The sequence below is a fragment of the Schistocerca serialis genome, chromosome 1 (assembly GCF_023864345.2).
Source record: "Schistocerca serialis cubense isolate TAMUIC-IGC-003099 chromosome 1, iqSchSeri2.2, whole genome shotgun sequence".
In the NCBI taxonomy this organism is placed as follows: Eukaryota; Metazoa; Arthropoda; class Insecta; order Orthoptera; family Acrididae; genus Schistocerca; species Schistocerca serialis.
The window spans coordinates 316,794,049-316,938,227 of NC_064638.1; the positions used below are offsets into that span (position 1 = coordinate 316,794,049).

General features: G+C 42.6%; 1 protein-coding gene across 1 annotated transcript; it reads left to right on the top strand.

The window, feature by feature from the left end:
- The first annotated feature begins 36,314 nt into the window (after positions 1–36,314).
- Positions 36,315–116,329, top strand: LOC126470133 (alpha-1A adrenergic receptor-like). The gene is made up of 5 exons (XM_050097786.1): positions 36,315–36,444; positions 43,967–44,109; positions 87,459–87,602; positions 95,712–95,954; positions 115,784–116,329. The coding sequence occupies exons 1-5, from the start codon at positions 36,315–36,317 to the stop codon at positions 116,327–116,329; spliced, it is 1,206 nt and encodes a 401-aa protein (XP_049953743.1).
- The last annotated feature ends 27,850 nt before the right edge of the window (positions 116,330–144,179 follow it).

Genomic DNA, 144,179 nt, shown 5'->3' on the forward strand with positions numbered 1-144,179 from the left:
GGGGGGGGGCATTCTTACATCTTGAACATAAATCCATAACGAAAATGAAAGATCGTTGTAGTATATAAGTTTTCAACACTTGGCTGTTAACATGTTGAACCATGCCTTACCTGCAACTGGATACGAAAACTTACACTCCACTACTGACTTGACAAGGTCTTTGTGCAGCATATACGTTATCTAGTGCTGGAGTGGCCTCCCTATATAAGTCTTTCTCCCCAACATTTCAGCTGTACTAAAGAATGGGCATGTTAATAAAATATCTTCGCCACAACACATTTTTTTCCAGTAAACTAAGAAGTTCAAGATCTATATATGAGTGATTTTTATGTGTATTTGTCATCAGTTCACATTCTCTTTACTATATGCATGTGATCTACAGGTGGATTTCGTTGTTGTGGTCCTGTCTGGAGGGCAACATCGTGTGGTAAATAGGTCATTATAAGTGCTCATCTTCCATACATACTTTTTATTGTTGGCGTGTATCCAGCAGAATGAATTGTGTTTGCTGTGTCAGGCCGAATGAGGACAGGAGGATGGACATTGATCGTAAGTTCTTCTTTACTGAAATTTGTGCAAGTCCACAGTTTCTTATAACTGCTCTTTTTGTAATGGTCTTGAGACCGAAGACGTGTTTGATAGAGCTCTCAGTGTTTCTCTAATCTTTGCAAGACTCTTTATCTCTGAATAACTACTGCAGTCTACAACCATTTAAACATGCTTATTGTATTCAAGACATGATCTCCCTCCACAATAGTAAAATGATGTTTCCTTAACGTCTCAACATGTGACTTATCAACCAACCTTTCTTTCAGTCAGTCTGTGCTACAAATTACTTTTGTCTCCCTCCCTCCAGTACTGTTCAGTACCCCCTCATTAGTTACGCAATCTATCCTTATAATCTTTACCATTCTCCTGTAGAATCACATTTCAGAACCTTTTATTCTGTTCTTATCTGAATTGCTTATAGTCCACATTTCACTTCTGTCTAGACTACATTCCAGATTACATTGATTCAAGATCTGTTTATAATATCTCATGATTTGTCTTTCTCTTTTGTCAGTACTGATCTTACAACTGGTAAGAGGAGGATAATAGCACGAGTTGTTATGAGAGTAAGAACTTTCCAAACATTCATGGCACCATCTACTCTTGTAGTGTCGGGGGCGGGTTACAAAGCAGAAATGGAATAGTTCCACCATCTCGGATTTTTGAACTTCCTGCTACCACTGTCTAGGATTTTTTCAATTTCTCATCACCAGCATCTTGAAGTTTTCAGTTTCCCAGTTGTAAATATTTGTCGAGTGACCTACAGGGTCGTAGGAAAAATTATTTCATATAACTACCTCAGTTCTCAGTTTCCTACGACTAAGCAGAGGTTGTTTCTCCTAAGCTTAGCTTGTAATATTTCGTTTCCTCATGTGTTTACTATGATTAGCTTCTGCTGTTTCTGTTCCTCTTGGTACCTACTGATTTCTGGAAAACAGCTCACCTTCTTATACACCGTAATCAGGCTTACGTCACACCATCAGAAGAAACTAGCAGTGCAGCGGAGTAACTCTTCATTACCTTTCCGACATTTGACACAAACGGACAAATAAAACAAGGGCCTTTGTTGAAATTAATAATTGACCATGTCCATATGAAAGTTTCCCTCCTTGTCATACCTCTCACTTTATCTTCTGTTCACAGGCTTTCTTCCGCCGAAAACGGCCTATTTTTTGTTCGCCGCGCTGCAAGCACTGTCAGAGTGCCAAGTGGTCATTAATTTGGCGGCGGTCTCGGGTTTCTTTGCTGCGCGCAGCGAACTCCGGCGGGCAATTATTCCGACTTGAAAGCTGGCCGGCGGAGCACAGGCTTATCCAACGCGCGGTTTCATTTCCTAAATGAGTCCCCCGCAGCGCTACCTACTCTTTTTCTTCTTGGCCAGGAGGTTCCGTGTCTCTCTCCACTCGTTTAACTTGGTGGGGAGCTCACATAGGGCCTTTCGAGTGTAATAGCCACTTCTACTTGCGTTTTATTAGAACACGTGAAATTATTCTTAGTATAGGTTATAGCAAAATAATAATCACTATAAATAAAGCAAAAAGTTCCCCATGTACACATTTGTGACACTGAACAGAACAGGTTTGTGTTACGTTTTATTGCAGCACTAGCATGAATTTTCTGAAGGTACATTATCTGAAAGTACGAATCTCCTTTAGCTACGCTATTTGAAGTTTGGTCACAGAATTTTTATGTTGTAGACGAAATATGCAGTGTTTACACACTACACTTGTAATTTAGTGTAAGATCTTATGGGGAGGCCACGACGTTGGGGTAACAGATTTTCTTCAAAGTAGTTACACCTTTAGTAGGCCATTAAAAACACAGTAGTAAGATGCACTACTCTGATAATTCCAAGAAAATCGCAAGAGAATTTTTATTCGTCTATTATGTGCCTTACGTAACTATGCGCAGCTGCTGGCAGTAAAGATCATGGTGGTCAAATGGTTTTCTTACCAGCTTCGTAAAACGAACTTTAATGAAGCGAAGTTCCGAGTCCCGTACGGACTTTAAATCCATATTTTCTCCATCACTGGTCATATTATTAAATTTATATGACATTTGAGAGGTAATGTAATTTTAAAAACCGCTTGTATCTGCATGAAGTTTTAGAGAATTTCATAGCCGACTTTGGTGACCGAGCGGTTCTAGGCGCTACAGTCTGGAACCGCACGACCGCTACGGTCGCAGGTTCGCATCCTGCCTCGGGCATGGATGTGTGTGATGTCCTTAGGTTAATTAGGTTTAAGTAGTTCTCAGTTCTAGGGTACTGATGACCTCAGAAGTTAAGTCCCATAGTGCTCAGAGCCATTTGAACCATTTTGAATTTCATGTTATTTGACTACTTACTACATTTAATTATTAGGACAAACATATTTGTAACCATCGACAAGTAAACGAAGAAACACGTAGAATTTTACTAAAAAATCTATGGAAGTCGTGATTGGCGAAATCCCATATACATGCAGTCTGGTAAGGTATCCCGAACTACATATCGAACGAGCGACTACTCGGCTCGGCATTGTGGCCATGTAGCGAACTGTGTCGTATCATAACGGGCGTTACACTGCGACCAGAGTTCACATACGCCCTATTTACATGGGGCTCCAAAAATCGTATTTCGAAAACCGATTTTCCAATACTACTTCTGGGTGATCATGCAAATACTCCAAAATCGAGTCTGGAAATCCGTTTCTGGTTGTCAGTTTTTCAATTCCGCAATCGATTGTCGCTTCCATGTAAACGCAACTGGGTTTGAAACGTGCATCGGCTGTCAGGTTTCGCCTTGTTTCTAAAAATTTTAGGCTAATATGGACGGAGTGACTTTTTATATAGTGAAGGACAAGTAGAAATACTAGACTGAAGCTGTTTATACCTCGTCTGACTGAAGATAAATAGCACTTGTGCTGACTAAATCATAAACTCTAACAGCTGTTTTCCAGGTGCCATATTTAACTGAGCTAACAAATCCGCTTCGGACCTTAACATGTAAACACGACAGCGAAAAAGGGGTTCCGAGATTCGGTTTTCGTCTTTCGGAAGGTATGTCGCATGTAAACGTATGATATCGTGTAAATGTAGAACAGATAGCGGCTCTCAACGTAACAGTACCACCGCTGTATTCATCGCCTGCACGCCTATCTATCATTTGGAGAACAGATGTACAAGTGGACGATGATTGTTGTAATCATAGAAGGAAAAATTTAAATGATCCTGATTTATGGAGAATGTAGGAGAAATGTTGAGGCTGCTGTCGACTTGTACGTCGAGAGTTTCCTATATAAAGCTCGCACTCGTTCGTTCTTCTACAAGGTTGTGAAAGCCTTAATAGTATGTATGATTGCAGCTTAGTTTAGTTTATTTTTAGTTATGTCATGTTACGTAGATCATATTCTCGATTATTTTATCGATATGATGTGGAAGAAGTCAGATTACAAGATATATATACGCACATGAATAGTGCTAATATTACTATTACTGAAATTTTTAGTTCTACAGATGCAATTACATTAAGAGGTACATTTTTTTGACATTTCTGAAACAGAAACACGTCCATGGAGTAGAAGGAGTTGTCCAAAAATATGATTTTAAGCTAGATTTAAAATTTGATCTGCTACCTGCCAGACGCTTTATGTTGTTGGGCAAATGAGCAAAGATTTTTGTTGCTGAGTAATGTACTCCTTTTTGAGCAACTGACAGCTTCAATAACGGATAGGAAAGGTCATTTTTCCCTCTAGTGTTGTACGTATGAACATCACTGTTCGTCGCGAAATGAGATGGATTATTTGTAACGAATTTCAGTAGCGAATATATGTACTCTGATGGTGCAGTTAAAATACATAACTCGTTGAAAAGGTTCCTACATGACGTCTTTGGGTGAACACCGCTAATTATTCTCACTGCTCTCTTTTGTGCAATCAATACTTTATGTCTAAGTGGTGCGTTACGCCCGAAAACTATTCCATAAGACATTATTGAGTGGAAATACGCAAAGTACGTTAGGAGGCTGATATGTTTATTACCCAGACTAGCGATTATACGAGAAGCGAAGGAAGCTAGACTAAGTTGTTTGAGAAGCTCAGTAATATACTTCTTCCAATTCAAGTTGTCATCAATGTGAACACCCAAAAATTTGGCAAAATCTTCCCTGTTAACTGAGCCCTGTTCATATGCAACTTCAATTGTCGGTATGCCTCTATTCGGTGTACAGTATTGGATATGGTGAGTTTTTTCAAATATTAAAGTAGAGTCCATTTTCTGAGAACCACTTAATTATTTTTTGATAGACATCCTTAACAATATCTTCAGCTGCTTTTTCTGGAATGAGATTTATTATAAAACTCGTGTCATCAGCAAAAAGTTCTAGTTCCGCTTGCTGAACGTTAAGTGGGAGGTCATTCACATGAATAAGGAACAGCAAAGGACCTAAAATTGAACCCCGTGGGACTCCCCTTGTGATAACTCCCCATTCACTAGAATTTACCACCCTCCCAACATTATTTGTGCTATTCAACACAATCTTTCGCTTTCTGTTCATTAAGTATGATTCAAACCAGCTGTGTGTATTGCCTTCAATTTCACAAAACCTGAGTTTTTCTATTTAGGGCTTGTACTATTTGATGGGTAAATGTGTAGATAGCATTCTCAGTCGAGTAACCCTTATGGAATCCGAACTGTGACATGCTGAGTAAATTATTTTCACTTAAATGTGAGACTACTCTTGAATACACAACTTTTTCGAATATTTTAGAAAAGGCAAAAGGAAACGAAGCAAACGTGTCGCAGAAGAAGCTTATGAAATAGCCGCAGCCCACGTATAAGCTCCCAGAAATTACATCGCGGTTGCGGTAGACCCGTAGGTAGTACTGTCACAATAGTGAGTTGTCGAGAGTATCATGCATGCCACGTGTCACTGCATGAAGAACTTAAAGGCGCAGATTTTCACAACTGGGTAGTGTTTTGTGAATGGTCAATAAATGCAAACGATCCCCACGTTCATTGTCGAGGTACTATTTTCTGATGGCTCTACATTCACAAACCATGGTAGCGTTAACCAGCGTAAAAGGCGTTACTGGAGTGTAGACAATCCCCACTTCTCACGGCAAGTTAATGTTCTTGGTGTGATAACGTATGCTGTGGCATTATGGGGAACAAACTCTGGTCAGTATTTTGCTGGCGGCACGTTGACTGGACGCAAATGTCGAACGTTTTTGGAATAGGAACTACTGTAGCATGTTGCCCTGGATGTTCGGCATCATATGTGGTTTCAGCATGACGGTTTCCCAGCGCATTACGCAATGGAAGCACGGCGTTATTTGACTGTGTTTACACTGGTCGATGGATCGGCAGAGATGGCTTTATTAATTGGCCCGCTAAGTTGCCAGATTCGACGTCTTCTGATTTCTTTCTACGGCGATATGTAAAAGGCAAGGTGTACCAGCAAATGCCAACAGGCCGTGAAGACATGGTCGACCGCGTCACAAACGCCTTTGCTGACATTCCCGTAGATATACTTCTGCCCTGTGTACGGTCATTTGAGAAGCGGATCACTAAGCGTATTAACGTTGCGGTAGTACGTTTGAACACTTACTCTAATTGAAAACTGGAATAGCGTTCCCCTCCAGCCACGGCTACAGTGGCTTGTTCGATATGTCGGAGGAATACAACATTGCAAATGGGGTTTCCAATTAGATTGTCAAGGATTGCCGGGTTCGCTAGTGATTAGGAGTCAGGAGTATGACAGGAACTATAATTTGAAGCCAAAAACTGACGTATGAACATATGTCCCATTCCGAATGGTTACCGAGGCAGAACACATTTAACACACATTGTTACTGATCTTCTGTATAATTCAGTGCTCTGCCAGGGTTACACACATACAATATGCAACAGTTGATGAACATTACAACATGCGTTTTTCAAAGCACCAATTGAACAAAACGGTTTCCGTGTTTGTGGGACCTTGATAACTTAAAAAAGCCATTTTGTGCTGGTAATAGAACTGCGCTCCAATATTTCAACAATATGTTGATGTTCCTGCTCAGGTTTCTGAACAAAATTTTCAGGAGAAAAATGAGAACTTGGAAGAATACTTGTTTCAAGCAAGTGCTGAAAACTCTGGCAAACACTCTACAATTGTAAATCTGACATATCGGAAAGTACCAACAGCATTCTTCAGCAGCAGCAAGAGCACTACCATCACATCACATCAGTATAGCCGTATGAGTGTAGCTGTGTATAATTTAGCAAGTGCTTTTACAAACATATTTAAGAAACGCTTCTACCGAATACCCTCTCAGTCCCTCGCACTCTTTCACCCACAACACACCATGGACAACTGCGCGTTCAGTGGCTAGTTTAATGGCAGAAAGACAACCTGAGCAAAGAGACTGAAAGCAACGAATTTGGATAGGCTAGAATAAAATGTCAGAGAAGTCAGGTGGGTAAGACGCATACATGCGCGTCACTAGCCCTCAAACAAATGTACATTAAATGTGTCCTGTGTTGGGAACCATCTGGAATAGGACATATGTTCAAATAATGCTTTTTGCTTCAGATGAGCTTTTCTGTCATATCCCTGATTTGACCGTTCCTCTTGGGACATCCTTTATCTGTGATACGATAAGGATCTGTAATTGTCCGAGCATTAAGATGTTGGTAATCACAGCATAAACAATACGTTTCGGTTCCATCCACGGCACTAGAGTTCCACAAGGTATTTTCCGTAATAATACAATCATGTAACTCTTGGTTAATGAACTCCTTCATCGTTGACTGAAGGAGATGACGTGCACAGTATGGTGGCTCATTCTCAGCTGGGACTGTGCACTGTTTCTCTGCCTCGTGATGACTGGGTATTGTGTGATGTCCTTAGGTTAGTTAGGTGTAAGTAGTTCTAAGTTCTAGGGGACTGATGACCGTAGAAGTGCCCAGAGCCATTTGAACCATTTGACTGTGCACTGTGTTAACGGGGTTGCTGCCAAAGACTCACAAGGGTTAAACAGGTCCTCAAATTCTACAGCTACATCTTCGTCTATACTCCGCAAATCACGGGGAACAGCACGGTAGAGGCTGCGTCCCATTGTACCAATTATTACAGTTTCCTGTCATTCTACTGACATATGGAACGCGGGAAGAATTTTTGTTTAAATGGTTCTGTGCACGCTATAATTCATCTAATCTTGTCCTCACGATCCATACGTAAGAGATACGTAGGGAGCTGTAGTATATTCACAGAATCATTTAAAGCTGGTTCTTGAAACTCTGTAAGTAGGCTTTCTCGACATATTTTAGGTCTATCGTCAAGAGTCTGCCGGTTCAGTTTCTTCGAAACCTCTGGGACGCTCTCCCACAGGTCAAACAGAGCTGTGTCCATTCGTGCTGGCGTTCTCTGTATACGTCCAATATTACATCTTAGTCCTGTTTCGCATAGGTTCCACACACTTGAGCAGTATTCTAGTATGGATCAAACAAGTGATTTGTAAGCCGTCTCATTTGTAGACTGATCGCATTTCCCCTACATTCTACCAATAAAACGAAGTCTACCACCTGATTTACCCACGACTGAACCTATATGAGCATTCATTTCATATCCTTACAAAGCGTTATATCCAGGTACTTGTATGAACTGCCGATCCAGCTGTGATTCACTGATAATATAGTCATAGAATACTAGGTTTTTTTCGTTTTGTAAAGTGCACAGTTTTACATTTACAGTTGGTTGGTTGGTTGGTTGATTTGCGAGGAAGGGACCAAATAGCGAGGTCATCGGTCCCATCGGATTAGGGAATGGTGGGGAAGGAAGTCCGCCGTGCCCTATCAAAGTAGCCATCGACATTTGCCTGAAGCGATTTAGGAAAATCACGGAAAACCTAAATCGGGATGGCTGGACGCGTGTTTGAACCGCCGTCCTCCCGACTGCGAGCCCAGTGTGCTAGCCGCTGCGCCACCTCGCTTCGTTCACCTTTATGAACGTTTAAACAAGTTGTGAATATCGGCGCCACTTTTAAACTTTACCAATATCTGACTGAATATTTGTGCAGCTTCTTTCAGATAGTAGCCCTACTTCGTTGTATATAGCTGCATCGTCGGCAAAATGTCCGAGGTTACTATTAATATTGTCCACAAGGTCACTAATATAAAACATGAACAGCAAGAATCCCGACAAAATTTCTTGGAGCACACTCGAAGTTACCTCACGTCTGACGGTGACTCTCCATCCAAGATAACATGCTGCGTTCTCCCTTCCAAAAAATCCTCAATCTAGTCTCAAATTTGGCTTGATATCCCATATGATCATACTTTTGACAGTAAGCGTAGGTGTGGTATTGATCCGAATAATTTCAGAAATCAAGAAATACTGCAGCTATCTGACGCCCTTTATCCGAGGTTTTCAGTATGTCACGTAAGAAAAGTGTGAGTTGGATTTTACATGATCGGTGTTTACGGAAAACATGATGGTTTTGATGGAGGAGGTCATACTGTTCGAGGTACCTCATTATGTTTCAGCTCAGAATATGTCCTAAGTTTTGAAACACGTATGTAACATAGCAGCGATGGCGAGGCATTGTAGCATCTGTGACCAGAGAGTATGCGCTTGACCGCGCGAGTGTTGCGAGCGGTTCTCAGTCTGTCAGTCAGTCGTTGCGAGTCTGTAGCTCTGTCTAGTTGAGAGCAGTACTCTGTCAGTAGTCGTCGCGAGCAGTAGCTCTGTTCAGTGGCGTGCAGTACGCCAGTAGTCGTCATGCAGAGCGGTCGGTCAGTGGTAGCAGTCCAGTGGGATTGCGTGATGTGGTCTGGCGACAACACTGGTCAAGATGCTGAATGAGGTATACTGTTAATTAAGATAATCATCGGATAATGTAAAGTTTAATTATTGTAACTAATTTTCAACAAGTGCCCCCAATAATAACTTTGATTTCAAAAGCAATTTTACATAAAATTTTCATTTAATTGAAGTAACTATTTCGTTCCACTTCCCTTAAACAAAAGTTTCAGTTTTCAATTAGATTACAAAAAAAAAAAAAAAAGGGAATATTATTATTTGCAATGCAGTTCCTCCAAGCGGTGCGCAAGAACAAGAGCAGAAATTTGATTAGGTGTTGTAATGAGGTAAGAATTTTAATTTTGATTTTTTGCACAGGGCCAAAGACCGATATTTCGGTTTAATTGAATCATTATTATCACTGAGATTTTCTTATCACTGAATGGACCTTAATTTTTTATGAAGAACTTATACTTGAGTCAGATTGCGATTCTCACTTTTATTGTCATTAAATTTAATTGCTAGGGAGGTTACGTTTGGCTCCTATTCATTTATTATTTCTGTCTTTAAAATTTCAGTGGAGAGGTTACACTTAGCGCAATGTCCATTAGCATTCTTAAATAATATTGTCATTCATTTTTAAAAATTACGGTGGGGAGGTTACACTTGGCGACACCCAGTCCAGGATCGTATTTCGGTGAGAGTCTTTTGAACAACAGTCAAATATCTGCTCTTATTTGCTTAGATATAATTAGGATTTGGCGCAACGCTTTTATTAACTTGTGACTTTCTTTCTACAGGTCAACGGCAATTCTTTGCTCTGTTGTATTTGTGTGTTACTTTTGCATTGTGCTTATTTGTTTTGTGAATAATTGTGACTATTGCAAAAATGCCGCGGAAGACTGTGAATAGTGTATCGCGAGGTATTATGAATGAAATTACCGACGCAAACAACTTTACCGATAGGACATGTGACACGCAGTGTAATGATGACAATCCTGCGTTCACTAACAATCAGTGCATTCCAACCACTAGTGATGACTTTTACCTTGATAATGAACAAACGAACTCAATTGTCTCGTCTGTTAATTTGACGACAATTGATGACGCGGAGCGGTCTATAGTAATGAGCGCTGCCGAGCTTAACACACCCGATTTAGAAAATCTAAGTAATGTACAGACAAATTTGTCTAATGAAAATGAACAGATCACACAAAGTAGGACAGATTTATTTAATTCCAAAACAATGACTGATAGTATACATTTGACTGACAAACCTTTTTGTAAATCTCAAAATGACCAAATGGTTACAGAAAGTGAAACAATTCCAGATCCACTATTGAACAGCACAGAGAATAGAAATGCTGACCTTGAGTCGAATCCTATTATGGCTTTGTTGCGACAAATGAGTAAACAACTTAATGAAAATAGTGTAGATAACAAACAATTTAAAGAGAATTTCAAACAACTTAGGGAAGATAACAAACACTTAAATGAGAAACTTGACAATAATGACGAAAATCTCAAACAACTTAATAAAAAATTAGACGACAATTCCAGACAGCTTAGTGAACAAATTAGAGACGTTGCCGCGCAGTGCCATGACACTAAGGAACAGTTGCGCGTGGAAATTGAGGCTTGTTCACGAAAAAATAGCGAAGAAATTAAGTCTGTTGCGCAGGAATTAAGAGAAATGCAAACAGCCGCAACAGAAACACTCAGAGACGAAATTAGCGGAGTCGCTAAACAATGCTCTGAAAAAGCTGCACAATTACGAGACGAGCTTAAAGCAATGACGGTAGAACTTTCGCGCACTATGGACGCAAAGATAGACGCGAAATTCGAACAGCAGAACACTCAGATTAACGAGCGCTTTAATCAGCACATACAGAACAGTGATACGCGTTTCCGCAGATTTATTCAAGATCAAAACAAAGTAAAACGACAAGTCATGGAAACAATCACTGCACAAAGACAAGAGGACAAACGTAAAATGTTCGCGAAAGCGAAGACGTATGTAGACAATAATATTACTACAGTGTCCGACAAAATTAATACCATAGAACAATTGAACGCGAAATTACGGGATGAAATTTCTGATCTTAAATCAAAAACAGATACACACACAGTAAATATTCAAACAGTGACAGACAGATTCGAACAATTAGAACTAACACAGGATTGCGATGTCATCAAAGCTGATGTTAAAAAACTGAGCGAAACTACGCGTAAGTTGCAAAAACAGATTAATGCGTCTGATTCTAAAACCGACGATCAGGTTAAAATACTGACTGAAAAATGTGATGAATTGGCCAGTCGTATTGATGTTATCGGAAATACTAATGACAATAAATCAGACGATACTGCACCGGTTTCATTTAACCAAACACCTGAATTTCAAAATTTACAGCAGACTATTAATGAGATCGATTCATCTAACAACACGTTACGTAGGAAGTTATCAAATTTACAACAAGAAGTAACAGAGATGAAAAACATTTCAGTTAATAACATGCCACAACAGACGCCACTTTATGAACATGTGTCAGACTCACGCAGTGCGTATAATTTGGGTAATCTACAGAGAGTACGGGACTTAGATTCCGATCAACCACAGTTCAATAGATTCTCTTACGATCCTGAACCTGTTCCATCACACAGAGATGATAATTTCGACTACAAACATTTTCTGTCAGTGAGAAAGTTTAAGGTTTTCAAAAACGATAGAACGCAGATTCACCCACTGGATTGGATTCAACAATTTAGCTTTGCTCTTCCACCGACTTGGCCTGTAACACATAAACTTGAATTTATTTGCAGTTTTTTGGAAGGCGAACCGGCAACTCGTATGAGACCGATCACGAGGCAATGCTACTCAGTAGAGGAATTTCAGAATGCTTTTCTATCAGCGTACTGGTCGAAGACGACACAGCGCGGAATTAAAGATCAGTTGATTAGTTTGCCGAATTACGAGAACTCCAATTTTCCCAGTGTGACGCAATTTTTTGAGCACATGGTACAACAAAACCAGTACCTAAGTGAACCGTACAGTGAATCCGCACTTATACAATTATGCATTTCCAAATTACCACGGTCATTACGAGTGTCACTTCTAACAGGTCAGCAAAAGGAAAATATTTCAGCGTTCAGAGATCTTTTACAGCTCTTGGAAGTACAGCAATCTGATTATTCTTTTGTAAACTAAAACTTTTCTTATAATAACCAAGGTCAACAAAAGTACAGCAGTTATGATCAGACACGTAATTTCAATAGGAAAGATAACAGACGCTTTAGGAACGGCAACTACCAAAATTCTAATAACAGCCAAAATTTTAATTATCAATATCGTCAAAATTTTCAGCAACAAGAACCACACTTTAGTAACAATAGAGGTATTTCACAACAACAACATCAAAACCAGCCGGTTAGCATACCTAACCAACAAAGGAATGCACAAGGTCAACCAGGCTTTAATGTTCCGCCGCGTGCGCATATAGTCCAAGATCCAACAAATAGTAACGTACGGCAGCAAGGAAACAACTACGTACAAAGAAGGCAGTATTTCAATTCCTATCGTAATGCACCGTATAGGAATGACTATTACGACAGACGTAAAAATAATGAGGACAATTTTCAGCGAACATCTAACAACAGTCGGTCATACCAACAGCAAAATCATACGCAAGAACATATTCTCATGAATGAACCCGACAGTAGGTACCATCCAGAGCGCAACACGTCTGGAAGAAGTAATAGGACAGTTCAAATAGTAGAAATGCCACAGAATCCTCCTAATAACAATAACACGTCAGATAGAATCTGACTAGATACTGTACAGAACGCATTTTCCAATAATACAAGCACTACTTCAGACACGCAAAATGTTGTTCACGAAAATGTAATTACTTTTGACGATATCAGAGACACTCTCTTGCAGGAAAGACCAGTTATTCAGAAAACCATTTCACATCCTGTTATCGAAATTAAAATTGGTTCATCGAAATTCTCAGCAGTAATTGATTCCGGCTCACCTATATCTGTAATAAATGAGGAGACTTTCAACGAGTGCAACAAGGAGAATACGTATCCGACATTACCTTTAGGCAAAACCAAAGTGAAGGGAGCAGTATCGAGTAAAGGTGTAGACGTTAAATTACAGACGCATTTATCATTTTGTATTGGAGGTCATACTTTCCACTCAAATTTTTGGATTGTTCCTTTATTGACAACAGACGTTATTTTAGGTACGAATTTTCTGGTACAACACGACGCAGTTATCGATTTTCAAAATTCTTATTTAATGTTAAAGGATGAAAATGTACAATTGGCTTTAGAATTTCAGCACTCACTATCTGCGGAAGAGCAAACAATTAACCGCACAGAGGTCATTTCCACGTCGCGTAACATAGACCGTAATCCCACATTGTTCACGGACACGTACGTACACAACTATAATACTCCAGACGAAGTTGACTACGACGTAATGCAAATGATTTCCGATAAGGTTAAAGAGAGCAGTGCAACTACAGACGACGAACGAACGCAATTACACAAAATTCTTTTACAGCAAGCTCCAGTTTTCGACAACATTCCTGGTACTATGTCCGGATTTATGTATGAATTTCAAGTGAAACAGCACGATACATTTAAAGCAAAGCATTATCCCATTCCATATATTCACAGAGAACAAGTTAAAAAAGAATTGCAGGATATGCTTGATCAAGGAATTATTGAACCAGCAGTTAGTTCGTACATAAACCCGCTGCATATTGTCAAGAAAAAAGATGGCTCACTTCGCCTTGTACTTGATTCACGTCACATTAATGACATTATTATTAATGAAACAGATCGACCACAGACACTAGAGGAACTTTTACAGAAATTTCATGGTACAGCTATTTATTCCACATTAGATTTGAAATCGGGATTTTGGCAAATTCAACTTCATCCGAATTGCAGAAAATATACAGCTTTTCTCTGTTTCGGCGACTGTTATCAATTTTGCAAATTACCGTTCGGCTTAACCATTTCTTCTGCAGCTTTTATTCGCGGTTTGAACACAATACTTCCGACAGAACTTAAGGACAGAATTACGACGTATGTAGACGATATTCTTATCGCAGAAGCTAACTGGTCTGAACACAATCTGATTCTTGAACAACTGTTACAAACTTTCCATGCACAAGGACTTACAGTTAATCTTAGTAAATCGCACTTTGGCAAAACTTCTATAAAATTTCTTGGACACGTAATTTCAGCAGAAGGCATTGCACCTGATCCGGAAAAACTTCAAGCTCTGAGTGACATTACTGTTCCTACGACAAAGAAGCAATTACGCAGTTTTTTGGGCTTAATTAACTTTTTTCGTAAATTTATTCATCACTCTGCTTTAGACACACCCAGATTATGTCAATTAACAGGTAAAAACACTATTTGGTCTTGGGATAAGCAAGCACATTCTGAATTCATGAACCTGAAGCATGCTTTGTTGAATGCTCCACTTTTATCGCACCCCGATCTTACTAGAAATTTTTTCCATTGCCACCGACAGTTCTAACACCGCTTTAGGCGTACATATTTTCCAGGAAATTGAAGAAGATGGTTCAACAGTTATTAAAAACATCGCATTTGCAAGCCGCATTCTGTCACCCGCTGAACGAAATTATTCCGTCACAGAATTGGAAACATTATGTATTGTATGGGCTTTTACGAGATTTAGGCACTTTCTTTATGGCAGACATACCACCGTCTACACAGACCACAGGGCAATACAATTTTTGCTTTCAGCTAAATTTACTCACGACAGATTAAGCAGATGGAAACTTTATTTGCAAGAATTTAATTTTACGATTGTTCACATTCCCGGCGCACAAAATGTTATAGCAGACGCACTATCGCGTTCTCTCGGCAACAATCAGCAAGACGTAGCAACCAACTTCTGCAAAACAAATTTCAGTGTCATGTACATTCAACAAGTCGCATTTGAAAACTTTATTTCATCGTCACTACAGGACATAGCGCAAGAGCAAAATAAGGACAATGTGTGGAAAGAAATTAAACACCTTTGGCAGGATAGGAATAATGTTACGATTAGAAACCATTACACTGTACGCAATGACATTCTGTTTCGCCGCTCTCATCCTGACAGCAACAATTGGTTATTATGCATTCCTGACGAACTGGTTAACAAATTAATCTGGTACACTCATTTAAGTTACGCACATTACGGAGCACGAAAATGTTTTCTTATACTGAGACAGAACTCTTATTTTACTAACATGGAGAAACGTATACGACGAGTTTTAGCGTCTTGTAAAATTTGCCAGAAAGCTAAATCAGACACCACTTCACATATTCCTCCATTATATCCCATTGTACCTGTTAAATTAAGACACATGGCCGCTGTAGATATTTTTGGTCCGATTCCGAGAACTAACAGAGGTTTTTGCTACATCTTTGTCGCTGTTGAACTCACTTCAAAATTTGTTACTTTCACTCCGTTACGTAAAGCTACTGCTAAAACTGTTTCGAAAGCATTTGTAAAACATTTTCTATTTCATGTAGGGCATGTGATGAAAGTAATTTCTGACAATGGATCACAATTTCATAGTAGTGTATGGACACGCATGTTACGAGCCAGAAACATTTCTCCGATCTATATATCCAAGTACCACGCTTCTTCGAACCCCTGTGAAAGATTAATGAAAGAAATTGGTAAGCTGTGCCGAATATACTGCCACAAAAGACATATTGATTGGGATACACACATACTCTCATTCCAAGATGTAATTAATTCCATTCCAAATGAATCCACTATGCTATCTCCGTCTGTTATACTGAAAAACGTTGAACCACCAAACAAAATTAAAGAATTAGTAAACTTCCCTAAATGTCGTCGACTAAGACACCACGAAATAATTGACATTGCGCTGAACAACATCAAACGTGCCGCAGAGCGCCGGAGAAGACAGCAAAAACAGGTTTGTAGACGCCGAGACTTTCACGTTGGACAGAAAATATTAGTACGAACACACTATTTATCCAGTAAATTAAAAGGTAAGTGCAGTAAATTTGAACTTCTATACGCAGGTCCATATCGAATTCGCAGCATCCCTCACCCCAATGTTGTACACGTCGAAACTTTGAGAACTAGAAAATCGAAAGGCAACCACCATATCTCAAACATTAAACCGTTTATTGAATGAAGACACTTTATGATTCAACACACTATGATGTCATTTATTAATGCAATTATTTCACTTGACTAATTACTGATGATTATCGTATTTTTTCTTGGCAAGTGCCCGGCAAGGTAAGGTTAGCAGGTCGCTTTTCTTGTCGTTACACATCAGACCGTGCACATTTTCCACTTTTTTGTGTATATGATTGTACTCCAGTTTTGTTTGTATGCACTGTGAAATAGTTAAGATATAACACACCTGTTGACTTTGACATTTTGCCTTATGACATCTCAACATCGTGACTGTTTTACATTTTGCTGCTGCATTGTATTATTCTGTGTACATTTTTGCATCTGAACACTGTCAATGTCTTTGACATATTACGTTTTCTGTCATGTTATGCTGTATGGTTAATTATGTCACCATAAACCAGTCATTATCTAATGGGTATATGATTTAAATGCAAGACATTAATCTCTGTTCATCAATTTCAGAAAGAAATGATGTGTGTAAGAAATAAATTCAACAGAAATGGGAATTTCACCTACGGAATAAACGAAAGAAGATGCAATAACTTTATGAGGAAGAGTAAATGGATCAGGATTAACAAGCATTAACAAGAATATACTATACTCATCGTAGAATAGCAGTCTTAACTAATTTTTTCTTTCAGAATACAAGGTGATTGATGCAGGCTGTCAGACTGAACTACACATCTTAGTTTTAGTGATGAAATATGCTAGAGATAAGGAATAGTTGTGTAATGAGTAATGAAGTGATATTTTTTGCAGATGATAATGAATGCTGATGAATAATGATGAAGGATATGGTATTATGAATAATGAAGTTTTTCTTTACAGATGATGATAATAATGAAGTTATGATAATATGGATAATGAAGTGATTGATAATGAAGTTTTTTCTTTACAGATGAGGATAATGTTGGAGTTTTATTATTATGCTATGTAGTTATTTAAGTATTTGTTGCAGTTTGTTTTGACAGCAGGTGTTATATTGCATAGTAGGATGACGGAAAGTTTTGGAAAGGACAGCTATGGAACACATTTTATACACATTTCACTACTTGTTAATTCGAAGTTCACTACTTTTCAGCATAGTGTGCATTTCTTCTTTCAGGTCAATAATCCATTTTGTATTTTTTCCAGGAGATGCTTGTCATGATACTTACTAAAACTGTTACTTATTATACCTGTTCTAGTACTTGCATTTTTATTTTTTTTACCCATTTTTGTTTACCATTTATAAATGTAATCACATATACTGCCTTGTTACATAACCTTGCTACAGCTGACTCATGATGAATGACGTTACCTATCCTCATTTGCAGCAATAGGTCAAAAGCAAAAAGTGTTATGCCTCAGCAATTAATTATCGATCCCAACGCAATGCATTGCTAACAAAAAATGTATTAACAGTCCCAAATAGTGATACCAGTTTGAGAAAATTCTGAATAATACTGATTAGCTCTGAATAGTATGTCACTTGAGTAATGACTTCTTAATGAGACAACAAAAATACACATATATATAAAATAATGCTTAGTAACTGGCTAGTAATTGCCACTGTTATTGTAATGAGACTACTTATAATCCCCATGATTATTAATGCTATGACTATAATTAACTGATTTTTAATAATGACTTCGTAATGATCTGAATAATACTGAATGAGGAACAATGCTTTATACTATTCGATACCTGATGGACACTGAGTGCCAATAATTAGTGTCACTTAATGAATTGTTATTAATTATGCCATTAATTAGCTCTTGTTTTCAATGTTCATACTTTGTAATTGGAAATGAATGTGTTTAATAATGCTTTGTAATTAGAAGAAGGCTAATGATTCTTACTAGATTGGAATGACACATAATTAATTAACTATGCTATTGTTTCATAATGCTTTGTGATTAGGAAAAAGCTAATGATTATTACTATTGGAAGACAAATGATTAATTAATTATGCTATACTTTATAACTGGAAATGAATGCGATTGTTTCATAATGCTTTGTAATTAGAAGGCTAATGATTCTTACTATATTGAAATGACAAATGATTAATTAATTATGCTTTATAATTGGAAATGAATGCGATTGTTTCATGACGCTTTGTAATTAGGAGAAGGTTAATGATTAATACTATATTGGAATGACAAATGATTAATTAACTATGCTATACTTTGTAACTGGAAAAGAATGCGATTATTTAATAATGCTTTGTAACTAGGAAAAGAAGATTACTGATTCTATGTAAAACAATTAATGAACATTTTTCTGTAATACTACATACATGGTACAGAAATGTTCAATAACTGGGCTATGAATGCCGCAAACTACTACTGTAATTGACAATATTATGTGACTTAATGTCCTTCACCTCATGAGCTAACTACCCTGAATTACTGCGATGTCCATTTGTCCTGTTTATCCTAGTGATCATGGAGCACTATATTTGGTTTTGCACTAATTCTACGTTGATGTGCCGTGTAAGAGCGTGGTGTTGACACGACATGCTGTCCACCACCGTGAGCAATGAAGACGTTATTATGGTCCCACTGTTTGGTGTACCTAATATACTGCCAAAAAAAAAATGGAATATTACTACGACAGTTCAGTGTCTTGGCTACGCTGATAAATTCTGAGGCGAAAAGAACTTCAAGTTGTGTCACTTGGTGTTGTACTTCTGTGGAAAGATATGGACTTTCAAAACAGCTGTGTGCAATCTAAAGTGCTACAACCATCATGCAATCCTTCCCTTTCCTATCCTAATTCTTGTCACATAGTGAAAATCATTTTTGCTAACATTATTTATGTTCATGGCTATACATTTTTTCAATTCGCTAAACTCCAGTGCGAGTACACTTATGTCACTGGTCGACATGATTTTTTTTTGCTATTATGTTTATTTATTGCCAAAATGCTAAAGACATTTTTTTTGATTTGTTCTGAAGTACAGTATATGTGCACTTTTGTCTTTTATATTGTATATACATTTTTTATTTTCTGAACTACAGTGCATGTGCACTTCTGTTAGGTGTTAATATGTTTTCTACTGAACTTCAGTCCCTGTACACTTTTCTCATTTTTCAATATGATTTCTATTATTCTGTATATTCAATACTTTAATGCGAATGCACTTATGTCATTTGTTACTAATTGTACATACATTTCATCAATTACTGATATGTTCTCAACTGCAGTGCATGTGCACTCATGTCACTTGTCAACATAATATTTTGCCAGTCTGTTTATTTGTTCTGAATATGCTAAAGAATTTTTTTTTCAGTGCCTGTGCACTTTGTTATCTGTCAAATAATTTGTATCTACATTTTTCTGATTTGCTACTATGTTTTGTACTCACATTTTGTCTTTGTCTGATATATTTTGTACTTAGTGCGTGTGCACAACATTTAAATATTCTGTAAGTTGTAGAATTTTGTTAATTAAAAAAAAATTTTGCCGCGCTTGGCAAGTCCAAATGACTCACCATCGCTGCCAAATTTTTGCCCCCCCAGTGGAGGGTTATGAAACACGTATGTAACATAGCAGCGATGGCGAGGCATTGTAGCATCTGTGACCAGAGAGTATGCGCTTGACCGCGCGAGTGTTGCGAGCGGTTCTCAGTCTGTCAGTCAGTCGTTGCGAGTCTGTAGCTCTGTCTAGTTGAGAGCAGTACTCTGTCAGTAGTCGTCGCGAGCAGTAGCTCTGTTCAGTGGCGTGCAGTACGCCAGTAGTCGTCATGCAGAGCGGTCGGTCAGTGGTAGCAGTCCAGTGGGATTGCGTGATGTGGTCTGGTGACAACACTGGTCAAGATGCTGAATGAGGTATACTGTTAATTAAGATAATCATCGGATAATGTAAAGTTTAATTATTGTAACTAATTTTCAACAAGTGCCCCCAATAATAACTTTGATTTCAAAAGCAATTTTACATAAAATTTTCATTTAATTGAAGTAACTATTTCGTTCCACTTCCCTTAAACAAAAGTTTCAGTTTTCAATTAGATTACAAAAAAAAAAAAAAAAGGGAATATTATTATTTGCAATGCAGTTCCTCCAAGCGGTGCGCAAGAACAAGAGCAGAAATTTGATTAGGTGTTGTAATGAGGTAAGAATTTTAATTTTGATTTTTTGCACAGGGCCAAAGACCGATATTTCGGTTTAATTGAATCATTATTATCACTGAGATTTTCTTATCACTGAATGGACCTTAATTTTTTATGAAGAACTTATACTTGAGTCAGATTGCGATTCTCACTTTTATTGTCATTAAATTTAATTGCTAGGGAGGTTACGTTTGGCTCCTATTCATTTATTATTTCTGTCTTTAAAATTTCAGTGGAGAGGTTACACTTAGCGCAATGTCCATTAGCATTCTTAAATAATATTGTCATTCATTTATAAAATTACGATGGGGAGGTTACAGTTTCTACAAAATATCGATGCCCGCTGCAGAGTGAAAATCTCATTTGGAAACTCCTCCAGAGTGATACGAAGCCACGTCCTCGCAATATCCTTTCTTCCAGGAGTGCTAGTTCTGCAATGTCTGCAGGAGAGCTTCTGTGAAGTTTGGAAGGTAGGAGACGAGATACTGGCGGAATTACAGCTGTGACGGCGGGTAGCTCAGTCGTTAGAGCACTTGCCCGCGAAATGCAAAGGCCCCGAGTTTGACTCTTGGTCCGGTTTTAATCTGCTAGGGAGTTTCATATCAGCGCACACTCCGCTGCAGAGTGAAAATCTCATTCTGAATCGATGTCAAGGTTAGTGAATCATTTGTACTACCCTCCTTGTGAATGGGCGTCACCTGTGTTTTTTTCCAACTACACAGCACGGTTTCATGGTCGAGTGATCTACGATCGATTGTAGTTAGAAGAGCGGCTAGCTCAGTCGCAAGTTGAATATAATAGGAATTCCATTGGGTTCTGGAGCTGTGTTCATTCTTAACGATTTTAGCTGTTTCACAACACCACTGACGCCAACAGCTATGTCACTCATGTGACCTTGCCTTATCTTCGGACATAGAGGGCCAAGACAACGTGGTATTCGGCTGTAGCACGAGAAATTTAGGTCGCCATTGATGCGGACTGTGGGCCTGCATAATGCTGCTTCAGCTATATTCCAGCCCCGGGAGCAGGATTTCGTAAGCAGCTTATCTGCCCGTCTCTTCACCACTTGCGACGTCTCCATGCAGGAGTATTGCCGCGAAAGTACCAATAGAAGAGCAAAGGAATGGATTTTCACTCTGAAGCGAAATGTGTGCTGTTTTGAAACTTCATGACAGATTAAAATTATGAGCTGGAAGAGAGCTCGAACCCAGAACCTTACAATTCAAGGGCTGTGCTCTAACCTATTGAGCTTTGGAGGTATGACTCCTTCTCAGTTTAATTTCTCACTCCAACTTTCATACCTTCAAAGAAGTTTTCATGCATTTCTTGCTGGAATAGATTTCCGAAGGAAATGAAAGTTACACACGAGAGCTTTCGTGAAGGTGGTCAATAGTAGAGAGGTATTGGAAGATGAATCTGTGAAGACGAGTCCTTTGTCATGGCTGGGTAGATCTGTCTGTTAGATTATTGCCCACAAAAGCAAGGTATCTGGTTTAAGTTCTACTACAACACCTTTTTAATCTAACAAGGGCTGCAGATTATTAACCTAATTCCGTTAATGATAATTTGAAATACGAGTATTTTATGTGACGCAATACTACAAAATGATGTTAAAAACCGAATGGACAAACAGAGAAGTAATGGAAGGAGGTCCAATGGATATTTGTGGAAGAACATGTAATAAAGGCCCGTAGCGGCAAAAGTCCTAGTTGGTACGATATGTAGTGAGGAACTAATTCATTGTACCCTAAATGGTAAAATAAAGACACTAATTCATTTGGAAATGGACTGGAACAGTAGAGTTGCTGTAGAAGGTGGAGACCGATTTTAAAACACTTATCTTGGGAACCATGCGCACGCTTCATACACAATCAAAGTTGGCTTCTGACAGAAAGAGAGAATAGAGGTCTCTGCTTAAAGAGATTCCTAAAATATTTTCTCCGAATGGGGAGTGGAGTTTCTTGATACTGAGAGTACTGTTGATCTCTTGGCTATAACGCTAAAAGAACTTGAAGCATAACAGTTTGTATCAGTATGAGAGTCGTTATGTCAATAAGGTTCGTTCCAATGTTGAGACAATTGTAGAGACACTGTGGTGTCACCGCCAGACACCACACTTGCTAGGTGGTAGCTTAAATCGGCCGCGGTCCATTTAGTACATGTCGGACCCGCGTGTCGCCACTGTGTGATCGCAGACCGAGCGCCACCACAAGGCAGGTCTCGAGATACGGGATAGCACTCGCCCCAGTTGTACGAACGACATTGCTAGCGACTACACGGACGAAGCATCGCTCATTAGCCGAGCAGATAGTTAGCATGCATTGCTCATTAGCCGAGCAGACAGTTAGAATAGTCTTCAGCTAAGTCCATGGCTACGACCTAGCAAGGCACCAATTGTAACCTTGCATGTACCTCAAGATAGAGTCTCACTTGTATCACCAAGAATGCTGTATACCAAAGGACTATATAAAAAGTTAAGTGTTCTAGTAGCTACATACTTTTCTTTATAACATTAATAAGTATCCTGTTTCAGACCTCTATCAAGCCTACTTAAGATTACGCGTGCCTTTCGGCTACTTCAGTGTGGCGTAGCTGTCTTGTTACGCCACAACAGACACTACTAATAATATTTGGCCATAACTGCCTGTTTTCGAGATATACACCGCCATAAAAATTGTTTGGTCTTCCGAGATCTTTGCCGGCCGGTGTGGCCGAGCGGTTCTAGGCGCTTCAGTCTGGTCGCAGGTTCGAATCCTGCCTCGGCCATGGATGTGTGTGATGTCCTTAGGTTAGTTAGGTTTAAGTAGATCTTAGTTCTAGGGAACTGATGACCTCCGATGTTAAGTCCCATAGTGCTCAGAGCCATTTGAATTATTTTGAACCGAGATCTTTGGGAAAGTTTTGAGTTGGATATCTTAGAAACTACTTGGTAAAATTATATAAATTCAATTCCTTTTGGAATAGAACAGTCATTCTGTGAGATAAACAGTCGTAAAATCTGTCACAGCGCCAAATACAGATTTATCAATTAACAGATGCAAAATTCTATCGTAAGTTTTTATGTAACGCAGTTTAAGATTTCTTGTGATACCTGCTTTGCGTTTTTTATTTACCATGTTGAAAAAGGAGTTTTCAGTGAACCAAATTATACAATAGGAGAAGGGAGAAAGCTGGTTTTAAATTGAATCACACGTAAGCGCAGACCAAATATTTTGCTAAAATTTTATGTGTGACTAGCTGAAAAGAACCGCCTCACTTGGCATTTTTCTACTTGCTTTCTGAATTCGAAGAAAATGTCTATTTAGTCATCTCATTTGTATAGCGCCTGAATTGTATAAACGTTAGGTGTAGTTTTTTGTGCGAGAAACACGACTTCTTTAAAATTTCACTTCTGAGCATTGGAGAATTACCCATCGCGCATTAGTGATAGCCACACACTACGCTAAGCTTATCGAATATTGGAGCCTTTTAAAGTTGAGTGGTAATTTAGCTGAAAACAGGGAAATTAGTGATATCAATACTGACTTGCCTTTTCCTTTTGCCGTTAATTTTCCACTTCTATGATGTTTGTTAGAAGGTTTCTTCGTGTGAATATCGGGAAAGTTGAGTGAATATAAGAATTCTGTTGGGAAATTTACGTTGTCGTTTTGGTTTATCATTATATCAATGTAATAAAGTATATTTGCCTTTTACTGGTATAATATTCGGTATTCGCAGACTTGTTTGTTGAACTACATCATTTCTTGCTGCTAAAATTCTTCGCTCACACAACCAATCTGTACATAGTACATCTTTGTAAGCGGATACGCTTTTAGGATGAGTTGTGCCTCAACTCATAGCTTCGGAACGCAGATCTAAGAGGTATACACCGTTTCCAAGTTGTATTCGACCAAGTTATAGAATATTAGAGAACATTCAAAATGTTCAAATGTGTGTGATTTCTAATGGACCAAACTCCTCAGGTCATCGGTCCCTAGACTTACACACTACTAAAACTAACTTATACTATGATGGACATACACACATCATGCCCGAGGGAGGTAGAGCATATTCCAGAAGATTCGTTAACGTTACAGAGTGTTCGTCTTTTTTTTTTAAATATAAATCGATGCAAAAAAGACGGACGTCCTGGTGACTACCAAAATATGGTGCCGACCACAACAGCTGTCACTAAACGTTCACTATACTGCAACACAAAGCACAAGGGTAGCACCAGACGGACGCAAAAACTTGTGGCTGGCAGAAGATGATTTTGGAGATAGTGTCAACTCACTCAAAAATATTTCAATTGCGTGATAAACTAGACAGTTGTCTTCTTTCCTGTGTTATGTTACTGGACACACGAGTAAGACTTTCCATTCTTTCCCATGAAGTACAGGATTATTCATAAGTACGTCTGTGATATATAGATTGATTGTATAAGTGTAGTTATTTATTAATCAAATGAGATGGCGCAGTGCAGAGACAACGACTGTTCATATCCTCGCCTTTACGATGTTTTGACTAAGTGCCTTGCCCAACATACGCTTGTGTCTCTTCTCAAGTAATTTCGTTTCTTTGCCGAGAAGACATTGAACCCTAAGCTTTGTCGCACGATTTATCAGTCACTTTTTGCGGGTTCCAGTAATATGAGTCAGTGTTTACAACGAGGTCAGTATAGGCATTTCCGCTGAGTGCATGACTTTGCCGGTTCCGCCCAGCAGAGTCGCCTTCTTGCAGTGCTCCCCCCCCCCCCCCACCCCCCTCCGCCCCAGCCCGAATAAGATTTGATTTGTCTCTCTCGGCAGGAGCCTTCACCGGAGGAGATTAGATTGAAAGTGCAGGCAGGTCCCGAGCGCAGTTCAGCCCGTAATGACGTTGGATGTGAGACGCCCCGGCTCTCAAGGCGTTTAGAGCGCTTCGACCGGCTAACTCATTCTGAAGGTCCCCAGCTGAACTTTGCGTGCTCTCAGACACTTCACAAGAGGTTCCGAGCTCTTTCATTTTGCACAAGTAGTAAGGTGCGCTAGATGGCAATATCATTCTCTTGCTGCAGTTGGTGACTAAACTTGTCATCTCAGTACTGTCGGGCAGAGTGAAAAATACCCCATATTTCGAAAAAACTCATAACGATTACAGTAATCATACGAGTCACACAACACAATAAAGAACAAAACACAGAAAGACATAAAATATTGATGAAAAATATGTGACCAGTAAAGGGAGGTACATATTTATAAGTACCTCCTGAGTTTAAGACGATCGCGCGAAAACTACAAAAAAAAAAAAAAAAAAAAAAAAAAAAAAAAATGGTTCAAATGGCTCTGAGCACTATGGGACTTAACATCTTAGGTCATCAGTCCCCTAGAACTTAGAACTACTTAAACCTAACTAACCTAAGGACATCACACACATCCATGCCCGAGGCAGGATTCTAACCTGCGACCGTAGCAGTTGCGCGGTTCCGGACTGGAGCACCTAGAACCGCGTGGCCACCGCGGTCGGCGAAAACTACAAGACATACAGAAAAATGCTACGTATCAGTTGATAGAGCACCTCTCCGGGTACAAATCGTACCGGAATTGCAGAGCACTACTGCGGAGGCGTCTCGGTACGTAGCGTGTAACGGAGCGATCTGTACGTTCTGCGTCCTTGAATTCACTAATATGAGTCAATTGTGAGGCTTAAGCGACTTCGTATCAGATTTTTTGTTTGGAACGTGTTATAACCCGCACGTTAGTGTTGGGAAAAACTAACATGTGACGGAGTCCTTAATAGGAGTTTCGTACAAACATGTGTAAAATCTAGAAAACGCAACGCTTGCGTGGTTCTTGTGATTATATCAGTGTCCACAACCACTAAAATATGTTAGCTTCACTAAATGAGTGGTAAGACACACAGGTTGCTCAACGTCTTTAAAATGTGGAAGTATCACAGGTGCTGCTAGAATTCTTCATGCTGAATGAACACGGGATGTTCATAATTACTGGCCGACAAACAGAATTCTTGCTGCCGAATGAACACGGGGTGCTGGTGGTCACTGGCCGACAAATGACCACTGAGGATACCTAAGCAACAACCGCGCTGACACTGCAATAATACCACTGTCGCCATCTACGAGGACCACTCGGCCTGCTCGCGCAATTCGCTTTCTGCATCAGAGTACTGGATGTTTGTCAACTATAATCTTATGTATTCAACGTTTATCTCTTTCATTCCCATGTATTTCTGCATAACTGCAGTGTATCAATCATTATCAATGAAGGGCTCATACGTAACGTTATTTAAATGATGATTTTTGTTGCATTTATAAGCTTTCGGAATAGTTCATACGGTTTTCAGAGTTGCGGCACGTTTCCAAAACATTGCTTAGTTAGTATTTTTATGCAATAGGGGCTGATCGGTGTAAATATGAACAGCAGGACAAGTTAAAATCAGAAGGCGATCAATCGTCTTGGAGCAGAGAACATTGCTCAACATTAGTCTGAGAGCAGTGTGGTGGAAGTAACGCCCTGCATTCGCTCAGTGCAATACGTGCGTCTCATTCCAATGTCGAAAGTGTGGTATCGATAGCTACGATATCGATAGCTACGACGCCAGAGCGTGGATGCACATTCTTAGGTTAGGTTGGCACTAACAAGGGGAGGCCACGACGTTCGAAACGCAGATTTACTGCAAACTTCGTATGCTCGTAGTACTCCATTAAGACAACAAAATGTGAAAGCAGCAGCGCGTACTTCTCAAGCGTTATTGAGAAAATCGCAAGATTATTTCGGTCGTCAAATATATACCGGTGTGGCCATTTTTACCACGAAGCGGCAACAGCCAACTGGAACCGGCACGGTAGCTCAGCGTGTTCGGTCAGAGGGTTAGCAGCCATCTGTAATAAAAAACCTGAGTTAATCGATCAACAAAGAACATAAACGGATGTCTTACGACGTCCGGCCCGAGCACATGCAACGAACAAAAGCGAACAAAATGAGATTTGGTTAGCGTTCAAGCCCCGTAACCGTTGGGTCGCTGGATCGAGTCCCGTTGGTCAGTTTCTTTCTTTATTTTCAACACAGTCATTTTATTTACTGTTTATATTACAACTGATACAATGGGAAAAATACGTGTAATCGGATGAACTTTTATTAAACTTACAATGTTATTTGGCAGTCTACAAATTTTTATTATCACAAATATAATATTCATGATTGTCGACTAGTAAACGACCAAACGCATAAAGTGATACTATAAAATGTATGCTTGTCCGTGTCATCAAAATTGTTCGTATTTATTCGAAAGAGAACGAGAAATTGCTTCTCGTGAAAACGCTATTAAAATCCAGTCGATACTGCATGACCAATTAGCAGCGCCGATATTTAAGGCAATGCTGCGTTATGGTTTGCTTCCAAATTATCGTCTGAAAGAGAGGTTTTTGAAAATGTTTACGAGGTTTGTTTTCCCACGGAAAACCTCAAAAGACCTTGCGTATGCGGAAACATAGCATTTATTCAATGTAGCTGGTGCCGTTTAACTTTGTTTTCGATGTTTCTACGAAAAATACCATCCTGCAACTTACACTCGTAATGTCGAAAGCGACGATTTATTGTACACCTCTCGAAAGCCGTCTGTGCCGGTCAAAACTTGGAGATAACAGTTAGTTTCGACCTCCTTCCAGGTACAAGGGATTTCTCAAATCACGGACAAGCATACATTTTCAGTATCACTTTATGCAATTGCTCGTTTACTAATCGATAGTTATGATTATTATATTATTTGTGATAATAAAAATTTGTAGACTGCCAAATAACATTGTAAAATTAATAAAAGTTCATCCGATTACACGTATTTTTCCCATTATATCAAATGTAATATAAATAGAAAGAAAATGACTGTGTTGAAAATTATAAAAAAAACTGACGAACGGGACTTTTTTTGTTCTATATTGTTCGTTGACTTTGTTCGTGGCGGACGTCCTATGACACTTGGTGTGGTTGTTCGTTGATCCGTTCACTCAGTTTTTTTATTACAGAAGATAGCTAAACCCTCTGACCGAACACGCTGAGCTACCGTCCCCGCAAACTCGATCCAGCTACCCAACGATTACGAGGCTTGAATGCTAACCAGTCGGCTGCTGCCGCTTGATGGTAAAAATGGCCACACACAAGCATATATATTTGACGACCGAAATTATCTTGCGATTTTCTCCATAACGCTTGAGAAATATGCGCTGCTGCTTACACATTTTGTTGTCCTCATGGAGTGCTACGAATGTACGAAGTTTACAGTAAATCCGCGTTCTAAACGTCGTGGCCTCCACTTGTAAGAGAGCGAAAGATCTTCGCCGACGACAGCGCCCTCTAGCCGACGCTGTACAGATCTACGAGCGCCGCTCCAGATTCACCCAGTTGATCACGAGCAGACGACCAACCAACATTGTTTCATTTTTATAGTGGGTGAGCCACTACAGATTTTGTATGTGTAACTTTTGTTAGCTTTGATACATCCGGCTTTGCACCTACGTGCTCCTCAGTACAAAGTTATGTATTCACGCTATTATTGTGTTGAGAGATAATAAAACCACTTTTACTTCAATTGCAGTACCGAAAGTTCTACCTCACTTGCTCTTCCTATCTTCCTACATTCGGGCAACCCTCTAAATTACAGGAGCAGACCCACGCGTCGCCTTCCAGGCGGTATACAAAAGAAAGAGTTATAGGAACTACATCTTTACACCGACTGAGTAAATCTGAAACGGTTTTCCTGGTGAGCCAAAACTTATTTTCAGCTCATATTGGACGGGCGTACAGAGGTTCAGATATGAGCTACTGGAACTGTACATACGACCTGTCAGATGTGCGTCTTCTCCAGTATATGAATCGCTGTGTCCAGTACATATACTGACCGGTGCACACCGGCAATGAGACACACACAAATACACAGCTTATAAGCAGAATCCGCATTCGTGTAAATTTATTTGGCTCATTTCCGAGCAAGGTTTGTGGGACGTTCTCCTTGGTTGGGTTGTCTGTTAAATACCGCACTGCTAAGACACCGCTACCCCGCAAACTATTTTTTCCCAGTTGGGAACACCTCTAACCCTCTATCATCTCGTTTCAGAATCGGCAGAAAGTTAATAAGCAGGATCTAACAGCCCGCTCTTCTCGTTGGAGTGGAGAAGAGTGCATGTCGAGCAAGTACAAGCTTCCGTACCGAGGTTTCCTCTGCTCCACGTCCAACACATTAAAAGTTAAATCAGCTCATAAACTATGGCCCTGTGGTCTGCGATAAAAAGTGTCCTGGCACCTGTCAGTGGTTATTAACATGGGATATGTCACCTTTCGCGTTTATGAGAGCTTGAATAATGGGGGACACTTTCAATGAGGCATCTGAATGTCTGTAGAGGAACTGTACATCATTCTTTCTCAGGACGGAAAACTCAGATTTAATAGGGACTTTGAGCAGGCTAGATCACTTTAGGAATGTTATTGTGCACAAACCATTGTATCATAGATGCTTTTTTATGACAGAGTGCATTATCATGCCTGATACAGTTTTCTTGTCCGGTCTGGTCCTCTGCTGTAAGCAGTACACAGTGCTTTAAAATGGGTCCGTATCTTTCCGTGTTTAGCACCTTCTTGAGCACATCCCCATACCGTAAAGCCACCTCCACCGTACTTTACCGTTGGCAGTACGCCTGTGGCGAGTAACGGCCTCTAGGCAATTACCAAACGCAGACCTTTCCATTGGATTGTCTCAGATTACAGCGTGACTAATCACATCAGATGAAGCGTTTCCAGTCATCCACTGTCCAGTGGCGTCTGTCTTTACACAATTCAAGCATCGTTTAGCATTGAACTGCAGGAGTGTGTGGCTTTTGAGGATCTACTCGACCGTTGTGCTCCATTTTTTTATCTCCCTACTCTGACAATACCACCACTTGAAAAGTATGTTAGAAATCTGATTAATAATGTTGCTCACGCATCGTATGTTCGCTTTATCGGGCAACAACAAAGTTACTGACTGTGGATGGTATCGTCAGAATGGAAATAATGAAGTCACTGTAAAAAAGTAATTAATTTTGGCATTTATCTTGAATGGATTCCCACGTAGATTTCGTCGTAGTTGTTATAGCTCATCTTGTTGATTCTAGGGTGATTCCACTTTGACTGCTAGAAGGTCCAGGTCTGTATTTTAGCAATATTTGAAAACCTAACAAATGCGTTTTTCAGGAAATCCTTAATGATCAAACAATCCCAGATCAGAACAATGGTATGGTAGAAATAATTTTTGACTTAGTGTTCACGATCCACATTTTTATTACACTTCTTGTAAATTCACATATACTTCTTCTTAATTGTCACATCATCAAGAAAACAGTTTTGTATCGATCTTCATACATTTAATTTCCACTTTAAGCAGACACGAGACTTGACTGTTCTTTTACAAAGCGAAATAACAACTTAACTTCTGCAAAGTGAAACAAAGACAGCCCTGTGCGCATTCGAGCGAAAGCGGTTACAAGTAAGTCAAAGATTATGAAAATCTCACAGAAATGAATACACACAAGAACCATATCACTGTAATATATCGATACACCGGAGTACCTATAGATTAATAAAAACAAATGTGAATGTTGTCACAAAAATATGTCCGTTACTTCGCAGAAAAGTAGTACGATATAAATGGTATCGAGAATTGTGGTTGGGGTGCCGTAATGGTCACGTAAATAAAGAACCATTACACTACGCACAGTCATTGTACTAGCCTGACTGCAAGCAGCATCCTGGAACTCACTAGTAACTGCGTCTGCTGAGCTCATCCGAGTTTCTTCAGCTGTTCTCCGCGACTCTTGGATGACCCTGTTCAGCAGCACATGAGGTCCGCCTGTTCTTGGTGTGTGGCTGTGATTGTTTTCTCACGTTTCCACTTTTCATTCACATCACCAAGACTCGATTTGGGCAGCCTTAGAAGGGTTCGCGACCCCGATGGGTTTGTAGCTGAGGTGACGTCCAATACATAGCCCATGTTCGAAGTCAGTCAGCTATCTTGATTGACCGCTGTTACGGCTTTTCTACTGACAACACAACACTTCCGACCTCCTTTTATAATGGCGGATTCGCCTCTCGCGATATACAATCATCAATTCCGCATACTGTTGATCAGATGGCGTACGGTACCAGAATTAAATTAAGTTCGGTTCCCATCCCCTTGTCCTATACAAGGATTTTAACAGGTTTGCTTTGGTCGAAAGACAAACACTGGATCCGGAAATCCATTTTCTAATGACACGAAACTGGCTAAGTCCCACTACCAATTCAACTACTATGTGGCTGAACTGTTCCTACGCTATGTCTGTTAAATCATCGAGAGCAGTGAATTTTGTGAACCTAAATTCCCGCATGCACTTCATGTGAAGACGATACTATTTTCGTACGTGTGGCATCTGTTTCTTCTTAAAGACTTGATAATGGAAATAATTAAGAAAAATCCGCCTCGATTGCACAAACTACCTGGTGTTTACCTAGGTTTCACCGTGGGTAACCACGCCTTCCTCAGAACAAGTATAAAACAGCTTCCATGCTGCTCTATCCTCCCAGTACCTACTGCAACCTACATCCTTCTGAATCCGTTTAGTGTATTCATCTCTTGGTCTACCTCTACGATTTTTACCCTCCACGATGCCCTCCAATACTAAATTGGTGATCCCTTGAAGCCTCAGAATATGTCCTACCAAGCGATCCCTTCTTCTAGTCAAGTTGTGCCACAAATTTCTCTTCTGCCCAATTCTATTGAATACCTACTCATTAGTTATGTGATGTGGAATAGAGAAGAAGTCTAAATAGATAAATTCATTAAAGAAAGAAAATTTTCCAGAACTGCGACTCTGTAATGGGCCCGATCCGAAAAACAACACTCTACAGATTGTAGAACAAAATAATAACTTTAAAAAAAATCAAAGGGACAGTAGTCTGAATCGTATCTCGTACAATTCACCCGTTGAGCAAGTCGTCGACTACGTTATACAGGAGGATACTTGAGCAGTGACATGCTAAGCTTTCCCTTTTGTGGCTGAATTGCATTGTTCGAGGGACAAATTGCAATTAGCCCCGATCCCCCATTTCCGACCAGTGCTTCCGAAAGGTAAGCCAAATACTGGAACTGGAAATCCCATCGCAAAATATTGGTACTATTCTGAAAAGATCTGGTCACTACCGCCCTTTCTACTGTTTAGGATACAAAATTAAAAATAAATGAATAAAATGAATAAATGTGTAAATTGAATGAAACATGTTTGGGGACCATTGTTGAACTCATCTGCCGATACCAACGACTCTTAGCACAATCTTCATCAGGAATGGTCTGGACTAGGGATGGGCTATCATCGCGCTCGAGAAACGTGCGACGCGAAAGCAATTTCTCGAGAATTTCTCGGGTACACTCGATAAGTTGACAGTGCTGCGCTCTCTGAGAAATTGCGCAAACCTTCAGTACACGAAGCACTGAGCCGCAGCGGTCGTACTCCTCGTACATACGTGCTCGGAAAACTTCGAAATTCTATGATTCAGATGGTTCAAATGGCTCTGAGCACTATGGGACTCAACTGCTGTGGTCATCAGTCCCCTGGAACTTAGAACTACTTAAACCGAACTAACCTAAGGACATCACACACATCCATGCCCGAGGCAGGATTCGAACCTGCGACCGTAGCAGTCGCACGGTTCCGGACTGCGCGCCTAGAACCGCGAGACCACCGCGGCCGGCAATTCTATGATTGATATCAACTGTACTACCGTTATTAATGTGTACTGAAGTATTATTATATGTCTCATAAGACAAAAGTCATAGAATTGTTGTTTAAAACAAAGCACAGAATTCGCATAAAACAGAAATTTAATTCTTACAAAATAAATTACCTTGTACATTCTGCATGTAAGCATGCATGATTTAACGTAAAAGAGAAGTGCTATAGCCTTTTATATACAGAAGCTGCGTACATGCGTTTACTTACTGAAGAAAGAAAGGAAACAAAAGTTGTTCAGCAGAAGGCATTTTTACATCCCATTGCCATACTGCCGTCGATTCTTGTTTAGAAATATGATTCTGTTAACCAATTGGCCTTTTAGTCTGCTTCTTTGTTTGTTTGTAAGTAGTTCTGTTTGCGAAAATATTCTTTCACTGGGATTAGAAGTTGCAGGTATTGCAAGATATTTTTTTGCCACGACAGCCAGACCTGGGTAACTGTTTTCATTTTTTTTCCAGTAGTGTAAAGGATTATCCGTGAGTAGTAGGTACGGTTCTTCCAAATATCGTTGTACCTCCAGGTCTATGTATCACAACCGCTTTTCATTAGATTTTTATTGGAAACCTCTTCATCGTAAGAAGCCCATAAGGAACTACTGGCGTTTTGCACGAAATGGTACTCGTGGCTAATGTCGTTAGCAGCCGAATGAGTAGGTCGTACGGTCTCTACCACGTTTGTGCACTCTGCAATTAGGCTTGCAACGGCATGTTTTGAATGAATGGGATTCGCAAATGGCAACGTTTTGAATCTTGGGTCGAGAACTGTGGCAACGGCATGTACTTTGTTTGTTTCTATTAATCCTAGCCGGGCTATTAGTGAGTTGTGCAGACGTTGCTGTAGCTGTAGCTCTTGCGCTGTCGTGGTAGCCCACTTCCCATTGCATACGATTTGGATTAGCTGACTGATTATTGGAATAGCTTTCGAAAGAGAGGTATAGTTTTCAGCAGAGCTTTCACTTGTTAGCACTTCAAATGGCTCTAGTACACATAAACATTCGCTGAACATTCGCCACTGGTCAGCTGTGAGGTTCTCTAGACCTGAATACAAAGTTGATAAACAGGCTGCTATGCATTCCTTTTGCTCCACCAGACGTTGTAGCATATAAAACGTACTGTTCCATCGGATTTCGGTTTCCTGAATCAATTTATGAACAGGTTTTTTCATTAGGTCCTGGATCTCATGTAGTTTTTCATTAGCATAGCAACTTGTTTTAAAATAGCTAACAATTCTTCTGGCCTTTTCCCGCATTATGCAGAGCTCACTGTTGCTGTTCAAAGAACTTTTCACAACTAAATCGATGGTGTGTGCTAAAAAAGGCACATGTTGCATATCCATGTTGCCACTGTGAATAAGTTGTACGGCTGCCGTCATGTTACTGGCGTTGTCAGTTGTGATGCTTACAACTTTGTTTTCAATGTTCCATTTTGAAATCACGTCATCTAACGCCTCACTAATATTTAGCGCTGTATGCTTTTCCGGGAAACGGAATGTCTCGAGAGCTAAAGCTTTCAGGCACCAATTAGAGCTAATGAAATGACCAGTTAGAGCAATATATGCCTCACTATTGAGTGAGGTCATATCGGTCGTTAAAGAAACACCAGTAGAGCCTTCCACGGCCAAGTTTAAAGCCTCTTTCTGTTTATAGTAATCGTCCTCAATCATGAGGCGCAACGTTTTTCGTTTTGGTATCGAGTGTTGTGGGTCCAACAGTGAAACAAAACTTCGAAAACCAGCATCCTCGACGATTGAAAGCGGTTGAAAATCGTCTGTTATCATGGCCACAAGTAGTGCTTCATCTAGCTGTTGTTGCCGTTTACTTCCCTCTATGAGGAGAAACGTAAGATTTAGATCAGTGCACCTGCGAGGGGATACGTTATGCTCGACAACTAGTCCAATAAAATTACATATCGTATCGTGCAAAAGCTAGGATAGCATAGGTTTGGTTTTGGAGTATGTTGTAGATTATCGGAGTACGATTAAAAAATCAATGTTTTTTTAAGCGTAGCGGACCGCTTCGGACACTATCCGAACTTTTGCACGGAATTCACCTTTTGTACCATACGTATCTGGATATTTTGTCTGCCTCGCACTATTGGAAGAATGAGTCTCTGTATCCACGGACGTCGCTGCTTTATTGCTCGATAAATTGTGCAGTTTAAGATGTCTAATCATGCCAGTTGTATTTTTTGATACATTACGGAGATTTTTACGACAAATGTTGCAAGTAACGTTATCTCCATCCTCCGTAAAGTATTGCCAGCACCATGACGTTCGTTTTCGAGTGTCCATATTGATTTGAATAACAACTTTACTCGAATGAAACCTGAGACATACTAGTTACGAGCACAGCGAGCGTGTTTGTGTAGCGGCGGCATTCAATTCAGAAAACAACAGCGGCGCGGCGTGTGTTGTCGCAGCGGCACACGTCGCCGATCCGTTTCTCGTGAGCTTCTCGAGAATTGCTTGAGAACTAGAGGCTCGAGGAATTCTCGGTGCGCTCGAGTCGCCGCGCCTCGCCTTCCCATCACTGGTCTGGACTACCATTAAACTTCTCGAACTAAGCTACAGAGAGACTGCCATAACGGTGTAGTAGCTATTCGACCAGGCATCCCCTAATTACAATTTTTGTAATTGTGGACGATAATGTCACTTGTTATTACTGTTTTGAAAAGTGTTTCTGTTCTTTAATCGTTTTCTACTATACTCTATGAAGATGTCCTGAGATAGAGCTGTAAATCCTTCCAAATCTGTGTTGAGACGTATGCTCGTATTTATTACGTATCTTTGTGTTCCTCTTTGTGTTTATGTGTTTGAAACTAGCGTTGACCGCCTGCATATTGACACTGAGTACCTTTTTAGCAGTGAGCAGTGAGCCGCGCCGCGCTGCCTGAGGAGCCATGGCGGGAAGCGAGGCCGGGGCGGCGCTATGAACGTCACGTCGTTCTCCGCCTGCGCCTCGAGCTGCGCCAACGGCAGCCTCGCCTTGGCTGGACAGACGAGCGCCCTGTGTGTGGACGCGCCGCTGCTCAACTGCTCTGGACCGCTGCAGCCACCCGGTAAGAGGAGCTCGCAGAGCTTTGCGAGACTTGCCATCACACGAGGCAAAAGTCATAAATAACGTTCGCTCTGATCTCCCAATATCATAGCGACAAGTGGCAGCCAAATGGTTTTTCAAGATGGTTGGTTGATTTTGGGAAGGGAACCAGAGAGCGAGGTCATCGGTCCCATCAGATTAAGGAAGGATGGGAAAGGAAGTCGGCTGCGCGCTTTTCAAAGGAACCATCCCTGCATTTGCCTGAAGCGATTTAGGGAAATCACGGAAAACCTAAATCGAGATGACTGGTCCAGCGTGCTAACCACTGCTTTTCAACTTAGTATGTAGAATCTGCAGCAACGGACGTTTGGAAGAAAACGTACACACAATCCGCAAGGTGGCATCGGCAGATAAATTTCGGAACTATAGCACAGGTGAACACCTCGTGCACCCATGTCGCTGCTAAAACTAATAAAGAAAGGAATGGAAAAGAAAACTGAGGATTTATTAGTTGACGATCAGTTTGACTTTATGAAAGGTAACATCGCTAACGGAGACATTTCTCACGTTGTGCTAACACTGACGAAAGAAAAATCTAGATCTATTCAGAGAATTCTGTGACCTAGAAAAAGCATTCGACTACAAAAAGTGGTTTAAGAGGGCCGGATGTTTTGGAAAAATAAGTAGAATCTATAGAGAAAGGTGAATAATATTGCCCTATCTTCCCTACTGTGCAACAATCACTGTAGACGCAAAGATGTAAATGAAAAGACAGGTTTAGGGGAGGGACTGAAATTCAGGATGAAATGACATCAATGATAAGATTAAATGATGACAGTCGCTATTCTTAATGAAATTGAGAATGAATTACAGGACCTATCGAAGGGAATGAACAGACATGAGAATATAACTTGCACTTAGCTTCAACCAAAGAAAAGACGAAGGGGAATAGGGAATAAAGTAGTAGACGAAACGAAGGAATTCTGTTACTTTGGAAGCAAAATTACGCATAACAGACGAAGTGAGGAAGATGTAGAAACCAAACTGGCATAGAGAACGAAGGCATTCCTCTCTAAAATAAGGATACTACGATCAATCAGAGGTCTTAGTTTGAGGCAGAAGTTTCTAAGCCGACACGCCTGGAGCACTGCACTGTACTCACGTGAATAATGTGCGGACCGAAAACCGTAAAAGGGCAGAACATTTGAGCTGTGGTGTTACAGAGAGAAACTGAGTATTAAGTGGGCTCACACAATGCGAATTTAAGAGGTCCTTGCAGGAACGGCCAGGAAAACAATATTTGGATATCATGAACTACACGAGGGGACAGGATGAACTGACATGTGTAAGTACTTCAGTGAATAACTCCACATGGAACTAGACGCTGTAACAGTGCAAACAGTATCTCTTTCTCTCTCTCTCTCTCTCTCTCTCTCACACACACACACACACACACACACACACACACACACACATTATATATATATATATATATAGTATTGCCAAATGCATTGAGGTTGACGGACATCATTTTGAGCATTTATTGCATTTATTGACCTATGGCAGCGGCATCTAGCGAACACTTATTTCGTGAGATATTTGGCCCGGTCACGATCAATATATATATATATATATATGGTGGTCCATTCACGATCTATATATATATATATATATGGTGGTCCATTGATCGTGACCGGGCCAAATATCTCACGAAATAAGTGTCATATATATATATATATATATATATATATATATATATATATAAGGTGGGGAAAATTGTGTCACGAAATTTTAACCCTGGATACGTACAGGGAACAAACCCGTCAACAGCTGTTAGTTCGCGTACAGAAAGTCTTAAAAAATTTGTTGGCGCTGACAAGGGCCTTTTTTGTACCTAGGACATTATTTACTTAAAGCAGGTGCTCGAACTGGCAACCCTCTGAGACGACACAAGCTTGGTAACGTCGAACGGTGTTTTGCCGAACTCTTTCAGAGATTCCTTCCATTGCTCTGATGTAATTAGCGGCACGTTGAATGCGATCCATTAATTCCTCTTCGTTTCTGGGTGGTTCGCGTCCGGGTGGGTGAGCTAGAACCTTGCAGAATCCCCACAGGAAAAAGTCTGGTGGCGTGAGGTCTGGTGATCGCGGGGGCCATGTCTTACGAGCACCTCTACGAATTACCCGGCCTTCGAAGAGTTCATTTAAATATCCGCTCACAGTTATGTGCGGGCGCCCCATCATGCTGCAACCACACTCATAGCCGCCTGTTCACAAAAATGTTCAAATGTGTGTGAAATCTTATGGGACTTAACTGCTAAGGTCGTCAGCCCCTAAGCTTACACTCTACGTAACCTAAATTATCCTAAGGACAAATACACACACCCCTGCCCGAGGGAGGACTCGAACCTCCGCTGGGATCAGCCGCACAGTCCATAACTGCAGCGCCCTAGACCGCTCGGCTAATCCCGCGCGGCATAGCCGTCTGACCACGGGAACATCTTTCAGTAGGCTGGGTAGAGTTTCTTGCAAAAAGTGAAGGTAATTTGTTCCAGTAAGTCGAGGAGGTAGACGGCCCAGCCCAGTCAGATGGCCACCAAGAATGCTTGCCCAAATGTTGAGCGAAAATGGTTCCCGGTGTCCGTGAGCGTATGTGATGTGAGGATTTCCCCTTGCCCAGTAATGAACGTTTCGAGTGTTGTAAAGGCCATCACGATGGAAGGGCACTAGTCGGTAAATAACACAATGGCGGGGAAGTCGGGATCTCGTGCAACACGTCGCTGAAATCACCGGCAAAATCCTATCCCGTGTTCATAGTTAGCCACAGGATTTTATGTCCTGGTCAGGGTGGAAACTAAATGGTTGCTGGCCGTCATCCCTCAAAATCTCCCAGACTAACCGATGAGTGACCCCCGCGTCGTGTCCAATCGCTCGAGTACTTGTCGTAGGTGCTTCCTCGGAACGCTCGAGAACAGTCTTTTCAAGTGCAGCATCCCGTCGTGTTCGAGGTCTTCCAGCATCACCACGATATTCCGTTAACGAGCCTATTTCGCCTAGTCGGCGGTGAACTGCTGTAAACGTTCACGGGTGTGGGTGGCGTCTTGCTGGCTACCGTTCCTCATACAACCTTCGAGCTTCATGCGCATTACCGTCGGCTAGTCCATAAACAAAAACATATCTCGTTGTTCTTCTAACGAATACTGTGCCGCCATGCTTACTGTATGACTAAATTGCAGGTGACGTGCGTGTGGTCCGAAGCGAAGCTTATGTGTGAATGCCTATGACGTGAGGTGGATAGAAACAGCAAGACCTATTCGACACGTGTGCCTATCAAGTTGGGGCAGTGACGGGGCGAGGGACGTTTGCATGTGTGAACCTACAGCCATAGCGCTGCCCGTGAACGGACGAATGGCAACAGGGCAGTCCCACGGCCAATCGGAGCTCGTGGCGCCAAGTTTCTGTAGTTTAAAAATGGTGCGTTGTCGACCTACTGTCATCAGCTATCCAGGGTTAAAATTTCGTGACACAATATGCAGGAATTGTGAATACACATTGCAGCTCGTAATAAAAAGATAATTCCAATACAATTTTCAGCACCAGGTTGGACCAATATTAGAAATGTTATTAATACTTCCAAGAAAAAGTTGTTCATAGTTCATGAATACACCCAAGTTCATAAGTAAATTATGTGATACCAAAAAGTTAATGAAAACAGCTATAGAATGAGCCATTGCGACTTTCTGTTAAACAAGAAAGGAATAAAATACTATAGTTAAGGGATGCCAGAACCGAAATTCTCCATAGTTACTCTAACTGGTTAGCAGGGGAATGAACTATTGATACTGCTGTGCTTTACTGTTTATTTGCATTAATAGTAAAATTTACTAATATTAAGTTGTAAGAGCACTAGTTGACTAGAGTAGTACAACAGGATCATGGAGAAGAAAGGCTCTAGGTTCCTCTAGTTCCGATTTATAGCGTAAAATAGTTATCTAAAAGACATAACTGCGACTCTATACAAATTTAACCTGCGCATTAAGGGGAATGTAAACGAATAGCCTATTGTACATATTGCGTTTAAGATGAAATGTTTTAAAATCTTGAAAATAATCACAATGGTGGTACAGAAGTTTTGAGCTGACGTGACTATAGTAGTAGTTACCTTACATAATTGAGGACGGACGGAGCAGAGCATTTTTGGAGCTGTTTTGTTCATTGTCCATCGAGTGTGTAAGATTCTGTGCTGCCTATGAGCTTGTAACGATAATGTGGTGTGCAGGAAGTTGGACTGAGGCGTTTCAATAGAACAGTCCGCGAATCATGAAATATGCCTTGTAGTGTGTTAGTATGAACTGTTATAGTTCACTTTGTTGAGCTTTGGGCTGAGAATCAATTATTAACCCCAGTGTACTGGTTAGACGTGGGAATCTGCTTAGATTAATGAATGAGTGCATTGGACAGTGCCGCTGGCTCACAGAAAGCGTCGCCAGTGTATGCTCTGATCAGTCTAACTGCAATATCTTTTAAAATCGTATTTAATTAATGTTATATTATCATGATTATAAGACCACCATTTCAGATAAATAGTTTCTTTTGATTTGAATAAATTCAACAATGAATGTAATTCTTGTGTGAGGGTACATCCTAAGAGACAATTCCAGTTTCATTTATTTAGTATTTATTATTTATATGTATTTATATTCATTGACTATTCCATAGGCTGGTTTATTGTTATTTAAACAATTTCTAAAGGCCACGATGCAGCAGCACACGACCATAATTCACTCGATGTATTAAATGGTGGTGTGCTTGCCCACCAATTGTTAGGCAGCAGCAAATTAAGTCATCTGGAATTAATTTCACATCATTTGGTTCATATGAACCAAATGGTGCATTGCAACTGGGTAGTCTTATTCAGAAGATAGAACACGCTTTCCATATGAAGTTGCAAGAGAATCGTAAAGAGCAAAAACTTGAAAAGTAGGATTTGTGTGGAATAGGATTTGGAACTAAATTTGCTGCCCAATATAGTTCTACAAAGCAGAGCTTAGACAAGGAATTAACAGTAAAAGCCCATTCAGCACAATGAAACAGAATCAAGATTAACCAGTTGTGTAGGTTAATTACAATCTTTTGCACACAACACGCGCCGTGTACCTCCTTCCTGGTGGAATGACTGGAACTAATCGGTTTTCGGACCCGCTCTGTCTAACTGGCGCTGATCATGCAGGGTTGTTTACATTTTTGGGCGAGTTTAGTGACATCTCTCAATAGTCAAAATGACTGTGTCTGTGACACAATATCCACAGTCAACATCTATCTTCAGTTCTGGGAACCGGGGTGATGCAAAACGTTTTTTGATGTGTGTAGATTAGCACTGAAAGGATGATGCTGCTGCCCAGATATTGTCGGTTACAAAACAAATGCGCAGCACTTGGGCATCGAAATAGCTCCCAAATTATCCTGTTCCTAATTTTCGGAATAAGAGCGGCCAAGACTGACTGAGTGGATGAAGGAGTACTGGCAAAGATACACAAGAAGTGAAGACAGTTGTGTAAATTTAGCTCGTAGGCAGTTGAATGAATGTAACTGAGTATTGAGCAGGGCTGACAGGGTATCCTAAATGGGAAAAAATGAGAGGTAATTACCAGTTCCGACTGCACTTTACTACCAAGGTAAGCCTCCCAACAACGTTGGTCAGAACCACGGGATTGGGTCCGTATTAATTTATTTCTGCACTTGGTAATGGAAATAGTTTCAGAGTCTGTACCCCAAATATGGTCACGTGTAACTTCTTTCCATTTCCAAACATTATGAAAAGAAGGTTACTGGGGAAATAATTTTCGTTGAATTGTGAGTAAAAAGTTAAATGGGAAAAGTTATTCTTTGTGGAAAAAAGTTTTCTCTTTGTGAACAAAATGATTCCGATACCAGTGGACAAAACGCATTAATACACTACTGACCATTAAAATTGCTACACCAAGAAGAAATGCAGATGATAAACTGGTATTCATTGGACAAACATATTATAGTAGAACTGACATGTGATTACATTTTCACGGAATTTGGGTGCATAGATCCTGAGAAATCAGTACCCAGAACAACCACCTCTGGCCGTAATAACGGCCTTGATACGCCTGGGCATTGAATCAAACACAGCTTGGATGGCGTGTACAGGTACAGCTGCCCATGCAGCATCAACACGATACCACAGTTCTTCAAGAATAGTGACTGACGTATTGTGACGAGCAAGTTGATCGCCCACCATTGACCTGACGTTTTCAATTGGTGAGAGATTTGAAGAATGTGCTGGCCAGGGCAGCAGTCGAACATTTTCTGTATCCAGAAACGCCCGTACAGGACCTGAAACATGCGGTCGTGCATTATCCTGCTGAAATGTAGGGTTACGCAAGGATCGAATGAAGGGTAGAGCCACGGGTCTTAACACATCGGAAATGTAACGTCCACTGTTCAAAGTGCCGTCAATGCGAACAAGAGGTGACCGAGACGTGTAACCAATGGCACCCCATACCATCAAGCCGGATGATACGCCAGTATGGCGATGACGAATACACGCTTCCAATGTGCGTTCACTGCGATGTCGCCAAACACGGATGCGACCATCATGATGCTGTAAACAGAACCTGTATTCATCCGAACCATTCGTGCACCCAGGTTCGTCGTTGAGTACACCGTCGCAGGCGCTCCTGTCTGTGATGCAGCGTCAAGGGTAACCGCAGCCATGGTCTCCGAGCTGATAGTCCATGCTGCTGCAAACGTCGTCGAACTGTTCGTGCAGATGGTTGTTGTCTTGCAAACTTCTCCATCTGTTGACTCAGGGATCGAGACGTGACTGCACGATCCGTTACAGCCATGCGGATAATATGCCTGTCATCTCGACTGATCTCGACGGCTAGTGGTACGAGGCCGTTGGGATCCAGCACGGCGTTCCGTATTACCCTCATGAACCCACCGATTGCATATTCTGCTAATAGTCATTGGATCTCGACCAACGCGAGTAGCAATGTAGCGATACGATAAACCGTAATCGCGATAGACTACATTCCGACCTTTTTCAAAGTCGGAAACGTGATGGTACACATTTCTCCTCATTACAGGAGGCATAACAACAACGTTTCACCAGGCAACACCGGTCAACTGGTGTTTGTGTATGAGAAATCGGTTGGAAACTTTCCTCATGTCAGCACGTTGTAGGTGTCGCCACCGGCGCCAACCTTGTGTGAATGATCTGAAAAGCTAATCATTTGCATATAACACCATCTTCTTCCTGTCGGTTAAATTTCGCGTCTGTAGGACGTCATCTTCGTGGTGTAGCAATCTTAATGGCCAGTAGTGTATCAACCGGGAGTATGTTGACTGCACATTTGTGTTTTTCTAAGGAAGGTATTGTGAACAAGACTTGTTTGTCCATTCTGGCCTTTAACGTATTCTTGCTGACAGCTCAGATGTACATTTTGTGGGCGCCGTGGCTGCAGTTGCGAGGTGTACAGGTTACTTTAGGCGGCGCCTCTGTGTTGTGTGCAGGGTGGGCGGCGTGTCTCGACTGCGGAAGCGCTTCTGGATGCGGCTCTGGCTCTGGCTCTGGAACTGGAACTGGATGCTACAACGCACCGTGTGCCGCCTCGTCCCGATGCCTGCAGGCCTGCTGGGACCTGCACTGCCAACAGGTAGGCCTATAGCCTGCGCAGGTCTCTCTCTCTCTCCCTCTCTCTCTCTCTCTCTCTCTCTCTCTCTCTCTCTTTTACACTAATGGTATTTTTATTTTAGTAGCTAGGAGAACAGGCTAATACGAATAAAACATCCGATGTGCCATGCATCCCAGTATTATCGGTTACAGACATACAGCTGTTAGAATGTAACCCCAAGAAATCCTGGCATATGCTGTTAAGAAAAGGCGACTAATTAATCTCAATGTTGATTATCATAATTTATGTCTCAGTGCACATCCGAATTTACTTGACAACACCAGGTGTAGAACTTCTCATGTCGCCTTGTAAGAACTATTTGTAATCCTAACGATTATTTCTTTTCTTGTATTTATTTCTTCTTTGTATACTTGGACTTTCGACTAAATACAAAGGAACATTTGGTAGTAAAGAAACTGACCATTTTTGCTTATCCATCTTGTGGGGAATGTTAGGCTTAGATCATGTACTACCTGACAACTGAAGTATGCAGGCGTCGCGTCTTGCTGGGACAATATACTCATCCTTGTAGCCAAAGGAACTTACTCTAGTAATGTAAGCGTAGGCTTCTGCGGCCGTTGTCACCTTCAATAAAATTCTTCAGGGTATGACGATGCGGTCTGATAACCTGAAGAATTTTATTTAAGATTACTCTAGTAATGTTGGAAGCTCATTTTCTAGACAGTCTCGGTAATGGGGCCCTGTAAGACGATGCGGTTCTGCGGAAGTAACAGTCAACTAATTGTCTAACACATCACACCCCACATTTACAGAGAAATGTATATGCACTAATGGCCACTAAAATTGCTACACCACGAAGATGACGTGCTGCAGACGCGAAATTTAACCGACAGGAAGAAGATGCTGTGATATGCAAATGATTAGCTTTTCAGTGCATTCACAAAAGGTTGGCGCCGGTGGCGACACCTACAACGTGCTGACATGAGGAAAGTTTGCAGCCGATTTCTCATACACAAACACCAGTTGACCGGCGTTGCCTGGCGAAACGTTGTTGTGATGCCTCGTGTAAGGAGGAGAAATGCGTACCATCACGCTTCCGACTTTGATAAAGGTCGGATTGTAGTCTATCGCGATTGTTTATCGTATCGCGACATTGCTACTCACGTTGGTCGAGATCCAATGACTGTTAGCAGAATATGGAATCGGTGGGTTCAGGAGGGTAATACGTAACACCGTGCTGGACCCCAACGGCCTCGCATCTCTAGCAATCAAGATGACAGGCTGGAACGGATCGTGCAGCCACGTCTCGATCCCTGAGACAACAGACGGAGACGTTTGCAAGACTACAACTATCTGCACGAACAGTTCGACGACGTTTGCAGCAGCATGGACTATCATCTTGGAGACCATGGCTGCGGTAGCCTTGACGCTGCATCACAGACAGGAGCGCCTGCGACGGTGTACTCAACGACGAACCTGGGTGCACGAATGGGAAAACGTCATTGTTTCGGATGAATACAGGTTCTGTTTACAGCATCATGATGGTCGCCTCCGTGTTTGGCGACATCGCAGTGAACGCACATTGGAAGCGTGTATTCGTCATCGCCATACTGGCGTGATGGTATGGGGTGCCATTGGTTACACGTGTCGGTCACCTCTTGTTCGCGTTGGCGGCACTTTGAACACTGGACGTTGCGTTTCATATGTGTTACGACCCGTGGCTCTACCCTTCATTCGATCACTGCGAAACCCTACATGTCAGCAGGATAATGCACGACCCCACGTTGCAGGAGCTGTACGGGCCTTTCTGGATGCATAAAATGTTCGACTGATGCCCTGGCCAGCACATTCTCCAGATCTCTCACCAACTGAAAACGTCTGGCCAATGGTGGCCGAGCAACTGGCTCGTCACAGTACGCCAATCACTACTCTTGATGAACTGTGATATCGTGTTGAAGCTGCGTGGGCAGCTGTACCTGTACACGCCGTCCAAGCTCTGTTTGACTTAATGCCCAGGAGTATCAAGGCCGTTATTACGGCCAGAGGTGGTTGTTCTGGGTACTGATTTCTCAGGATCTATGCACTGAAATTGCGTGAAAATGTAATAACATGTCTGTTCTACAGGTCTATTCCAAATGATTGAAGCGATTTCAGAAATTCACTGCAGCTCCATTCATTGACATATGGTCACGACACACTACAGATACGTAGAAAAACTCATAAAGTTTTGTTCGGCTGAAGCCGCACTTCAGGTTTCTGCCGCCAGAGCGCTCCAAAGCGCAGTGAGACAAAACGCAGACAGGAGCCGAGAAAGCGTATGTCGTGCTTGAAATGCACTCACATCAGTCAGTCATAACAGTGCAACGACAGTTCAGGACGTTCAATAAAGATTCACCAACTGCTAACTCCATTCGGCGATGGTATGCGCAGTTTAAAGTTTCTGGATGCCTCTGTAAGGGGAAATCAACGGGTCGGCCTGCAGTGAGCGAAGAAACGGTTGAACGCGTGCGGGCAGGTTTCACGCGTAGCCCGCGGAAGTCGACGAATACAGCAAGCAGGGAGATAAACGTACCACAGCCGATGGTTTGGAAAATCTTACGGAAAAGGCTAAAGCAGAAGCCTTACCGTTTACAATTGCTACAAGCCCTGACACCTGATGACAAAGTCAAACGCTTTGAATTTTCGGCGTGGTTGCAACAGCTCATGGAAGAGGATGCGTTCAGTGCGAAACTTGTTTTCAGTGATGAAGCAACATTTTTTCTTAATGGTGAAGTGAACAGACAATGTGCGAATCTGCGCGGTAGAGAATCCTCACGCATTCGTGTAGCAAATTCGCAATTCACCAAAAAACGTGTTTTGTTCAATCTCACGGTTTAAAGTTTACGGCCCCTTTTCCTTCTGCTAAAAAAACGTTACAGGACACGTGTATCTGGATATGCTGGAAAATTGGCTCATGCCACAACTGGAGACCGACAGCGCCGACTTCATCTTGCAACAGGATGGTGCTCCACCGCACTTCCAGCATGATGTTCGGCATTTCTTAAACAGGAGATTGGAAAACCGATGGATCGGTCGTGGTGGAGATCATGATCAGCAATTCGTGTCAGCCTCCACGCTCTCCCGACTTAACCCCATGCGATTTCTTTCTGTGGGGTTATGTGAAAGATTCAGTGTTTAAACCTTCTCTACCAAGAAACGTGCCAGAACTGCGAGCTCGCATAAACGATGCTTTCGAACTCATTGATGAGGACATGCTGCGCCGAGTGTGGGAGGAACTTGATTATCGGCTTGATGTCTGCCGAATCACTAAAGGGGCACATATCGAACATTTGTGAATGCCTAAAATAACTTTTTGAGTTTTTGTATGTGTGTGCAAAGCATTGTGAAAATATCTCAAAAAAGAAAGTTATTGTAGAGCTGTGAAATCGCTTCAATCATTTGTAATAACCCTGTAGTATAATATATTTGTCCAATGAATACCTGTTTATGGTCTGCATTTCTTCTTGGTGTAGCAATTTTAGTGGCCAGTAGTGTACCTGAGTGGGCCTGATGGACAGAGCACACACCACTCGGATATACACATTTCTGTACGAGCGGGACGTTTCCTTGACGTCTGCTTCAGTGCGGATCCTACGACAATCAGTAACTTGCGAGTATAGGTTTAATGGACGAGGGAACCTGCATTATAGTGTGTTTGGCGGATGGCCTACGCAGTCTGGCACGCTCGACGTGTTTACTTCTTCCCTACGATACTAACGTGACGCTGTAGCGCGACAAAATCGTGGCGAATCAATCCCGAAAATTAACACTGAAATTTGGTTTCAGAAACGACTTTTGTTGGCTAAAAGCGCCCCATGTCTTACGCCTTTTGAACGGAGAGGCTAAGATCCAAGTTTCTACATCGTCGGCATCCACTTTCCGATCGTAAGTAACATGGTCTATTTGAAACTTACAAACGACGCTACATACGACAGGGTATTTCAAGAGATGATGCAAGGACTCCGCTTCTGCTAAGCAGTCGAAAATGTTGGGATCGTTGAGGTTGGGCATGCTGGTTTGGGACTGCGGACTACATGCTTATCCGAAATACCCTTCGCATTCCAGCAGCAGAAGCCGTGACGGCGTTCTGTCCCTATGGTACAGTACAATAAGATGTGGCAGATACGTGGCCCCGATTTAAGATATATCCAGTCTTCAATAGAGTACTTAAGGTACACAATGAACTTTGACAACACGTACCATTACATCTCCAAATTGGAGACTGCTGTGGCCATAGTTATTTATGACAGACAGACCAAAATGTGTTCTAAATGTGGCGAGGAAGGTCACTTATGTCACGATTGCCTCCAAGATTACATCACACAGCCGCGCAGGATTAGCCGAGCGGTCTAAGGCGCTGCAGTCATGGACTGTGCGGCTGCTCCCGGCGGAGGGTCGAATCCTCCCTCGGGCATGGGTGTGTGTGTGTGTGTGTGTTTGTCCTTAGGATAATTTAGGTTAAGTAGTGTGTAAGCTCAGGACTGATGACCTTAGCAGTTAAGTCCCATAAGATTTCACACACACATTACATCACAGAACATCCACTGCAGGACGTGGCACGTCCACCAACACCGACAATCCTCTGAGTAACTTATTCAGTGGCCCTCACAACGTCTGCGTGTGTCCAGATGCAGTGGACAGACGTTGCAGTACATCAGCCAGTCTCTGGAGACTGACACCTGCCTGATCAGTCAGATTGGCCAGTGGCATCATCAGTTCGAGGGCAGTTCAATAAGTAATGCAACACATTTTTTTTCTCGACCAATTTTGGTTGAAAAAACCGGAAATTTCTTGTGGAATATTTTCAAACATTCCCGCTTCGTCTCGTATAGTTTCATTGACTTCCGACAGGTGGCAGCGCTGCACGGAGCTGTTAAAATGGCGTCTGTAATGGATGTGCGTTGCAAACAACGGTCAGTGATCGAGTTTCTTTTGGCGGAAAACCAGGGCATCTCAGATATTCATAGGCGCTTGCAGAATGTCTACGGTGATCTGACAGTGGACAAAAGCACGGTGAGTCGTTGGGCAAAGCGTGTGTCATCATCGCCGCAAGGTCAAGCAAGACTGTCTGATCTCCCGCGTGCGGGCCGGCCGTGCACAGCTGTGACTCCTGCAATGGCGGAGCATGCGAACACACTCGTTCGAGATGATCGACGGATCACCATCAAACAACTCAGTGCTCAACTTGACATCTCTGTTGGTAGTGTTGTCACAATTGTTCACCAGTTGGGATACTCAAAGGTTTGTTCCCGCTGGGTCCCTCGTTGTCTAACCGAACACCATAAAGAGCAAAGTAGCACCATCTGTGCGGAATTGCTTGCTCATCATGTGGCTGAGGGTGACAATTTCTTGTCAAAGATTGTTACAGGCGATGAAACATGGGTTCATCACTTCGAACCTGAAACAAAACGATAATCAATGGAGTGGCGCCACACCCACTCCCCTACCAAGAAAAAGTTTAAAGCCATACCCTCAGCCGGTGAAGTCATGGTTACAGTCTTCTGGGACGCTGAAGGGGTTATTCTGTTCGATGTCCTTCCCCATGGTCAAACGATCAACTCTGAAGTGTATTGTGCTACTCTTCAGAAATTGAAGAAACGACTTCAGCGTGTTCGTAGGCACAAAAATCAGAACGAACTTCTCCTTCTTCATGACAACGCAAGACCTCACACAAGTCTTCGCACCCGAGAGGAGCTCACAAAACTTCAGTGGACTGTTCTTCCTCATGCACCCTACAGCCCCGATCTCGCACCGTCGGATTTCCATATGTTTGGCCCAATGAAGGACGCAATCCGTGGGAGGAACTACGCGGATGAAGAAGAAGTTATTGATGCAGTACGACGTTGGCTCCGACATCGACCAGTGGAATGGTACCGTGCAGGCATACAGGCCCTCATATCAAGGTGGCGTAAGGCCGTAGCATTGAATGGAGATTACGTTGAAAAATAGTGTTGTGTAGCTAAAAGATTGGGGAATAACCTGGTGTATTTCAATGCTGAATAAAGCAACCCCTGTTTCAGAAAAAAAATGTTTTGCATTACTTATTGAACTGCCTTCGCACTACTGAACACAGCATGCATCGCCAACAACATCATGGCAATCGACAGACTTATCGTACCAACAGAAGCCTCTGTGCTGGTGAGGTGTGAGTCAATGCCATGACACGGAAGGTCATGAACGAAAACAGCGGTCACCCTAACGCAGAAAGCAACACCACAGAACCGTGTTAGAACATGGCAGGTCCCACTCGCACCTTGAATAAGAGCTGATTCTGCAGTACGCCGACTATGACGCTGCCACCATTGCCACTGCCTCTACCCCTGTAGAAAAGACAGCAGGGTGAGCGGAACCCGTCTTCTAGTCTTCTGTGACGAAGAATAATCAAGGAGAAGGTTCCAGCGCAGGCTGCGAAACCGCTCAGTCCCTTCTATCAACTTGAACAGCCTTTCGCATCCACTCCATGGATGACGTCGAAACGAGTCAGAAAGCTGATCCGCGATCTGCTGAGTGGTGAAGAGCACCAGGAGGGCCCGCGGTCGGCGGGTTGTGACTTCACACGCTATGCCACTTATCTCTACCATCACCGTGGTTAGCCATGCCCAACCACTTCACTCTGAGACTTACTGCTTGGTCAAGATGAAGATCAATAGTTTCACTGCCAAGATCCTACTGCTGATGGAAGTGGCGTTACATTCACCTGATGGACCCACAGACATTTGCTTGGCGATTTTAATGCATGACGGTATTGAAGCCACTGAAGCCGACGTCACATACCTCCCCTCCACATGGGAATTAGCGGTCGTGACACTTGACACCCAAATAATTAATGTCTGTACGCCATAGGGTAACACCAAACGTCGTGACTGGGATAGGTTCTACTCAGTTGATTTAATCCCCCTTTTCTGAGGACTGGAGATTTTATGTGCATCCTCCATCCAGAGAACCAAATCGTACACTATACCCCTTGTCTGGAACTAAGTATGCTGATTCACGATCTTCATTTATACGACAAGGCGATAGTGTGGGCACATTCATCTTAGAAGTCATTCAGAAAACTTATTTGGTCGCATATACGTGTCACAAAATCTTACACAGGGAATGGTGGCCACCGAACAATGGCCTCTGGCCTGCTCTGATGACAGTGTGTACATCTGTCTTCAACAGATCTGGCATAGTAACCATCTTTTGAGGATGAACATAACACACCTCCAGGATCCATACTGCCGTCAGCAAGTTGCCAAACCGTGTGCCAACTGTGAACGACATCACTCTTGATACTACTCTACTTTGGCGTTTTGACTCCTCTGTTCCAAATTGGCAGTCCACAAGACAGTTATGCAGTTTGGCAAGGACAAGGCTGCGTGGCTGTGGCAGACTCTGGACTTCTACCATGTGACGCTCAGAGACCCCCATCGCCAGACAGACATCGAGAACGACACCAAATGAAGGCTCACAAACTATCGTTGACGAAGCCCCGATTACAAGGCGCCGCGCCATAGTCTACTCGCGATGACACAATTGAACGGCAGCATAGGTATTCATGACGCACTACATTGTGAAAGGCCGGCCAGAGTGGCCGTGCGGTTGTAGGCGCTAGAGTCTGGAGCCGAGCGACCGCTACGGTCGCAGGTTCGAATCCTGCCTCGGGCATGGATGTGTATGGTGTCCTTTAGGTAAGTTAGGTTTAATTAGTTCTAAGTTCTTGGCGACTGATGACCTCAGAAGGTTAGTCGCATAGTGCTTCCACTCTCGCAGGTGTACGTTCAACCAGGTGCTGGAAGGTTTCTTGGGGAATGGTAGTCCATTATTCACGGAGCTCTGCACTGAGGAGAGATATCGATGTCGGTCGGTGAGGCCTGGCACAAAACATTCCAAAGGTGTTCTATAGATTCAGGTCAGGACTCTGTGCAGGCCAGTCTATTACAGGGATGTTACTGTCGTGTAACCACTCCGCCACAGGCCATACATTATGAACAGGTGCTCGATCGTGTTCAAAGATGGATCCCCGAATTTCTCTTCGAGATTGGGAAGCAAGAAGGTGCTTAAAACATCAATGTAGGCTTGTACTGTGATAGTGCTACGCGAAACAACAAGGGGTGCAAACCCCCTCCATGAAAAACACGACCTCACCATAACACCATCACCTGTTTTACTGTTTGCACTAAACACGCTGCAGATGACGTTCACCGGGCATTCGCCGTACCCACACCCTGCCATCGGATCGTCACATTGTGTACCGTGATTCGTCACTCCACACAACGTTTTTTCACTGTTTAATCGTCCAATTTTTACCCTGCTTACATCAAGCGAGGCGTTGTTTGGCATTTACCAGCGTGATGTGTGGTTATGAGCAGCCGGTCGACCATGAAATCCAAGTTTTCTCTCCTCCCGCCTAACTGTCAGTATATTGCAATGGCTCTTGATGCAATTGGTCGGCCAGTGTGGTCGAGCGGTTCTAGGCGCTTCAGTCTGGAACCGCGCGAACGCTACGGTCGCAGGTTCGAATCCTGCCTCGGTCATGGATATGTGTGATGTCCTTAAGTTCGTTAGGTTTAAGCAGTTCTAAGTTCTAGGGGACTGATAACCTCAGATGTTAAGTCCCATAGTGCTCAGAGCCATTTGAACCATTTTTTGATGCAATCTGGAATTCCTGTGTGATGGTCTGAATAGATGTCTACCTATTACACATTACGACCCTCTTCAACTGTCGGTTGTCTCTGTCAGTCAACAGACGATATCAGCCTGTACGCTTTTGTGCTCTACGTGTCCCTTCACGTTTCCACCTCACTATCACTTAGGAAGCAGTGGACCAAGGGATGTTTAGGAGTTCGGAAATCTCGCGTACGGGCGTATGACACAAGTGACACCCAATCACTTGACCACGTTCGAAATCTGTGCGTTCCGCGGAGCGCCCCAATTTGCTCTCTCAAGATGTCTAATGACTACGGAAGTCGTTGGTATGGAGTACCTGCAGTAGGTGGCAGCACAATTCACCTTAATATTTAGAACGTATGTTTTTGGGGTGTCCAGATACTGTCGACCGCATAATGTAAGTCGGCGGCGCTGGATATCGGGCGCTGTCGCCCCTTTCCCACCAGTTATTGAACTAGCATATTTCGGAGTCATGTATAGGATGTGAGCAGAATGGCCGCGGCGAGCTATCGACGGTCACTACAGATGGTGCCCCAGAACCTGCTCTGGGACTTATACCAGCTGCATCGTGTGGAATACGTGAACGTCTACCTGGCGTCGACACTCAATCACGTGGCACTAATCCTCCCCCTACTGGCAGTGACGGGTCGCAGGTGGCCTTTGGTTATTTCCTATTCGATTAAAAGACGTCATGACACTCTCATCCTCCCCATGTGTGATCCTGGTTAATATCCGTGCATGGGGAGCTGCCCTTTACATGAGTAACACGTGGAATCGATGGACCAGTCAACACGTCTCGCTCACGCGTCATCTATTGGAGATACTGATGGCGATCTCACACGTCTCTGCAGCTACATATACATGATTACTCTGCAATTCACAATTAAGTGCCTGGCAGAGGATTCATTGAACCACCCTTCAGTTACTTCTCTACCGTTCCACTCTCAAACAGCGTGCGGGAAAGAAGAGCACTTAATCTTCTGTGCGAGCTCTGATTTCTCTTATTTTATTATGACGATCATTTCTCCCTATGTCGGTGGCCGCCAATAAAGTAGTTTCACACTCTGAGGAGAAAGTTGTTGATTTAAACTACACGAGAAGCTCCTGTCGCAGCAAAAAACGCCTTTGTTTTACTGGTGCCGGTGGTCCAAGTCGCGACACACTCACTTACCGACATTAATTCTGCAATGCAACTACGTGATCTCGGATCTACCCACTACGTGCCCGTTGAAGGCAAAAGATTTTTACACACCCTTCTGCGGGCAGCTGTACATAACGTGTTAGAAACCAAATACCTAACTATCAACTGGCCACGGATGTGGACAGCGTTACACCTCCACTTTCTGCCAACCACCGTGCGCGCGACGTGGTATCAAGCCCGCAACAAAAAATATGCGACGAGACACCTGCTCCACGCTATCGCATTAATGGCCTCTCCACTATTATCTGACTGTCGCTTCCTAGACAGTGACGAACATCGGTTAGCGTGCGTGTCGTCGGTCGGCATTTGATGACTGACAGAAGATCTTAGCTTGTTACCTCCGCGTCACAAGGGAATGACCACGACTACATCTTCAGCGAAGGAGAGAAAATGGAACCTGATTAGTGGTGTTACCTGCAAAACGCTCACAACGCTTTTGAATACACACAGAGATATCATACACTCTTTGCAAATTATTTACGCAGTATTAACGTTCGTGAGCCCTTCACTAGTTGGGGAGCGCGAGGCTCAGTGTGACATTCCACGCAGCGTCATATCGAAGACAGAATGACCTGAATTGTAGGCAGTGAGAAAGCAAAGAGATTGGCCTTTTTGTGGAAAGCTGTATTCATTGAGGCATTAAAAAAGCTATATGAATTTGTTCTAAATATTTTAGACAGCATTGTTGGAGACAAAAAACGGCAATGGTAGTATACAACAAAACTCCAGTATCATCATATCTAGAAGAAAATTTCTTTTAGCTGAAGTAGCACCAGTAATAAACAAAGCTATTTTAGTTTATCCTAAGAGTCACATTTCCCTACCATTGTGTTTTATGGAATTTTTGGTACACTTTTATTGTTTATAATCATGTTGTAAAAAATATAAGTATAGAATTTTTGGGAATAGTTGGGGGCAACGCCTCAAGAGGCATGGTTCTTTTTTTACGGTAGGGTAAAATTGGCGGTGTGACGTAGGGGTAGATTTGATTTCTTCTTTTATTTTACAATTTTTAAACTTTTGATTAAAATTAGGTGGATGAGGACGTTGGTGGACTGTAAGAAAAGGATGCTTAAGACAACCGTTGTTGAGATCGAAGCATTCGGGTTCGAGTCTTGATCTGGCGCAAATCTTCAGCTTTCCCCATTGCATTACCACAACGGTTTGTGTCACTGGAAGTCAAGAGTTTCCCACCCATCCTTTCTCTTTCCATCCCCATCCTCTATTTCGTATAAAGCAGAGTGAATTGTTCTTGATGATATGTCCCCACAAAGCCGCGAGGGTTTTCGTCGGACTACTGATGCGAGTTACTAGTATAATTGATACCATAATAAGTGAAAGTGGTTTAATCAGTAAAGAGTATTAGAGGGATTACTATGTATTTTGCAAGTAGTCAACAAAAAAACTTCCATCGTCTGCCGTCACCTCCTCCTCGAAGCTGTAGAATCCGGCGTAAATGACTCTGGTAGAGATCGCAACTAGCGTCCACCATATTCTTGTACACGACACGTTACAGGCAGAAATTGTACCTGTGCTTTTTGGGGTCTTACTTTCTGAAAACTGAATAATGTCTTATACTTCATCTACACTTTGCTCATTTGCACGCAAGCAGAAGTGTGACTGCTGGGAACTGCACCAGTATATTGTAGTACAGTAAAACATAATTAGGCACTATGGTATACTGCAATTAGAAAATCGTCTACAGCGTACAGGTAGCGGCAACGTTTCCAGTACAAGCCTATACACAAATAGCGTAACGGCGTACTCAGCATTTGTAAATACTTGTTCGAGTACCGACACGAGAAATGAAAACTTGTCTCTGTAAGAAATACAAATTGCATGCACGTTACATGGAATTTTATATTTGGATTAATCTATAGAACCACTTCCTAAAATACTTACTGTTCCCAGTGAAATACCCTGGGTGTATCATATAAGGGGAAAGTCACATTACGACACAGCTGTTAGAACAGAAGACCTCGCATTTGAAACCATTTTAATTGGTGGCAGGTCCAAAAGAAAAAACTTTGAAAAACGGTAAAGAAAAATCAACGAAAAATCTTAGGACCAAAATCTGAAAATGCAATTTGGATGACAAAGTAATCATACATTTATCTAGTTACCGAAATAAATAAGAGATATTATCAGGAAACGGCGTTATGGGCACCTATTTAGAATGGATTACTACAAGCTCACACGGAAAATTCCAAATTTATTCTAAGCTATGAAAAACCACAAATAAGTGCATAACTCCGCCGGGACACTCTGTGAAGGACCAACGCTAGCGACCGGCCGCCGTGTCGTCCTCAGCCCACAGGCGTCACTGGGTGCGGATATTGAGGGGCATGTGGTCAGCTCACCGCTCTCTCGGCCCTATGTCTCAGTTTACAAGACCGACAAATACATGCAAGCAGAAGTTAATGAAGGCCTGAAAAAACTGTTATTCTTTGAAGAAGTCTTTCAAGATAGAACAAAATTTACAATTCTAATTCACGAACACAAATTTTCTGAGAAAAACGCCTCCACTTGTCACTGTTGCTGTCATTCCACACTGGAACCAACTGTAGTGGTGTTATCGTCAACGCGACGCTAAACCCTATTTTTTCCCTCCACAGAACTGTTACAAAAACAAATTCAAATTTATTCTCTTCAGCCCAAGCTTTACTGTTTCTCAGCTTATGAATCGAATAATGGACCTATCGATGCGCTCTCAAATAATCTAAGTAGGAAAACTTTTCCCCAATCGCATTTAATGGGGATATGTCTGAGAAGAATCAAATTCAGCAACAAATCCAAAGCTGTCAACAGCAGAGTACACACAAATTCAGCGAGCATTCACAAATATACGAAGTCTAAAGTAAGGCAGAAAACCAGTAACCGAATATTTTACCGACATATAGAGAACCCGAACAACCGAAACGAGAGTCGTTCGTCATGGATGGCTCTTTAGTTTTGGATGTCGAGGTATGAGTGCAGCCAATGAGACTCATTTGTGGTTTCTTCATGTTCTCCATGCATGTGACGGCCGCAGGTAGTATTCAGTGCATCTCCATGAGTAATAGTAATGAAAATGAAATGAGCGTTTGGCGTCATTTGCCGGGAGGCCCCTTACGGGGCAGGTCCGGCCGCCTTGGTGCAGGTCTTATTACATTCTGCGGCGGGGCGGGGTTGATGGGACTCGTTTTGAAATTTATTTGATGTCCACCTACCTTAGTATAGCGTCCATTCACCACCCGTTGCTCTCCATTCCTAGGTACTAAGTAGACGATGAGAAAAGCAGCGTTGAAGAAAATCACCGTCCATACTTACGACTATAAAGTTCGCGTAACTCAAGTAACAAGATAAACCTGTAAATCTCCATCAATAACGGGCAAAGTGGGTGCTTCCTCACTTCATTGAAAATGTTAGTTTGTAGATACTAATGTTTTATTACGATCCTTTTCATTTATGGTGTCACCAAGCCCACATTTACGTTGGTAGTACATCTACTACTAGTTCGTGCAGCTTGTATCACACTTAAGACAGCCAGAAATGTGCTAAATCCAACCCGAAATATTACGAGATTCACTCAGGCAATACTCTGTTACAAAACGAGTTCACAATCGGTCCCTTTCAGTGGATTCTTCGAAAGAAGATGCTCGCCAAAATGTTCTGTACATACATACGGAACACGCCGTTCAGAATTATACACAAAGGCCGACCCTTTCACACGTGGTTTCTTCTGCAACTAACATTCCAAAACTTCTCAAAACTTCACCGAAATGTCCGTAATTGCATCTGCTAGCACGGCGATATAAACCGAGCGCGATTTAACCGCCATTCCTTCATCTTACGGATAATTTTTTCGGACACATTTAACATGACCTTCTTGTCCGTCAGCGACACCACGGCTGACCAAATGCCGTCGCTCACAGAGCATATAACTCATTCAATTACCCGGGAAAGACTCTTCTATTATTGGTTCATCAAAACGATGATCCAATCAAATTAACCTCTCATGATCAACTTCGCGCGCAAACCGCTTTACCCCAATCAGCATTCGTACATGCATCTACGTCATTCCATATTGCTAAAATTCACAAAATGATCCTCAAAACCGAACGAAACGAAAATTAAAAGAAAACTATGCTTGAAATATACTTTAGAACTAAGTATCCTCTTACTATCTTTCTGGCTGCCTCATTACAAAAGCAAACGCTCCTAGACATACGTCATCCACCAGTTAGGGGGATTCACCGCTTTCAGGACATCCTGGTTACGTAACACTTGCTAGTTACGGATGGTGTAATACATTATAAAATTGAAATTTGACGTGTGTCCCCACATACACACTCACATTCACTCTCATCTATTCCCACCCTAACACAAAATACAAATATGAACTTTTAAACTATTATTTTCCTTACGAAAGCAAAATTATTAAAAGTTTAGAATTAAATTTCTTTAAAAATAACTTGTGTGCACTGAGAGTGCTGTTAATATTTTCAAATAACAAAGAAACTTAAACTGACGTGATTCCTATCTGAATTTACTTAACTAAGTGTTGGTTAGGTACTTTTTTAATGTTTTTTTTTATATTTCCAAAACTATTAAAGTTATCGCATGAAAATTTTACACACTGTTCTTCATTATAAAAGTTCGTATACCAAATTTGAAAACAAACAGATCATATTTGTAATTTAGTTTCTTAGGTGAGATGAATAAGTGGTCTTAGTCGGCTCCACACAGCGTAGTTCTCACGGTCCGCACACCGCAACAGATGGCATTATCACGCCAGCAGCCGACCACACAACGGCCGGGGCTGGAGGCTTCATTGGCAGCCTCCAATACAGCTTGACCTAACGGAATAAAACTTACTGCCAAAATCTGCAGCCGAGTAAATAGCTGCGACGTTACAAGTCGACGCCACATTGAGCGATCTGCGCGCGGGATGGGGGTGAAATGATGATGAAGACAACACCCAGTCCCTGAGCGGAGAAAATCCCCTACCCTGCTGGGAATTGAACCTGCGACCGTAGGACGGCAATCCATCACGCTGTCCATTCACCTTTAGGGGCGTACAATAATAGTAATAGTAATAGTAATAGTAATAAATCATCTGCACTTTCGTCGACTTCAAAAAGGCTTACGACTCGATCGACAGAAAGTCCCTCATCCAAATCCTCAGAGAAAAAGGCCTAGACCAAAAGACCCGAAGACTAATCGAACAGACACTAACCAATACAAAATCCAAAGTCAAATTCATGGGCGAAATCTCGGACCCCTTTGAAATCCACACTGGCCTAAGACAAGGAGATGGACTATCCCCGCTATTGTTCAACATCGTCCTGGACAAAGTAATGAGCGAATGGGAAGCTGAAGTCAGGAGACAAAACACCTGGAGACCAGTCACATTAGGAAGGAAAAGACTGGAAATCCCTTACCTAGCATTCGCAGACGACCTAGCGATACTGACCTATGACCCAACATCAGCAAAAACACAGATCGAAATCCTGATAGAATGCGCCGAGAAAGTCGGCCTACAAATCTCTTTTGAAAAAACGCAAGTCCTAACAAGAGAAGGCGACGACATCACAACCAAGTACGGCAAAATTAAAGGGGTCACACACTTCAGATACCTAGGCGAAATCATCGAACCGACCGGAACAGAGAAACTGGCTTACGAAGACAGACAACAGAAGACACGGAAATCACTAGGCATGGTACGAAACGTCTACAACAAACAATGCATTTCCAGAAACACCAAGATCAGACACTATAACACAGTGATCAAACCCGCCGTACTGTATGCCAGCGAAACACTAGCACTCAACAGGAAAATCAAAATTGAAGAAATCAAAAAAGAAGAACGCAAAATCATGAGGAAAATTTTAGGAGGAAGACCCACACCAGATGGCTACAGACTACAGAAGAACTCAACAGTAGAAGCATATTCGAACATCGAGAATGGTATGAGAAAAAGACGCCTTAAATTCTACGGACATCTAGATAGAGTCCCTGAAACAAGACTCACCAAGAAAATTCTAGAACACATCAAGACACTTAAAGTCTCGACACTCTGGATGGAAGGAGTCCGAAAAGACCTACAAGCAATTGGCACCACAAACACCACAGACAGAAGCACCTTCCGAAAACACATAGACAATTGGGAAGTAAAGTCAGAAGCGCTAAAACAGCGGACCAAACAAGAATGGTCTGAGGAGAGAAAAGAGGCCCTCTCCAAGAGAATGAAGGAGTACTGGAAGGACAAGAAGAACAAGCCTTCAAAGTCATAAGCTTAACGATTTCCTTTTAGGGAAAATTCGCCAATAATAATAATAATAATAATAATAATAATGACAATCAGTCTGGTACTTTCGCAGTCAGGTACAGTCGAGGTCTAAGGAGGGATAGTGATGCATGAATGTTTCGATAAATAAGTGATCTTATTATTATATTCGTGGTGCGTGGTCTTTCCGACATGTTCGAAAGAACAGACACCACACATTCCGGGTGACAATTATTGAATTATATAAAACAAAATCGTCATAGCTTCTGAACGGTTTGCGTTAGAACGCTGAAACTGCATCTCGTGATAGGAATTAGTTTGCGCTGTTTGGTTTGATTTAGCGACGAAGCCCATTTTCATCTGGATGGGCTCGTCAATAAGATAAATTGGCGCATTTGGGGAACTGAGAATCCACATTTCGCGATCGAGAATTCTCTTCACCCACAACGGGTGACTGTGTGGTGTGCAATGTCCAGTAACGGAATAATAGGTGCGATATTCCTTGATGGGACGGTGACTACCGAACGGTACGTGGAGATGATTTCATCTCCGTTATCTACAGTGACCCCGATTTCGACAAAATGCGGTTGATGCAAGACGGATCTCGACCTCATCGAAGCAGGAGAGTGATGTTCTGGAGGAGCACTTTGGGGAGCGCATTCTGGCTGTGGTGTGCCAAGAGGCCACTGGCATGGGCCTCGATTAGCCACCATATTGTCCGCATCTGAACACACGCGACTCCTTTTTGTGGTGCTATATTAGAGACAAGGTGTAAAGCAGTAACTCCAAAACCATTGCTGATCTGAAAGCAGCCAGTCAGGAGGTCATCGATAGTATCGATGTTCCTACACTTCAGCGGCTCATGGAGAATTTCGCTATTTCTCTGCGCCACATCATCGCCAATGATAGCGGGCATATCGAACGTGCCGAAACCTAAATCCGAATATTTGAAGTGACGTTTACACTTTGAACAAAGTGTTTGCAAGCCATAGTTTGTAACTAATTTACGTTTTTTCATACAGTTCAATAATTGCCACCCTGTATAATATTAATTTCCAAATCTTGACGGAAGTTAATGATATCTTCAATTCTGATACACCCGAGATCTGGTCTCTTGTGGGAATCATGTCAGATGCTGCGAGCAATGAGGAAAATCAACAAGGGGCGCTATGGCCATAGTGTGCAAGGAACTGGAAATTTGGGTCGGACATAAGGTGCACGCTCGGATAGCCAAATTGGCCAGTTTGCCTTCGGCAGTGTAACAGCACGGTCGTCTCTGTCTACCTCCTTGGCGCAGAGTTCGCACTCGGGGTTATCTGTATACTTCAGCCGTCTACCTGGGCTGTATTTCCTTTCGAAGAAGAATGGCCTACTCTTATCATAAACTGACAATGAAAGATTAGTTTTTCAAGTGAATGTACAAGAAATCGAACATTTTCTCAGAGATAATGGTAAGATTGACTATAAGGTTTTTGTGCCATTCACCTATCCATAGTGAAAAAATGGTTCAAATGGCTCTGAAGCACTATGCGACTCAACTTCTGAGGTCATCAGCCGCCTAGAACTTAGAACTAATTAAACCTAACTAACCTAAGGACATTACACACATCCATGCCCGAGGCAGGATTCGAACCTGTGACCGTAGCGGTCGCGCGGTTCCAGACTGAAGCGCCTAGAACCGCTTGGCCACAACGGCCGGCGACGTAGTAACAGCCACACTGACATGGTATATTGTACACTCCAGGCGTTCTAAGTCCTAGATCGTCCTTCACAGGCCTCATGAGCTGTCGAATTTTTGCTGGGGGCCTGAACACCGATGAAATGTTATATCTCTTCAGGAGCCGGCTAATCTTTCCCGACACTGTACCACAGAAGGGCAAAAACACAAGTTTATTGCTTTCTTCTTCGGTGGTGTTCTCTTCTCTGTTGGTGTGTTTCTTGCGTGTCACACCAGATATAGCCTGTGGCTGTACCCATTTTCCCGGAAGACTTTTCGGAGGTGGCTCAGTTCTAGTGGCAGACTTTCAGCGTCTGAGACAACTTCAGCACGATGAACGAGGATATTCAGAACGCCACGTTTTTGTGCCGGATGGTGGTGGCTGAGAGCGTGCAGATACCGATCTGTGTGTGTCGGTTTCCTGTAGACACTGTGGCTGAGGTGCCCATTGGTATTCGGTCGAACGAGGACGTCACGGAAGGGCAATGCACCATCTGTCTCGACTTCCATCGTAAACTTGATGTGGCCGTGAATGCTGTTCAGGTGTTCTAGCAAGGGAACCTCCCCATCGCACCCCCCACAGATTTAGTTATAAGTTGGCACAGTGGATAGGCCTTGAAAAGCTGAACACAGATCAATCGAGAAAACAGGAAGAAGTTGTGTGGAACTATGAAAAAATAAGAAAACAAAAACTGAGTAGTCCATGCGTAAGATAGGCAACATCAAGGAGAGTGTGAGCTCAGGAGCGCCGTGGTCCCGTGCTTAGCGTGAGCAGCTGCGGGAGGAGAAGTCCTTCGTTCAAGTCTTCCCTCGTGTGAAAGGTTTAATTTTTTATAAAATCAACTTCGCTCTCTAAAATTCCACGAAATGTTCAGATTTGTTTGGACATATGCAGGATTTGACGGTCTACACACGGGAAAATTTGAAAACGTTAAGAACATGTGTTTTGACAGTGCACAGGGAAAACTATGCGACTGTGAAACTGTTGCCATCATTTGTTGCTGTTTATGTGACAAACTCTTATTTTTCCATCACTTTTTTCGGAGTGGTTATCACATCCACAAGAAAACCTAAATCGGGCAAGGTAGAAGAATCTTTTTACCCATTCGACAAGTGTACCAGTTAGGTGGTCCGAGAACATATTCCTGTCATGTGACGCACATGCCGTCACCAGTGTCGTATAGAATATATCAGACGTGTTTTCCTGTGGAGGAATCGGTTGACCTATGACCTTGCGATCAAATGTTTTCGCTTCCCATTGGAGAGGCACGTCCTTTCGTCTACTACTCGCACGGTTTTGCGGTGCGGTCGCAAAACACAGACACTAAACTTATTACTGTGAACAGAGACGTCAATGAACGAACAGACAGATCAAAACATTGCGAAAATAAAGAAAATAAACATTTCACTCGAGGGAAGACTTGAACCAAGGACCTCTCGTTCCGCACCTGCTCACGCTAACCACGGAATCACGGCGCTCCTGAGTTCGCATTATCCTTGATGTTGCCTATCTTGCATATGGACTACTCAGTTTGTATATTTTCTTATTTTTTTCATAGTTCCACACGACTTCTTCCTGTTTTCTCGATTGATCTGTGTTCAGTTTTTCAAGGCGTATCCACTGTGCCAACTTATAACTAAATCTGAGGGAGGTGCGATGGGGAGGTTCCCTTGTAAGAATTCTCCCAGTTTTTCACGGCCATGGGGCCAGATGATAAAAGTGTCATCGACGTAACGATAAAAGCAAATTGGCTTAGCTGGAGCCCTGTCCAAGGCGATGTCTTCACATTTTTCCATAAATAGGTTGGTAATGGATGGAGCTAACGGGCTTCCCATAGCCACGCCGTCCAACTGGTCGAAATACTGGCCGACATTTAGAAAATACGACGATGTCAACGTGTGGTTAAACAGTCCCACCGTTGTGCTATCAAATAACTGGGAGAGGAGGTCTATACAGTGTGCATTGCAATTTGCCAGACAGTTAGTGTGTGACGGTCCAAGCAGAAGGTCGTGGGTGGACGATGGGATTTACCAACGGAGAAAAAGCCAACATGCTCATAATGTATGGGGTGTGTCGGAAGAATGTAGTTTGTTTTTATAAGTGTATGTGCAAGGTATCCCACTAGAATTCAACCATCTTGACAATCGTCTATCAACCTCTTCAACCAGTTACGTGAGATTGATAGTATGATACCTAAACAACGTAACAGAAGGAAACAAACGACGACAGGAGAGGGGGAAATTCATGTTTTTGTTGCTGTTGTAATTGATCCGCACCTTAGCTCCCATGCCATCGTATGAGGAACTGGAATGAGGTAGGCAACGGACCTACACATTTTCCATCGACATCGCTTCCATCCGTACCACATCTCTCAAGAGATGTATAGAAGCGATTATGAGAATAGTGTCAACTTCTGCACATTGGGTTTAAGACATGATACTCCAAATGTATCACGTATCTTGTTTAGTGATGGAGCCACATTTATCAACCATGACAGGTAAACCGCCGAAACATACAGTGTTGGTCTGCTGACAATCGCCATTGGCTTCGTGAGGTGGAACGTCAGAGTCCATGAAGTGTAAACGTGTGGTGTGGGATAGTGAACCATCTGCTCACAATCCATTTTTCATAGACGGAACACTGAACGTGCGCGAGTATCGCAGCCTCCTAACAGAATATCTTCCGCGGATGCTAGAAGACGTTCCTCTGCAGACCAGGAGGAACCTGTGCTACCAACATGATGGCTGTCCAGTCTATAGTGCACGAAGTACTACAGCATGTCTTCACGAATTGTCTCCAAATCGTTGGTTTGGACGCAGAGGATCTGTACCTAGGCTAGTCCATTTTCACAGACTTGACGCCTGTAGACGTTTTTCTCCTTCCATGAATCATGGACCTTGCTGTTGATGCGAAGGCTAGCGTGCCTCAGCGATACAGATAGGCATATTGTAGGTATGGAGGGATATTTGTAGTGCAACCACAGTGGAAGGGTATCTGCTGAGAGGCCAGACAGACTTGTGATATCTGAAGAGCGGCAGAAGCCTTTTCAGGCTGATTGACTAATCTGGCCTTGTAACATCAACCAAAACGGTCTTGCTGTGCTAGTGCAGCGGACGGCTGAAAGCAAGGGGAAACTACATCCTTAATTTCTCCCGAGGGCATGGAGCTCTACTGTATGGTTAAATTATGATGGTATCCCCTTGGGTAAAATATTCCGGAGGTTAATGATCTACTGACGGGGACCACTCAGGAGGACATCGTTATAAAACTGGAGTTCTACAGATCGGAGCGTGGAAGGTCAGATCGCTTAATCAGGCTGGGAGGTTAAAGTTAGATATAGTGGGAATAAGTGAAATTCGGTGGCAGCAGGAACAGGACTTCTGTTCAGGTGAATAGAGGGTTATAAATACAAAATCAAATAGAGGTAATGCAGGAGTACGTTTAATAACGAGTAAAAAAATAGGAACGCGGCTAAGCTACTATGAACAGCATACTGACCACATTGTTGTAGCCAAGATAGACACGAAGCCGCAATCCCATCACAGTAGTACAAATTTAAATGCCAACTAGCTGCGCAGATGACGAAGAGATTGAGGAATGTATGATGAGATAAAGGAAATTATTCAGATAGTTAAGGGAGTCGAAAATTTAATAGTCATGGAATTCGACAGTAGGAAAAGGAAGAGAAGGGAAAGTAGTTGGTGAATATGGACTGGGGGGAAGAAATGAAAGAGGAAGCCACCTGGCAGAATTTTGCACAAAGCATAATTTAATCATAGCTAAAACTTTGTTTAAGAATAATGAGAGAAGATTGTGTACATGGAAGAGACTTGGAGGCACCGAAAGATTTCTTATAGATTACATAATGGTTAGACAGAGATTTAGGAACCAGATTTTAAATTGTAAGACATTTCCAGGGGCAGCTGTGTACTCTGATCACAATTTCTTGGTTATGAATTGCGGATAAAACTGAAGAACATGCAAAAAGGCAGGAATTTAAGGAGATGGACCTGGATACTTTGAAAGAACCAGAGGTCGTAGAGGGTTTCAGAGAGAGCATTAGAGAACGATTGACGAAAAAAACAGGGGAAGGAAATATTGTAGAAGAAGAATGGGTAGCTTTGAGAGATGAAATAGTGAAGGCAGCAGAGGATCAAGTAGGTAAAAAGACGAGGGCTAGTAGAAATCATTGGGTAGGCAAGAGATATTGAATTTAATCGATGAAAGGTGGAAACATAAAAGTGCAATAAATGAAGGAGTCGAAAGGAAATACAAACATCTAAAAAATGAGATCGAAAGGATGTGCAAAATGGCTAAGGAAGAATGGTTAGAGTTCAGATAGGCCTATAAGGTTCAAAATGGTTCAAATGGCTCTGAGCACTATGGGACTTAACATCTGAGGTCATCAGTCCCCTAGAACTTAGAACTACTTAAACCTAACTAACCTAAGGACATCACACACATCCATGCCCGAGGCAGGATTCGAACCTGCGACCGTGCCGGTCGCGCGGTTCCAGACTGAAGCGCCTAGAACCGCTCGGCCACTCCGGCCGGCAGGCCTATAAGGATGTAGAAGCATATATCACTAGGGGTAAGGTAGGTACTGCCTGCAGGAATATTAAAGAGACTTTTGGAGAAAAGAGAACCATCTGCATGAATATTAAGAACTCAGATGGAAAACCAGTCCTAAGTGAAAAAGGGAAATCAGAAAGGTGGAAGAAGAATATAGAGGGTGTATACAAGAAAGATATACTTGAGGGCAATATTATGGAAATGAAAGAGGACGTAGAGGAATATGAGCATGGAGATAAGACACTGCGTGAAGAATTTGAGAAACACTGGAAAACTTAAGTCGAAACAAAGCTCAGGTAGTGGACAACATTACCTTAGAGCTATTGATAGTCTTGGGGGAGCCACCCATCTGGTGAGCAAGACGTATGAGACGGGGAAATACCGCCAGACTTCAAGATGAATATCATAATCCCAATTCCAATGAAAGCAGGTGCTGAAATGTGTGAAAAATACCGAACTATCAGTTTAATAAGTCACAGCTGCAAAATACTAACACGAATGCTTTACAGAAGAATGGAAAAACTGACAGAAGCCACCTTGGGAAAGACCACTTTGGATTCCGGAGAAATGCAGGGACATCCGTGGCAATACTACTCCTATGACCTCTCATAGAAGGTCAAAGAAAGCTTTTGACAGTGTTGACTGGAATAGTCTCTTTCAAATTGTAAAGGTGACAGGGTGAAAGACGGGGAGCGAAAAGCCATTTACGATTTGTACAGAAACCAGATGCTAGTTATAAGAGTCGAGGGGCACGAAAGAGAAGCAGTGGTTGAGATGGGAGTGAGACATTGTTGTAGCCTATCCCTGACGTTATTCAATCTGCATATTGGGAAAGCAGTAAAGGAAACGAAAGAAAAATTTAGAGTAGGAATTAATAAAGTTCATGGAGAAGAAATAAAGTGTTTGAGGTTTGCCGATGACACTGTAATTCTGTCAGAGACAGCAAAGGACAATGGTTGACAGGAATGGAAAGTATCTTGAAAGGAAGATACAAGATAAACATCAACAAAAGCAGAACGAGAATATTGATAATTAGTTTAATTAAATCAGGTGATGCTGAAGGAATCAGATAAGAAAATATGACACTTGAAATAGTAGATGAGTTTTACTGTTTGGGAAGCAAAATAACTGAAGATAGTCGGAGCAGAGAGGATATAAAACGTAGACTGGCAATGGCAAGAAATGCGTTTCTGAAGAAAATAAATTTTTTAACATCGAGAATAGATTTAAGTGTCAGGAAATTCTTTCTGTAAGTATTTGTATGGAGTGGAGCCATGTATGGATGTGAAACACAGACGATAAACAGTTTGGACAAGAAGAACAGAAGCTTTTGAAATGTGGGTCTACAGAAGAATGCTGAAGATTAGATGAATAGATCACGTAGCTAATGAGGAGGTACTGAATAGAACTGGGGAGAAGAGAAATTCGTGGTATAACCCGGCTACAAGAAAGGATCGGTTGGTAGGACACTTTCTGAGGAATCAAGCGATCACCAATTTAGTACTGGAGGGAAGCCTTGGGGGTAAAAATCGTAGAGGGAGGCCGAGAGATGAATACAGTAAGCAAATTCAGAGGTTGCAGTGTTACCCGGAGATGAAGAGGCTTGCACAGGGTAGAATAGCATGGAGAGCTCCATCAAACCAATTTTTGGACTGAAGACCACAACATCAACAGACTTCTGCTGTGGGGAAAGCTGAAAGACGCTTTCTACATACTAACTACACCCAATGATAAGGTTACTGCAGCCTTCTTGGACATCTCCGATGAAAAGCTAGCACATGTGCAGCAGTCGTTCCATACCAGACTGGAGGCTGCTGGTGATTATTTTGAACACTAACTGTGATGGTCAGAATTCACGTAACTAATGTATGCACTTGTATTCTTCTTTAGTATGTGCTATCAAAGGTATTGTACGTGTGACAGTATGGGGACTTTTCAAAATACGGTATCTTGTAAACGGCTCGCACCACAATCCTGTAGCAAAAACCGCTGACATTCTAATTTACTCTACTTTTAGTTTAGTAATTATTCCATTTAAAAAAGTGTACATTTGCACAAAAACTACACTTTCTATATATTATTAAGATCTGTTGATTGGCCAATACGAGCCCCTGGCTACCAACCCATTGTGTGAAAACCTCAGATCAATAGCAATTTCCATTTCCACAACATTTGCGGTGCACGTTTTAGGTGATTCGCCCTGTGTATTTCCGTATATCACACTATTGTAATAGATAATGGCCGGCTGAAGAAGTGCATGGACTGTGACCGAGAAGGATATTTTTGTTCGGTGTGCATGGAGAGGAGAATCACGCAACTGTTCCCTGACGATGCACTGGTTTTGAATACACCAACGACGCTTCCACTGACGTATGACAAAGTTCTCTGGAATGACTCCAGGCGACTGTCTGCACCGCCTCCCACTACTTAACCTCTGCTGACTATGATCTCATCTGGGAGATGAGAAGTGAACGTCGTCCATGCCTGTGACCTTTATTGCTCGACCTATGCTTATAACAGGTGGTGTGGAGGTACGACAAGGGGGGTGGACGTTGACTCCAATATCGTGCCTACTGTCATCTTTATTCCTGACCATCAGGATCCACTGGCGTCTTCAGATACTGAAGCACACATGCACAAACAACAGTCGCTGAAGACGCACAAGAAACGTCGACTTACTCCACCAGACTGTAGCAAGCCATAGTCTATGGACAATAATGATCCTATCTGCCAAGACCTTCTCCTGTTGGATGATTCGTGACAGAACATAATTCCCGTCTCCCGACGGATAGAGAACAGTCATTGCGACCAGCTATCGCTGTACCTCCCAGGGCCATCGCCATTTTTCCTCCGACGCCACACCGTTCCTTTCGGGCGCCACAGAGACTGTACTGGACTATATGAGCACACGAATAACTGTGTGGTCCGATAATGTTGAAGATGGACCGACAAAAGTTGAAGTAACTGCAATTACCGCTGCAGCAATCCATGACTGTTAATCGACTGGGGATTTGGATGGAGAGGCACTTAAGGACACTTACGGTCTTCTGGCGTCATTGAGTATCTCTGTGACTACACTAACAGGGCACGCTTATAGGACTGGCTCTATAAATGTCACCAAAACTGGGACGCTGTTCAAACAACTCTAGCACTGGGAAATGTTGTGGGTGGGTGTCAGACATCGATATTGCCCTCCTGCAAGAAGTTCGCCTCCACAAATTTCAGGTTTTCTATGGATGCGATGTCTACGTTATGCCATGAGCTGAAGGTGGTAGAGGGATGGCGGTATTTCTACGGGAAGGGATAGTGGTAGGAGACATAATTTTTCTGCTGTCAGTTAGGGTCTCGCGGTGATCTTCGATGGTGACCAGATTATCAATGTTTACGCCCCCTTTGGCTCACAAATGCGATGGGAACAGTCGAAGTTTTATTTGGAAGAAGTCACATCTTTGTTTGTGGCCTACTACAACCATTTGATTCTTGGTGGAGACTTCAACTGTGTAATATCACAGAAGAATGAATTTCCTCACTACGCTCCACGCCAAGAACTACAATTGCTGGTGCAGAATTTGAATCTTGCTGACACATGGGAACTTGTGCATGGTGAAAGAAGTGTATATACATATGTTATGAGCCATTCGACGAGTTTCTGTGATCGTATCTATGTTTCCCGTGCTCTCATGGCTGCACCAATTCATACTGTGTTGTGGTCTACGGCCTTCTTTGAGCATATCATGTACTCATTCACTGTTTCTCTCCAATGGCAAAAATTGAATGTCAACATGAAAGCTGATGTCTCACGTGTCCAGGATCTATATTGTACGCAGTTAAGAGATATAACTTTGACCACCTACGAAAGACGCCTTTGAAGCACCCTTCAATGCTTCGTTGGCAGTTAGAATGTGCTAAGCCTGCTTTGTATCGCATGATGATGCAATATGCCCATTTCAAGATGTATTGGCATCGAAATAAGTTGGAATTTTATTTCACGCTGCTCCAGTAGCTCTCTGGCCAAGCACCGTCTCTTGATCAATAGACTGAAATTCAGAGGGCTAAAGAGAAGATTATTCCACTTACATGTCACTACCTCGAAGGAGCGATGATACGTGCGGAGATGTCAAGATCGTCAGGAAACTATGTCAATTCACCGCTCTTGTAGTGAGAAGCAATGGTGCTAGAAAATACTGGTGCAAGAGCTTAACGCGTTGGATGGTGGCCGATTTAAGTCCAGAAAGATACTGCTAGTGCCTTTGTGGACCATTATCAATAGTTCCATACAGAATTGGACCAGGATGATACACCAATCGATGAAGTCCACCAGTGTTTGCCAGGTGTTCTTAATGGGACTGCGGCGGAGATCCTTACAACTTTGGTTATGACTGATGACTTCGATTGTGCTCTCTGTAATGCAATGATAAACAAGCCACCAGGCCCAGATGGTTTCCCACTGCAGTTTTATCGCACCTTCCAAGATTGTATGGGTCCTTATTGGATTGATATCTACTAAGAACTGATGTTACCTTGTGTTCCACTCCCTCCTGCCTTTGTGAAATGTTGGATTATTCCGATCACTAAGCCATACAGGGTTTGGAGGTTAGATATTACTGGATATTGACATTGACTAATTTTGATTTCAAGATTTTTCACTCAGCTCCTCACAGCCCATCTCAAGCTATATTTATGGATCAAACGTCCCTTGGTGGGAACAGTAACATACAGACAGAGGTTAGTGACTATCATGATGTTATCGCTCTAACACCTTGGTGTCGTAGACTTTGACCACGCCATTGATAAGGTGAACCATGACTATCTTGTAGAATTAATGTGTTGGATGGCCTTCCCCATGACATTATACATATCATCATATGATTCCTCTGAGTTGCCTTGTCATGGGTGCTGTTCAATGGATGCACAGTGAACTCAGTCATTATTTCGTGATTTGTCTAGTAGGGATGACCATTGTTGATGATCCTTTTTGCCATTGTTCTTGAGGATTGCAGATGCAGTTAACTGGAGGATACAGACATTTATCTGTTGGGGGGATATGCGAATGACGTTTTTGGCTTGGTCGAGGGATGAGGTGTGTGTGGCGCTGGAATGGATCATTCGATATGGAACTGCTGCGGGCAGTCATATAATTTTGACGAAGTCTGGTGCTTTGAACATTGAGAAGGGTCTTCTGGAAGGAAGTGCAGTTCCACTGTGGTCAATGGAAATGCTCAAATGTTTAGGAACTACGTTCACACTTGACATATGAAGAATAGCGGCAGCTATCAATAAATACTCCATTCAGGTGATGGTTGGTTTGTGGGATTAAAGGGACCAGACTGCAGCGGTCATCGGTCCCTCCATTCAGGTGATTCGCTTGAGCACTGTAGTAAGTACTGCCAACTATGGAAATGGTACAATGGTTTGATTTTATCAAATCTCGTCTGGCATCTGGGATAGTGTATATGGGCCATATCTTACGAGCGCTGAAAGTCATAGCGAACATGTTTCTGGCAGCATTTGACTATTTTGTGAGCATAGGTCTTATCTTGAAAGTTCGTTATGACACACTTATTCTTCCACCTTTGAATGGCTGGATTCTGCATCTCCATGGCCGTTATGGTAAGTTGTGGACCCACTATCTGACTGGTTTGTTGGGAGCCCTGACTGATGAACTTACTCCTCATTGCTGAGTGAGGCCCATTGAATAACGAGTTTTTCTACTTCCCTTTCACACCAGTAGAACTTTTTTATCGCAGATGACTAAGTACACACAAGGACTTACAGTGTGTGATATTTATTGCTTAATGATGTATATTGAGCAAGCAGTAAAGGAAAGAAAAGAAAAATTTGGAGTAGGTATTAAAATCCATGGAGAAGAAATAAAAACTTTGAGGTTCGCCGATGACATTGTAATTCTGTCAGAGACAGCAAAGGACTTGGAAGAGCAGTTGAATGGAATGGATAGTGTCTTGAAAGGAGGCTATAAGATGAACATCAACAAAAGCAAAACGAGGATAATGGAATGTAGTCGAATTAAGTCGGGTGATGCTGAGGGAATTAGATTAGGAAATGAGACACTTAAAGTAGTAAAGGAGTTTTGCTATTTGGGGGGCAAAATAACTGATGATGGTCGAAGTAGTGAGGATATAAAATGTAGACTGGCAATGGCAAGGAAAGCGTTTCTGAAGAAGAGAAATTTGTTAACATCGAGTATATATTTAAGTGTCAGGAAGTCGTTCCTGAAAGTATTTGTATGGAGTGTAGCCATGTATGGAAGTGAAACATGGACGATAAATAGTTTGGACAAGAAGAGAATAGAAGCTTTCGAAATGTGGTGCTACAGAAGAATGTTGAAGATTAGGTGGGTGATCACGTAACTAATGAGGACGTATTGAATAGGATTGGGGAGAAGAGAAGTTTGTGGCACAACTTGACTGGAAGAAGGGATCGGTTGGTTGGACATGTCCTGAGGCATCAAGGGATCACAAATTTAGCATTGGAGGGCAGTGTGGAGGGTAAAAATCGTAGAGGGAGACCAAGAGATGAATACACTAAGCAGATTCAGAAGGATGTAGGTTGCAGTAGGTACTGGGAGATGAAGGAGCTTGCACAGGATAGATTAGCATGGAGAGCTGCATCAAACCAGTCTCAGGACTGAAGACCACAACAATGATGAGGGAACTCACCAGAACATGGTGTAGAGCCATATCCTGAGATCACGTGATCCATGATGTTATGTTCTGTGCACCATGCTCTCTTCTTCGGCCGGTGTGGCCGTGCGGTTCTAGGCGCTTCAGTCTGGAACCGCGTGACCGCTATGGTCGCAGGTTCGAATCCTGCCTCGGGCATGGATGTGTGTGATGTCCTTAGGTTCATTAGGTTTAAGTAGTTCTAAGTTCTAGGGGACTGATGACCACAGATGTTAAGTCCCATATTGCTCAGAGCCATTTGAACCATACTTTTTTTTTTCTTTTGCTCTTTTCACTTGAGTGACCTGGTATGTGGTGTTGATTGAGAAACACATGATGTCACTCCAGCTACATGCGATTAATGTGGGAGATTTTCCGCCTTGCCCTCAGCATCATTTGCTTGACACAGATGAGCATCAGGTGATGTGTTATGCCACAGCAGCTTCTGTTCCTGGGTGATACTTTCTTGCCACACACAAAGAGAAACGAAATAAATTAATAAATTGGATCAAAGGATTGTCAATTCATTACTTGTTTTTCAAGATAGTAGCAAGAGCGTCCTTGAATTTTTGAAATTCCTCCAAGATATTCATACCTTGACTTTCACATATCGTCAATATTAAGTCAGTTTTTGGGTACGCTTAAACAATGGAATCTCCAAGACGGCTTATCAAGAATGTATGGAAAAGATAGATTGCTACCTACCATAAAGATGACACATTGAGTTTCAGACAGGCATGACGAAAAGACACACATTAGCCTTTGGCCACGGCCTTTATTGGAGAAAGAAACACACACACACACACACACACACACACACACACCTCATGCACACATGACCGCCATCTCCACAGCTCAGAACGGTATGATACTGTGATTCAGAATTGGAGCAGCAATCTGGAGGTGTTTTAGAAGGGAAAATGATAGCAGGACACAAGTGGGGGGAGAGAAGAGCACTGTCTAGCGAAGCAGGCAGGTAGTAGACTGCCAAGGGGTGAAGCGTTGGGAGGCTGTAGAGCAGGGACATGGGGAGTGGGAGAGCAAATAGAGAGCAAAAAAAGAAGAGGTGTAAGGAAGGGGAAAGGTGGATGGATGTGTTGGCAGAGGGTGGCACAAAATCAGGGTTGGAGATGAGAACAGGAAGGTGGTGACAGGACAGAGGAGGTGAAAGTTGTTGATTGGAGCCATAAGAGAGTAGGAGGCCAACGTGCAGGAAGATGGCACACTAGCTTGAGAAGGACCAGGTGAAGTGGATGGAAGAAAAGGTCGTAATGTTGTTAAAGAATGAAGATAGGGTGACTTGGCCCTGAGTAAAAAAGTGCGACCATTTCAGAGATTGGGAGAAGGAGAATAGGTCCAGTGTGGTTAAATTTGAGTGAGGCCCTTGGATAGGACTTCTTTTCCTCCAATCCCACCAAACAAACCCAATGTTGATCCCTGCCTCTCCTAGTTCATACCTCCATCCAACCATTATTTTCTCCCTTCCCTTCTTTCCACCCATCTTGTCTCCAGGTAGTCTACCAGAAATTCCTTACCTTCAATTATGCCTCACCATCCCTCCCCAGTTCCCTTCCTCAGAACAGCAACCTTACAGCAGAAGAAAGGACAGCCATACAGAACAGAAAAGCAAAGCCAGACCTAGTCATCCTACCTCCATACAAAGGTTCCACTGCTGTTGCTGTGAACCACAATGACTACCTGGTAGAAGGCGTCTGCCAGTTATCTGACTCCTTTACCTGTAAACTCTCCAAGAGTGATCCCATCCCAGAAGTCCAACATAGCCCCTAATCTCTGCCTAAATCCTTAGGCGCTTTCCAGAACCTCCCCCTGAATCCATTTCCCTGCTCACCCCTTATGACACCAGGCAAACCCACCTTCTACAATTTCCACAAAATCCACACTCCCAGTAATTCTGGAAACCCATTGTAACTGGTTACTATGCCCCCATTGATAGAATTTCGGCACTCATTGAGAACACCTCCAACCAACTGCCCATAATATAGCCTCCTATGTCAAAGATACCAATTACTTCCTTCACCAATTCTCAACCAGCCCCAGCCCTTTACCTCCTGGATCACTACTCATCACTGTTGACGCTACTTGCCTATACACCAACACCCCTCATTCCCATCATCTTACTGCTATTGTACACTACCTTCCCCAATGTCCTACAGACTCCAAACCCAATACCCCATTCCTCATACATCTCACTAACTTTATCTTAACTCGCAACAACTTCTCCTTTGAAGCAAAGGTATACAAACAAATCTGTGGCACACCCGACAGCACCCACAGGGCACCCTTCTATGCCAACCTGTTTATAGGCAATCTAGAGGAGACCTTTCTAACCTAAAACGACCAACTTATGCTCTGATTCAGGTTCATTGATGATATCTTGATAATCTGAACTCAGGACCAAGACACTTCATCTTCTTCACAGACTCAACGCCTTCTCTCCCATCTGTTTGACTTGATCCTCCTGAAACCAGTGTGCCATCTTCCTGGACGTTGCCCTCCTCTTCTCTGATAGCTCCTACGCACCTCTGTTCACGTTAAACCGACCAACCACTAACTGTACCTGCATTTAGACAGCTGCCCACCTGGAATCAGAGTATCTGCGGTGACAAAAACTCTCTCATCCACTATGCTGTCTCGTCAAGGCCTTCGCTGACTGATATTATCCCCCAGATCTAGCCTGCAAACAGATCTACCATGCCATATCTCATTACACCCCCATTTTTTCCACCAACCCCAAGAGCCAACTTACAAACAAGTTCCCCCTTCATCACCAAATACCACCGCAGGCTGCAACAATTGCACCACATCCTTCGCCAGCGCTTTGATTACCTATCATCATACCATGAAATGACAGATATACTGCCCGAGATCCTTCCCAACTCTCCTAAAGCGATGTTCCATCGCCCCGTAAATCTCCATAACACCTTAGTTCACCCCTATACTACTCCCTGTCCCAGCCCCTTGCAGATGCAAGACCTGCCCAATCCACCCACTCAGCACTTCCTATTCTAGTCCTGTTACAGGCTTATCCTACCCCATCAGAGGCTGGTCCACCTGTGAAAGCAACCATATCATATACCAGCTCTGTTGCAATCATTGCACAGCCTGTAATATTAGTATGATGAACTACCAGCTGTCCAGAATGAATGGCCACTGTTAAACAAAATCCAAGAGCAAAGTACACCACCCTCTGGCAAAACATGCAGCTGATCATGAAATGCTTGATTTCAAAGGCTACTCAAGCCATCTGTATCCTCCGCTTCCCCACTAGATTTTCGAACTGCACAAATGAAGTTGTCCTTAAAACACATTCTCCACTCCCAGAATAATTCTGGCCTCAAACTATGGTAACTACCGTCACCATACCATTCACCCAATAGCCTCCACCTCCTTTGTGCTATCACCTGCTCCCTATTCTCGCCTCCTAACCTCTTTGTGTGCCACCCTCTGCCAAAGCATCTACCTGTCTTTCCCCTTCCCTGCTCCCCTCCTCTTTTGCTGGCTGTTTTTTCCTACTCCCCCCCGCCCCATGCCCAGCAGCCTCCCAATGCTATATTGGTCGGCAGTCTAGTCCCTGCATGCTCCACCAGACAGCACTCTTTTCTCACCCCACTCTTATCCTGCTATCCATCCCCTTCTCCACTCCCTCCAGACTGCAGCTTCAGTACTACATGACAGTTACATTCTGGTCCAAGTTGTCAGAGGTGGTGGTCATGTGCGTTTCAGGTGTGCTTGCTTATTTTGATGAATGTGTGCGAAGGTTTTGGCCAAACGCTAATGTGTCTTTTAGTTATACCTGTCTGTAGCTCAGTGTGTTATCTTTATGGTGAATAACAATCTACCTTTTCTTTTTTGGATAGTGTTTTATGGATTGCCCCTCTCCACTGGAATGTGCTGCGTATGAGGAGGTGAATTCTAGTTTGGTGTTTATTCCAAAACTTGACCCATGTGCTAAAGCTATGGAATATTTTTCGAGAAGATGTACCTGACTCACTGCTGCTGAGACTTGCGATCAATGTGAACCTACTGATCTCTCTTTGTAAGTATATCTTTGTACAAGATGTTTGAGGGACTTCGGCTGTTTACTATAAAATATAAAATTAAAAACACCTTCAGCTATCTATATTTTGTGTCTAATAACTTGGTTGCAGAAATAAATTACATTCAAGATGTAGATGGCTAAAGATGTTTTTAATTTTACATTTTCAGCTCTCGCTGGTATGAAGTCGCAGTTTTGTCTTGTTTTGTTTTGTCATGAGAGCTTCTCATGTTCATTTTTGTCGTTTGTTATTTTGATGACTTTCTTGACTTAAGCTATTGCATGTTGATACTCTAATAAAAAAGTTGGTTAAGGCAACCACTCATGACAACGGGAAAAAATTAAACAAGGAAAGAAAATTTAAAAAAAATTAAAAATATGCAAAAGTTGTTAAGTCGACCGCTCGAGTAAAGTAAGAAGTCCAGGTTCGAGTTCCGGTCCGCTAAAAATTTTCACTTGTAGCCAGTGAATTATTCCAAAGATCTCAAGCAGCTCTTCTCTTTCGTCGTGGAAATAAATGATCATTTCATCACGATTCCTTCTGATTCATGGATTATGCCTCTCTACGAGTGTGCAAAAAAGGTTTTGTTATTAATATCAGTCTTCATTTCCGAACAAGCATGAGTCATTATAGTGCTTCATTGGTTTAATAACCGATTAGAGAAGAAAAATGACGTAACTCAAAGGCAGCACAACTAAGCACGAGTTGTCTTCCAGTCTGCTGCCTTAGTCGGTTGTGTCAACGACTCTGATGCACGGCTGGCGCTCTTTATGGTAAGATTACGAAACTTAGACCATAGCTTTTTTTTTTAATACGTGTCAGCTATCTTACTAGAGCATTGTTTGCTATATGCAATTATGTGCTACAACCTTGCGAAAGGTGAGAAATTCGGAGACCTGTTAGGTGTATACGCTATCTGCTCAAAAGTATCCGGCTTCTGATGGGGTAGGATAAACCTGTAACACGACTGCAACAGGGAATATTGGGTGGATGGACAGGGCAGAGGTCTTGCATGTGGACATTCCACAGGGATATGATCCTCATACCAAGATCCTGGGACTGGGAGTGGCAGAGGGATAGACTAGGATGGTGTGGAGGTTGATAAATTGGTGGAACACCACATTCGGAGGTTTGGGATGGATCTTGAGTAGGAAGAAATTTCTGAGAATGTACGTTTGGGGCACAAAGTTGCATGGTAGTAAAACAGACTTTGGGAAAACCGGAACAGAAGAGAATCGAAGCATTTGAGATGTAGTGTTACAGAAGAATGTTGAAAATTAGGTGGACTGATGAGATAAGGATTGAGGAGGCCGCGCGGGATTAGCCGAGCGGTCTAGCCGCTTCAGTCATGGACTGTGTGGCTGGTCCCGGCGGAGGTTCGAGTCCTCCCTCGGGCATGGGTGTGTGTGTTTGTCCTTAGGATAATTTAGGTTAAGTAGTGTGTAAGCTTAGGGACTGATGATCTTAGCAGTTAAGTCTCATAAGATTGCACACACATTTGAACATTAGATTGAGGAGGTTCCGGGCAGAATCGAAGAGGAAAGGAATATGGGGAAAACACTGACAAAAAGAAGGGACAGGATGATAGGACACCTGTTAATACATTAGGGAATGACTTCCATGGTACTAGACGCGGACGTATAGGGTAAAATCTGTAGAGGAAGATGGAGACTGGAATGTATCCAGCACATAATTGACGACGTAGGTTGCAAGCACAACTCTCAGATGAAGAGGTTGCCACAGGAGCAGAATCCATTGCGGGCTGCATCAAACCAGTCAGAAGACTGATGGCTCAAAAAAAAAAAAAAAAAAAAAAAAAAAAAAAAAAAAAAAAAAAAAAAAAAAAAGAGGAACAATCACAGCTGAAGCAAGCACAGGCGACGTCGTATACCTATGGACAGGATGCATAGGGGCCATCGAGGTTTGAGTAACGTGGTTGTGAAAAATCGCTTGAAATCAGGAGAAGGGATCGCTCATTAATGTCCTAAGTGTTACCAGCAGTCCAGATAGCACAATAACTGTGTGCAGAAAGTTAAAAATAAGGGGGTGAAAGAGTCGAGCATGAGGAAACTTTCGTGATCAGGGGGCCTGATTTACATTCCTAAGCTCAGGGAGCGCCTCGTCACGTGAAGCGACAGCAGCGCTCCTGGGGCAGAAGTCAAATTTATAGCGTCAATGATGTTAATGTACAAGGCATGAAAGGTAACTCTTTCCTACCAAGACATTATCCCTCAAAACAAGCGATTTTGAGAATACAGTATTTTATTAAAATTATTTTAATAAAACAGTCTTGATCGTATGTTGTGTGTAATTTCTTTTATTGAACGGTTTCTTTCTTTTTTAAGACCGTCACCAGACTATGTTCAATGACGACAAAACAGCGAAACGGTCACCAAAAGAAATATACATCACGTAGAAGCAATCAAGACTGTATGCATGAAATAATCTTACCGATCGCTGTTTTTCCTTAGGACAATGTTCCTAAAGATTCTTACGGTCATTTTGTATTCACTCCATGTTTAGAGATTTACATTTATCTACCCTTTGTGAACATTATTTCTTTATATCTACATTACATCTACATCTACATGGATACTCTGTAAGTCACACTTAAGTGTCTGGTAGAGTGTTCATCGAATCACCTTCACAGTAATTTTCTAATATTCTAGTCTCGAACAGTTTATTTGTTTTAATGATGTTCACCCCAATTCCTGTATCATATCAGTGACAGTCTCCCCCCTATTTCGCGATAATACACTCCTGGAAATTGAAATAAGAACACCGTGAATTCATTGTCCCAGGAAGGGGAAACTTTATTGACACATTCCTGGGGTCAGATACATCACATGATCACACTGACAGAACCACAGGCACATAGACACAGGCAACAGAGCATGCACAATGTCGGCACTAGTACAGTGTATATCCACCTTTCGCAGCAATGCAGGCTGCTATTCTCCCATGGAGACGATCCTAGAGATGCTGGATGTAGTCCTGTGGAACGGCTTGCCATGCCATTTCCACCTGGCGCCTCAGTTGGACCAGCTTTCGTGCTGGACGTGCAGACCGCGTGAGACGACGCTTCATCCAGTCCCAAACATGCTCAATGGGGGACAGATCCGGAGATCTTGCTGGCCAGGGTAGTTGACTTACACCTTCTAGAGCACGTTGGGTGGCACGGGATACATGCGGACGTGCATTGTCCTGTTGGAACAGCAAGTTCCCTTGCCGGTCTAGGAATGGTAGAACGATGGGTTCGATGACGGTTTGGATGTACCGCGCACTATTCAGTGTCCCCTCGACGATCACCAGTGGTGTACGGCCAGTGTAGGAGATCGCTCCCCACACCATGATGCCGGATGTTGGCCCTGTGTGCCTCGGCCGTATGCAGTCCTGATTGTGGCGCTCACCTGCACGGCGCCAAACACGCATACGACCATCATTGGCACCAAGGCAGAAGCGACTCTCATCGCTGAAGACGACACGTCTCCATTCGTCCCTCCATTCACGCCTGTCGCGACACCACTGGATGCGGGCTGCACGATGTTGGGGCGTGAGCGGAAGACGGCCTAACGGTGTGCGGGACCGTAGCCCAGCTTTATGGAGACGGTTGCGAATGGTCCTCGCCGATACCCCAGGAGCAACAGTGTCCCTAATTTGCTGGGAAGTGGCGGTGCGGTCCCCTACGGCACTGCGTAGGATCCTATGGTCTTGGCGTGCATCCGTGCGTCGCTGCGGTCCGGTCCCAGGTCGACGGGCACGTGCACCTTCCGCCGACCACTGGCGACAACATCGATGTAGTGTGGAGACCTCACGCCCCACGTGTTGAGCAATTCGGTGGTACGTCCACCCGGCCTCCCGCATGCCCACTATACGCCCTCGCTCAAAGTCCGTCAACTGCACATACGGTTCACGTCCACGCTGTCGCGGCATGCTACCAGTGTTAAAGACTGCGATGGAGCTCCGTATGCCACGGCAAACTGGCTGACACTGACGGCGGCGGTGCACAAATGCTGCGCAGCTAGCGCCATTCGACGGCCAACACCGCGGTTCCTGGTGTGTCCGCTGTGCCGTGCGTGTGATCATTGCTTGTACAGCCCTCTCGCAGTGTCCGGAGCAAGTATGGTGGGTCTGACACACCGGTGTCAATGTGTTCTTTTTTCCATTTCCAGGAGTGTACAAAACGTAGTGCTCTTCTTTGACTTTCTCGATGTACTCCGTTAATCATATCTTATAAGGATCCCAGACCGCGCAGCAGTACTCGAAAAGAGGACGGACAAGCGTAATGTAGAATGTAGACAGATGTTTAGTAGACCTATTACATTTTCTGAGTGTTCTGTCAAAAAAAAACTCAGTCTTTGGTTTACCTTCCACACAATATTTTCTATGTGTATTTTTCAATTTAATTGTTCGTAATTAAACCCTAAAGCGCTAAGTAACAGTTATTGGCACTCGTATTCAAATACAGAGATATATAAACAGGCAGAATACGGCGCTGCGGTTGGCGACGCACATATAAGACAACAAGTGTTTGGAGCAGTTGTTAAATCGGTTACTGCTGCTACAATGGCAGGTTTTGATCTTTTGATAACTTTACTGAACGATAGACAGCATCATCTGCAAAGAACATAAGACTCGTATATGAATAAAGAATAGCAGAGGGCCTGTAACACTACGTTGGGGAAAGCCAGACATCACTTCTGTTTTAGTCAATGACTTTCCGTCAGTTACTACGAATTATGATCTCTCTGACAGGAAATCACGCATCCAGCCACATAACTGAGATGATTTCCATAAGCATGCAATTTCACTACTAGCCGTTTGTCTGGTACAGTGTCAAAAGCCTTCTGGAAATCTAGAATCAATTTGAAATGCCTTCTCAATGACACTTACCACTTCATGCGAGTAAAGAGCTACCTGTGTTGCACAGATACGATGTTTTCTGAATCCGTGTTGCCTGTGTGTTAATAGACCGTTCTCTTCGTGGTAGCCTATTTCATAATGTTCGAATATAATACATGTTTCAAAATCCTGCTGTATGTCGACTTTACAGATATGGGCCTGTAATTTAGTGAATTACTCCTACTACCTTTCTTGAATAATGCTGTGACCTGTTCTACTTTCCAGTCTTTAGGTACGATCTTTCGTCGAGCGAACTGTTGTATTTGATTAAGTATGGAGCTAATGCGTCAGCATACTCTGAAAGGAACCTAATTGGTATACAGTGTGGACCGAAAGACTTGCTTTTGTTAAGTGATATAAGTTGCCTCACTACTCCGAGGATGACTACTTCTAAGTTACTCATTTTGGCAGCTGCTCTTGATTTGAATTCTGGAATATTTACTTCGTCTACATTCGTGAAGGAATTTCGGAGGTAACTCTGCTTTGTCAGCACTGTCGTCGATAGTATTTCCATTGCTATCGCGCAGAGAAGGCATTGATTGTGCCTTGTCGCTAGGATACTTTACACACGACCAGAATTTCTTTGAATTTTCTGCCAGGTTTCGAGACAATGTTTCGTTGTGGAAACTACTATAAGCAATTCGCACTGAAGTCTGCTCTAAATTTCGAGCTTATGTAAAAGATCCACAATCTTGTAGATTTTGGCTTCGTTTGAATTTGGCATGATTTTTTGGTTAGCACGTTTTACAATAGCCGTCTTAAAAGCTTGCGTTGCAAAACTCTGTAACGCCATTAGTAAAGAAACATTGGTCGTGACACGTAAATAAATGTAAAAGTGTGAAGATGGTAAATTTCTTCATGCAAAAATAAACACCTATATAACGCTACCTTCAATTTCAACAGCTGCAGCGTTCTAATAAATCCAAAAATATTAGAATTATTTGTTAATGTTAATAGAATAGAAAAAAAGTACGATAGGGAGATAGGCATTCCCAGTCGACAAACAGGAGGAGCTTTGCGAATTTCTCCCGTGGGCTGTACTGAGATGAATCGAGGGCCGCAACTGGCCCGTGGGCTGCCGGTTGCTCAGATGTGGTCTTGCACTTCCTCGTAGGACATACACTCCTGGAAATGGAAAAAAGAACACATTGACACCGGTGTGTCAGACCCACCATACTTGCTCCGGACACTGCGAGAGGGCTGTACAAGCAATGATCACACGCACGGCACAGCGGACACACCAGGAACCGCGGTGTTGGCCGTCGAATGGCGCTAGCTGCGCAGCATTTGTGCACCGCCGCCGTCAGTGTCAGCCAGTTTGCCGTGGCATACGGAGCTCCATCGCAGTCTTTAACACTGGTAGCATGCCGCGGCAGCGTGGACGTGAACCGTATGTGCAGTTGACGGATTTTGAGCGAGGGCGTATAGTGGGCATGCGGGAGGCCGGGTGGACGTACCGCCGAATTGCTCAACACGTGGGGCGCGAGGTCTCCACAGTACATCGATGTTGTCGCCAGTGGTCGGCGGAAGGTGCACGTGCCCGTCGACCTGGGAGCGGACCACAGCGACGCACGGATGCACGCCAAGACCGTAGGATCCTACGCAGTGCCGTGGGGGACCGCACCGCCACTTCCCAGCAAATTAGGGACACTGTTGTTCCTGGGGTATCGGCGAGGACTATTCGCAACCGTCTCCATGAAGCTGGGCTACGGTCCCGCACACCGTTAGGCCGTCTTCCGCTCACGCCCCAACATCGTGCAGCCCGCCTCCAGTGGTGTCGCGACAGGCGTGAATGGAGGGACGAATGGAGACGTGTCGTCTTCAGCGATGAGAGTCGCTTCTGCCTTGGTGCCAATGATGGTCGTATGCGTGTTTGGCGCCGTGCAGGTGAGCGCCACAATCAGGACTGCATACGACCGAGGCACACAGAGCCAATACCCGGCATCATGGTGTGGAGAGCGATCTCCTACACTGGCCGTACACCACTGGTGATCGTCGAGGGGACACTGAATAGTGCACGGTACATCCAAACCGTCATCGAACCCATCGTTCTACCATTCCTAGACCGGCAAGGGAACTTGCTGTTCCAACAGGACAATGCACGTCCGCATGTATCCCGTGCCACCCAACGTGCTCTAGAAGGTGTAAGTCAACTACCCTGGCCAGCAAGATCTCCGGATCTATCCCCCATTGAGCATGTTTGGGACTGGATGAAGCGTCGTCTCACGCGGTCTGCACGTCCAGCACGAACGCTGGTCCAACTGAGGCGCCAGGTGGAAATGGCATGGCAAGCCGTTCCACAGGACTACATCCAGCATCTGTACGATCGTCTCCATGGGAGAATAGCAGCCTGCATTGCTGCGAAAGGTGGATATACACTGTACTAGTGCCGACATTGTGCATGCTCTGTTGCCTGTGTCTATGTGCCTGTGGTTCTGTCAGTGTGATCATGTGATGTATCTGACCCCAGGAATGTGTCAATAAAGTTTCCCCTTCCTGGGACAATGAATTCACGGTGTTCGTGTTTCAATTTCCAGGAGTGTACATCCATGAGGTCACTGCTGAGTGACGCCTGTGGCGGAGTAAAGAGCGACAGCCCTGGACAGTGGATGTGGTGTCATTAATCACGCTATACCCTGTGGAATGAAGGATGTAAACTGCCAGTATTTGTAGTGCCAGCAGTGAAGAATGGAGTAGGTGGGACGGTATGGGAGTGTTTTTCGTATCAACACATTTTACAGTATTGTGTGTCGCTTACAGTAGAGGGACAAGTCGGAGACCATGATTATTTGTATGGGTATGACAATGCAGCCTTTTATAAAGTCGTATGTGAGGCAATGGATTGCCGTCAATAACATTCGTACATGGACTGTGCTGCCCAAAGCCCCGACCTGGACCTAATGGAACACCTTTGGGATGAGTTACGATGTTGAATTCGCTCCAGACCCCAGCTTCCAACGTCACTACCTTCTCAGTTTCTGCTCTTGCGGAAGAATGGGCCGCCATTCCTCCACAGATATTCACACACTCATAGAAAATGTCCCTAGCAGAGTTCAAGCTGTCATAACCGCAAGTGATGGAGACAGCCAATGTTAGTGTTCCTTAATAGGTGTCCTTGTGCCTGAACCGTGATTTATTTTCAAAGAATATTCTTAAGAATTTATTTTATTTACTAGCGATTCATCAAGAACATTAACACATTTAATCACACTATGTAAGCTTGGATGTAGTTGCCAGGGAGTAACTGATGAAATCATAACCAAATTCCTTTTATTCACTTTAATAGTGCCTAAAAGCATTTTTTTAAAAAAAGAAACAGATTTAAAATTATAATCAGAAAGCACCCTCTAAATGTCAAAGTTACAATTTATTCAGAGGCAGAAAGAAACACGTTTCGACTGCATGAGCTTTCGGGCAGAGAATCTTGCCACTCCCTTTCGACACGGCCGTAGTTACGACAGCTCACAGCACCCTCTTAATGAATACACTGGTGCAAATCTGCAACACACCAGATAACTTTAAACTAAGAGTTTTAACAATTTACACAAGCACACCCCCCCGTAGGAGGGATGGAAATGGTACAAAACACTAACAATTAAAATACTGACCTTGCCACCGAAGGGTGGCAACTTTATATACTAAAATGACCGTTTAAATAAAAGCCCATGAAATGCAGTCTTATATAAAATTCTATAAGGTTGGGCAAACAATAGTTAAGTTGCTCTACAGTACACAGATACCGCCTCTCAAGATCATAGGCAATAATATCAAAGTTTCCAAAGATCAAAACATATTTCAGGTATTAGGCCGTTACACTGCAAGCGCCGGCCGCGGTGGTCTCGTGGTTCTAGGCGCTCAGTCAGGAACCGCGCGGCTGCTACGGTCGCAGGTTCGAATCCTGCCTCGGGCATGGATGTGTGTGATGTCCTTAGGTTAGTTAGGTTTAATTAGTTCTAAGTTCTAGGGGACTGATGACCACAGGTGGTAAGTCCCATAGTGCTCAGAGCCATTTGAACCATTTGAACGCTGCAAGCAATAAATTCGTTAACACACCAAATCCGACAAACATGTCAGAGGCAGCTACTAACGTACGGTAGATTGATAGGGAGATTACCGAACAACCCGAACCGCAGGTTGCTCTAACCCGCCCCTACTCCACAAGGGAAAAACGGACCACCCAATTTATAAGTAACCACCTTCCCGCGGGTGTGCAAACGGAGAAGAATGGTGGGACGACCCCAAAGCAAAACGGCTAGTGACCTCACCAAGAAAACAAGTAGAATTTAACAAGAGTAAATCGAACAACATACCACCAATCACTTAACTTCTAATAAACTGCGATTTCTCGAGAAGACCTGCCGCAGCACCCCCAAATCGCTGCCCGGAACCGTCCGCTACTAGCCGTCTTCAATGGACACAGGAAGGCGCGCCGATCTCCCGTCTCACGGCGTCGCAGCTCGCACCGGCCAGACTTATGTCGTGGGTTGACTCCTGTTGCTCTCGTCTCGACCGCGAAGTCACTACCCTCGCTATACGCCGCGGCCCACTGGACTCACGCGGCGACCTCACATGCGCCGACGCTCAAGACGGACAAGTCATCTTGTGTCTCAGTGCGCGATCGACCAACGATCAATCCGATCGCCAATGACCATTGCCTGAGCAAACTCGAGCAGACTGAGGCCAAACGCGCAGACTCAGATGGAGGAACTAAGCCCCGACCAGCTCGCTGAGTTCTCTTACTGGCGGAGTGGAAAGACTCTCATTTTGCCGGCTTTAAGGTTGATCCGAATGACAGACATACTAGCACTCCGAACGATAGACAGACACTACCTGTTCAACAATGCGGACGAGAGACAGACTAGCAAGCCGGGGACGAGAGACTGACCCGACTGGCGAGCTTATAGCGCCCCTTAAATGCACATGAACAGGCAACCTTTTCCCTTTCCCACCAGAGGGAGACACCAAAGCTGCGATTGCCACAGCGGCGCCACCGCCAGAAACGGAGGGCTACTGCTTCACACTACTCGCTGCGGCGCGCTCTTCAAAACAGCAATTTTTACCACGGCTCAGTGCCTTTGATCAGTTAGTAGACATTCCTTTTTAGTTTGGCCAACACAACAGAACTACTGTAGTTGCTGTTGCTCAAGCACACAAATACATCTGTTATAATACGAGATAATACTCCGAGTCTTCGTATCTATGACTGATAAGACGGGTCGTGTTGCTGGCTCGCGGTGCTGCGGGGTGATGGTCTGTGTGTTGTTTTGCCGCTGTTCGCAGGAAGGATGGCGGCTGCCGGAGGAGGCTGCGTCAGGTGACGGTACGGGGATGTCGCCAGGGGTGCAGCCGATGCCACAGGCGGCGGGGGCTTCGCTGCTGCTGTGGGCCGAGGGCGGCGCGCTGCTGCTGCTCATAGCCCTCACCGTGAGTACTCCACTCCGCTGCTCCATCTAAAATGCAAAACTCTATTTTGTTAAATTTCTAGCGTGGCACCTCCTGAGTCGTGCTTCGCAGTAGTTTAGAGAGCTTATGAAAGTCACGACTGTTTCACTGAAGGAAATGGGAAGTGTAACATCGTGATGCACAGTACTGTATTTATCTTTTTGGGACTGCCCATCACATAATGGGTATTAAATGACTAAACTTTCATTCTGTTCGGAACTGATGTCCATCATCAGTATGAATATGGGACGTGACCTCTACAGGCACGAAGACACAATTGTATTCGTTGTAGCACGGGAGCTAACAGCCTCTCAATGTCATCCTGAGAAATTTCTTTTCATGACTGAAAGACATGCAGTATCATGTCATAAATATTGCTTGTTGTACGCTGGTATGAAATATCTGTCTTTCCGTCACATCAAGACATACACTGTAAGGAATACGATGTTTGGAAATTTGATTATGAAGGGTGAGACAACAGGGTTTAAAACTCTTGCCACATGCAGACGAACATTCAGTCTCCCTTCAACAATTACGAAATCGGTCATTCTGTCGTATCCCGCGGTTCCCTTAACAATGACTCCAGAAGTTGGAGAGGTATGGGTCTCGAGAGTCGCTGTTCGCCGTGACCTTTCAGCAGGTCATCTATGAACGCATTGGTGCCGGCGGGGGTGGCCGAGCGGTTCAAGGCGCTTCAGTCCAGAACCGCGCTGCTGCTACAGTCGCAGGTTCGAATCCTGCCTCGCGCATGGATGTGTGTGATTGCCTTAGGTTAGTTAGGTTTAAATAGTTCTAAGTCTAGGGGAATGATGACCTCAGATGTTAAGTCCCATAGTGCTTAGAGCCATTTGAACCATTTGACACAATGGTGTCGATCTGTTCACCAGAGACTGAATCGAGACTCAGTTTTGAACACCACAGGATGTAAACCAGTGTCCTAGTGGACTTCTGCTCGACACCAGGTCTCTGTTGTCGGTGGTACGGTGTAAACGGTAACTGATGCAAGGCGACTAGAGATCTCAGCCCAGCTTACAGCAGTCTGACTCTACAATTCTCGGTAACACTCTGCCTGTAATCTCTAACCAAATTTCATTTGTGACCATCCACCCATTCGTCAGGGCGAGTTGAAAAATCCCAAGTTTATTTCTTGATCTGAGTACTTCTGGAAGCACCCATGCCTATTCCCCTTGCCACAAGGTTTCCATGAATCCATCTCGCCACCATTCGTCTTGCAGTCGTTTCGCCACAGCCAACTGTCCGTGCGATCCATTGATATCATGCCCCTGCGTTCCTCGTGTTAAAGATTCGGTCTCCCTCAAAGAACGAAACATGGCAATAAGCTGCACGTAGATTTCTCTGAGATGATTTTCTGACCCAGATCTGTACTAATGGTTAATTTAGTAAAACTGAAAACAAGCTCTCTCAAGGACGAAATTTTAATGAATATATCTCACAATCATTTTATTGCTAGAATAACAGTTTGGTAGCATTCGGTTCCCGTCAGTACATATGCTGTACTTTGGATAAGTGCAATACAAGTATGAAACTCTCTCGTGTTCGAAAGAGTGACATTACTATGGAATACTGTGGTGGAGAACTAGTTCGTTATGTTGAGGAGATTATTCATACAACGTTAACTAGAAAAGCTGAGAAATCTACGGGTCGTTTCTCGGCACTGAATGAGAGATTCGCATTACGTGTAGAGCTTTCACGCATGAAATACAGACAGCAGCAAGAAGAAACAGGCAAATATGAAGACTTCCTCTGTATCAGCAGTTTACCTCAATGATATGCTAGGAAAAAAGAAGGTAATTCTATTTTTGCGCCCTAAAACCACAAACAAAAAAAAAACAAATAATTCTATTAACTTTCCATTCATTCTCTTGTGTGCGTTGCAATGGGGACTCTGTTAAGAATGTTTAGTTTCTGGGCATAAAATTAAGTTTTGGCTAACTTTATTTAAACAACACTGTTACTGGCTGCTGTTGGATGTTACAAAAATTCTGTATATAGGACACGTCCAGAAATTATGAGACGATATAGCATTGTGTTTGTGGGCCGAGTCTGGAAGTAGGAAAGGAGCTGTATTTTACCGAGGGTATCCAGATTCAAGCTATGATGCTGAAGCAACAGAAGGTGAAATAAACTTGGTTCTGGCTCTGTGACATTCAAATTGATGTGCACTGATGTAAAGGCAATTCAAAACAATAAATGATTTGAAGTACCATGGTTATGAAGCAAATGATATCTGTGGGAGAGGGCACAAGATGTAGGGCAAGGCCGGCCAGAAATTCTGCACGAAGCGGAGCTGTTGCAAGTGTGCAAATTCCAGCTCACAGTGTGCATACTTACCAGACGTGTAAACAGGAAAACCGAACCGTCACCGCTCATTTAGTGTATTTCTCTAAACACAGATGTCACCACTTCGCTTTGCCCACTAGCTGGGATGTACTGTACCTGGGACATCCTTGTGCTTCTTTCAAAGCGTGCAATGCAATCATGGAAAGTGTGCATAAATATGCCGGACTGGTTTTACCTTAGTACCTTCCATGGCAAGGGTATCAAACAATTTTTTTTTCTTTGATAATGAGGTGGAGCCCCTCCACTCCCACACCGGCAGGATCGACAACTCAAAAGGTCTACTGCCATCTCTGCATAAGGGTTAGTTTTCACTAAAGTGAGGTGTCGCAGGATGTGGGTACTGCGATGTTTGTGTACGTCTGGTTAAGATTAACCATTTATACGCGCTCATCTGGAGACAGATTTGGTGGAAGTCGAACGAAGGGTATCGGTTTGAAGGGCAGAGGGAAAAAAAGTGTCAAGGCAAGCGCCAAGGGAAAAAAACCTCTGCGATAGTTAGGTCGGGTAGTAAGAGCAGTATGTCTTGTTGACTGCGACAGTTCAAGCAAGGGTAGGTTATGTTAATGGTGGGTATCGTGCAAGGAGATACCGTGTCAGTGCCGTGGTCGTCATAATTAGAGGAGTCCGGTGCGGCAGCGCAGTGCGTTGCCTTACGCCCTGCGCTGCACCGTGTCTGTCAAACATGTCTCTCAATAATTAACGGATGATTTTTAAGCATGTAAGTAGACCTTGAATAACCAGTTTAATACCAAATTTTTCAGATAATTATGTTCGCCTACGTAACGTAGAGGAGGATGGGGAACAGTTAGTAAATAACAATTCTACGTTAAAAAAAAAGAAAGAAATCTGAAACATATTTATCATTGATGATGAGAAACGATGAAGTTAATGTTGGGCACAAAAGCGCCCCACATTGATAAACGCAAGCAGTTTCGAAGACTTTCGTCACTGATAGTCGATCGAAACTTTGATTATTCATCTTCATTATGGATAAAAATCCTTCACACGCATAAGTATAGCCGAAAATGGACGTATCTCTAGCAGCGTCGGCTGCAGGAGTGGAAATTTTTGCTGTAGAAAATTTTTGTAGAATTCTTTTGTACTTCGTACTGCAAAGTACCTGTCCTTCATCCGTGTGTTACACTGCACGTCGATCATTTACATCTGTAGGCGATTCGGAGCCTCTTCAGCTCCTGCTGAAAACGGCCGCGCAAAGTAACGAATGATAGGAGATACTCTAGTAATGTCTACAAATCTTGCTTGAAATTGCTCCTTAATGTTTACAATTATTGACATGTATTCCTGAAATCTAATGCTTCCGTGGACCAAAACAGTGGTAGGGAAACGTGCAATATTTTCAGACGATAGTTAGCTTCCTTTCAAAAGCAGTTTTTTTTCCAGTATGTCCGAAATTAAATTATTTTCACCTTGCAAACAACATTCAGGCTGTTCATGTGAGCCATAATGTCCAAGAGAAAGGCACAGTATGATATTCAGCAAGGGGCTTCTAATTTCGGTTCACTCTTTCCATTCCCGTGCAAGAAATGTGTACGACCAAACTTCAAGCAAAAAAATCTTTTCAGCATTTTACCTTGACCGGTCCACCGTACTTCGTTATAGTGAGATATGTCGTCGTCCTCCTTTCCTAATTCCTCCAAGAACTCCAGAAACTGGCGATGCGTAAGCTCATGTGTCCTCAGATAGTTTACAGTACACACAACAATTTACATGACGTTTACTAAAGTTACAGATTTTTCACAAAGCGCCTCTCGATGTAGAATGCAGTGAATTCTATGCAATGTCTCTCTGCAAGTCCCAGCTTTTTGCGCATCAGTGATATGAGTCTTCTGATGGCCTCGCACTGCCGGTGACCCTTCCGTGGTCACTGGGATTAACCGATTCCAATCCATACTTATAACATCAATCTCTTGTTCGACACCTTGGAGTAAGTTACACCTGTCGTAGTCCCTTTCAAAGGCACTAAGTCCAGAACATCTTCTGCTACACGCAGAGCGTTATCGACACCTCTTATGTATACCACTACCTGAGCTGTATCTGTAAGGTATGTTGCTTCATCCAACGCAACAGAGAAAGCAACAAACACCTTAGCCTTATTTATTAACTGGCTGCGCACGTCGCCGGCCACAATGCTTACAGGTCGTGTCACTGTTTGTTTGGAAAGGCCGATTGCTCGAAACCTGCTCACGTTCGTGGGACACAAAAGTTCTACAGTATCAGTGGGACAGTCTTTTACATCTTCTTAATGCAATTTTGAAACTTGCTCGCAGTGCGAATGTGCTGTGACTCACATTCTGGAAAATTGAAAACAGTACACTTTACAGTAAAACAGAAACAAATGTAACACAAGAAACGAACAGTTCAACAGGTTTCCAGAATCAGATTTTCGCTTTGCAGCGCAGTGTGCGCTGATATGAAACTTCCTGGCAGATTAAAACTGTGTGCCGGACCGAGACTCGAACTCGGGACCTTTGCCTTTCGCGGGCAAGTGCTCTACCATTTTTTTTTAAAATGTCATTTTGTTCGTTTACGTTCGTTGCATCTGCTTGGGGTGGACGTCGTAAGACATCCGTTTAAGTTCGTTGATGATCGATGAACTCAGTTTCTTTTTTTATTACAGAAGGCTGTTAACCCTCCATCTGAGCTACCCAAGCACGACTCACGCCCCGTCCTCACAGATTTACTTCTGTCAATATATCGTCTCCTACCTTCCAGACTTTACAGAAACTCTTCTGCGAACCTTGCAGAACTAGCACTCCTGAAAGAAAGGCAAAGGTCCCGAGTTCGAGTCTCGGTCCGGCACACAGTTTTAATCTGCCAGGAACTTTCATATCAGCGCACACTCCACTGCAGAGTGAAAATCTCATTCTCGAAGTATCCCCGATGCAGTGGCTAAGCCATGTCTCCGCAATATCCTTTCTTTCAGCAGTGCTAGTTCTGCAAGGTTCGCAGGAGAGCTTCTGTAAAGTTTGGAAGGTAGGAGACGAGATACTGGCAGGAGTAAATCTGTGAGGACGGGGCGTGAGTCGTGCTTGGGTAGCTCAGATGGTAGAGCACTTGCGAAGGCAAAGGTCCCGAGTTCGAGTCTAGGTCCGGCAAACAGTTTTAATCAGCCAGGAAGTTTCAGTTCAAGAGGTGTCAATTATTATGACTTACATTAAAATCCTGTTGATGCGCCTCATCCATTTTCGTAAGCGCACTTAATTTCGAGCGTCATTCTCCGCTATTCAGTATAGTACACTCTTCTCTATGAAATCAGTTGTAGTGTCTTGCAATCGTGAACCTGCACTGGTCGTCTATTATTCTGCGGCACAGCAAAAACTGAGTTTTCACCTACTGCTGTGAAGGAGAATTGCACTCCCCAGTCGTGTTTCAAAGATTGATAACACAGATCTCCCTTTATTTGCTTTTTTTGCAATACTCGTCATTTCTCAGTACGTCTCAAATGGTTCAAATGGCTCTGAGCACTATGAGACTCAACTTCTGTGGTTATCAGTCGCCTAGAACTTAGAACTAATTAAACCTAACTAACCTAAGGACATCACACACATCCATGCCCGAGGCAGGATTCGAACCTGCGACCGTAGCGGTCGCTCGGCTCCAGACTGTAGCGCCTAGAACCGCACGGCCACTCCGGCCGGCAGTACGTCTCACATAAGGCTACAGTCGCCAGAGGAAAAAGAGACTGGGTGTCTTTCGGTCATACTGGTAACATGTAAACAAGGAAGCAGAAACGTCGCCGTTCATTTGGTATAACGTGTCGAGTCACAAATGTCGCTGTTCCGCTTTGCGCGCTGGCTGAGACGTGCGTACCTGCGCACTTCTGCACAGTGCGCAGCATTTGGCCGGCCCTGGTGAAAGGAGATTTTTGGATGGCAGAGGGTATCTATAGGACAAATGGGAGCAATTAATTACGGTTTAACATCTGACGATTTCGTTTTACATTAGACAGAATAGGTGGAGTGGGTTTGGTAGTTGTTATTGGACGTATTTGTTTCGCCACTCCATTACTTAGAAACGTGAGAATGATCTTTTATAACATCTATTACTAGAGTACTAAATAAAATAGTTTCATTCAAACTTATTAAACTTTACAGTACTGGAATCATGTTAAGGGAAATTTTACTATCTTCCACCCGAAAAAAGAATGTTCTTTAAGAATTCATTTCTCGGGCTGAGTTGTAGATATCAATGTCAAATTTGGTCAAAATGTTTATTTATATTTCCTCTACAAACTGGAATTTTTTCGACCGGAAATGTCGAAGAGCAAAGGCGGAAGTGCCGTCGGAACGAAACAAAATTTTGATGTAGACCTGCACGCGCGGTGTGTCACAGGTCAGCCGGCTCGTCTGAAATCAAAAGTGGGATGACGTTAGCGAAAGATGTAAGATTCTTTAGGAGTTTTACCTCGCTTAAGTTGTTTGGACCATAGGAAACAAAATGTGGCCATTTAAAAAAAATAGTTTTTTCATCGATTTTTCGACTTCGTCAGCCAAGTAAAAATATTGATAGTTGATGGATCGGAATGAAAGTGGTACACCTCCTAGACAATTTAATTAGCTTCGTCGCAAACGAAGAATCTTGCCAATCGGTTCAGTAGATTTGAAGTTACAATCCCGCGCGATAAAAAAAAGTCATTTCGAAAAAACTCTTTTGAAGTTTTGACTACATATAAATGCAATATTATGCAACTTACTTTCAATGTGCTATTCCGGTTCCATAAACGAGTCCTTCCTCTTCCTCATAGAGGGCATTCTGCTCGATCTGGGACATCCTGCGCTGCTCCAGAGCCGTCGTACGGCCGGTGACAAGCGGATTTCGGCCGCTTGAATCCGGTGGTCGTCCGAATGCTTGGCGAACTGCATCGAATTGAGTCCCAGGGTGACATCCATCGTTGTCATGGTCTTCAGAATTGCTGAATACCCTTCGCTGAAACTGCTCACTGCCAGGAAAGTCGCAGTCTCCAAGTCTTCGCACCAGAATGCAAGTGCTTGGGGGTAACTTCCAGATACACACGTTCAAACTTTCATTTGAATTTTGTGTGTTTCCTCCCATGCACCGGTACAATAACTCGTCCTCTGAAAGGGTCTCGTAGATCGGATGAATCACTTTTTGAACTTCTTTGGAGAGCGGCTGGTCGTGTTGATATTCGTCCAGATGTCTGGTAGCCTCTGCAATGCACCACTTGCACCGACTAGTTTCCCAACCGGACAGTTTTGGTGTTGTAGGTGGTCATCCATCGAACACTTGTGGAAATACGTTGCCCAAATTGCCTTCTCCGTCTGTTCCACGGAACTGGAATGCCATCGGATTGACAACCTGTAGTACGTCCTAAGCTCCTTGATCACTTTATCAGTTTTAGTCATGGTCAAGCACACAGATTAGTTTTTCGCTGCTACAAAGTTGAAATTCCCGAAAAAATCCGGTGCGTGAAAAAGGCCGACTTCAGGTAGGTGCATTTTTTTTTTTTTTTTTTTTTGTTCAACCGCGGACAACAATCATTTTCTTTCCATATTCGGAAAAACCGTTTCAGGGGTGGATTCTAAACACTTCTATGGATCCAAAGATGCAGTTTTAAAAAAAATCGATTTTTGAACCAAAGGATAATAAACCTCCCCTTAACGCTGTTGATTACTGTACTTATACTTTCAGTGACTAAGTTCAGTGGTTAAGGGCGACTCTGACGCTGCGCACTGGTGTGGACCCTGCTAGGTGGGCGGCAACCTGCTGGTGGTGTGTGCGGTGGCGAGGTCGCCCACGCTGCGGCTGCCGACCCACGCGCTCGTTGCTAACCTGGCCGTGGCTGACCTCCTGCTGGGCACCGCCGTGCTGCCGCTGTCTGCCGCCAGGGAGCTCTGGGGTGCCTGGCCGCTGGGCGCCGCCCTCTGCACCACGTGGACCGCCTTGGACGTCCTCTGCTGCACCGCCTCCATACTCTCGCTCTGCGCCATCTCGGTGAGGACCGACCTATTTGAATATTTCCACTGCATTTAGGGACTTGGAGTTCAAAGTTATTAGTGGTGTCTCGTGTAAGAGCCACATCATGAAAGCATAGGTGGATCTCACAGTGGTATGATATATGTAACCTGTCGTAGGTTTATTGGTTCCACAGCATTCCTTGTTATTTTTTGCAGCTGACAGCGTCAGACAATTGGTGTTGGCGGTGCCAAAGGCAATTGAATAAAATAAGTTACTTAGGACAGAGAAGCGCTAGAAATATCAGAACTACATGCAGTCAGGAGGAAAGGAAAACATGTTCTCTCATAAATATTCGTCTCTTGGATTTGCTGCTCTTATATTTTTTTTCCGTGTTTGCAGTTAAACTTACTGGACATAGGCCGCGCATTTTTTGTTTGGGTAACAAGGAAAAACAGTGTTTTACATAAAAGGCGGAACCTACATCCAGCAATTTCTCTCATAAAGTTAGGAATGAATGAAAAGCTTAAAATTATGGATTCACATATGCAGATAGCTGATTGCAGATAAAATACAGACGGCCCAGGCTCAAGGCTAAACTCGAAAATACAGTTCGATAACGTAATATGCCTATTTAAATTGCATTTGCGTTCTTGTGAAGGAAATTAACTCTTTAGCTTAGTGATCGAATGTATCACAATCTCAGGTAGCCGGACTAGTATATCTAAGCTACTTTTACTGCACACGATACATTGGTGATCATGATTATCTCATTCTGTATTAATTAATAATAAAACTGTAGTTGTGGTAAAGACTTTAAACGCCTCTTAATCTTCATAAAGGTTCGCCTCTTAATCTTCATAAAGGTTCGCCTCTTAATCTTCATAAAGCTTTCACCGAACTGAACCTTGCAACAAAAGAATTAACAGTTATCAAGCTAATCACAGCCAACTTCCGTTAGTCAAACGACAACCTCTGCAGGAAGCACTACCATAGCACCCGCAGTTAACAGAAGGTCAATGTGTCCAAAGCAGTATCATTTGACACAGGGAATTAGGAGTTCTGGTACGCAGACAAATAGACATCCATACTCATATTCCTACCATCACAGGTTAATCACAGTAGCTGAAGTGTAGAATTATCCCGTTACAGTTGTACAAAGAGACATAAAACTTCTAATATGAGTTTGTGAATGAACAATGTGTCAAATGTCGTCAAATCCAATAGATCTTAATTGATAAAATAAAATACTGTAACACGCATGTGTGATAACTTAGGATTAAGTTACTGTATATATGTTACTATGTATATCTTAAAATTGTTATGTGCTTGATTAAATATCTTCACGTTATCAATGTCAACCAGTTATATTGTGATAGAGTACGTCGTATGAAGTTCCAGACAAATGATAGAGAAGTTATTATAGCCTTTAATTGGAACGAAATGAATTAATTGTTCAAGATAGAGCTACTACCATCATCCTAGGCAGAAGTAGCTAAAACACAGTACTACCACATCAGTTGTTGCTGAGATCGATCTGCATGTCACTAATTTTAGCGATGGGGTAGAACATGCTTCTAGCGTCATCTTTTTCAAACCAATAGTTTTTTCCAGAAAAACCCATCGTGAACTCCTCTTTCCAGCTCTAATCGTTCCCATTTTTGCTTTACATCAGTATATGTCGGCCATATGCAGCCTACCTCGCCCGCTCTCCCTTCCTCACACCATGTCATGCAACAAACAGTTGCCTGCTGAATAGCTTATCCTAACGCACAACCAAAAGCTGTCATTTATTTTAAATACAGCAAAAAAAAAAAAAAAAAAACCTTTAGCTTTGCAGAGTAGTCTGAAACGTATCAGCGGAATTCTAAGCCGACCTGTTTCAGATATTAAACATTCCACTGATTGAAGAGAGCAAAATATAAGAAATAATGAAAAACCTGACTAACACCTATAGGTTGTCAGAATGTTTATCCGGTCCCTTTTTTTCATTTAACTGTAACAGTGGTTATAGCAATCAGCTGGCGACTTTAATAATCTCCCTGATTTGCAAAGAACGTATACTCGATATCTTTGGCTCTGTGTACAGTAATGGAGATAGCACGCTAGAGAAGGCAAGAGGCTTTACTTGCATAATCTGGTACTGCGTCACATGTTTTGCAGTTTCCGTTGGGATCCGGGTTGGTGAGAGCAAGACTGCTTGGGTAAGATTTTTCTGCTGAGAGTGACCACTGGGTTCCAGGTATGTTAAACTGTTGAGGATACCTAGGAAATATTTTCTAAGCTTTTCTGAATTCAGTTTGTTTAAATAGTGCATTATTTTATTTCAAGTGTTTCACAATTTTTGGTTAATTAAAACAGTCAATGTCGCTTTGTGGTTCTGCCTGCTTGTGGTTAGATGGGTCCTTTTTTAAAACAGGTTCTTACAGTGCTTAAATAATGTCGCTCCATACTTTCCGATAGTTTTCAAGGGCAGTTTTCATGGTTAAGCCAACTACCTTTTGTGACTGTTTGCTCGTGGTACCAAAGACCGTTTCATGTTTCTCATGGCGTTAAATACATCGCTGCAGTGTTTTCTTCTTAAATTTGATTAGCTACCTGTCTAATATTACACATGTCAATTTCCGTTTGTAATTCCTCAGACTTTACCAAGACTACTTTGTCAATCAACACGCGTGGCTGATCGTTTAGGGCCCTACTGTGCTCGTTTTGCTAGTCAACTTTGTTTCAATACTGCTGCACTGTTAGTCCCGGTCATTCGCGAGTAAAACTGGCGAGGTTTAATGTGCGTTCCTTTGGGAGTACAGCCACGTGGAGGGCATGCATGCAGTTTTCTAGACAAACTTGTGAATTTAGTGTACCATCGTTTTCCTTGTGCATTCCCGTCACCCACGCAGTACAATAAAATCAGTCGCTTCTCCGTAGGTTAATTAGGGATTTCGGCATGTAACGATCCTTTCATTATCTGGTTCCTCCTATCCCACATAGAGTGATTGGATTGAATTACTGTAGCAGGTGTTTTCTTATATTACATGTTTGTAGGGTATGATAATTGGAATTCAGTGAATACGACTAGTGTGCTTGTTATTCATATGAATAAATGTTGGAATGATTTCATCTCTTGTCTGTTATTGAACACGTAATGATAACATTTTCCCTTCTCTTAACTGATCCTGGTGAATAAATTGAATGTGCATAGGTGACGACCAGCTATTCTTGTATGACAGAACTTATAATTAAAAAAATACGTATGTTTTGTAGTTACCTAATGAATAACAGTCGATCGAACACGTTTTTATCGCACTCTTGCACATAATAGACACCAGTTTGTACTTTTAAAACGACGTCTCACAAATTTCAAGAGTTTCGTAAATTGCAATGGTTAGAATATTGTGATTGCCAGCCGGAGTCAGGCAGCAACAGCCGGCCGAGACAGACGTAGCGACAGGGAAGTAGCCGATTTTGTGAGTTTTAAGAGTTCCTAACCAGGAGCGAATTTTATAATATCTGTGTGCTTTAATAGTTTAGTTTCTTGTGTTTCTGGGTGTTAATTTAATATCTGATGGACACAGTTCTCGCATTTTCCTTTGCAATGGAAAGTAAACTGATTTTGTTACGTATTACAAGTTCCTAATCAGGGGTGAATTATTTAGTTCCATCTGAGTGCTTCGGTAGTTAGGTTTCTGAATCTCTATGTATTAATCTAATTTATTAAAAATATTTAAATGTGTGTGAATTGCTAAGGGAGCAAACTACTGAGGTCATCGGTCCCTAGACTTATAAACTACTTAAACTATCATACGCTAAGGACAACACACACACTCATGCCCGAGGGAGGACTCGAACCTTCGGCGGGAGGGGCCGCGTGGTTCGTGACATGGCGCCTCATACCGCGCGGCTACTCCGCGTGGCCTAATTTATTAGCACAGTTCCTGTATTTTCGTCAGTGTCTACAGTAGAGTTCCGCAGCATGTGCTAATAGTCCGTTTATTTGGGTGGTTTAGTTTTCCACGGTCTTTAGTACGGATAGGAACTGTGATTTTTGTGTGCGGGTGCGAGCCGAGTTGGTAACACTTCGCACTCAGCTCCTGACTGTGATGGCTTTGGTTACACAGCTTGAGGCTGCAGTGGATGGGCACCACCGTTGTGGGCCGGTCGTGGGGATCCATCAGACGTCCAGCACGTCCGAGTCCTCCGATCGGTCCTCACTGAGGTTGACCCCTTACTGTGGTCGAGTGGGAGGTGGCCCTGGGGCGTAGCAGGCGGCGAAAGACTTCCTCGGGGGCCGCACGTAAGGCTTGCCCGGTTAGTCTGACAGACAGCTTCCAGGTACTCTCTGTGGCTGACACTGACGCTGAGCCAGACGCCGTCGCCTATGCTGTTTCAGAGGAAATCTCTCAGCGTGCAAGATCCGGACAATCACAGAGGGTGGTATTATTGATAGTTGGGAGCTCCAACGGTGGGCGCATTATAAGGCCCCTTAGCGACATGGCCGCCAAGAATGGGAAGGAAGCCAATGTGCACTCTCTGTGCAAGTCTTCTGGTCCAGACTGTATACCAATTAGGTTTCCTTCAGAGTATGCTGATGCATTAGCTCCATACTTGACAATCATATACAACCGTTTTTTTGGAACATATATAGTGTTCGAACGTTGTGAATCACCTCGAAGGAAACGGTCTATTGACACACAGTCAACATGGATTTAGAAAACAGGCTTTTGACACTGTACCACACAAGCGGCTTGTGGTGAAACTGTGTGCTTATGGAATATCGTCTCAGTTATGTGAATGGATTCGCGATTTCCTGTCAGAGAGGTCACAGTTCGCAGTAATTGACGGAATGTCATCGAGTAAAAAAGAAGTGATTTCTGGCGTTCCCCAAGGTAGTGTTATAGGCCCTTTGCTGTTTCTTATCTCTATAAACGATTTGGGAGACTATCTGAGCAGCCGTCTTAGGTTGTTTGCGGATGACGCTGTCGTTTATAGACTAATAAAATCATCAGAAGATCCAAAAAATTGCAAGACGATTTAGAAAATATATCTGTATGGTGCGAAAATTGGCAATTTGCCATAAATAACGAGTAGTTTGAGGTCATCCACATGAGTGCTAAAAGGAATCCTTTAAACTTCGGTTACACGATAAATAAATCAAATCTAAATGCAGTAAATGCAACTAAATAATGAGGAATTACAATTACGAACAACTTAAATTGGAAGGAGGACATAAAAAAATGTTGTGGGGAAGGCTAACCAATGACAGCTTTTATTGGCAGGACACCTAGAAAATGTAACAGGTCTACTAAGGAGACTGCCTACACTACGCTTGTCTGTCCTCCATTTCGAATGCTGCTGCGTGGTGTGGCATCCTTAATAGATAGAATTGGCGGATTACATAGAAAAAGCTAAAAGAAGGGAAGCACGTTTTGTATTATTGCGAAATAGGGAAGAGAGTGTTATTGAAATGATACAGGATTTAGGGTGGACATCATTAAAAGAAAAGCGTTTTTCGGTGCGGCGGAATTTTCTCACGGAATTCAAATCACCAATTTTATCCTCAGAATGCGAAAATATTTTGTTGATACCGATCTACGGAGGGAGAAACGATCACCATGATAAAATAAGGGAAATCAGAGCTCGTACGGAAAGATATAGGCATTCGTTCTTTCCGCGCGCTACACGAGATTGGAATAATAGAGAATTGTGAAGGTGGTTCGATGAACCTTCTGCCAGGCACTTTAATGTGAATTGCAGAGTATCCATGTACACGTAGCTGTAGATTGTCCGTACATCGCTTTTTCACTAAACCTGGTATTTCCACTAGAAATTGGAGGCTTTACATTACTCCTGGCGTTACACCGTGCTGGAATCTTATATTTGTACCAGGGAAGATGTGTGGAATATATCGGAAACACTGCTAAAGCTTTTTTTTGGTGAAACTTCTAGATGCCTGTTGAATTCCTGTAGTGTGAAGGTTTTATGCACGAGAACATAGTTTTTCACAAATGTCACCAGCTCTAAGAAATACAAAATTTGAATAACATAGTTTACAAAGTGGTGTTCTTTGTATACCGGGTTTACGTTCGTGAAGCATAACTGTATATGGTTTACAAAACAGGTGAATACATCTAGAGAATGCTAAATCGGTAGAACCTGGTGTTGTTAATTCAGTTCCAACATTATTGCATAGTAACACCGGTATTCTTGCTGTTTTTTTATAATTTCTTTTTAATTTTTTTACCTGATAGCTTTGAGAGATGGTTTGGCTACTGACTAACAGCGTCGCTACAGTGAGATCATCAGATTAGGCATTTAGTTTTCACCTTACATTTGGCCTTGGATGGGCTGCCCGCAACTTCAGTACAGTAGAGTTCACATAGCTTAGCAGGCATGGGGCACGTAACACCCAGAAAGAGACAGAAAATACAAGGCGTTCCATTTACGACGCGAGCACAGTTTCTCACGCAGCGCAGGAGCCGGTACCAGGGAGCCAGCGGCACGCTCCGAGAGCCGCATTATCTCTGACCCGCTCCTCGACCTGCTGCAGGACTTACGAACGTCCTTGGAAACAAGTGCTACACAATTGATGTGCCATTTAGCTAAAGCCCTATTACAAGTCACGAATAAGACGTAAATAAATTAAAAAAGAGTTCAAATGGCTCTAAGCACTATGGGACTTAACATCTGAAGTCATCAGTCCCCTAGACTTAGAACTACTTAATCTTAACTAACCTAAGTACATCACACACATCCATGCCCGAGGCAGGATTCGAGCCTGCGACCGCAGCAGCAGCGCGGTTCCGGACTGAAGCGCCTAGAACCGCTCGGCCACCGCGGCCGGCAAATAAATTTAATACTGTAAGGGTGGCCACTAGGCTTTACTACCTAGAAAGGAAAGTATTACCAGATTGACTGACAATTGTGTAGTTAGGGAGCGTGGGATAAGCACGAGAGTGCTCCTGCTGTCATACGAAGTCGCACCCCAGACCACAACTGCAGGTGTAGGTCCAGTGTGTCTAGCAGGCAGACAGGTTGGGTGCAGGTCCTCAACTGGCCTCCTTCTAAGCAATACACGGATACCATTTGCACCGAGGCAGAACCGGCTTTCACCAGAAAATGCAACAAATCTCCACCCTGCCCTCCAATGAGCTCTCCCTAGACACCACAGAGGTCGCAGTTGGCGGTAGATTGGGGTCAGTAGAATGCACGCTACAAGGTTTCTGGCTCGGAACTGTCCTTGAAGTAACCGATTTTTAGCAAGGCGGCCTCGACTGGTATCCACTCAATTCTGTATACCATTAGAAAGTACGCATGACAGTGCTCCTCGTATAACTTATAGCTTATTGCGCATAAATTATCAATGAGATTTCCTCTGTTATAGAAAAATTGTAACAGATAACTCACAAATCGATGTATTACAGCAAAATCGTAGTGTACATTGCCAGTGGATGTAAGTTACTAGATTCAAATTTGGATTTTAACACCAGAAGCTAACAGTGTATACGTAACATAACTTGATACGGGCGTCAGTTACTGGAACTTATAACTGTATACTACACCAGAGGCTGATAGTTTATGTGTCCTAATCTGGCAATGGGTGTCAGTTATCGGTTGTAAAATATTACCCCACCAAAAAAATGGTAACGATTTGTTCTACAGATTACCTTTGTTACACGAAATTATAACTAATAGCCCCATACATTACTGTTGTTACACATTGCTGCAAAATAAAATTCTACATGCATTTAGCAAGGAGGGAGAGGGACCGCATGTGTACGACAGAAAAGAGGCTGACTAAGCGTTTTGCGTGTTGGAACACTTGAACAAGTCCTGCTGGCGCTGGAAAATCTCAACTGGCTGAATATCGTTTGTTTGTTTCTTTTGGCCTCTAGAGTTTGTAGTCTGTTTAGCCATCAAGATCACTTGTTTGCGTAGAATACATGATTGTACAGAGAAAATACATACATGCATATTTACAGAATTGGAAGCGCAGGCTATCAATTTTTTTCTACAGTAAATATTTAACAAATAGTATGGTAAGTAATCCAGACATAGTTATGTTAGCAATTCACGCTAATCGCTTTGTCTTGTTGGAACAAGTCGCAACATGTGGGAACAGTTCTCAGCTGGCTCAGTCAGTCATGCAAGGGGCAATCTATGACAATTACATGTAGCAGTGGTAATGTATGAGACAATTTATTACAATTCTGTTTGATGCTTGGGATACCATTTGTGATCCAGTCGCTGACACTCACTGTCGGGGTATGCTACATACACTGTCAGCCTATGTTAGTAGAAAACGGTTGTAAATTTTTATGGACGGCAATCAGACCGGCACGGCGGCGGCCATATTGTCGCGTCTGCCTAGGAACGTGTGGATACGTATTTGCTTTCCTGTCATGTGTAACTCCTGCAGAATCGGTACGATTGCCCTCTTCTGTGACTGAATGGTGCTGAAATTTGTTGCGAACATCTGGATCTACTTGCATTTTCAGGAGCCCTTGCATACGATTACACTGGATCGTTGCGAACTAAATTCGATACTTGCACTTGTGTTTGGGGAGAATGATGTGTTCAAAAGGTTTGAGTGACGATCACATTAGAGAAATACTGCTAAATGAAGACTCAGCTGCAAAAACTAGTAGTGATTTCGAAGAACACGAAGACTGCAAGGTATTACCAAGAGAAGGTGAAGATTGATCGAGTGACGTTGAAATTATTCACGGAGGGGACCTTCGCAGCCGAGAAAGATGGAAAACTTCCGGAAAAGTGAGTACAGATAGCTGACACAAGACGTATCTACACTTCAGAATTGCGCTTTTCCTAACGAAGTGAATCCTTATTATGGACTAAGAGAGGAACCTAGTGAAAGTGAATATTTTGAGCTTCTACTGGGCAGGCAATTGGTGGTGTATGTTGCCAGTGAAACTAACACTTTTATAAACTAGTGAATGAACGATGTCAAGGACCTTCCAGAGGAATCCAGTGGACAGTTACAAGTGCAGACGAGAGGTATCAGTTTTTAGCAGTCTGCATACTGGTGGCTAGACCCACTGGCTGAAACCCCATTTTTCGAAAGTAATGTTATAGGTACAGACTTCTGATACGTCTTACAATGTTACATTTTATTGATGTAGGCGTTTTGGGAGACTCTGAGAAGGCGAATAGGCTTTGTAAAATATATTGTGAATTTGTTGACAGTGAAATTCAATTCAAATCTAAATCCAGTCAGAGATTTCTGCATTGCCAAGTCTGTAATTCTGGGAAAAGTAGACTTGATTTCATATAATATATACCAATCAAAGGGCACAGATTTGGAATGAAATTGTTTATATTGTGTAATCTTGAAACTAGATTCATTTTAGACGTTATAATGATAATGTATACAGGAAGAGGAACAGAACTGAAGATACTTGTGACCTGGCGCTGTTATAACTTCTCTGTTGAAACCTTACCTCAACAAAAAGTTACGTTTCCATGTATTACTAATTAAGCAATCAAATACAATAAAATGAGTTGATAACAAAATTGCAATTCATTAGTTTTTTTTATTTCAAAAGCCGATGTATCTCAACAATCCCGAAGTACCTCAGTCCGGAGAGCCATGTGTATAAAATCTTAGACTTCAAAGGGTTAAGATCCTGTAGATAATATCTACTGTGAGGTTATGGTGCATATACATTGTCAGCATATCGTATTGGAATACTATTTGAGATACCCAATGATGATGTATGGGGCGATTTGTTACAATAATGCTGTAACATGCAGTTTGATGGAATGATCTGCAACAATGTTGATGTTTGGGGCAAAGCGTCATGCAGTCTCCACCATGCAATAGCGTAAGTTAGCTGTATCAATGGAACACGAAACATGTAAAAACATTTTGTACTTAAATATGAAGTTAATTGTCTAGCAGGGTGTCCCTATAATATTTGGATGTCTTGGAAACATAGGTGAAATTGTTCGTTGACCTTATTTCTTACCTATACTAACCTGTATTACTAATGGCCAGTATGTAATTTCATCGAAGTTTCGTGTAGTTTCCGCTGTGTGACAGTATACATTATCATTATCAGAAGAAGAAGAGAAACATTTTGTATAATGAAGTTAATACATAGCGTGGGGGTCACCATAATGTTTGGCTAGCTTCGATATCTGTGGTATAGAAACTGAGGCGAGTTTTTGACGAATAACATGCGCAATTGAGATGTGGAAATAACGCTGTTTACTTTAGTACAAAGCTCGAATTTTTCTCCTTGTGTGGAATCTTGCCCATCTTTGTCTTTGATCATTTTACAATTTCCATTTCATGTTTGGAGCATCACAAACTATCGTTTTGTGTTATGAAATACGTAGTTCAAGTGATGTAATGGATTAAACATTTCACCAAATTTCATAGTAATTTTTTTAGTACAATTTGTTGTGTTGAAGTGTCGCAAAAATGTAACATAAATGGATAAACATGGTGCTATAGGAATGTCCAATACCAAAAGGTACTAAAAATTTGTATCAGCCAGTCAGTAACAAAGATTATATTTTTCTAGTGTATAACAGCATGCATTTTCTTATTCCTTTCTAAAATGGTGCTTGGTGCGGTGAAACATCACCGAAAAACTTTAAAAATGCCAATTGGACAAAGTGTGATCTATGTACCACATAGACCCAAGTAGGCCTTAGATCGTAATGCCAATAACATTATCTGTTTTTACCAATATTACAGGCAATGATATAGTGTTATGGCACTTAGTTTGGTAGCAATCATGTTTCAGTTGTCAAATGTAACTTATGTTTTAATTGCACTCTTCCATTGGCTAACAGTGATAGAACAGTAATTCAGACTTCCTATTCACCGCTTGCCTGTTCAGAAACATTTTAAGCAACGTGTGTTTCGTACCGTTACACATTTGATCAGGTTCGTTTTTGTGCAGATTCTCAGTTAGGTCTAAAATAATGTGTCAGCTGTCCACTTAGCACATTATTTTTAGCGACATATGTTTTGTACTCCAATAGAACAATTTATTCATGGAAATTGCATATAATTTGAGATTTCACATCATGTTTTAGTCATGAATTTTGACACATATTTTAGACATGGAATTAACATTGTGACCCTTGGCATAACCATTGGAGTGTGTGTGTGTGTGTGTGTGTGTGTGTGTGTGTGTGTGTGTGGTGTGTGCGCGCGTCTGTGTGAATGCGAATGCATGCTTATACATTTTGATAAATAATACAGACCGTTTGGAAGTGGAAGTAATTAACTTGGGGGCCCCAGTGTGTCTTAAAGTAAGTGTGGTACAGAGATCCAGATAAGTTCATTGACAAGTGCTGCCTTGCATGCAAGTTAGATTACAAGTTATACAAATATTATCAGTATCTTTACATATTTTTATAAATGATCAAATATATTTTGACATGGCACGAAATTCAGATCGTTCAGATACTTTTGAACATGTTGAAAAATTCAGATTGTTCAGATACTGTTGAACATGGTACAAAATTCAGCTAGTTAGATGGCTATTTACTCAAAACGCAGATTGTTCAGGTAATTTTTAACTCGAAGAATAGTTGACGTTGGAATTCTGAAAACCATTATCAGTTACATAAAGAGCCTTTGAATGTTGTTGAAACAGAACTGTTGTGCGCTTTTAGAAATGAAATGTTGGACATCTTTTTCTAGTAAACCATAACTTTTGATATATATGTGAATAATATACAGCAACACTTTGGAACAAAACTATGAATTAAAAAATAGACCAGCAGTTATTTAATGCATTACAATGCAAGAGCGTATAACACGAATGTACCTGCTGGCGTAATACGAGATGCTTTTGATGATAGCAACTGACCTAAGAGCATTTTTTGTGAGCTTGGTACACGCAATCACGCTCCATCAGAAAAAACAGCATGTTAAGAGCAACGTTTCCATCATGGATGGATTTCAACAGTGTGTTGTATTAATGACGTCTAGCGACAGCATCTGTCTTGATCAGACTATGTGCTACCGTTACCTTGTAAGGTTTTAGTTCGAGTTTGTCTACAGATCTTTTAACAGACGATACTGATTCACTAGTCTGAATTGCCAAATGGTTCAACAATTGACGCCACCTGCAAATGGACACAGCGTGTGCTGCGATCAGAACCTGTCAACCGTGCATTGATTTTTATGTGCAACACTTGAGCAGTGCTTCCTACGTGAACACCGTGCATTTGATGGCAGCGCCAGATTGCTCTGTCTTTGTCGCAGGTGACGCGTCTGGGTCACCATCTACTTGGAGGACAGAGTCTACTAGCAACACTCTCTCAACAGCATTTACTTACACGAAATGCTTACGTTATCGCTTGCTCATGTACACCATGTGTCGAAAATTATCTGGACATCTATTAATGGATGTTAAGATGGCGTGTGTGCTATTTTCACCAATTTGCTTGAACTGCGAATGGCAGCCCATTCTTCCTCAATATCCAAGGCCAGAGTAGGAGCGATGTTGGACAGTGGAGTCTGAAACGACGTCGATGTTCTAATTTTTCCCAAAGATGTTCCTGTTGGTTCAAGTACGGGCTCTGGACAGGTCATTCTGTTTCAGGAATGTTATTATCCTCAAACCATTGCCTCACGGGTGATGCTTTATGACAGGGTGCATTATCATGCCAATATAATCAACATCTCCGAACTGTTGTCCTCCTGCATGCAGGCATAATGCTCTAAAATATTTCACTGTTCTTACACATTAAGCGGTTTCTTAAGCGCTCCAAATAGTTTCACTGTTCAGTTGCATCGCCAACTACAGCACTGCTTAGCATTGACTACAAACGGTTCAAATGGTTATGAGCACTATACGACCTAACATCGGAGGCCATCAGTCCCCTAGAACTTAGAACTACTTAAACCTAGCTAACCTAAGGACAGCACACACATCCATGCCCGAGGCAGGATTCGAACCTGCGACCGTAGCGGTAGCGCGGTTCCAGACTGAAGCGCCTAGAACCGCGCGGCCACAGCGGCCGGCTCATTGGCTACTGAAATATGTGGCCTATGAGGAGCTGTTTGATGACTGTATGCAATTCCTTTTAGGTTTCCTAAGGCCAGTTATTGTGCTAGATGGACTGCTGGTAGCACTTTGATACTCACGAGTGATTCCTTACGCTAATTTCATTTGAATTTTTGCAGCAACCTTTCATAATACTCGGCGGTTCCTGCCCGTCAGTACATTAGGTCCGTCTGGTCTGTCTTAGCTCTGGATGTTCCTTCCCTTTCCCATTCCGCAATCATGTCACGAAGAGACGACTTGGCCAGCTTTGGGGGTGTTGAAATGACTTCGATGGGTTTGTTCCTCAGATGACAGCCATCGAATAGTCCACACTCGAAGTCGACATGCTCAGCTGACTGACCCATTCTGCTGTCGTCACTTTTCTACTGACAACACAATACTCCCCGTATTCTCCCCATAATCTACACTACTGGAAATTAAAATCACAACACCACGAAGATGCCGTGCTACAGACGCGAAATTTAACCGACAGCAACAAGATGTTGTGATACGCAAATGATTAGCTTTTCAGAGCATTCACACAAGGTTGGCTCCGGTGGCGACACCTACAGCGTGCTGACATGAGGAAAGTATCCAACCGATGTTTCATACACAAACAGCAGTTGACCGGCCTTGCGTGGTGAAACGTTGTTGTGATGCGTCGTGTAAGAAGGAGAAATGCGGACCATCACGTTTCCGACTTTGATAGAGGTCGGATTGTAGCTTATCGCGATTGCGGTTTATTGTATCGCGACATTGCTGCTAGCGTTGGTCGAGATCCAATGACTGTTAGCAGAATATGGAATCGGTGGCTTCAGGAGGGTAATACGGAACGCCGTGCTGGATCCCAACGGCCTCGTATAACTAACAGTCGAGATGACAGGCATCTTATCCGCATGGCTGTAACTGATCGTGCAGCCACGTCTTGATCCCTCAGTCAAAGATGGGGGCGTTTGCAAGACAACAACCATTTGCACGAACAGTTGGACGACGTTTGCAGCAGCATGGACTATCAGCTCGGAGACCATGGTTGCGGTTACCCATGACGCTGCATCACAGACAGGAGCGCCTGCGATGGTGTACTCAACGACGAACCTGGGTGCACGAATGGCAAAACGCCTTTTTTCGGATGAACCCAGGTTCTGTTTACAGCATCGTGATGGTCGCATCCGTGTTTGGCGACATCGCGGTGAAGGCACATTGGAAGCGTGTATTCGTCATCGCCATACTGGCGTTTCACCCTTCGTGATGATATGGGGTGCCATTGGTTACACGTCTGGGTCACCTCTTCGGTCATAACGAATAGACCCTTATATTGTTACCTTCTGCCCATCTCCACAAATATCACAGTCTCTAGCTCTGGATTCAGTTGGTCATTTGGATCGATAGTGTTAATAGTGAAGCACTCGATTCGATGATTATTACAGTGCAGTGACATCAATGTATTAAATGTTGGAGCACTTCTTGAGAACACGCTACTTTCCCTTTCTGAGATGACAAAATGCAAGTAACCACGACCTGCCTATGACATCGCTAATAGGGCGACTGAAGGTCTTTCAACATAAGTACATCTCGGGTGCTTATCGCACTAGCATCATCATCACTACCGGGTGAGTGGGCTATAAGGTGCCTCTGCTCCTGATCATCACAGCAGGCACTTCTGGATGCCAGAGCCTACATGTCTGGTGGAGTCAGAATCAGACAACTGGACGATTTCCGACACTGTGGCACGTCCCAATGGGTCATCACAGGTAATCGTCATCTTCTAGAGCGGACTTCAGTGCGCTCTAACAGCAACGGGGCACACTCTCACGCTACGACTTCGCCCACAGACTGGCAGAAAGCAGCCCACAAGACTTCAACGAAATTGCTTAGGTAGCGATTCTGTCAACTCTCTCAGCCTAGGTGTTAGTGGTCTCCACCAAGACGATGGCATGAGGCAGCAGCTGAAGCTGACAAAAAGACACTGAACTGTAAATCGTAATCAATAAATGCTAACTTGATAGTCATGTTTTATTGGCGCTGAAAGATGCTCTATGGGTCCATAACACCATCCTGACGACCTAGAGGATCATATATAAAGGCACAGGAAAAAATTTAGAACAGAATAAAAGTAACCACTAAGTACGCCATGAAAACGCTGAAATATTCTTGTGTTTGTATATAAAAAAAAAGAAAAAACAAAACAGTTGATTGCATAACAGGTATACCTGAAGCCAGTAATTTTATTTACAAATACAGCTACAGTAAGAACTCCGAAACCAAGCGCTGAATATATTCACATTGCTTGTGACATACAGAGCGATATTTTGATCCGTTTAGAATCTCAAATAATACATAGATAATGCTGAATGAAACTGAAGTCATGCACAATCTTTTACATAAATTAATAGATACATGACTATCGCTACTTTTAGGTCACACATATATGACAAGTCAGAAGAACGTTAAAGGAATTAATCCATACATAAAACGATTTTATTTTAAAAGTTTCGTCAGAGGCGCATTGTCTGAACGAAGCACATTGATTAGAAAACGCTGAAACTTTTCACTCGTGAATCAACCGAAAAATGATGGTAATAATGGAATCCATTACTCCCCCTTGTCTTGTCCAAGCAGCTCTAACTGGCGAATGAATTCGAGGGAATGTGCTATACTTTTACTTCTATGTGAACTTAGCACGTGCCTCTTCCGTAAACGGTACGCGATTGCCTATTCCAGGCACAGGTGGCTTCCAAAGGTCATTCATATAAACGAGAACGGTTTTTTAATTTTCAAGTAAACTATTGATGCAAAAAGAAACGCAAGAACGTGCTCGTTGCTCAAAGTTTTTGCAGGAAGTGTTTCTGCACGTGTCGAGACGCTATCCTGTGTATGTTGATAAGAACGGCCTCAAAATCTTATCAAATATCTTATTTTCTTTCGATATTCGCTTGAAAACTTTTATGTAGTTTTCAACATTAAGAGTAGAAGGTTCATTTCGTCTGTCCTAGGAGGCTCTTTCGCGTCGCCCAAGTCAAGCTCACGATGACATCCTGAATCCACGCACTCTTTGGCGATATGTGGCGGGCGAGAGTAATTACGCAATCTATTGATGAGCATATTTAATGTTAAGCGTTTTTGGAGGATCCTTATACATTTTATGCACTAGCATACTATCTAACCAGTTAAATATGGGTCGACGACAGCCTCTCTTTGGCCCCCAGGATAGTGCTAAACTTCTCACTACCCCATAATCAATAATTAATGCTCTATACTAGCCAAACTACTTTCAGAAGGATTCTAGGATTTGACCACTGGACTGAAATACACTATCTCATCAAAAGTATTTGGACATCAGTGTGCAACGCTCTAACTGATTGCCGGCCGAAGTGGCCGTGCGGTTAAAGGCGCTGCAGTCTGGAACCGCAAGACCGCTACGGTCGCAGGTTCGAATCCTGCCTCGGGCATGGATGTTTGTGATGTCCTTAGGTTAGTTAGGTTTAACTAGTTCTAAGTTCTAGGGGACTAATAACCTCAGCAGTTGAGTCCCATAGTGCTCAGAGCCATTTGAACCATTTTTTTCTGATTGACCATTAGAAGACAGAAAAGGTAGACTCGCAAGTGTAAAAGGAGGCGGCGGGGGCTGCTGTGCTGTCGGTAGGGAAGCAATAACATCAGACTGGGTTGCTCAGGTAGCACAGTGATACTGAGCGTGGGCTAGTCATTGGATGTCACCTAAGTAGCATTTCCATCAGGGACATTTCAGTGGTTTTAAAGCTGCCTAATGTTAATGTGATTATGATGCGGAAACAGGAAAGAACAAATGGAGCTAAATCAACACCAGGGCGACTTCATGTGTAAGTATTAACGGACAAGGACGTTCGGGCAATACGACGGGTCGTTGTTAAAAACCACATGAAATCAGTGGAAGGAATCACTTGTAAGATCCAAAATTCTACCACCAGTCCAGATAGCACAATCGCTGTGTGTCTGGAACTGAAAAGGGTGGGGTACAATTGTCGAGCAGCTACACATTTCTTTAGTCAGTGCAAAGCGACACTAGAATTGTTGTAAAGACTGACGCCTCTGGACAGTGGGTTACTGAAAACGAGAAATTTGGTGTGATGAGGCGCGCTGTACACTGTGGGAATCCGAAGAAAGGGTTTCAATGTAGCGTCTGCCCGGAGAACGATACCTGTCATTATGTGTAGTGAAAACAGTGAAGTATGGGGGCGATTGTGTAACGGTATGGAGGTATGTTTCGTGGTGAGTGTGTGGTCATCCTATTGCACTTAAGAAAACACTATGAGCACTGTATAATGTTCACAGCAGAGCAACGGTCCAAATGTGGTGACTGCTTTTATAAGAATGACTGTGCACCTTGTCGTAAAGCAGCGTTTGTATGCCAATATTTTGTGGACAACATCGTTCCCCAAATGGACATGCTTGACAAGAATCCCTTTCAGAAGCCAGCTCAACGTCTTTGGGTTGAGTTAGTACGTCGACTACGCTCCTGACAGTAGGGACTTACATCACTTCTCTCCAGTTCACTTCTTCAGACATTGAGACGCGTTACTGAAAGTATCTCCAGCAGAGTTTGAGCCGTTACAAAGCGAAGAGTGGACAGCTCATATTACTGTCATCTACTAGGCGCATAGACACTTTTCATCAGGTAGTCCATCGCTAACAGCTCATATACCACTTTATTTTGGCTCTAAACGGCTCGACGATAATATTCACAAAACCTTAGTAGGAATACAGTTCAAATTCAAAAGGTTACAACACTATCAAAAACACGACATTCAAATTTCCACAGAAAAAAAATAGAATTCATTTGCGTTAACTAAAACTTTCCGGGTTGTATTTGTTTCGAGAACCTTTTCTCGAGATAATTAACGGCTCCATCTCTGAAACAAGGTACCTCTTCGTTCACAGGAAGACAACAATGGCCTAGAAAATCGGAGAAGACTTAACAGAATTCCACGGCTGCACGCAGTAACTCACTTTCGTGTCTTTTTGAAAAGTAATTTCGTTGATCACAGAGGATCACTAACTCCTGACTTCAGTTGAGTACATCAAAACAGCGACTCTGCCCAACATGGATAACGAGTTGCTGGTTCAATCACCTGCAAGTCGACTCCTCTATATCTCATCCAGATAATTCCAAGAAATTATTTAGCTATTTCAGCTAGTCACCCTTAGGAATAGAATTCCATTGGCATTTTTTGGCCCTCTTTACTGAAATTTCTCTAGAAGGTGCTACTTCCTGGCAGTTTACTTCCATTAGGTGTTGGAAAAAGCCAACCATCATGGGACACTTACAGCACCCATTCAGAGCCTGACTGGTCGGACGACCCACTCACTAACCATAGCCACAAACTGTATGATTGTGTGTGGATGCCGGCGATCACTTCATGCACGCTAGCTGGCTGTACTGACGCGGTGTAGGCTGGCTGGTAGCAGTCAGTATAAACGCATTCGTTCACATTCTGACTGATTCATTGACCCACTCAACAGCCACAGTAACGACTTGTTTGGCGTTATGTGGAGACCGGCGACTATCTGGCTGTACTGATGAGGTGTTGTTTGGCTTGTAACAGCCAGCACAATACATAAAGGCTCACCAGTACAAAAAAATGGTTCAAATGAGCACTATGGGACGTAACGTCTATGGTCATCAGTCCCCTAGAACTTAGAACTACTTAAACCTAACTAACCTAAGGACATCACACACGTCCATGCCCGAGGCAGGATTCGAACCTGCGACCGAAGCAGTCGCGCGGCTCCGGACTGAGCGCCTAGAACCGCTAGACCACCGCGGCCGGCCTCACCAGTACAGCCGACAGACCTGGCCATAAGCCCATCAAAGCTACACAGGCTAGCAGGTCGGGCCTGACCTGACCTGCTTGGGAAGTGGGTCGGCGGATCAGTCCGCGTGTGTATCGGGACCATAAGAGGTAGAGGATCGCTGGTGGAACTGAAACACCTGAACTGTGAACCGCGTTGTGAGCTCATCGCCCATATACAAGTGAATAGGTCAACAGACCAGTCAACCCATGAATGAGGGGACATTCACTCACCCTTAAGACAGCTTAGTAACCTAAGACCATAGCTCAGTTACAGCTCGTCAAATTAAACACTTTTCAGCCGTCTAGTTTCCAAACTTGTTTTATTTGGCTACCAGTTTCAGCATTTTTCTACGCCATCTTCAGGTCCTTGACCAACCTGTAGGAAGATTCTACCTCGATTCTGATCAAAACAAGGGCCAGCAATAGTGGTTCAAATGGCTCTGAGCACTATGGGACTTAACTTCTGAGGTCATCAGTCCCCTAGAACTTAGAACTACTTAAACCTAACTAAGCTAAGGTCATCACACACATCCATGCCCGAGGCAGTACTCGAACCTGCGACCGTAACGGTCGAGCGGTTCCAGACTGTAGCGCCTAGAACAGCTCGGCCACTCCGGCCGGCCAGCAATACTGGTATTAGTAGAATTTTGCTGCAGCAATACGGTTTAAAAAAAAAAAAAAAAAAAAAAAATGAGGTGGTGTAGTAAAACGCCGAGACTGGTAGCCAAACAAAACAAGTTTGGAAACTAGACTGCTGGAAGATGTTTAATTTGACATCCTGTATCGAATAGCCGAGTCCCGCAACCATCTCTAAAAAGATTGACATGCAGATAATCCAGTTAAGGAAATTAGGGAAAGATTGGGCCCATATAGATAAAAATACACCTGCCCCTTCTAGCGAAATTGGCCCTGACATCCACAGCAACGAACTGGACGGACACACAGGAGCACAGGAGCGGTCAGGAAATGGTAAGTCGTAAGAGAGGTGTGCACCGTGCGCCGTGCCCCGCAGGTGGACCGGTACGTGGGCGTGTCGCGGCCGCTGTCGTACGGCCGCATCCTGACGCGGCGGCGCGTGCGCGCGCTGATCGCCGCCACGTGGCTGCTGGCGCTGGCCATCAGCGTGGCGCAGCCGCTGGGCTGGCGCGAGGGCGACGCCTCCGGCGGCGGCAGCGGCAGCGGCAGCGGCAGCGGCGAGTGCCACGTCAACAAGCAGCTGGGCTACGTCATCTTCTCGGCGGCCGGCTCCTTCTACCTGCCCGCGCTCGTCATCCTGGCGCTGTACGCGCTCGTGTACCGCGCCGCCTCCCGCCACGAGGCCTTCCTGCAGGCCGGCCAGCGCACCACCCGCTCCGCCGTGACGCTGCGCGTCCACCTGGGCGCGCCCGGCTCGCGCAGGGGCACCCTCGCCGCCCACGACGCCGCCGACGGCAAGGTAGGCCGGCTGCCCTCCTCACTGATCATTTTAAATATGAACATTTCTTGTAATACCGCAAAGCATCCACGGTTATTCTTCGAGCGTTCATTCACTGATATGGATTTTGAGTTCATTCACTGATGCTGATTGACATAATGGGGGTTGGTTACCCTGACTTCAGAGCTGGAGTAAGCTCCTGCAAAGGGATGATACCTTTTTTTTTCGGTACATACCCCATATGCTGCGTAATTATGCAGAACTAGCAAACCCGACAATGCTTCGCAATTTTGAAATATGTATGGAAAATGGATATAGCCCTACAACCTGCTCTCCTTCTACCACCTTTCTCTGTCCATCATCTCCTTCCCCTTTCTCACTCCATTTCCTCATTCATCACTCTTCGTCCATCTCCTCCTTCGCCTCTCTACGCCTAGAGAGCGTGTATACAGAGAGAGTGGCCATAGGTGAAGTTGCCCGTGATTGGTTGATTAGCTTTGGCAGAAAAATGACGCCAAACGTCTCTCGCGCTTCCTATGTTCGCCGTGCTTTTGAGCTGAATTGAAGTTCAGAGGACTTTTGGAAACGATTAAAAAGTATTTGAATTATTGAGAGACTTGTTATGCGTTGTGTATGCTTGTTCGATTTAGTTGTATATCGTTTTTAGTACGTAATTAGCGTTTGCGATCTTAAATACCAGTTGAAATAATGAAGCGTTTTGTGATGAAGTCGGTAGGCCTACATGTTTGAAGTGAACAAGTCACAAATTGTACAGTATTGTTTTTGACATCTGTAATTCGTTCTGCAGACGTTCGTAAGCGATGCCAGGTTGTGCTGCATTTGGTTGTTCCAATAGACTCGAAGGTCGAAGGTGGATTTCCCCTTTTAGCATTTCCACGCAATGAAGAAAGACGAAAGCAGTGGGCAGTCGCAGTCAACAGGGCTGACATAAATCGAACAGGAGCCTTGTGGAAACCAACCAAGTACTCTTATCTATGCGAAGTAAGTCTTTTTGCTTTTTACTACATATAAAACAACTTGAAATATACATAGTAAAATTTGAAAGCAGACCTGTAAATTGGCTGTGTGAAAATTATTATAACACATAATTCTTATAAACAAAGGCAGTTAACGAATGATTACGCCATATTGTCTTGCGCTTTTGATTCGATGAGTGTGTACTCCACTACTCCACTACTGGCCATTCAAAAGTCCCGCCCGCAGTTTGGCAGAAAAATGGCCGCCGTATCGTCCGGTTGGCCACTCTCTCCCTATACAGGCTCTCTATCTACCCCCGTTTCCCCTCTCCTCCTTTCTGTCCATCTCCCCCCCCCCCCACCCTCCTCATTCTGACACTGGACCTTGTTTATTATCATTGTAAACGAAACGTTGATTGGAATTTGAACTCTTAAAGTGAATCGATAAATCGGTTGGGATAATTGGTGCACAGGATAGGATATATAAGGAGAAACAATTTGGTTTAAAAGTCATGTTACTGTAGTTAAAACTAACCCGTGAGAAAGAACAGGAAACCGCTCATTTACAGCACAATAGTATTTTCTTTCCGCAGTCACTTTTAATGTAAAACCTACACACTGTTACTTAAAGAAACATGTAGCCTAAATCCGTCTGCATGTTTATCAATGTATCGTGTAGAGTTTTGAAGTAAATCGGTCTAGAACTTCACCAATTTTTGCTAACAAAGCTTCCCTATTATATATATCATACATGTTTACATGTTATATATATTAAAAACAAACAGCCGGTACCCGTCCGGATGATTGTCAACGTATGGTGTGAAAATTTAAAGTAAATTGGTAACGATTTTTTCGAGGTTTTTCTAGTAGTATTTCCTCTTTATTTATATGTATGATTTACATTAAAATATGTTACATACGTTCGTCGAATCGTTTATTAGAGAATGGTGTAAAAATTTAAAATAAATCCGTGTAGAAATTTTCGATATTTTTTCTGACAACTTCCCTTTCTCAGACTATATCTGATCAGCCTGTATGATGGCAAGACTTTGTTTAAGGTTATTAACAAAAATCTCGTGAAGTTGTTGACCGACTATTTCAAATTATCGCAGTGTGCTCTAGTAAACATATTTACTTTTATATACATATTAAAAATGTGTATGCGGTTTCTGTCTATGTTTATTGGAGCGTCATGTGAAAATTAGAAGTAAACTGCTCACGAACTTTTCGAGATTTTTAGATACAACTTTTAACAACATTTCGCCTCATATGTATCAATATAGATCGATGTACGTATTTATGTATTAAAATATATACCATATGTCGGTCGTTAAGCTTACATCATTTGACGCAGGAATACGAGATCATACTTCATGTATAAAGTGACACATACTACTAGACTTGAAGTGACGTAATCCTCATGGCTTCTTAGGAGGTAACGAGACTGAAGGTTTGGTTTATTAGCAGCACTAAATATTACATAAACAAACATTTAAAGGCCCTGCTCTTTTCCGTGGTTGTAACTTTGATTTCACTATTGGTATTGAGGTAGCAGTGGGTAGCCAGATTTTGACGATGATTCCTGTGCTCGTGTTAACTATGACAACATAGACAGTGTATCAGCTTTGGAGAGTGTAACACCAAGAGATGATTTCGCTTAAAAGACTGTACAATGCAAAGCCGGAGCTTTGCTGAGCAGATCGCAGCCTGAGGTCTCCAAAACAGATCAGAGACATGCCTATATACAGGGCCTGCATACTGGCTGAACCAGAACACCACAGACAAACTTTCAGAGACGTTAGTGTGGACTAAAACAAGGAAATAAGTCTAGAAAACATGGATGTAACGTGCATACTTCAAGAGCTATGGACACTTGTTCTGTAGAAGAGATATTATTCGCAGCAGTGAACATGAACAAGTACTCCCGTGTTTACTAGACATTTATTTCTTGTTTTGGTCAATACCTCCACCTCTGAAACAACAATGCTCTTAGCTCTTTAAGTGTGCACTTTCGAGCCCGTGTTTACTAGACATCTATTTCTTGTTTTGGTTCACACCACCACCTCTGAAAGTTTGTCGGTTTAGAACTGGTTTATCCCATATAAAGTCTTTGCAATAGAGACTATTGCTGTGGCGGTTGCAGACTCGCACTGTTAGCGCCATCGGTAGGGTGCCAATAGTCACGATTTCCATACTGCTGTCTGATAGCGATACCGAAATTGGTATAGCTGCGTTCAGCTGTCACTGACTTTTCAAAGCGTCTGAACTGGTCGTGCCATTTATGTTCAGTTAAGTTCTCAAATACCAGCCAGATTATCTGTCTATGTAATATTTCGTCGCTTTCATGTGACACATTGTGTTCAGCAGTTACTCTCTAGCAACTACTGGATGCAGCTTTCGAGGTATGGATCACTGTCAGAGTCTCACGTTTGCTTCTTAAACAACTTTTTTTTAACAACTTAACTAAGATGGAAGAAACTGTGTGTGGGTTTAGCTTCTTCTGTTGGTTGAATTGTTGTGCACCGTCTTTTATCCGCGAACGCAGATCTGATTCATTGTAATTCAGTAAACACTGCTTCCGTAGATACAAAACCAATAACTGAACGAGCAGTAAAGAGGACAGTATCAATCTGTAAAAGCACAAAAAAAGAATTCAAGGTGTGGTGACACTGTTGTACACACATCTTCTTCCCGAGGAATCGAGTAGTACCACTACTGGAGAGAGAGAGACAGAGAGAGAGAGAGAGAGAGAGAGAGAGAGAGAGAAAGAGAGAGAAAATTGGAAATTTGTGGTAAGGTCTTATGGGACCAAACTGGTGAGGTCATCGGCCCCTAAGCTTATACACTATTTAATCTAACTTAACCTAACTGCCCGAGGGAGAACTCGAACCTCCGACAGGGTAGCCGCGCGAACCGCGACAAGACGTCCTAGATCGCGCGGCTACCCTGCGCGGCAGGGAGAGAGAGAGATAGAGAGAGAGAGAGAGAGAGAGAGAAGGGACATGCTAATCCCTTGTACCTTTTCAACCTGTCTATTTTTGTGAACTGAACTGCTATTTTTTGTTTCCTGTAATCCTAAACGACGCAAATAGTGCAATTACGGAAACGCTATCTAATAAATGAGTCGCTAAAACTGAGGCTATATAACCGTACTTTTAATTAAATTCGCCCAAGTGATTAGGAAACAAACCTGTGAAGTAAATAAGCTATGCTGTGTACCTACGTATTTTGCAGGCGTGAGCAGTGCTTCAATGCATGACGTGACAATACATGACTTGCAGTTACAACAAGCAAGCTAACATGAGAAAGAAAATGCTGTATAGAATCATGATCAAACTTTTAAAGAATAAATCACCAAAATGTTTTCATGCAAATGCTCTGTAAATTTTTCGTTCGTAAGTCGAGTAATTAAATTTCCTAAAACTGAATAATACACACGCAAATATAACATTGGACTTTGAGAATAAGACTGTCTGCATGTGAAATCTGAACTGAATTTTACCTAAACTGACCTGATAACGTAATGTGGAAAGCAAACCAAACTGAATGATGTAACTGTAACCTGACGACAATGTAAAACTGGCTCTAAGAAATTTCGTATGCAATACCTGTCCCAAAGGGACCTCAGCACTGCTGGGGTGATGAACATAAAATATGCATGGCAGCAGCAAGCAAGGTAAATAGGGAAGAAGAAGCCTTACGCAGTCCAATGCAAGGACGTGCAAATATTACAAACAAATCATGCTTTACTTTATAAGAAACTGTTTTGCTCTGTGCAATGCGGCGACACGCATAAACAGAAAACGCGAAAATTCTTTTATGAGGACACGTTGGTGGAATCTGAATTAGCTAAATAATTGAAGTAAATGAGCTTTAAAAAACTGTATGGTATTACTGAAACTCATTGTCAAACTATGACAACCATCATTACAAAAGTTTATCTCTCACAACAATTTCTTTGTGTCAAGCAATAAATTTTTAATTTCTGAAAATGGTAAAGGAGTAGTAAAATCTATAACCTCTCAGTGCTGGCCATGTGAACTGATAAATTTACCTGCTCTTGTCTGAACAACGTACTAACTAACCCAAACCAATAGGATATTATGTTTTTCAAACACATCACAATTACGCACAAGCAAGCAATGCAGCAACAACAACAATACCCTCTATTCTTCACTTGCTCAACTAATATTTACGTGATTCACTATTCATCCTCTGTTTCCTTATGTCTTTGCTTTGGAATCTATTTTCATCGGCTCAGTAGCATAGTCAACACCCGACTCTCTCATTAGCTTAGCTTAGAATGCCTACTGCAACGAAAATACCACTGGCAATGTGTCTTTTCAGAACCTCTGTGGCGTAACACACTATCTGATCAAAAGTATCCGGACACTTGGCTGAAAAGAACTTACAAGTTCACGGTGCCCTCCATCGGTAATGCTGGAATTCAATGTGGTGCTGGCCCACCCATAGTCTTGATGACATCTTCCACTCTCGCAGGCATACATTCAATAAGGCTCTGGAAGGTTTCTTGGGGAATGGCAGCCCACTCTTCATGGAGTGCTGCATTGAGGTATCGATGTCGATCGGCGAGGCCTGGCACAAAGTCGGCGTTCCAAAACATCCCAAAAGGGTTCTATAGGATTCAGGTCAGAACTCTTTGCAGGTCAGACCATTACAGGGATGTTATTGTCGTGTAACCACTCCACCACAGGCGGTGCATTATGAACAGGCGCTCGATCATGTTGAAAGATGCAGTCGCCATCCCCGAATTGCTCTTCAGCAGTGGGAAGCATGAAGGTGCGTGTGCTGTGATAGTGCTACACAAAAGAACAAGGCGTGCAAGCCCCCTCTACGAAAATCACGACCACACCCTAACACCACGGCCTCCGAATTTTACTATTTGTACTACACACACTGGCAGATATCGTTCAGTGGGCATTCGCAATACCCAAACCCTGCTGTAGGACTGCCACATTGTGTACCGTGATTCGTCACTCCACACAACGTTTTCCTGCTCTTCAGTCGTCCAATGTTTACGCTCCTTACACCAAGAGAGGCGTCATTTGGCATTTACCGGGGCGATGTGTGGCTTATGAGCAGCCGCTCGACCATGAAACCCAAGCTTTCTCACCTCCCGCCTAACTGGTATAGTACTTGTAGTGGATCCTGACGCAGTTTGGAATTCTTGTGTAATGGTCTGGATAGATGCTTGCCATTACACATTATGACCCTCTTCAACTTTCGGCAGTCTCTGTCAGTCAACAGACGAGGTCGGCCTGTACGCTTTTGTGCTGTAAGTCTTCTTTCACGTTTACACTTCACTTTCACATCGGAAATAGTGGATCTAGGGATATTTATGAGTGAGGAAATCTCGCGTACAGACATATGACACAAGTGACACCCAATCACCTGACCACGTTCGAAGTCCGTGAGTTCTGCGGAGCGCCCCATTCTGGTCTCTCACGATGTCCAATGACTACTGAGGTCGCTGATATGGTGTATCTGGCAGTAGGTGGCAGGACAATACACCAAATATAAAAAACGTATGTGTTTGGGGGTGTCCGGATTATTTTGATGACATAGTGTATCGACTATTTAAGCTACTTTTTGAAAAATGTTTAGTGTACAGATACGAAGTGTAAACATCCAATGAGAATTTATAGCTCACGTCACCTTCCTAGAATATAAGATAAAAAACTAGAAAGCTTACACTCTACAGTACGAGCAGTAAAACGGCTTTATAAAAACAAAAGATATTTTGACGTCATATATAGAACGAACGGGAATGTTAATTCAGATTTATCGTTGAGAAAGGTACGCCACATAGCAACGACGCATGAAATCTCCGGTGAAATACGACACGCCCCCCCCCCCCCCCCCCAACTGACAAGTTAGTAGAAAAGTCGCTCACGTTATGTAACCTCGTGAAAAGTTGTTGCTTTATAAACCTTACCAACGTTCTAAGCAAAATATTGTATATGTTTTCTTCATTGCATTCAGTTTGTCAATCTGTGTGATATACTGATTAATACCGTCAACCATGTCGTCTATCTTTTTATGATTATGTCCTACATTTAATGTCAAATGTTTCAGTAACTGTATCTGATCGCTTACTGATCTAGAAGTTATTTTTCTTATTCTTCACGTCAGGTATGATGCGTTCTATTGATTTGTAGTTCCTGACTTTGAGAAGCAGTCTTTCATATTTACTGTTATTACCATGTATTCATTCAGATTTCTTCTGTTAACCTCCGCCTTACAGCTACATTAATTGACTTCTTTTCTAATCTCGCTGTGTTTGTTTTCTTTCACCTTACTCAAAAATACTTCTGATGCTCTTGGCTATCTATTTGTGACCCTTAATTCGTTTACATATAACATAATAACTACGACTGTTTTCATCCATGTTTTACGTTTTAGAGTGCGATATTTGCGACCTTCTGGAGCTTTCTACGTAGCCGTTTGTCGTAGTCATAGACAGTTTCATAATAAATAATAATTATTAATAATGATTTCTATACTTTGGTTATTCACAACATTCGTTCTTCCCCAAAAATTATTTGTTGTTCTATAGTTCGGTTTCGCTAATATTTTCACTTAAAATTCCTTAAAAGTTTTCCACAGGACATAGATTCCTTTTTGTAAGCAGTCCTCTTTCTTCCTTTCAACAGAGTAAAATCACCTGCTTGTATAAGAAACTTTGAAACGGGGCGCTGTCGCTGTTGTGTATGTGTGTGTGTGTGTGTGTGTGTGCGTGTATGCGAGTGTGTTGAAAATGTGGATGATACGCTATAGTCTTATCTGATTGCATTCTTTAATCTGTTGAAATTTGTCTATTTGCCATTTATTTCTACAGAGAATGGTGTGTTTTGTGAAACTCTTTCATGCACTTATTTGGGGAAGTGGATATCCCTTTAGTTCATAATACCTCAGAGCATTTTTGTGTTAACGATATTACATTTGAGGTCAATAATGTTTTTCGACTCTTCGCTTTGTTGTTAAAACTGTCCGTTTTCCTATCATGGACTCCACATAGCATCATTAAAGTCATTGCTAATTTAATTGCAGTGGTGCTTTAAATCCCGAAGTTAACCGTTGTAAAACTTGCGATAGCTGTGTGTGTGTGTGTGTGTGTGTGTGTGTGTGTGTGTGTGTGTGTGTGTGTGTGAATTCCTCTCCTCCCCACACCCACAAGTTTAAATATTTCGACACACACACACACACACACACACACACACACACAAACACACACACAAAATTTAATGGACTACATTCTCACAGAAATAAATTAAAAATAAATTAAAATAAACTATTTGACATATTAAAACTGTGTGTTCTATATGTACTCGAAACCAGAAACTTTGCTGCAAGTGCTCTAACGACTGAGCTATCCAAAACTGAGCCGGCCGGGGTGGCCGAGCGGTTCTAGGCGCTTCAGTCCGGAACCGCGCGACTACTACGATCGCAGGTTCGAATCCTGCCTGTGTGTGCTGTCCTTAGGTTAGTTAGGTTTAAGTGGTTCTAAGTTGTAGGGGACTGATGACCTCAGAAGTTAAGTCCCATAGTGCTCAGAGCCATATCCAAAACTGACTCAAGAGCTTTACTTTGGGCCAGTGCCTTCCGAACTTCACAGAAGTTCTCCTTCATGAATTAAAGAACTAACAGTCCTGGAAGGGACGGTATTGCACTCTAGCTTAAGCTCTTTGGACAGAACGGTCAGGTTGATATTTCGTGTGCCCTTATTTTTGAAGTTTTAGTAAGTATTAAGTGCAGTGTCTAGGTTTTATTAGGTTTAATTGCGTTCAGTAGTGTAATAACTGTTTGAGAAAGTGAAGTTTTTAAGTTATTTGCAGAATTTTTAAAGAAAATAGCGTAAAACAGTTACCGCTTAACAGCCGTTTTTACGCCTACTCCGTGTGCGCTTACTTTTGAAGTTTTAGTCAGTATTAAATGCACTGTCTAAATTTAATTAGGTTTAATTGCGTTCAGTAGTGTAATATCTGTTCGGGGGAGTGAGGATTTTAAGTTCTGTGCCGCATTTTTAAAGAAAATAGCGTAAAACCGTTACCGCTTAACAGCCGTTTTTAGGCCTAAATTTTGTGCGCGAAAGTTAAGCGATTCGAAGTGTAATTACGTAAGTACATTAATATTATATTTATATTATAGCACTAGAGAGCATAGTAAATAGGAAATTATCTTTATATAGCGAAAGCTTAAAAAGTAGGCCTATATTGTAAACAATCATGATTGTGAAGTGTTTTAGCTGCTGTAGTTAGTTCTGTGATGCTATGCGGCTGTTGAGATAGTTTCACTGCGGGGAATGTAGTGGCCTGGAAATTGGGGAACAAAATGAGACCCCTCCTAGGTACTATAGGGTGTGCTCATGGGATATGAAAATAGCGGAACGAGACGGGAAGATTAGAGCCCTTCAGGCTGATTTGGATAAAGCTAGGGAAGAACTAATTACGTTAAGGGGAGAGGAAGGTGAAGGGAAGTGGGAAGTGGTAGCAGGGAACAGGGGTCACAGAAGGAGGACAGTATCTGACAGTTTCATTCTTGCCACAAAAAAATAGATTTGCCCTGCTGCCACAATTAAATGATGAAGAGCCTCATGTAGATGTAGATGTAGCTGATGCACAGCAGAATTCAGTTAAGAAGCCTTTTACTTCAAAAAAAGTAGGAGGTAGGAAGAAAATTCTGCTGTTAGGTAGTAGTCATGGAAGAGGCGTGAGCCAACTTCTGCAGGGAAAATTAGGTGACAGCTACCAGGTCACAAACTTTTTCAAGCCTAGTGCATCTCTCAGCCAAGTGACAGAGGGCATAGGGCCTTTGTGTAAAGGTTTCACCAAGGAGGATCATGTTGTAATAGTGGGTGGAGCAGGGAACAGTATCAATAGGGACCAGGGCTGCAATATTGAGAGTGACCTGGTAAAAATAGCATCAGCAACAAAGCATACTAATGTTGAGTTTCTGCCTGTTTTCAAGCGGTACGATCGATCCCAGTTGAACAGCTCTGTAAAGAGGGTCAATATGGAGTTGGATTGACTGATTCGGGCTGGTACTGGGTCAGGTATTGGTTTGGTTCCTGTTGACACTATCGGTAGGTGGGGCTTTACTTCTCATGGCCTGCATCTCAATAGAATAGGGAAGGATATACTGGCTAGGTTGATAGCAAATTCTTTAAGGGTGGACACTGCAACTCATGGAAGTAGTTCTTTTTTAGGTTAAGCTCATTATCTACACATTCAATATTGAAACAAGATGTATCTGAAAATGTTAAGCATAATACTTGTGAATACAAAAAAAAAAAAACAGTATATTTACTACATCAAAATATCATAGATTTAAAAAACAAAATTAATGAATTTCAGATCCACATATATGAACTACAGTCTACAAATCCTGTTGATATTATTTATATTTCTGAACTTAATTTAGGTAGTGAAATTGAAATGTTTAATATGGAAGGGTATACCCTAGCTTCAAAGTATTGTAGAAAAGAGATGGAGAGAGGAGGAGTTGCCACTTACATTAGAAAGGGTGACAGTTATAAAAACAATTTCTTAAATACTGTAATGGTCAGCGTTTTGAAGCGTGTGCCACATAAGTACAAACACACAAAAGAAAAGCAATTATATATACAGGGCTCCAACTGGTAATTTCCAGCTTTTCGCTAAACAGCTTGATGCAGTATTAAATTTCTTAACTTCTAAAACTCATACTAAGTTGAGATTTTAATTTAGATTTTCTGGAGGATAGTTGTTCAAGATCCATACTAGAGTCTCTTATCACTTCTTATTATCCCATTCCCTTAGTACAGTTCCCAACCAGGGTTATGGGTACCAGCAGCACTGCTATTGATAACATTTTCATAGACACTACCACACTAGCAAATCGTAGTATAAATCCAATATTCAATGGCCTTTCAGATCACGATGCCCAGTTGTTTACATTTAATATAGAGGGTCTGATTCAACTAATAACAGGATGTGGGAAACTATATGAATAATAAATGTAACAGGAATTGAAGGTACGAAAAACTGTTTGAGGAATACAGACTGGAAAGATGTATACAATTGCGGGCTATCAGATAAGAATGATAGTAATGAAAGGAATGATGTTGGTCTGCTGTGGTGGCCCTCAACTACGTTCCCTCAGACTCAGAGTTGCAATATTAAAAGTTTTGGCTGGTTTCGTTGTCTAGGGGCTGGGATACGTAGTTGCCGCATTACAGGCCAAATACTGCTGAGTCTATAGTATACGTAAGACTACACACATGAATCGAATGCTCGAAGGTTCCTATCACTCGGCAATTGCGAATTTTATAAATGAAAGATTGCAATTAAATAAAATCTGCAGGTACTATCTTAACGACTTTAAATGATGAATGCGACAGTTGAAGTACTTTAGAGAATGCGGTGTATTTCTGCAAAACACTTACTGGTGTCGATGGTCCAGCAATTAGATAAAATATAAGTTGAATAACAGGGAAACTGCAAAAAGGTGGGAATTTAAGGAGATGAGACCTGGATAAACTGAAAGAACCAGAGGTTGTAGAGAGTTTCAGGGAGAGCATAAGGGAACAATTGACAGGAATAGGGGAAAGAAATACAGTAGAAGAAGAATGGGCAGCTCTGAGGGATGAAGTAGTGAAGGCAGCAGACGATCAAGTAGGTAAAAAGGCGAGGGCTAATAGAAATCCTTGGGTAACAGAAGAAATATTGAATTTAATTGATGAAAGGAGAAAATATAAAAATGCAGTAAATGAGGCAGGCAAAAAGGAATACAAACGTCTCAAAAATGATATCGACAGGAAGTGCAAAATGGCTAAGCAGGGATGGCTAGAGGACAAATGTAAGGATGTAGAGGCTTGTCTCACTAGGGGTAAGATAGATACTGCCTACAGGAAAATTAAAGAGACCTTTGGAGAGAAGAGAACCACTTGTATGAATATCAAGAGCTCAGATGGCAACCCAGTTCTAAGCAAAGAAGGGAAGGCAGAAAGGTGGAAGGAGTATATAGAGGGTTTATACAAGGGCGATGTACTTGAGGACAATATTATGGAAATGGAAGAGGATGTAGATGAAGACGAAATGGGAGATAAGATACTGCGTGAAGAGTTTGACAGAGCACTGAAAGACCTGAGTCGAAACAAGGCCCCGGGAGTAGACAACATTCCATTAGAACTACTGATGGCCTTGGGAGAGCCAGTCATGACAAAACTCTACCATCTGGTGAGGAAGATGTATGAGACAGGCGAAATACCCTCAGACTTCAAGAAGAATGTAATAATTCCAATCCCAAAGAAAACAGGTGTTGACAGATGTGAAAATTACCGAACTATCAGTTTAATAAGTCACAGCTGCAAAATACTAACGCGAATTCTTTACAGACGAATGGAAAAACTGGTAGAAGCGGACCTCGGGAAGATCACTTTGGATTCCGTAGAAATGTTGGAACACGTGAGGCAATGCTAACCTTAAGACTTATCGTAGAAGAAAGATTAAGAAAAGGCAAACCTACGTTCCTAGCATTTGTAGACTTAGAGAAAGCTTTTGACAATGTTAACTGGAATACTCTCTTTCAAATTCTGAAGGTGGCAGGGGTAAAATACAGGGAGCGAAAGGCTATTTACAATTTGTACAGAAACCAGATGGCAGTTATAAGAGTCGAGGGGCATGAAAGGGAAGCATTGGTTGGGAAAGGAGTGAGACAGGGTTGTAGCCTCTCCCCGATGTTATTCAATCTGTATATTGAGCAAGCAGTAAAGGAAACAAAAGAAAAATTCGGAGTAGGTATTAAAATTCATGGAGAAGAAGTAAAAACTTTGAGGTTCGCCGATGACGTTGTAATTCTGTCAGAGACAGCAAAGGAATTGGAAGAGCAGTTGAACGTAATGGACAGTGTCTTGAAAGGAGGATATAAGATGAACATCAACAAAAGCAAAACGAGGATAATGGAATGTAGTCAAACTAAATCAGGTGATGCTGAGGGAATTAGATTAGGAAATGAGACACTTAAAGTAGTAAAGGAGTTTTGCTATTTAGGGAGCAAAATAACTGATGATGGTCGAAGTAGAGAGGATATAAAATGTAGACTGGCAATGGGAAGGAAAGCGTTTCTGAAGAAGAGAAATTTGTTAACATCGAGTATAGATTTAAGCGTCAGGAAGTCGTTTCTCAAAGTATTTGTATGGAGTGTAGCCATGTTTGGAAGTGAAACATGGACGATAATTAGTTTGGACAAGAAGAGAATAGAAGCTTTCGAAATGTGGTGCTACAGAAGAATGCTGAAGATAAGGTGGGTAGATCACGTAACTAATGGGTAGGTATTGAATAGAATTGGGGAGAAGAGAAGTTTGTGGCACAACTTGACTAGAAGAAGGGGTCGGTTGGTAGGACATGTTTTGAGGCATCAAGGGATCACAAATTTAGCATTGGAAGGCACCGTGGAGGGTAAAAATCGTAGAGGGAGACCAAGAGATGAATACACTAAGCAGATTCAGAAGGATGTAGGTTGCAGTAGGTACTGGGAGATGAAGGAGCTTGCACAGTAGAGTAGCATGGAGAGCTGCATCAAACCAGTCTCAGGACTGAAGACCACAACAACAACAACTATTAATTTCTATACGAACTATGAAATGTCTGCGATTATGGTTTCACAAAGTCCGCCATCTTTGGCACTCCTCCGAGAGACATCTCCTTCACCGACAGAAAGCACCGTCCTCGTCACAGCGGAATTCTCAGCCACGCGGCTGGACCATGCACTGGGGCCACCCTCTCGTCTTGCTAACGTTCGAGACCACGTGTTTGCTTCCGGGCCCCGGCTGGCCGAGCGGCCTGTGAAGCCGCCCCAACTCCGAACATATAATATTTCCAGGGCGCTACAACTCGCCCGCTACCTCACACAATTCACCTGGGATAAATGAAAAATATAACATTCTCTACTACAGTCTTAGGTCACATTAGAAACTGCTGCCTTACGCAAATAGATAAAATGTTTCAAAACCTTGGATTATAAATGGAATAAAAGTATCTTGCAAAACAAAAAATAAGACTCTACTTAATGTCAAGGGAAAACGATGACTACAGAGCTAAATCACATTACAAATTATGTTGTAAAATTCTAAACAGATTAATCAGAACCTCAGAGTATATTTATTTTCAAGAAAAAGTAAATGCCTCTAATAAGACGATAAAAACTGTGGAACATAGTAAAAAGTGAAAAAGAAAAAACTAATCAGGCAACTGAGGCAATTATGTAAATGTAAATAATGAGTTGATTAGAGATGCCGTCGAAATTGGACCCTTTCAACAACTTTTTCCTTTCTGTAGCAGACAAGTTAGGTTTGCATAGTTCCCCAGAAGACAGCTTAAAATATTTAAAAAATGCATTTCCACAGAAGTTTGACAAAATTCAGCTATATCCTATCCCACCGAAAGAGATTTCTAATATTATTAGGTCTCTTAAAAACAAAAATTCCAGTGGATATAATGAAATCAGCACTACCATAGTTAAATGCTGCTCCATTGTGACAAACTGAGTTACTTATGTAATGAATCCCTCCACAGTAGCGCTTTTCCAGGTAGGCTTGAATATGCCATTGTCAAAACATTACACAAAAAAGGAGACAAATCATCAGTGGAAAACTTCTGTCCCATTTCATTAGTGGCAATATTTTCAAAAGTGTTTGAAGGGGTTATGTACAGTAGACTTTATAAACACTTAGTACAGAAAAATATTCTCATTCGCAATCAGTTTGCATTTCGGAAAGGATTGTCAACTGATCAAGCTATATTCAGTTTTACAGATGATATATTAGAATCAATAAATCAAAAGTTATTACCTCTTGGAATATTCTGTGATCTGGCTAAAGCTTTTGTTTGTGTTAAGCATGATGTCCTTATACAAAAGTTAAAATATTATGGGATAGCAGGAGTAGCAGGCTCATGGGTCTCATCTTATCTTTCTAATAGAAAGCCTGTATAAGGCTTACCACATAACAATAGTCATTCAAAACATGAAACCATCAGGGAAGGGGTTCCCCATGTCTCTATTTTAGTTCCCTTGTTGTTCTTATTATATATTAATGACCTTCCATATGCAGTGTCACAGACTTGCAAATTTTGTCTTATTTTCAGATGATACAAGTACTGTTATAAAAAACAGTACCTGTGATGTCACTGAGCAATCAGCTAGTGAAATATCAATGGGTGGTTCACAGCAAATTGGTTGTCACTAAATTTTGACAAGACCCAGTACATACAGTTTAGTACCTCCCAAAGAGCACCTGACCCTATCAGTTTAGTGTATTCAAACAATGAAATTAAAGCTGTACACAGCGTCAAATTTTTTGGGCTACAAATTGACCACAACGTAAATTGGAAGACTCACACTGTAGACTTAATGAAACGCCTTAGTTCCGCTCCATATGCAGTAAGCATGATACCAGAAATAGGTGATTTAAAAATGAAGAAGGTAGTTTATTCCATCTACTTCCATACACTAATGAGTTATGGAATCATCATTTGGGGAAACTCCTCTCACAAAGAGAACATTTTCAAAATTCAGAAATGATTCATTAGAATTATATCTGGTGTCAGGCCTAGATCATCATGCAGAGACCTCTTTAAGAAACTTGATATTCTAACTACTACTTTTCAGTACATATACTCATTGATGTCCTTTGTCATTTCCAACATGTCTCTTTTTACGCAAAATAGCTCAAAACATGATTATAATGCCAGAATCAAAAAAATCTGTATAAGCACTGTAAAAGCTTAACATTAGTACAAAAAAGAGTCAAATACATGGGTATTCATATATTCAGTGACTTACCAGAGCATATCAAAGGTCTTGTAAGTGATAAAAATCGGTTTCAGAGTGAAGTAAAGAACTTCCTGTTGGCCAACTCCCTCTACTCTATCGATGAATATTTTCACAAGGTTTATAGCTCATACCTCTGCATTAGAATTTTACAACATCCATGTATCTGAGTAAAAAAACAAAAGAAAAAAAACCACTTGAATACTTCAAAATTTTTATCAACTAATGACATTATATGGCACTTATTGAATGCATTAAATAAAATCACAATTCTGAAACAGTGACTTTTATTAATTTAATAAATTAGAGCATTTTAAAACATAAATAAAAAAATTAATGTCTTTGGTTACCAGATTTTATAGAATACATAACGATTCTTTGTCTTTTCTTTTTGATTGTATAGAATTTATGACGATTATTTGTCTCTTTTGTATTTGTTCTAAGGTGGCCGCCGAGTGAGATCACAGGTATTTTCTTCATCATCTAAAAGAACTTATTTAAGAGGAAATGGTGTCAAATTTAAATTTTCGTTGTTTTGTATACTTGCTGTTGTGTCAATTCTTGTCACACAACTGAATATTAGCGTCCCAGCAGAGCTTTTTCTTGAAAAAACTTGTTATTTAGCTGAAGTCCCGATAGTCGCGACATAAATCGAAATTTTACGTGTCATAAACACAAAAAATTCTATTCAAGTTCTCTTGATAGTGCAAAATTCGTTTAAAAAAGACACCTACTAGTCATCAGTGTATACTGTTGCAATAAAAGTGTAATTAAACGTGTCTAAATCGTATGTAACTAACGCATTTCGTATTGTTTACTAGTTAGATAGACGCGATCTGGGCCTAAATTTTCTGAGTTATAAACGTTTTAAAACCCTCACCAAACGCGCCTGATAATGCAAATTCTCGAAAAACAAAGTAATTACAAATTCATTCTTCTGTCATTGTATCACTAAATCAGTACTAAAACAAAAACCACCGCACGTAAGACCTTTGTCTCGTTTTTTATTTACACACTGCCAATCTCACGTCCTTGACAAATTTAAAACATTCTTTAAACTTAATTATTCTTTCGAAACTGACAATGAGTGAGAAATGTGGGAGCTGTTATAGGGTATTGAGTAGAGGGATTTGTTGCCAATCTTGTAGGAAATATTTTCACTGGGGGGGGGGGGGGGGGGGGGTTAGTGGGGAGAATGATGGGAGAACAGAAGAGGCTCTCTCCTGGAACTGCAGAGTATGCAGTAGGAACATTTTGATTCGGGAACAGGAAAAGGAAAATCTGTTCCCTTGAGGTACAGTTGGAGGAAGCAAGGAAGGAACTCATAAGGATCAAGGGAGATAGGGTGGATGAGGGAGGTTGGGAACTGGCAGCTGGTTAGGAAGAAAGAGAATGCGGTCTGACAGTTTTATCATCAACACCAAATACAGGTATCTACAACTGCCAGAGTTAAGTGGAGAAGAGCCTCAGGTAGAACAAGGAGCAAGAAATGCGCAGCACACTTCAACCGAGGCCAAGAAGCCTAGGAATGTTCATAGTGTTAGGAAGAAGAAAGTGCTGATGCTAGGTAGTAGCCATGGGCGAGGTGTAGGCCCTCATTTACAGGAAAGTTTAGGTGCGGGGAACCAGGCCACCAGTATCTTCAAGCCAAATGCCGGGCTAAGTCATGTGATAGAGAACCTAGGGTCTTTATGTAAGGACTTTACAAAAGAGGACCATGTAGTGATAGTGGGTGGGGCGGGAAACAGTTTGCACAGGGATGGGGCTTATGACATAGGTGGTGACCTAGACAAGATAGCTTCCCTGACTCATGGCACCAACGTACACTTCGTTGAGCGGTTCCGGCGTCATGATCGACGACACCTTGATGGAGCTGTGAGGCGAATCAATGTGGGGTTAGGGATGGCTCCAAACTTACGTTAAGCAGTTCTGGGGGTAGAGAGCTGCCTTGCCTCACTCCCCTTCCAGTCGTGTTTTCCCAGTCTTTTGTCCCTCTAGTCGACTCCTTACTAGAATGTCCGTTAATTTATACCACCGTACTCTATCAAAGGCTTTCTCCAAATATAATTCTCAACAGTCCAGTCACATCACTTATACGTTTCCCTTTCCTAACTCCGTATTGTTTCTCTGTATAACTTTTTCCAAATCTTCCGTGAAGTCTTCTATTTATCGTCATTGGTAGGACTTCTACTGCATGAGAAATTGAACTCATGGTTCTAAAATCCTCAAACTCCTTTGCATTTCTTTTCTTCTGAATCGGTATCATTACTCTCGAAAGAAAGTCATCCGGCTATTCACCTTTTTCAAATATCTTATTACATAGATAAGTTAACTCTGTAACACCAACTCTCCCAAAGGCCTTCAACGACTCTGCTGGTAATTCATGCCGGCCGCGGTGGCCGTGCAGTTCTAGGCGCTGCAGTCCGGAGTCGCGGGACTGCTACGGTCGCAGGTTCGAATCCTGCCTCGGGTATGGATGTGTGTGATGTCCTTGGGTTAGTTGGGTTTAAGTAGTTCTAGGGGACTGATGATTTAAGATGTTAAATCCCATAGTGCTCAGAGCCATTTGAACCATTTGGTAATTCATCAGTTCAAAATGCTTTAAGATCTTCATCTCTCTTAAAATCCTTTCTACTTCTCCTTCCAAGATGCATAATCCTTTCTTCTATTCTATAACCCTCATCACCTCTTCTAATTGAATATCGTTTGGTTTTTGATCAGCCTCATATGAGCACTGCTCATATTCTTGCCACTGTCCCAGCACTTTGTCTGGTTTATGAGCCATTGTACCATCCCTTCAGCCGCGCGCAGTGGCCGCGCGGTTTGAGGCGCCATTTCACGGATTGCGCGGCCCCTCCTATTCTATTTACAAAACTTTACCGTTGAAGGCTTAGCAAGCAATAAGAAAATATTTAATTAGAAATTACAGTTACATAAGATGAACACTGGAGTAATTCAAAAATGTAACTCAGCATGAAATTTTATTCTGTAACAAAAGTCCTCGTACAAATGGTTAAATTGTTTTCGTCTTTTCAAATCAGTTACCATTGACTGTGACAAAACTTTATGAAAGTAGCAAGAAATTCGTGATTTGGATGTCTGTGTTGAACCAAGAATATCTAACTAAATGCCGCCGCAATAACGTAAGCATGTTTATCCTTACCTTAAATGCCAGTCTTCTCAAAATAGTATTAACATTAGTAAATCCATCTCACTTAATGCATAAAGATAATAATCTATTTGTTACAATATCTTCCATCAGGTCAATAAAATAATTCTCAACGTGAGCAAGTCCTGCTTCCTTTCTGTACGAGATCACTGCCACGATACTCCGCTACAGCTGTATCTCCTCTCCTCGCGATCAGCACTAAACACCCGCGCATCTTCGCGGAACCAATATGATGTAACTTGGCTCTGGGCAGTGCGGCATCTCTGACGAAGTTGCGCGTTGCATAACTAAACGATACAAATATAACATGCACGTCCTATGACGTCCAAAAACAAGAAAATTACCTATAAAATTGTGTGCACACAGCTTTCATCGTTTATAGCGAACATCGCTATACTATTTGAGCAGCAGTCCGGTTGTATGCTGGAGGGTATCCATATCGTGCCATTAACTTGCGATCTGTATTTGCAAACATTTGATATATTACATGGTTGTGGTGAGGGGATAGTGGTGAGGGGAGAGGGAAGGTACTGACGCACAAACAGCAACAGCACAGCAGTAACAATCTTTATTAAACAATAAAAATTTCTTTAATTAATACATTACTCACACTAACCCGTTGAAACAGTGCAAAATTACAATAATTTCAAGACCATCGACCTTAAAGTAATATCCAAAAGTTCAGACGTAATGAGAATCACTTTAAATAAAACGGGAAACGAGCATTAACTGGAACAACATTAAAATGAACAATTTAGCAAAACATGACTAGAGAAAGAGAAGACTTACTGAGACTGAATTGAACATGATGTACGTCATCTTTAAGAAAAAAGAGATTTACTTAAACAGAACCAAAAGACATAATACGACTAAACAAGACGTATGCTACCTTTAAGGAAACAGAAATATGTTTAAACAGGAACCAACGAGATATTATAGCTTAGACGTAACGTATACCACTTTTAAGAAAACAGAAATTTACTTTAACACAATCAAAAGATAGAATATGTGTTAGATGTGACATATGTCACCAAAATATTTAGAAAGCACAACACCTGAAACTGAAACAGTCCCAAATAATACACCAGTCGAACATGAGGTGCGGCACCCTTAAGGGAACTGTTATGGTAACAATGCCTACTGCTGAGCTGATATTAGCTACCCTTAAAATAAGATATTAAAACCTCAAGATAATGATTTTCAAAGAAACTAAATTACTCACTGGATCAACTAGACCTGGCCCTCAACGAGGTGATATTCAAGCACTTTAATTGCGGTTGTCAATTCAACGGTTGAGACAACACGCCGCTATGCAAGAGAGATGGCGTGGGCGGTGCACAAATTTAAACCGAGCCAACGACCAACCGCCCTGCTGGCTCCTCCGACCCGTGACTACCGTCTCTCCATGCCGCTCGCGCAAGTCCTTCCAACCTCGCTCCTCGCTACCACCGTGCCCCCTAGACATAAGCCCGCCGCTAGAGACGCTTGTTGTATCAAAACAACGAATAAATAATTGGTATACCCGCCGCACGTCATAACATTAGTAAAAAAGGCTATACAAACTGCTTGTGTGGAGAAGCAAGTACGCAAAGGAAAAATAAATGAAACTAATATTTTCGCAGCATCAACACGCCATACAAACGTCACTAGAAACCTTCGGAAAGTTCCAGAAGAATCAGCCAAACGAGTATTCTTCGAACACTTATTCCATAACATTTCATATTTTTAAATTTCTCTGCATCTAAATCTTCATGGCAATGACTTCCAAAATTGCTTACAGTTCTCCGAATGTTATCGACGAAAAGTTAAGATTGATGTGGCGCATGTAAGCAAAGTTTTGTTTAAGGAAGATGCATCTTTTACGAACCACGGGCAAATCAATCTGCGCAATAAGCACTGACCTTCAGTTGAAAATCCATGCTGACTCAAATATAGTGAGGGTAAAAACAACGCTATTGGTCTGTCACTGTTTTGTGCGTGTTTTTCAAGGCCCTGTTTTATTGATGTAGATCAAAATACACTCAGGTATCTCGAATTTCTAACAAGGGAAACTTCCCATCGGTCCACCCTCAGATTTAATCCAAAATGGGACACAGATAAAGCATGAAAACAGGAAGAAGGTGTACTGAATTGTGAAAAAAGAAGCAAAACACATACAGTGGACAGTTCAACCTCAGGATGTTCAACAATGAGTGAAACGCAAGAAACCAAGGCGTCGTGGTTGTGTGGTCATGATGTTGGACTACAAGTAGGAGATCCGTCTACAAACCTCCCTCGTGGCCCCCTTTTTTTCATTAGATTATGAACTTCCAGTCAGGTTACTGACGTGTCTGTTCTATTTCTGTAGTCTTTCCAATTGTCATACTATACTCTGTGTTGTGTACATAGTTCCGCGTAGTCAGCGCGTACACAACTTTCTCACTAGAGCGCGCCCCGCTAAGCACAACAGCGCAGGCGCAGCGCTCGTCCGTCTCTGCACTACGAGATGGCGCTGTCTTAGAGACGGACGAAATTCTGCTTCCGCCAATCCTCGTATTAATATGTCACGCAGCCAATGCGATTGCTGCTAGCGTAGAACTTTTTCTCCTCGCGGATCACACTCGCGCAGTGATACCTGATCGCTCGAGGTATTATAACGAGTGTAGAGACCTCCGATTAGTCAGTTTGTATTTGTCTGCACCAGTCTGCATTAGTCTATAGTCAAGTTTCAGTCTGCGCCTAATAAGATTATCATATTCCTGTACATAGCCTTGAAGAGAAATGTATAGACACTTTGTCAAGTATCAGAGATATGTGAGAATAAGATTAACGTACCAAGACCAAAGGAACTTCAGATTGTTAATTGTAAATAGCATCCAGAACCAAGTGAAGTTATTTTTATGCTTGTTATTATTTTAATAAATGTGTGTGAAAATTAATCAAGTTCTGTTTAAAGTTGGTCACCGTCAATCTGCTACTCTAAGCATGCAACTGGCATTTCTATCGTCTGACCTAACGGCAGAAGATAAACACGCCACGATAAGACCACGAGACATATTGTTGACACTCGCCTACTTCGTTAGAGCGACAAGTCAAATAATCTGATGGTGTGTGTACCGAAGGTCTTACAGTACGCACACCACACTCTGGTTATGTAATATGAGTTACGTGTTAAGAATATAATTGAATAAATTTGAATACAGCGAACAGACATTTCAATGACAAGTGTATATACACTCCTGGAAATGGAAAAAAGAACACATTGACACCGGTGTGTCAGACCCACCATACTTGCTCCGGACACTGCGAGAGGGCTGTACAAGCAATGATCACACGCACGGCACAGCGGACACACCAGGAACCGCGGTGTTGGCCGTCGACTGGCGCTAGCTGCGCAGCATTTGTGCACCGCCGCCGTCAGTGTCAGCCAGTTTGCCGTGGCATACGGAGCTCCATCGCAGTCTTTAACACTGGTAGCATGCCGCGACAGCGTGAACGTGAACCGTATGTGCAGTTGACGGACTTTGAGCGAGGGCGTATAGTGGGCATGCGGGAGGCCGGGTGGACGTACCGCCGAATTGCTCAACACGTGGGGCGTGAGATCTCCACAGTACATCGATGTTGTCGCCAGTGGTCGGCGGAAGGTGCACGTGCCCGTCGACCTGGGACCGGACCGCAGCGACGCACGGATGCACGCCAAGACCGTAGGATCCTACGCAGTGCCGTAGGGGACCGCACCGCCACTTCCCAGCAAATTAGGGACACTGTTGCTCCTGGGGTATCGGTGAGGACCATTCGCAACCGTCTCCATGAAGCTGGGCTACGGTCCCGCACACCGTTAGGCCGTCTTCCGCTCACGCCCCAACATCGTGCAGCCCGCCTCCAGTGGTGTCGCGACAGGCGTGAATGGAGGGACGAATGGAGACGTGTCGTCTTCAGCGATGAGAGTCGCTTCTGCCTTGGTGCCAATGATGGTCGTATGCGTGTTTGGCGCCGTGCAGGTGAGCGCCACAATCAGGACTGCATATGACCGAGGCACACAGGGCCAACACCCGGCATCATGGTGTGGGGAGCGATCTCCTACACTGGCCGTACACCACTGGTGATCGTCGAGGGGACACTGAATAGTGCACGGTACATCCAAACCGTCATCGAACCCATCGTTCTACCATTCCTAGACCGGCAAGGGAACTTGCTGTTCCAACAGGACAATGCACGTCCGCATGTATCCCGTGCCACCCAACGTGCTCTAGAAGGTGTAAGTCAACTACCCTGGCCAGCAAGATCTCCGGATCTGTCCCCCATTGAGCATGTTTGGGACTGGATGAAGCGTCGTCTCACGCGGTCTGCACGTCCAGCACGAACGCTGGTCCAACTGAGGCGCCAGGTGGAAACGGCATGGCAAGCCGTTCCACAGGACTACATCCAGCATCTCTACGATCGTCTCCATGGGAGAATAGCAGCCTGCATTGCTGCGAAAGGTGGATATACACTGTACTAGTGCCGACATTGTGCATGCTCTTTTGCCTGTGTCTATGTGCCTGTGGTTCTGTCAGTGTGATCATGTGATGTATCTGACCCCAGGAATGTGTCAATAAAGTTTCCCCTTCCTGGGACAATGAATTCACGGTGTTCTTATTTCAATTTCCAGGAGTGTATATAGCACGAGGAAGATTTGAAAACGGATCTCCCCCTTCGCAGTCCAACACCGTGACAATATTACCACGACGCCGTTGGTATTCAGATGCGCTCGATGTTGCACAGCTTGAGATTGGACCGTTCACTGTTTCTATTTTATTTTGCCTCTTTTTTTCACAGTTCAGTAAACTTTCTTCCTGTTTTCATGTTTGATCCGTGTTCATTTCTTGACTGACTATCCACTGTGCCATCTTACTACTAAGTCTGAGGGGTTTGCGACGGGGACTTTCACTTGTAAGACATGCTGCTACCGCAGTTATTGACAGACATCTCACTGTACATGAAACAGTCAGTGTGGTGCCAACATGACGTATGTCCCTCCCGTTCTGAACGTGTAATGACAGACCCCCTTGAGGGAACATTTGGAGAGAAATGGAATGGTCGTTCAGGAAACGCAAATTGTTCTGAACACTCACCAGACATAACGCTCCTGTACTTTCATCTGCGGCGGCAATTAAAACAACAGGTCTATTGTGGAACACCGACGACTTCCGAAGGCATGAAACGCCTTATAATATAGGTCTGTGATGCTGTTAACTCCAGATGAAATTCAACGTGCAGTATCTTTTTTCAGAATCACTTTATAACATTGAGCAATGCTAAAGATCAGCATTTCGAGCACTTGGTATGACAGCCGTGATACAAACGTATAAACCGTATCCGAATTACGTGCTTGGCTACGTTTGGTATAATGGGGCAGACGTTTGTGGAACCTCTTGTTCCGAAAGCGGAAGAGTCGTGTGCGATATGTCGTTGAAGTTCTCTTAGAAGCTTCTTTCAAATTCCACAGAAAAAATTATATACTCCTATTAGAAACCAACACACACATAAAAAAACAGCAAAGTCTGCAATTATAAACTATAAAATTTACTTGCGAACTTCACGAAATTCGTTATTTTATGCACTACAGCTTGTGGACAGTCGCATCTCGATAAATTTATTCATTCGGGATATATTTGGGGTGAACTGTCTCAGACGGCAAACTCTGTATACAGAAGGTCTCCCATGAGGAACGGTCAATACCCTCGGATGTGACAGGAACGGTTATTCGGAGCAAAAATGCCTAGTAGATGAGCTGTAAAATGGATACCTTAAGAGCTATGAGATAGTCTTTATCTTCGATATTGTGAAACAAATCTCTTGCAATGCAAACTCTTTGCTTTGCATGATTTGGGAGGATATTGTTTAGTAAACGTCGGCTCTAAACTGTATACGTTAAGACCTATAAACACTTGTTCACTAGATGAGATGATTTATTTGTCTTTTTTGCCTCGAATGATAACTGCTCTCATAACGCAGAACATTGACCACTCCTCCTGAGACACCACGTATAATATTCGTGAGGCAGACATGGATGTATATACCTTGGCGTAACGTTCAACGTGTTTCATATTAGCTATTCAGTCATTTTTTCATTACATCTGAAATTTAATGAACACAACTGAGTTGTAGGTCTGCAACACTGAATAACGGGATGTTTTTAAATCGCTGGCTGCCGCTTAAGTTGTAGCGGTGGCTTGCTCAGCTTGAGTGGCTGCAGCTGCAGCTATCGAAATGTTACGTAGCTCGTCCGTTCAACATGAAACATCAGAAGTTTATTCTATGTTACACGTAATAGTATAAAACATAAGTAAAATTATCAAATGAATATTAAATTAATTTAATATATATTATATTACTAGTAAATCTTCTCACTTTACAGCCACTTAGCCGGGAATTAGGGACTTACAACATTGTGAAAGCTCCAGGATCTTGCCACAGTACACCTTGTCCTTTAAAAAATAGAAGTGCTTGCATTAGAATCATATAGATTCTTATTGCCTATAACCAAGATTCGTTTTTACTAATAAATAAGTCATAAGAATTAATAAACAAGTATTCTGTAAAATTATAAAATAATGCGCTGTTATCCTTTCGGTCTTCTGTCTGAAGACTGATTCGATGGAATTCTCCACGATAGTCTATCATATGCAAGCCTCTTCATCTCCTAATAACGACCACAAAGTACATCCTTCTCAATCTGTTTGCTGTGTTCATTTCTAGGACTCCCTCTACGACTTTTGCAGCCCACACTTCTCTCCAGCACTTCGTTAGTGATCTCTTTATGTCTCAGAATATGTCCTATCAACCGATCCCTTCTTTTAGTCAAGTTGTGCCACAAATTTCTTTTCTCCCCAATTCTATTTAGTAGTTCCTCATTAGTTACGCGATATACCCGTCGAATCTTCAACATTTCAAAAACGCCTATTCTCATCTTGTCTAATTTATATATCGTCCACGTTCCACTTGCAAACGTGGCCACACTCCATACAAATATCTTCGTAAAAGACTCCCTAACACTTAGATCTACGTTCGATGTTAACAAATTTCTCTTCTTCAGAGACACCTTTCCTGCCATTGCTGATATACATTATACGTATACATAATAAGTACCCATACATGATCTGTAGACTGAATTTAGTATCCGTGCTTTTCTTTTCCGTCTGTCTTTCACTTCCCAACAGACGTTTAATTTTTTATTTCAGAGTTTAGAGTGGCTCCCGCAATCCCACACTCTTTTCCTTCGACACATCCACCATCTTGTCCCTACTATCAGACAAATTTACTTAGGAGTCCCACAAATGTGAATAGTTTTTGTATAGTTCGGTGATGTGGATGCTTTCCTCCTGATTTGTCTCGCACGCAAACAGAAACTTCCTTTACCGGACGCGAAACAGTAACGAAGCCCTTTGATGCGAGTACCCTCGAAACAGCCACCCACATGTTTCGCGGACCACTGTTGCACTACAAGTGACATGCCTCGCAAAGTAAATGTATGAGGCTGTTTCGGTTAGTATATTCGGTCATTTTATTTATTTAATCGTATGGCTAGGGCCCCCCGCCGGGCAGGCCGTTCGCCGGGTACCCGTCTTTCAATTTGACGCCACTTCGGCGACCTGCAGTCGATGAGGATGATAGGATGATGATGAGGACAACGCAACACCCAGTCCCTGGGTGGAGAAAATTCTCCGACTCAGCCAGGAATCGAACCCGGGCCCAGAGGATTGACAATCCGTCACGCTGAATTCCCTCATTAAGCTACTGTAGTGTTTAGAAAAGCTGGAGAGAAGCACTTCTGAACAAATTTTTTTACAATTTACGCTTTAATATACTGTGACCAACAATACCATAGAACTGTAAATTTTCCGTCAAATTCGAGCAATCATTCACAGTTTAGAAAGCTATTCTGAATATAAAAAAGAATGTGGCTGCGTTTTCTGCGTTACCAATCCAATGTACTACATCTACATCTACATCTACACTCAGCAAGCCACCTGACGGTGCGTGCCGGAGGGTACCTTGAGTACCTCCATCGGTTCTCCCTTCTATTCCAGTCTCGTACTGTTCATGGAAAGAAAGATTGTCGATATGCCTCTGTGTGGGTTCTAATCTCTCTGGTTTTATCCTCATGGTCTCTTCGCTAGTTATACGTAGGAGAGAGCAATATACTGCTTGACTCCTCGGTAAAAATGGAAATGTCGTGTGGCTAGGGCCTCCCGTCGGGTAGACCGTTCCCCTGGTGCAGGTCTTTCGATTTGACGCCACTTCGGCGACCTGCGCGTCGATGGGGATGAAATGATGATGATGAGGACAACACAACACCCAGTCCATGAGCGGAGAAAATCTCCGACCCAGCCGGGAATCGAACCCGGGCCCTTAGGATTGACAGTCTGGCACGCTGACCACTCAGCTACCGGGGCGGACCGACTCCTCTGTGAAGGTATATTCTCGAAACTTCAATAAAAGCCCTTACCGAGCTACTGAGCGTCTCTCTTGCAAAGTCTTCCACTGGAGTCTATCTATCATCTCCGTAGCGCTTTCGCGATTACTAAATGATCCTGTAACGAAACGCGCTGCTCTCCGTTGGATCTTCTCTATCTCTTCTATCAACCCTATCTGGTACGGATCCCACACCAGTGAGCAGTATTCAAGCAGTTGGCGAACAAGTGTACTGTAACCTAATTTCTTTGTTTTCGGACTGCATTACCTTAGGATTCTTCCAATGAATCTCAGTCTGGCATCTGCTTTACTGACGATTAATTTTATATGGTCATTCCATTTTAGATCACCCCTAATGCCTACTCCGAGATAATTTATGGAATTAACTGGTTCCAGTTGCTGACCTGCTATATTGTAGCTAAATGATAAAGGATCTATCTTTCTATGTATTCGCAGACATTACACTTGTCTACATTGAGATTCAATTGTCATTCCCTGCACCATGCGTCAATTCGTTGCAGATCCTCCCGCATTTCAGTACAAATGTTCAAATGTGTGTGAAATCTTATGGGACTTAACTGCT

Bases quoted from the DNA above. Each gene is read 5' to 3' on its own strand.
- LOC126470133 (XM_050097786.1), top strand. From the start codon at position 36,315: ATGAACGTCACGTCGTTCTCCGCCTGCGCCTCGAGCTGCGCCAACGGC. The intron at 36,445-43,966 runs GTAAGAGGAGCT...TGTTGTGTGCAG, and splicing joins TGGACCGCTGCAGCCACCCG to GGTGGGCGGCGTGTCTCGAC. The intron at 87,603-95,711 runs GTGAGTACTCCA...GGACCCTGCTAG, and splicing joins TGCTGCTCATAGCCCTCACC to GTGGGCGGCAACCTGCTGGT.